Here is a 142,500-nt window from a genome sequence, read left to right on the forward strand (position 1 = left end):
GTGTGTGTGTGTGTGTGTGTGTGTGTGTGAATCACACCCTCACACCCTATTTATAGACTATTAGCAGCTCATGGTATTTTAGTGCAGCGCTTTCTTCTTCCACCCACTCTCTCTTTCTGTGTCTTTCGCTCTGTCGATCATTCTCTCTTCAGTCTATTTTGCTCTCTGCAGTCTAACCGGCAGTTTTTTATGGTTTTTATACAGATATTTCCAACATTTCTACTTTTAGATTGTTACATGTGGGGAATTGTGCGCAAGGGACAAGAGAGAGTACGCAAGTGTGTGTGTGCGCGCGCTGTTCTGGTCAGGTGGTGAGTCACAGAGATCCTGATGAGAGGTGTCACTCTCTCACTAACACACACACCTCCGGCACATGTCTCTCTGTATCTACATCTGAACCAGATGCTCTCCCTCCCTCTCTCTTTCTCCCTCCCTCCCTCTCTCTCCCTCTTTCCCTTCCTCCCTCTCTCTTTCTCCTTTCCTCCCTCCCTCCCCCTCCCCTATCTCTCTCTCGTACATCTCCCGCTCGCTCTCTCTCACTCCTCCCTCTCTCCCGCCCTCTCCCTCTCTCCAACATCCCTCTCACACCTGACTCTCTCTCCTTCTCTCCCTTCCCCTCTCTCTCCCTCTCTTCATCCCTCCCTCCTTCTCCCTCCCTCTCGCTCTCTCTCTCTCTCTCTCTCTTTCTCCCTCTCGTACATCTCTCCCGTCCTCTCTCTCTCGCTCGCTCTCTCTCTCCCTCTTTCCCTCCCTCCCTCTCTCCCTCCCCCTCCCCTATCTCTCTCTCTCGTACATCTCCCGCTTGCTCTCTCTCTCTCTCTCTCCTCCCTCTCTCCCTCCCTCTCCCACCCCTCCCTCTCTCCCTCCCTCTCCCTCTCTCCAACATCCCTCTCACACCTGACTCTCTCCTTCTCTCCCTCTCGTACATCTCTCTCTCTCTCTCTCTCCCTCTCGTACATCTCTCTCCCACCCTCTCTCTCTCCCTCCCTCCCTCTCCCTCTTTCTCGTACATCTCTCTCCCACCCTCTCACTCTCTCCCTCCCTCCCTCACCCTCTCTTGTACATCTCCTTCTCTCGCTCTCTCTCCCTGCTCTTCCTCTCTTTACGTTCTCCTTCTACCTTTCTCTCTCTCTCTCTTTCAATTCCTCTTTCTCTACCTCTACTCTCGCTCTCTTTCTTTCCCTACCTCTACTCTCTTTTCCTCTCTCTCTCTCCCTCCTTTCTCTCTATCTCTCTTTAGATGGGATGGGCCGAGTCCTTGCTCAGGAGGTTTATGCCAAAGACAACCTGCCCCCATTCCCTGCCTCTGTAAAGGATGGTTATGCTGTAAGAGGTCTGTACTGTGATGCAATGTACACACACTGTACACACACACACAATGTACTGCACTGAAACACAATCTCAGGTCATAGTGTACTGCTGATATGTCCTTTCTACATTAGGAGTCAGGAGGCACTGAAACACAGTATAACACACACATCGATATGCACACACAGCAGCATATACACACAGCAGCATATACACACAATCAGCATATACACACAGCAGCATATACACACAATCAGCATATACACACAGCAGCATATACACACAGCATCATATACACACAATCAGCATATACACACAGCAGCAAATACACACAGCAGCATATACACACAATCAGCATATACACACAATCAGCATATACACACAATCAGCATATACACACAATCAGCATATACACACATCAATACACACACACACACAATCAGCATATACACACAATCAGCATATACACATATCGATACACACACAGCAGCATATACACACAGCAACATATACACACAGCAACATATACACACAATCAGCATATACACATATCGATACACACACAATCAGTATATACACACAGCAGCATATACACACAGCAGCATATACACACAGCAACATATACACACAGCAACATATACACACAATCAGCATATACACACAGCAGCATATACACACAGAAGTATATACACACAATCAGCATATACACATATCGATACACACACAGCAGCATATACACACATCGATACACACACAGCAGCATATACACACAGCAGCATATACACACAATCAGCATATACACACAGCAACATATACACACAGCAACATGTACACACAGCAACATATACACACAGCAACATGTACACACAGCAGTATATTCACACAGCAGCATATACACACAGCAGCATATACACACAGCAGTATATTCACACAGCAGCATATATACACAGCAGTATATTCACACAGCAGTATATTCACACAGCAGTATATACACACAGCAGCATATACACACAGCAGCATATACACACAGCAGTATATTCACACAGCAGCATATACACAGCAGTATATTCACACAGCAGCATATACACAGCAGCATATACACACAGCAGTATATACACACAGCAGCATATACACAGCAGTATATACACAGTAGCATATACACACAGCAGTATATTCACACAGCAGCATATACACACAGCAGTATATACACACAGCAGCATATACACAGCAGTATATACACAGTAGCATATACACACAGCAGTATATTCACACAGCAGCATATACACACAGCAGTATATTCACACAGCAGCATATACACACAGCAGCATATACACACAGCAACATATACACACAGCAGTATATACACACAGCAGCATATACACACAGCAGTATATACACACAGCAGTATATACACAGTAGCATATACACACAGCAGCATATACACAGCAGTATATACACAGTAGCATATACACACAGCAGCATATACACACAGCAGTATATACACACAGCAGCATATACACACAGCAGCATATACACACAGCAGCATATACACAGCAGCATATACACAGCAGCATATACACACAGCAGTATATACACACAGCAGCATATACACACAGCAGCATATACACACAGCAGCATATACACACAGCAGTATATTCACACAGCAGTATATACACACAGCAGTATATACACACAGCAGTATATTCACACAGCAGCATATACACAGCAGTATATTCACACAGCAGCATATACACAGCAGCATATACACACAGCAGCATATACACAGCAGCATATACACACAGCAGCATATACACACAGCAGCATATACACACAGCAGTATATACACACAGCAGCATATACACACAGCAGCATATACACAGCAGCATATACACACAGCAGCATATATACACAGCAGCATATACACACAGCAGTATATACACACAGCAGCATATACACCGCAGCATATACACAGCAGTATATACACACAGCAGCATATACACAGCAGCATATACACACAGCAGCATATACACACAGCAGTATATACACACAGCAGCATATACACAGCAGCATATACACACAGCAGCATATACACACAGCAGCATATACACACAGCAGTATATTCACACAGCAGCATATACACAGCAGTATATACACAGCAGTATATACACACAGCAGCATATACACAGCAGTATATACACACAATCAGCATATACACACAGCAGCATATACATACACACATCGATACACACACACAGCAGCATATACACACAGCAGTATATACACACAATCAGCATATACACACAGCAGCATATACATACACACATCGATACACACACACAGCAGCATATACACACAGCAGCAAATACACACATCAATACACACAATCAGCAAATACACACATCGATACACACATTCAGCATATACACACAGCAGCATATACACACAGCAGCATATACACACAGCAGCATATACACACAGCAACATATACACACAGCAGCATATACACACAGCAGCATATACACACAGCAACATGTACACACAGCAACATGTACACACAGCAACATATATACACAGCAGCATATACACACAGCAACATATACACACAGCAACATATACACACAGCAACATATACACACAGCAACATATACACACAGCAACATATACACACAGCAGCATATACACACAGCAACATATACACACAGCAACATATACACACAGCAGCATATACACACAGCAGCATATACACACAGCAGCATATATACACACAATCAGCATATACACACAATCAGCATATACACACAGCAACATATACACACAATCAGCAAATACACACATCGATACACACAATCAGCATATACACACAGCAGCATATACACACAATCAGCATATACACACAGCAGCATATATACACACAATCAGCATATACACACAGCAGCATATACACACAGCAGCATATATACACACAATCAGCATATACACACAGCAGCATATACACACAATCAGCAAATACACACATCGATACACACAATCAGCATATACACACAGCAGCATATATACACACAATCAGCATATACACACATTGATACACACACACAGCAGCATATACACACAATCATACAAACACCAACTTATGTCATTACATTAAAACATGTATTTTCTTTTTAGCGGCTGATGGTCCAGGCGACCGCTTCATCATCGGAGAGTCCCAGGCTGGAGAACAGGTCCACACACACACACACACACACACACACACACACACACACATACACACACACACACACACAAACACACACTTCACCCTGTCTATACTCAGGGTGAAGCACTTGGCTGGTACCCTCCTTCATGAAGAGCGATATATCAAAACACACACTCAACGTTTATTCCCCTTGGACCGACATTGTGTATTGAAGTGTGTGTGTGTGTGTGTGTGTGTGTGTGTGTGTGTGTGTGTGTGTGTGTGTGTGTGTGTGCGTGTGTGTGTGTGAGTTAGTGTAGCGCTCCCATACTGACTCAGCTTACTCCACCACAGGTGGCCCGCCGGCCCAAGCTTACACACTGACACATGATCACACACTGACACATGACACAGTATCACACTGACACACTGACACATTATCACACACTGACACATGACACAGTATCACACTGACACACAGACACATTATCACACACTGACACATTATCACACTGACACACAGACACATTATCACACACTGACACATGACACAGTATCACACTGACACACAGACACATTATCACACACTGACACATTATCACACTGACACACTGACACATTATCACACACTGACACATGACACAGTATCACACTGACACATTATCACACACTGACACATGACACAGTATCACACTGACACACAGACATATTATCACACACTGACACATGACACATTATCACACTGACACACAGACACATTATCACACACTGACACATTATCACACAGAACCACTGACACATGACACATTATCACACACTGACACATGACACATTATCACACTGACACACAGACACATTATCACACACTGACACATTATCACACAGAACCACTGACACATGACACATTATCACACACAGACACATGACACATTATCACACTGACACACAGACACATTATCACACACTGACACATTATCACACAGAACCACTGACACATTATCACACACTGACACATGACACAGTATCACACTGACACATTATCACACACTGACACATGACACAGTATCACACTGACACACAGACATATTATCACACACTGACACATGACACATTATCACACTGACACACAGACACATTATCACACACTGACACATTATCACACAGAACCACTGACACATGACACATTATCACACACTGACACATGACACATTATCACACTGACACACAGACACATTATCACACACTGACACATTATCACACAGAACCACTGACACATGACACATTATCACACACTGACACATGACACATTATCACACTGACACACAGACACATTATCACACACTGACACATTATCACACAGAACCACTGACACATGACACATTATCACACACAGACACATGACACATTATCACACTGACACACAGACACATTATCACACACTGACACATTATCACACAGAACCACTGACACATGACACATTATCACACACTGACACATGACACATAGTCACACACTTACACATTATCACACACTGACACAAGACACGTGTTTGCCTTGCTGTGGTTGTTTGGTTGGGATGACCAGGAATGTTCTCTTGATAAGTGCATGAATTGGACCATTTTCCTGTCTTGCAGAGCATTGCAAATGTAATGAGGACTTTTGGGTGTCAGGGAAAATGTATGGAGTAAAAGTACATCATTTTCTTTAAGAATGTAGTGAAGTAACAAAATGATGATCTTCTGAACTTCCCAATACATTTCTGATGCATTTCAGTCACTTCAAACCAGACTTCCTTCAGACTGAAGGTTTTTGATATTAAATCGGTTTGGGATATGATTTGCAGTGTGTATGTGGGTTTGTGTCTGTAAATTTGCATGTGTGTATATTTGACACCAGTCTCTCTCTCTCTCTGTGTCCCTGCAGCCCACCCACACAGTGATGCCGGGCCAGGTGATGAGGGTGACGACGGGGGCTCCTATCCCCTGTGGGGCAGACGCTGTGGTACAGGTGGAGGATACAGAGCTGCTCCGCGAGTCTGAGGATGTAAGTCTCCCCTTTGACCCCTGACCCGTAGCCCTGTGGAGAGGGACTGAAGAGGGTCTATAGAGGGATGGTGTAATAATAAAGGGTATATTCAGGAGGGATATAATAGTAAGGAAGCAAGCTTTGTCTGAGCCAGAATGGCCCACAGGACCTTAGACAGTAGTGAATGGCCCACAGGACCTTAGACAGTAGTGAATGGCCCACAGGACCTTAGACAGTAGTGAATGGCCCACAGGACCTTAGACAGTAGTGAATGGCCCACAGGACCTTAGACAGTAGTGAAGGCGACGACAGTAGGGTAGGTGACGACAGTAGGCAAGGTGACGACAGTAGGCAAGGTGACGACAGTGGGGAAGGTGACGACAGTGGGGATGGTGACGACAGTGGGGAAGGTGACGACAGTGGGGAAGGTGACGACAGTGGGGAAGGTGACGACAGTGGGGAAGGTGACGACAGTAGGCAAGGTGACGACAGTAGGCAAGGTGACGACAGTAGGCAAGGTGACGACAGTAGGCAAGGTGACGACAGTAGGCAAGGTGACGACAGTAGGCAAGGTGACGACAGTGGGGAAGGTGACGACAGTAGGCAAGGTGACGACAGTAGGGAAGGTGACGACAGTAGGCAAGGTGACGACAGTGGGGAAGGTGACGACAGTAGGGAAGGTGACGACAGTAGGCAAGGTGACGACAGTAGGCAAGGTGACGACAGTGGGGAAGGTGACGACAGTGGGGAAGGTGACGACAGTAAGGAAGGTGACGACAGTAGGCAAGGTGACGACAGTGGGGAAGGTGACGACAGTAGGGAAGGTGACGACAGTAGGCAAGGTGACGACAGTAGGCAAGGTGACGACAGTGGGGAAGGTGACGACAGTGGGGAAGGTGACGACAGTGGGGAATGTGACGACAGTAAGGAAGGTGACGACAGTAGGCAAGGTGACGACAGTAGGCAAGGTGACGACAGTAGGCAAGGTGACGACAGTGGGGAAGGTGACGACAGTGGGGAAGGTGACGACAGTAGGCAAGGTGACGACAGTGGGGAAGGTGACGACAGTAGGGAAGGTGACGACAGTGGGGAAGGTGACGACAGTAGGCAAGGTGACGACAGTAGGGAAGGTGACGACAGTAGGGAAGGTGACGACAGTGGGGAAGGTGACGACAGTAGGGAAGGTGACGGCAGTAGGCAAGGTGACGACAGTGGGGAAGGTGACGACAGTGGGGAAGGTGACGACAGTGGGGAAGGTGACGACAGTAGGGAAGGTGACGACAGTGGGGAAGGTGACGACAGTAGGGAAGGTGACGACAGTGGGGATGGTGACGACAGTGGGGAAGGTGACGACAGTAGGCAAGGTGACGACAGTAGGGTAGGTGACGACAGTAGGGAAGGTGACGACAGTGGGGATGGTGACGACAGTAGGCAAGGTGACGACAGTGGGGATGGTGACGACAGTGGGGAAGGTGACGACAGTAGGGAAGGTGACGACAGTGGGGAAGGTGGCGACAGTAGGGAAGGTGACGACAGTGGGGATGGTGACGACAGTAGGGAAGGTAACGACAGTGGGGAAGGTGACGACAGTAGGCAAGGTGACGACAGTAGGCAAGGTGACGACAGTAGGGTAGGTGACGACAGTAGGGAAGGTGACGACAGTAGGGTAGGTGACGACAGTAGGGAAGGTGACGACAGTGGGGAAGGTGACGACAGTGGGGATGGTGACGACAGTGGGGAAGGTGACGACAGTGGGGAAGGTGACGACAGTAGGCAAGGTGACGACAGTAGGCAAGGTGACGACAGTAGGGTAGGTGACGACAGTAGGGAAGGTGACGACAGTAGGGAAGGTGACGACAGTAGGGAAGGTGACGACAGTAGGCAAGATGACGACAGTGGGCAAGGTGACGACAGTGGGCAAGGTGACGACAGTGGGGAAGGTGACGACAGTAGGGTAGGCGACGACAGTAGGGAAGGTAACGACAGTAGGGTAGGTGTTTTGTGTAATAGCTCCTTACAGGTGTGTTGGTTTCTCCTTCTCAGGGCACAGAGGAGCTGGAGGTGCGGATCCTCGTACAGGCCCGTCCCGGACAAGACATCCGGTGTGTGTGTGTGTGTGTGTGCTTGCGTGCATGCAAGCCTGCTTCCATGTGTTTGTGTGTGTGTGTGTGTGTAAAAGTGTGTTTTGATGTTCCTCTGTATACATACCCCCTCTTTAACCTTCCTATTAAACATCCTTGTCTCCACTCCCTCCAGGCCCATAGGTCATGACATCAAGCGTGGGGAATGTGTCCTGTCTAAGGGAACCCACATGGGCCCCTCTGAGATTGGCCTGCTGGCCACCGTAGGAGTCACCGAGGTGGAGGTGCAGAAGTTCCCCGTGGTGGCTGTCATGTCCACAGGCAACGAAGTGAGACAGAGAGTTCCAAACATCTCAGCTAATAACAACTAGTTTTGAAGTTTCATATCCCATTATTAAGCCCCACGACTCTGGTGGATTGATTCTGGCGCCACAACCTTAACCGTGGATAATCCACCACTCTGGTCTACTTCCCTGCTCCACTCAGGCCAGTCCCAGATAGAACTATCTAAATTCTTGCTTGATGAAAGTTTTCTGTAAAAACTTCTAGCAAACTATTACAGTAAATGACTTCATTGTTATCCAGATATTAAATTTAAAAAACACTGGGCCTTTAAAACATTAAGCAACAGAAAACGAAAATGAGCTTTTCTTATTGGACAAATCCTGGTAGTCTCTCCCTGTTTTCAGGCTGTTTTCTTCCGTTTAATACCTAATGAACACTTCCCCTGCTGTCTCTAGCTGTTAAACCCTGAGGACGACCTCCACCCAGGAAAGATCAGAGACAGTAACCGTTCCACGCTGCTCGCCACCATCCAGGAGCACGGATACCCCACCATCAACCTGGGCATCGTGGGGGACAAGTAGGACTTCACACTCTTCTTCCTGCTCCTCTTTCTGTTTGTCTTCCTCTTCCTCCTCCCTTTATCTCTTCATCCTCTCATTATCTTTCTCCTTGTCTCTACCATCTTCCTCTTCCTATTCCTGATACTCCTTCTATTCCTCTCTTTCTACTCTCCTTTTGTTTTATATTCCTCTTCCTGCACCTACTTTGCCTCCTCCTCTCTCCTCTTCCTCTCGCCTCCTCTATGCTGTGTGATGGTAACTACTAACTGTTCACTGTCTATTGGCCCCACAGCTCAGACGACCTCCTCCTGATCTTCCTCACCCTCCTCTTCTTCCTCCTCCTCCTCCTCCTCCTTTCATCCATCCCTCTGTAAGCCTATATGTGGTGTGTGATGGTAACTGTTCTCTGTCTATCGGCCCCACAGCCCAGATGACCTGCTGAATGCCCTAAACGAGGGCATCAGCCGCGCGGACGTCATCATCACCTCTGGAGGGGTGTCTATGGGAGAGAAGGTATGTGAGCAAATAGTGAGTATGAATGGTCATTGGTTATGACATTGCACTATTCTGACACCTTGTGGTCGGGGTGGGGAATTGTGGTGTTAATACTATGTGGTGGAAATGTGGGATTAATTACAATCACACAAAGAACAGGATCATTTATTTATTTGGATTGGGAATTGTGGTGTTTGATATTTTGTTACATATACAGTACATTTAACATTTTTACATACAGTACCAGTCCAAAGTTTGGACACACCTACTCATTCAAGGGTTTTTCTTTATTTTGACTATTTTCTACATTGTAGAATAATAGTGAAGACATCAAAACTATGAAGTAACACATATGGAATCATGTACTTAGAAGAATCCTATTTGCAATTCTTCTAAGTAGCCACCCTTTGCACACAGCTTTGCACACTCTTGGCATTCTCTCAACCAGCTACATGAGGTAGTCACCTGGAATGCATTTCAATTAACATGTGTGCCTTGGTAAAAGTTCATTTGTGGAATTTATTTCCTTCTTAATGCGTTTGAGCCAATCAGTTTGAATGGTGGAAATCTGTCCTTTGGTCTGATGAGTCCAAATTTACGATTTTTGGTTCCAACAGCCGTGTCCTTGTGAGACGCAGAGTAGGTGAACGGATTATCTCCTCATGTGGGGTTCCCTCCGTGAAGCATGGAGGAGGAGGTGTGATGGTGAAGGTGTGCTTCGCTGGTGACACTGTCTGTGATTTATTTAGAATTCAAGGAACACTTAACCAGCATGGCTACCACAGCATTCTGCAGCAATACACTATCCTATCTGGTTTGCGCTTAGTGGGATTATCATTTGTTTTTCAACAGGACAAAGACCCAAAACACACCTCTAGGCTGTGTAAGGGCTATTTGATCAAGAAGGAGAGAGGAGAGTGATGGAATGCTGCATCAGATGACCTGACCTCCACAATCACCCGACCTCAACCCAATTGAGATGTTTTGGGATGAGTTGGACCGCAGAGTGCAGAAAAGCAGCCAACAAGTGCTCAGCATATGTGGGGAACTCCTTCAAGACTGTTGGAAAAGCATTCCTCATGAAGCTGGTTGAGAGAATGCCAAGAGTGTGCAAAGCTGTCATCAAGGCAAAGAGTGGATAATTTCAAGAATCTAAAATACACTGCTCAAAAAAATAAAGGGAACACTTAAACAACACAATGTAACTCCAAGTCAATCACACTTCTATGAAATCAAACTGTCCACTTAGGAAGCAACACTGATTGACAATACATTTCACATGCTGTTGTGCAAATGGAATAGACAACAGGTGGAAATTATAGGCAATTAGCAAGACACCCCCATTAAAGGAGTGGTTCTGCAGGTGGTGACCACAGACCACTTCTCAGTTCCTATGCTTCCTGGCTGATGTTTTGGCCACTTTTGAATGCTGGCGGTGCTTTCACTCTAGTGGTAGCATGAGACGGAGTCTACAACCCACACAAGTGGCTCAGGTAGTGCAGCTCATCCAGGATGGCACATCAATGCGAGCTGTGGCAAGAAGGTTTGCTGTGTCTGTCAGCGTAGTGTCCAGAGCATGGAGGCGCTACCAGGAGACAGGCCAGTACATCAGGAGACGTGGAGGAGGCCGTAGGAGGGCAACAACCCAGCAGCAGGACCGCTACCTCCGCCTTTGTGCAAGGAGGAGCAGGAGGAGCACTGCCAGAGCCCTGCAAAATGACCTCCAGCAGGCCACAAATGTGCATGTGTCTGCTCAAACGGTCAGAAACAGACTCCACGAGGGTGGTATGAGGGCCCGACGTCCACAGGTGGGGGTTGTGGTTACAGCCCAACACCGTGCAGGACGTTTGGCATTTGCCAGAGAACACCAAGATTGGCAAATTCGCCACTGGCGCCCTGTGCTCTTCACAGATGAAAGCAGGTTCACACTGAGCACATGTGACAGATGTGACTGAGTCTGGAGACGCCGTGGAGAACGTTCTGCTGCCTGCAACATCCTCCAGCATGACCGGTTTGGCGGTGGGTCAGTCATGGTGTGGGGTAGCATTTCTTTGGGGGGCCACACAGCCCTCCATGTGCTCGCCAGAGGTAGCCTGACTGCCATTAGGTACCGAGATGAGATCCTCAGACCCCGTGTGAGACCATATGCTGGTGCGGTTGGCCCTGGGTTCCTACTAATGCAAAACAATGCTAGACCTCATGTTCCTGGAGTGTGTCAGCAGTTCCTGCAAGAGGAAGGCATTGATGCTATGAACTGGCCCGCCCGTTCCCCAGACCTGTATCCAATTGAGCACATCTGGGACATCATGTCTCGCTCCATCCACCAACGCCACGTTGCACCACAGACTGTCCAGGAGTTGGCGGATGCTTTAGTCCAGGTCTGGGAGGAGATCCCTCAGGAGACCGCCACCTCATCGGGAGCATGCCCAGGCGTTGTAGGGAGGTGATACAGGCACGTGGAGGCCACACACACTACTGAGCCTCATTTTGACTTGTTTTAAGGACATTACATCAAAGTTGTATCAGCCTGTAGTGTGGTTTTCCACTTTAATTTTGAGTGTGACTCCAAATCCAGACCCCCATGGGTTGATAAATTTGATTTCCATTGATCATTTTTGTGTGATTTTGTTGTCAGCACATTCAACTATGTAAAGGAAAAAGTATTTAATAAGAATATTTCATTCATTTAGATCTAGGATGTGTTATTTTAGTGTTCCCTTTATTTTTTTTGAGCAGGGTATTTATTTGGATTTATTTAACACTTTTTTGTTACTACGTTTCCATATGTGTTATTTCACAGTTTCGATGTCTTCATTATTCTACAATGTAGAAAATAGTAAAAAATAAAAACCCTTGAATGAGTAGGTGTTTCCAAACTTTTGACTGGTACTGTAGATACATGACATTGTGGAGTTCATACTATGAGCACAGCACAGGGTTGTATTTATAAGGGCCCAAAACTGAAAACATTTTGCTGCAAAAAAAAAATGTAAATGCGATATAAATGTCTTACTATTTCAGTCAGTTTTTGTTGTTTCCTTGGTGCCTGATGAATGCACCCCAGTGGTGCACACGTCTTATGTGGGTTTTAGGTACACTTACACTAGGACTGTTTTGGTCTAATGTTTATATGTACCTTAGAAGACTCCAAACGGTGTGATCCTCTTTTTCAGGACTATCTGAAACAGGTGCTGGATATTGATCTGCATGCCCAGATCCACTTCGGACGAGTCTTCATGAAACCAGGGTGAGATGGAGGAAGGAAGGGAGGGATGGCTTGACAGGTGGACCGGTGGATGGATTGTTCATTGATGACCATGTTGTTCTTCTCTTCTCCCATCATATCAGTCTCCCGACAACGTTCGCCACGTTGGACATGGACGGTGTTCGTAAACTCATCTTTGCCCTCCCAGGTAGTGTGTAAAGTAAAGAGAAAGAGGAAATCAGACAATCGTTTCCAGACTGGTTTCTAACACACTCATGTTTTCTTTCTCTCTCTCCCCCCCCCCCCCCCCGGCCCAGGTAACCCCGTGTCTGCTGTGGTGACATGTAACCTCTTCGTCATTCCTGCCTTGAGGAAGATGCAGGGGATCCTGGACCCACGGCCCACCATCATCAAAGCCAGGGTAAGATAGAAGTCACAGGACTCCAGGAATTTTTCTTAATTTGTCTTTCCTCGATTGCTTGCTTTCTCTATCCTCGCTTTCCTCTCAAAATTAATTGGAAGAGGTGTTTTGTCTGACCACATGACTTGACCATGTGGCCCATAGACTAGTGACTGTATATCCTTTCAGAATTTTTACTGTCCAGACCAGATGGTCATTTAGGGTGGCAGGTAGTCTAGCAGTTAGAGCGTTGGGACAGTTCTCTAGTTCCAATCCCTGAGCTGACGAGGTGAAAAATCTGTCGATGTCCTCTTATGCAAGGTACTTTACCCTAATTGCTCTAGGGTCACCGTTGATAATGGCTGACCCTGGCCGTGACCCCACTCTCCGAGGGTGGCTCAGGGGAGTTGGGATATGTAAAAAAATATATATATATGCATGCATATGAATTGTAGTGAACGCGTGCACACTTCAGGAGGGAGGAGATATAATTGGGACACACCCTCATGATGTCATGATGAGGTCATCATGTCATGATGAGCCCTGTTGATTGTGTGGCTGTCTCCTGTAGTTGTCATGTGACGTGAAGCTGGACCCTCGCCCTGAGTACCACCGCTGCATTCTGACATGGCACCACCAGGAGCCTCTGCCATGGGCCCAGAGCACAGGTACTGATGGAACCATACCATTCTATTGTATTGTATTCTTTTCTATTCTATTCTGTTGTGCATTGCTATAAGGAGCGAAACACTTCTATACTAAACGACTACACTAAATGTGTAGTCACAGTCTCAATGGACTGGTCACTGGCTTTGTTCATGGGCAATTGTAGAGGGGTAAGCTATAGTCCTCTCATCTAACAAACCCTCTGGCTGTGACTATTTTCACTGTTTTCTATTACGTGTAGTATTGTATTGCTTAAAGAACTACAATTAGACAGTGGAGTATTAGAAGGCTCTCACTCCCTTGCATGCTGTTGTAGTGAGATCATCCTGACTGTCATGGGTGTAATCCTCCTGGACATGTGTGGTACTGGGCACTGACAGAGGGCCTAGAGTGCATTTATTCTCTCTCTTGCTCTCTCTCCCTCTCTCTCTCTTTCTCTCTCCCTTTCTCTCTTTCTCTTTCGCTCTCGCTCTCTCTCTCCTCCTCTCTCCATCACGTAGGAAACCAGGTGAGCAGCAGGCTGATGAGCATGCGCAGCGCCAACGGTCTCCTGATGCTACCTCCAAAAACAGAGCAATACGTGGAGCTGCACAAGGGAGAGGTGGTCGACGTCATGGTTATCGGCCGGCTATGATGTCATCAAAGGGGGACGTTGAGATGGCTTCATAGAGAGAGGGGGTTCGAATGGGTGGTTCACGGTGCATGTCCACATATCATTGACTATTCTGTAATATGCAACGGCACAGCTAGTTTTTCTTGATTTGGATAACGTTGAGGTATAGTCAACATCTCCATCACAAACCTAGGTACATATGATACAAAAAAAATATGATTAATTTAAAAGATTATAATAGTATTTCAAACAAAGAAAATATAACTTTCAAAGAAAAAAATCTAATTATAAAAAGAGATTTATTCTGTAATATATTCTTATGATTATTCTTATGATTATTCTTCTTACTGTCATTGTTAGATTGTAAGGCAACTTTGTTCCTTTCATTGCAATTGCTTTGTGTGTTCAATGCTAGACCTTATCAATAGCAGTAGCATTTTAATAGATCTGTAGGTGCCTGCCAGGACAAAAAAATAAGAAATATTATTTTCTCATTTTAGTGGAAAAAAAAAATCATTTTTTTTTAAATATATATATATATATATCAAGAAAAACCCTGAGGAAGACTCCAGATTTCCCACGGTGCTTGTGTAAGAGGAAGGAGGGGAGGGTATAATCTAGGTCTATTTCCTCTGTGGTGTGTCGCTTTAACGGTGACACCACACACTTCTATTTTTCTCTCATTAGTATGCATCACAATGGCTTGACAAAAAGCTTTGCTTGTTGTTTATCTTGTGAGTCTTGTTTATGTGCGCAGTGCCAAATGCCTGGGCAGGGATGAGGGTGGTGCTGGAAAGGGGTGGGGGGTGTGGGGGGGGGGGGGGGGGCAGTCATCCACCAACCTGCCCAGACCCTGAAGCTTCCTTATTTATCACCTGACCAGGTGCAGCTCTGCCCCCAGGGAGCAGGGTTAACTGGGGAAAACAAAAACAGTATTTTATTTGATCGACTAAAGAGAAAGAGGGAAAACACACAGAATAAAAGAAGCAGCTTCTTTAAGTGCTGACAGCCTTTTTAACTGACTTCACAAAAAATGTACAGAAAAAAATCATACGAAGATGAACCATATTGTACAGATATGTGACCAGCACTCTGAAGGAAATTACCAATATTGAAGCAATGAGGAGACATTGAACAATGCTGTACTATAGTACATTTTCTGTAATGATATGAAACTGATGAAAGAGACTACGATAATAAAAATCCTTGATCATTATGTATAAAAAAAAGTTATTGTTGGGTTTCCTTTTTTTAATAAAATCTATTTGAAGAAAAAAAAGTGATTTGTGTTCTTTGATGCACCTTGTTTGAGGGTGATCTAATAACATGATCAAGTCTGTGACCAGTTCCTGAGCCTGTTTTCATAATGTGGCTCAGCGTAGGAGTGCTGCCGTCATTGTAAATAAGAATGTGTTCTTAACTGACTCGCCTAGTTAAATGGAGGTTAAATAAAATAAGAAATGAAATCCTAGATCAGCACTGCTATGCTGAGACACGTTATGAACATGGGCCTTTAACCCTTAACTTCCTGCATCTTGACATAGCCTACGTGAAGAAGCCATTGAAAGATCAAACCCTGAAGAGAGAAAGAGGTTATTTTACCTTTAACTAGGCGAGTCAGTTAAGAACAAATTATTATTTTCAATGACGGCCTAGGAACAGTGGGTTAACTGCCTGTTCAGGGGCAGAACGACAGATTTGTACCTTGTCAGCTCTGGGATTTGAACTTGCAACCTTCCGGTTACTAGTCCAACTCTCTAACCACTAAGCTACCCTGCCGCCACATAAAGAGGTTATGTATACACAAAGAGGTTATGTATACACAAAGAGGTTATGTATACACAAAGAGGTTATGTATACACAAAGAGGTTATGTATACACAAAGAGGTTATGTATACATAAAGAGGTTATGTACACACAAAGAGGTTATGTATACACAAAGCAAAAACAGGTTTTCAGAAATGTTTGCTAATTTATAAAAAATAGAAACATATAACATTTACATAAGTATTCAGACCCTTTACACAGTACTTTGTTGAAGCACCTTTGGTAGCGATTACAGTATCAAGTGTTCTTGGGTATGATGCTACAAGCTTGGCACACCTCTATTTGGGGAGTTTCTCCCATTCTTCTCTGCAGATCCTCTCAAGCTCTGTCAGGTTGGATGGGGAGTGTTGCTGCTGCACAGCTATTTTCAGGTCTCTCCAGAGATGATCGATCGGGTTCAAGTCCATGTTCTGACTGGGCCACTTAAGGACATTCAGAGACTTGTCCCAAAAGAGACTCCGGCGTTGTCTTGGCTGTGTGCTTAGTGTCGTTGTCCTGTTGGAAGGTGAACCTTCTCCCCAGTCTGAGGTCCTGAGCGCTCTGGAGCAGGCTTTCATCAAGGATCTCTCTGTACTTTGCTCCGTTCATCTTTGCCTCGATTCTGACTAGTCTCCCAGTCCCTGCCTCTGAAAGACATCCCCACAGCATGATGCTGCCACCACCATGCTTCACAGTAGGGATGGTGCCAGGTATCCTCCAGATGTGACGCTTGGCATTCAGACCAAAGAGTTCAATCTTGGTTTCATCGGACCAGAGAATCTTGTTTCTCATGGTCTGAGTCTTTAGAATCCTTTTGGCGAACTCCAAGCGGGCTGTCATATGCCTTTTACCGAGGAGTGGCATCTGTCTGGCCACTCTACCATAAAGGCCTGATTGGTGGAGTGCTGCAGAGATGGTTGTCCTTCTGGAAGGTTCTCCCATCTCCACAGAGGACCTCTGGAGCTCTGACAGAGTGACCATCAGGTTCTTGGTCACCTCCCTGACCAAGGCCCTTTTCCCCTCATTTTTTGCAGTTTGGCCGGGCAGCCAGCTCTAGGAAGAGCCTTGGTGGTTCCAAATCTCTTCCATTTAAGAATGATGGAGGCCACTGTGTTCTTCTGGACCTTCAATGCTGCAGAATTTTTTTGTACCCTTCCCCAGATCTGTGCCTCGACACAATCCTGTCTAGGAACTCTAAGGACAATTTCTTGGGCCTCATGGCTTTGTTTTTGCTCTGACGTACACTGTCAGCTGACCTTATACAGACAGGTGTGTGCTTTTCCAAATCATGTCCAATCAATTGAATTTACTCCAATCCAATCAAATTGTAGAAACCTCTCAAGGATGATCAATGGAAACAGGATGCACTTGAGCTCAATTTCGAGTTTCTTAGTAAATGGTCTAAATACTTATAGTAATAAGGTGTGTTTTTTTAGGTTTTATTAATTTGCAAACATTTCTAATAACCTATTTTCACTTTGTCATTATGGGGTATTGTGTGTAGATTGCTGAAACATAAAATATATTTAATCCATTTTGGAACAAGGCTGTAACGTAACACAATGTGGAACAAGCCAAGGGGTCTGAATACTTTCCGAAGGCACTGTATATGCTGACTGTTCCAACTGGGAAGGAGAGTTTAATCCAAATAGCAAAACCTTTCCTCCCACTTTGGCGGATACTACCTTGCATTCTGCCAAACAGTCTTGCGATCACCACAACCTGGACTGGGGCAGGGGATAAGGCCTGTTTCAGGGACTTGTTTCTGAAGACCATTCTTCACAGTAAGTTTTGATATTATGAAATGTGTTACACATGTTTTCTCTACTTTTTAAGTTAAATCTTAAACTCATATGTAAGACCATGTGCAATTCAAATGTAACTCAATGTTCTTTCTTTGTGCATAGGAGCCATTCTGAAGATCTCCGCAACCCGGGATGCCATGGTTCAGGGGTCCAGATTCAGGTCACCCGTTACCTGAAAGGCGCCTCGGGTTGAGGCAAGAGGCTGAGGCGCACAGAGGAAAGGGATCTGCTGCATTGAGGGTCAACGTCAAGTCTCAGACCACCTGTCTCAAAACCAGCCACAGAACTGTAACAAACAGCTGAACCCTGGGCTGACTCCTGCATCCTACCACACACTTACCATTTATTCATATTCTGTACACACTGAAATCAGTTTTGTCTTCCGGACCAATGCAATAGTTATGTCACCATACTTCACTTCTCATGTATATACTCTCACATGTTTCTATGCTGTTATCATACTCACTATGCGCATGGGAAAACGATGTCCTACTATATCCCTATAGGCCATTTTTTATATTATTTTTATTTGTGTCTTGTTTTCTTTTATCTGCATGCCTCTTGTACTTATGTCAGCATGTTATACACTGAGTCCACATGGGACTGCTGAGGGGAGGACGGCTCATAATAATGGCCGGAACAGAGCAAATGGAATGGAAACATGGAAACCATGTGTTTTGTGCATTTGATGCCATTCCATTAATTCCGCTCCAGTTGTTACCACGAGCCCGTCCTCCCCAAATAAGGTGCCACCAACCTCATGTGACTGAGGATACAAAACATTAAGGACACCTACTATTTCCATGACATAGACTGACCAGGTGAATCCAGGTGAAAGCTATGATCCCTTATAAATGTCCCTTATAAATCCACTTCAATCAGTGTAGATGAAGGGGAGGAGGCAGGTTAAAGAAGGATTTCTAAGTCTTGAGACAATTGAGACATGGATTGTGTATGTGTGCCTTTCAGAGGGTGAACGGGAAGACAAAATATTTAAGTGCCTTTGAACGGGGTATTGTAGTAGGTGCCAGGTGCACTGATTTGTGTCAAGCACTGCAGTACTGCTGGGTTTTTCACCCTCAACAGTTTCCTGTGTGTATCAAGAATGGTCCACCACCCAAAGGACATCCAGAAAACTTGACACAACTGTGGGAAGCATTGGCCAGCATCACTATGGAACGCTTTCAATACCTTGTAGAGTATTAGGAAGGTGTCCTTAATGTTTTGTACACTCAGTGGATATGTGTTACTGATTTGATTATGGCGTTTGTCGCCATTGAACTGTGTGAGAAGCCTGCAAGTAGGGCAATAACATTGAATGAGTACCTGCGTAACTGCACACCCAACTCACTCATGTGCTTCGCTTTATCATATTTGACATTGTCCGTAATCTTGAGTTCATTTGCTCACAAAAAATCCTACAATGATAGAAAGACCTGTGTGTTATCCTTGTTAATGCAGACAGAGAAGAGCTCCAACTTCTTAATTATAGCCTAAATGTTGTCCCGCACATTGAATATAGTTGCGGAGAGTCCCTGTAATCCTAGATTCAGATCATTCAGGCGAGGATAAAACATCACCCAGATAGGCCAGTCGTGTGAGAAACTTGTCATCATGCAACCAGTCAGACAAGTGAAAATGATGGTCAGTGAAAACTTTACGCTCGTCTCTCAATTGAAAAAAAAATGTGTCAATACTTTGCCCTTGATAACCATCGCACTTCTGTATGTTGTAAAGCGTTACATGGTCGCTGCCCATATCATTGCATAGTGCAGAAAAAACACGAGAGTTCAGGTGCCTTGCTTTAACAAAGTTAACCATTTTCACTGTAGTGTCCAAAACGTCTTTCAAGCTGTCAGGCATTCCTTTGGCAGCAAGAGCCTCTCTGTGAATGCTGCTGTTTACACAAGTGGCGTCGGAAGCAACTGCTTGCACGCACGTTACCACTCCACTATGTCTCCCTGTCATGGCTTTTGCACCATTAGAACAGATACCAACATGAGCAGCAGCTACGTTTGGCTACATACAGACCGTTAGTGGAATTCCCACGAGAGAGTAACGGTTAATGAGATTGGATGTTCATTATTTGACTAGGATACCTGTATTTGACATTGTGTTGTTATTTCGCTGAACACTAGATGATTTAATTGTATTTTTGGCAGTGAAATGAGGTTACTCAGGCTATTTTTGAAAACTCACCCAAATGTATAGCCCCGTTGGAAAAATATAAATGTACTGTTTGAAAATGTGAAGAAGAAAAAAATATAATCTATATTTTTATTTGGCGTACCCCTGACAGCACTGCCCCAGTTTGGAAATACCTGGTCTAGGTTATATCAGCTGTGTCGGTGAACCACTTCTGAACTGCCTGACACAGAGGGCACAGCATGATCAGAGGTGAGAGGTCACTTGGTCGGGGTCAACAGGAAGTATTATTAAAAAGATGCTTTACATTGAACTACAGATAGATATGTAGCAGTCCCAGAGTGCATTTCACCTCCTGATGATTATGATGACTGGCAGTGTTAGCATGATTAATCCTTGTTTTTTTTTATTCTCTCCATCTGTCTGTCATCCGTGTTTTTTTTTTAAGTGAGAGACAATGCCAACCACCCCCCCCCCCCCCCCAGTCCCGTCATCACCACTTCCCCCAACTAGGGGCCCGAGACTGGTTAGGAGACACCGTTAGAGACACACTTATGCAACTTTGATGACCTGAGAATATGAAGTTTTGTATTACTGTAAGGTCATGAATCCTATGCTGTCACGCCTAGTAACACTGTAAAGTCATGAATCATATGCGTTATTCCCTAGTAGCACTGTAAAGTCATGAATCATATGCTGTCATCCCTAGTAACACTGTAATTCATGAATCATATGATGTCATCCCTAGTAACGCTGTAATTCATTAATCATATGCTGTCATCCCTAGTAACACTGTAATATATGAATCATATGCTGTCATCCCTAGTAACACTGTAATTCATTAATCATACGCTGTCATCCCTAGTAACACTGTAAAGTCATGAATCATATGCTGTCATCCCTAGTAACACTGTAATTCATTAATCATACGCTGTCATCCCTAGTAACACTAATTCATTAATCATACGCTGTCATCCCTAGTAACACTGTAATTCTTGAATCATATGCTGTCATCCCTAGTAACACTGTAATTCATTAATCATACGCTGTCATCCCTAGTAACACTGTAATTCATTAATCATACGCTGTCATCCCTAGTAACACTGTAATTCATTAATCATACGCTGTCATCCCTAGTAACACTAATTCATTAATCATACGCTGTCATCCCTAGTAACACTGTAATTCATTAATCATACGCTGTCATCCCTAGTAACACTGTAATTCATTAATCATACGCTGTCATCCCTAGTAACACTGTAATTCATTAATCATACGCTGTCATCCCTAGTAACACTGTAATTCATTAATCATACGCTGTCATCCCTAGTAACACTAATTCATTAATCATACGCTGTCATCCCTAGTAACACTGTAATTCATTAATCATACGCTGTCATCCCTAGTAACACTAATTCATTAATCATACGCTGTCATCCCTAGTAACGCTGTAATTCATGAATCATACGCTGTCATCCCTAGTAACACTGTACTTCTTGAATCATATGCTGTCATCCCTAGTAACACTGTAATTCATTAATCATACGCTGTCATCCCTAGTAACACTGTAATTCTTGAATCATATGCTGTCATCCCTAGTAACACTGTAATTCATTAATCATACGCTGTCATCCCTAGTAACACTGTAATTCATGAATCATACGCTGTCATCCCTAGTAACACTGTAATTCATTAATCATACGCTGTCATCCCTAGTAACACTGTAATTCTTGAATCATATGCTGTCATCCCTAGTAACACTGTACTTCTTGAATCATATGCTGTCATCCCTAGTAACACTGTAATTCATGAATCATATGCTGTCATCCCTGCTCCTCTGTTCTGACCTCTTTCTCTTTCTGTCTTTGACACTTTCTCACACCCCTCTCCCCACCTCATCTTTCTTCCTCTGTTGTTATAGTGCACACCAGATGTGCATTGAAGTACAGATTGAACTTGTATTGATAATATAATATTATAATATTTATAATGCATGTATTGTGTATTTATAACACTTGGATAATGAACTTCTTTTAGTAAAGAATTCTCTAGTGGAATTTGTTCTCATTCTCTGCTGGTTGAAATGAAGTCTCTCATTTGATGAAATACTACACCTATCCTGTGTCCTCAGATCAATGGAGATTGAGGAAATGAGATATTGAGATGCCACCTGTTTAAGAGTATTAATAAGAAGTGCAGTGTACTGTTTTTTTATATTCTGGTTCTGTATATATGAATTGCAAATCAGCCTTAAATCATGTGTTCCAGTCTATTGCAGAGTTCAATGTGTACCCATTGATGTCCCAGGACCAGGATCGGTAAACCCTGTTGAAGTGTATAATTGTAAGACATACATGCAGACACAGCATCATTCAAATACTGGAGTTTGATATTCCTGGTATTGGATATGACTGAAAAATAATGTCTCACAGACATTCAAACCTGAACCGCACCTTCATTTGCCATCGTAGAGTACATGATCAGCGATTATATTCAATGTACAGGCTACAATGTGGGGGAACTCATGCTTGGAAATAACTACATGTATATACGACTTGCATCCTTGGCACAATAAAGTTAAATTATATTCTCCTCAATCGATAGGCTTCATTGATGCCATTTAAAGTCCATACAACCGGCCATGATGGCTGAGGTTCATAGCTAGCTAGTTAATGTTGACTTTATACGATTAACATGTAACAGTCATTTTCTGCCATTTTTGGGGGATTAATTGATTAACTGGTGGAAGCAATTAAAACCATTGTTCTGAACTCATATTTATACCAAATGTTTTAGGGTCCATATACAGATCGGATAAATAGCTAGCGACATCCATAAGTATACAGGTATTTTTATACTCCACTACACAATAAGCAAGAAAACAGTTAGCTAGCTACATTACTTCAACTGCATTGCATGGCAAATATCAGCAAGGCAAGTTTACAAAATGGTCCATTTAATTTGCAGTAAATGCTTTCCTTACGAAAAAACATAGCAGTCAGAGTCCAAAATAACACCCTTATTTTGAAGTGCATTTAGAGTGCAGTATAACAGCAGTTCAACAGCAGTTTTGATTTATTTCACCTTTATTTAACCAGGTAGGCTAGTTGAGAACAAGTACACTGCAGTTATTCTGAAATGCTTGTGTCCAAAATACAACCATCAACTGTAGTTACTGCACTTTTTGCTGCAGTTTAAAAACGGCAATTTTTTTTGTAAGGTTTTAGCTAGCTAGACTCTTTACATCCACTGTTTCACAAGACCACAGCCTGGTTTTCTGGCTTTGTCTGGAGTGCCGCCCCCTAGTGTACGTGAGCGGTGAGGTGATGGGCAAAAAAGCCGTCGCTGGCGGGATGCCGGTCTCTAGAGTGCTCTTTGCTAACAGGGTTGTAGGCCTATGCAAGATGTATTGTTTTTCATTTCTCCGTATTAACACATAAATCATGGTAAATAGTTTTGTGTCTGTAACTAGACAAAGTCCTTACATTTCAGAAGGATAGAAAAATGTTTTCGAAATTATGACATTTTTGATCCCTTGTTTAATTTTAGGGTTAATTGCGTCCTTTCTTTATGGACTTTTAATGCGCACGGCAGGTGAAGTAACTATCATTCTACTAGTCACATATGATAATGAGGTGCACACTGTACTGTCTATTCTCCATAACTCCACTAATTCTGACCAAAGTCGTGTTTTTTTTATATTTATCCTATATATTGGCTTTGTATATCCAGCTAAAAGTAGTTCACTGTTTGTGGAATAGGAATTGTTTTTTCTACTGTGTTACTGACTTGTTAATTGTTTACTCCATGTGTGTTGTCTGTTCACACTGCTATGCTTTATCTTGGCCAGGTCGCACTTGCAAATGAGAACTTGTTCTCAACTAGCCTACCTGGTTAAATAAAGGTGAAAAAAAAAAAAAAAGTGAAGTTATCACATGCTATTGAAAGACAAACACTGTCGCTCATGACCATTGATATGGTAAAGTCATTGGCGCCGTGGAGTTGTCTGGGAGACGCTCAAACATCATGCGCAGTTACTCTGCAGTGATGCAAGCTTTCCCAACTCACCACACACCCGCTAAGTGCGATCAACCAGCGAGAAGAATAAAGACGATACGGATACGCTCATCTTGAACATGTTATGTGGGCTAAATAACAGGTATTTTAGAACCATTGCGCATTACCGGATTCATTAATTTTTTTAAGACATGGAAGCGGTGAGTAGACTTCTTAGATTTAAAACGGTTGAGTCCGATCGGATTGTCTAGAAACATTTATTGAAAACTAAGTTCGCCAACAGTATCGGTGCACTTTGTGTGTGTGTGTGTGTGTGTAATGACCATTTCGCGGTTGGTATTCGAACGTTTCTATTAAAGCAATCACAAACACCAAAATCACAAGCCTACAACTGCATCAATTTAACGTATGTCAAATGTTGCTGTATTTCACACGTTAAAGTTGATGTTTATCACAATTGAAACAGTACAAGACAGATCTGCACTCCAATGAGGCTATATTTGTTGTAGTGCTGCTATCCATGTTATGAGAACATGTTGCTTCCAGTAGTAGCCCCGCTATTTGAACGTGTTGAAAAGACATTTAATAATAGCTTTAGCCAGCAGTGAAAGCTCTGTTATCGAAGTAACTCTAAGAATGACTTATTTTAACTATGAAAACATGGCTGTTCTTCTGTAGCCTAAATTAATTATATAGATACATTTCTATGTATCTACATTTCAGAGGCCAAAGTTGAAAACCTTTCTTTTTTCGTCACCCTTTTGACTCATGAGTCCACCTGACATTTAAAGCCATTTAAAACAGACTTAAACAATTGACTCCGGGGCATGAGTGATTAGTCACTCTGACAAGTAGCCTAGCCACCAGCTGTAAGGAACAGTATTTAATTAGCCACCAATTTGAACCTGTTTTCCCAAAGGGGCCCCTCTTATCAACTTCCTCCTCAATTAATCAGTAAGCTAGGAGCTAGTGTAATTACAGCCACAGATGAGCCCAGAGCCATACGGTCTAGTCTAGGACCTACTGTTGGTGAACTCATTTTCTACACTTATAAATTATATGAGTGAAGATAATCAAATTTATGCCTACATTTAGGATAAAGTTACCCCCACAAAGGGTGTGTATGCGCGCGTGCTTGTGTGCTTGCCTGCATATGCGTATGCGTATGCGTGTGCGTGTGTGTGTGTACGTTCAAAGCTTAATAAACACAAAGTAATCTCATCAGAACCTATGCCAGCTCCCATGGTCTCTCCTCAGTGTCATGCTGCTGACAGAGCTGAAGCCTGCAGAACTACATTAGACCATGAGATGCTTCCTCCCCAGGCTTAACCAAACCCACAGGAGAGGAACAGATGGTGCTGGTGGCTCACTGTGACCGTCTGTATTGTTTGTCAGCCTCGCTGTGCTCTAAACAGTGCTAAATACCTACGGGAGGGGGAGAAGAGAGCTAGGGTATTAGGGGGGAGGAGGGGGAGAGAGTAGACCTGCCAGACATGATTAGCTGGTACCGGGGGTGAAGGGGTTAGTGTTGCCATGTGTGTTTGTCGTGGCTGGCTGCCTCTCTCTGACAGAAGGAACTTTTTTATTTATTTATTTTACCTTTATTTAACTAGGCAAGTCAGTTAAGAACAAATTCTTATTTTCAATGACGGCCTAGGAACAGTGGGTTAACTGCCTGTTCAGATGTCAGCTAGGGGGTTTAAACTTGCAACCTTCCGGTTACTAGTCCAACGTTCTAACCACTAGGCTACCCTGCCGTCCCAACTTCAGAGGTGTCTGTCCAAGAAAAGCTGAGAACTGCCCCAAAAAATCTTGAATTAGTACATTGATGACATGTTATTTCCTGTTCAAGCCATTTTACTTTCCTTTGTCATTCATGTTAGTTCTAGGCAATTCTGTTTGCTTACTTATTTATGTAGTTCCATTGCAGCATCAGGTCTGACTGGGTCTTGATTGGGTTGGGTGGACATTTTGAGAGCCAGCTGATGTTTGTGTATTGAAACGCCCCATACACTCCCTGAGTAACATTCATAGCTTTTTGCTTCTCCATTCTACTGTCCCTAACCAGACAAAACTTCAGCTTTGTGAGAACGTTTTCCTTGCATCTTGAAATGCATATAATCCTCACACAAAAAAAGCACTTTTGTCTCTTTCTGAAGAAAAATAATTATACAATTTGGCCTTTAAAAAAACACTTGCAAGTTCAGTTGCCCTTGAGTATGGTATACACACCAGCTCACTTTATTTCCCTAGTGAACATCTCATAGTCATACAATCATATAGTTGGTTAATCCAGATTAATACTGGGTAACATCCTTAAAATAGATTGTAATCCACAGCAGCAATGGCAGATCAGGTTGGTTGTATACTCGTAATATACAGGTTCTGGTTGAATGCATTATGATGCACTTCCTGTATATCCCTGTAATGACTGTAGATTAATAAAATCAGCCTGAAGGACCCAGGGAGCAAAGATGTAAGTGGTGAGGGGGTATTAGATGACAGAGAGATATTCAGGCAAGGACAGGTGGGGACAGAGTGACAGACATAGGGATGGGGACTCAAGGGATTGGGACAGGAAAGTGAGTGCAGGCCAGGGAGGTTGCCATGTGTGGAGTTAGATTAGCTCTTCTGTTGATTGTAAACTAGGAGGAGGGAGGATAAAATGGTGGTTAGGTATATAGTAGGTGGTTCTGGTAGTAATGCATGTAGTAGGTGGTTCTGGTAGTAATGTATATACTAGGTGGTTCTACTAGTAAGGTATATACTAGATGCGATAGGTAATCAAAGATCAGGGTGAGGTAACCAGGTTGGTTATTACTGTCTGGACCTTTAGGCGTAAATATACTGGTCTAATGTACCATGTGCAAAATTGAACATCAGAACATGAATAGTGTATCATCAGAACATGAATAGTGTATATCTGGTGTCTCAAACTTATTTTGCCCAGGGGCCAAATTATGTGTTCACCGAGGTCCAGAGGGCTGTAGTGTGTTGCTGTGCCTTGGTTCTGGTAGTAAGGTTTGGAGGGCTGTGGTGTATTTCTTTGCCTTGGTTCTGGTAGTAAGGTCCGGAGGGCTGTGGTGTATTTCTTTGCCTTGGTTCTGGTAGTAAGGTCCGGAGGGCTGTGGTGTAATTCTTTGCCTTGGTTCTGGTAGTAAGGTCCGGAGGGTTGTGGTGTATTTCTTTGCCTTGGTTCTGGTAGTAAGGTCCGGAGGGCTGTGGTGTATTTCTTTGCCTTGGTTCTGGTAGTAAGATCCGGAGGGTTGTGGTGTATTTCTTTGCCTTGGTTCTGGTAGTAAGGTCCAGAGGGCTGTGGTGTATTTCTTTGCCTTGGTTCTGGTAGTAAGGTCCGGAGGGCTGTGGTGTAATTCTTTGCCTTGGTTCTGGTAGTAAGGTCCGGAGGGTTGTGGTGTATTTCTTTGCCTTGGTTCTGGTAGTAAGGTCCGGAGGGCTGTGGTGTATTTCTTTGCCTTGGTTCTGGTAGTAAGGTCCGGAGGGCTGTGTTGTAATTCTTTGCCTTGGTTCTGGTAGTAAGGTCCGGAGTGCTATGGTGTAATTCTTTGCCTTGGTTCTGGTAGTAAGGTCCGGAGGGCTGTGGTGTATTTCTTTGCCTTGGTTCTGGTAGTAAGGTCCGGAGGGCTGTGGTGTATTTCTTTGCCTTGGTTCTGGTAGTAAGGTCCGGAGGGCTGTGGTGTAATTCTTTGCCTTGGTTCTGGTAGTAAGGTCCGGAGGGTTGTGGTGTATTTCTTTGCCTTGGTTCTGGTAGTAAGGTCCGGAGGGCTGTGGTGTATTTCTTTGCCTTGGTTCTGGTAGTAAGGTCCGGAGGGTTGTGGTGTATTTCTTTGCCTTGGTTCTGGTAGTAAGGTCCGGAGGGCTGTGGTGTATTTCTTTGCCTTGGTTCTGGTAGTAAGGTCCGGAGGGCTGTGGTGTAATTCTTTGCCTTGGTTCTGGTAGTAAGGTCCGGAGGGTTGTGGTGTATTTATTTGCCTTGGTTCTGGTAGTAAGGTCCGGAGGGCTGTGGTGTATTTCTTTGCCTTGGTTCTGGTAGTAAGGTTCGGAGGGCTGTGGTGTAATTCTTTGCCTTGGTTCTGGTAGTAAGGTCCGGAGTGCTATGGTGTAATTCTTTGCCTTGGTTCTGGTAGTAAGGTCCGGAGGGCTGTGGTGTATTTCTTTGCCTTGGTTCTGGTAGTAAGGTCCGGAGGGCTGTGGTGTATTTCTTTGCCTTGGTTCTGGTAGTAAGGTCCGGAGGGCTGTGGTGTAATTCTTTGCCTTGGTTCTGGTAGTAAGGTCCGGAGGGCTGTGGTGTAATTCTTTGCCGTCAAAATCGGCAGAAACAGTAGACGATTCAGGACACAGCATTTACTATGACGGCTGCGGCCCGCGACCACAGCTGTCATAGTAAATGCTGTGTACTGTATGCCACCAGTTTGAGACCCCTGGAGTACATAACAAATATATTGTGGCTGTAATAATGAATAGTGTAAATTTGATAAGAAGGAGGTAAATGTTGGTAGCCTCTCATCAAATTTCATAGGCCTAGCTAGCTAGCTATCACAAGATTTCACATTATGGCTCACAAGACGAGAGCAGTGGTAATGCTGCTGCTCCATCCTAACCCTGCTTATGCATTTCAGAACCTGCTCACCACCTGAAGACAACTGTCCCAGTTGAAGTGCTATGGCCCCTGCTGCAGTGAAGAGTCCTAGCCTCAGGCCTTCATAGTGGACATTGCCCTATCAACACACACAGGTGTAGGCCAGGATCAGACTCCCGGAGCAGGGATGATCACTTCTCACCAGAACGGAGGACCCGGATATGTAACAGAGGACCCAATGGGGCCTGTAAATGGCACGGAGGGTCCTGGGAGTGGAGCCAAGCTGCAGCAGAGAGAGAGGGCTGTGGATGTCCCCCCTGGGGACCGGGTGGTGGGAACTGTTAGCAGCATGGTGCAGGGTTCCCGCAGCAGCGCCCAGATGGAGAGGATGCAGCAGTACCAGGAAGAGCTGAGGAGGAAGCGGGAGGAGGACGCCAACAAAGGGAAGCATGAAATCGATCTCAATGCCTCGCTCAGGCTCAAGAAGCTGGCCCAGAACCCAGCCAAGACGGGTATCGACAACCCCACGTTCGAAGCGCCTGAGGCAGGCAAGGAGACCAAGGATGGGAGCCCCCTGCCTGGTGGGGACACGGCTGCGGGTGAGTAGAATCATGAGTTAATGAAGGGAGGGGGAGGCAAAGGGGTAGGTGGAGGCGAGGGTGAGAGGGGATGGGGTAAAGAGGGGGAGGGGTACCTCTGTGAGAAGAACAATAGAGGTGTTGGGAACTATCATAATGATTCTGTGAAACAAAGGAGTCAGAACAGTGTGCAAGGAAAGGGCTGAGCCAGGGTCATTGATAGAGTGAGGATGGGGGTTTAAAAGTGAATGTCAATGGAAAAGCTCCCTCCATTTAGTCACATGGAAGTCACTCACTCCTCTCAACTCTGGAGTAAAGAACTCTCCGGGAAGAAGAAAGGTGGGGGTGTATGTTTCATGATTAACTACTCATGGTGTAATTGTGTTAACATACAGAAACTCAAGTCCTATTGTTCACCCGATCTAGAATACCTCACAATCAAATGCCGACTGCATTACCTCCCAAGAGAATTCTCTTCAGTTATAGTCACAGCCGTGTATATTCCCCCTCAAGCTAATAACATGACGGCCCTCAAATAACTACACTGGACTTTATGCAAACTGGAAACCACATATCCTGAGACGCATTTATTGTAGCTGGGGATTTTAACAAAGCAAACATGAGGAAAATGCTACCGAAGTTCTACCAACACATTGACTGTAGTACTCGCGCTGATAAAACATTGGACCACTGCTACTCAACTTTTCAAAATACCTACTAGGCCCTCCCACGCCCTCCCTTTGGAAAATCTGATCACAACTTAATTTTGCTCCTGCTTTCCTATAAGCAGAAACTCAAACAGGAAGTACCCGTGCTAAGGTTGACTAATCGGAATCCATGCTTCAAGATTGTTTTGATCACGCGGACTGGGACGCCTCTGAGAATAACATTGACGAATACACGGATAGGGTGACTGAGTTCATCCGGAAGTGTATAGGAGATGTTGTACCCAATGTGACTATTAGAACCTACCCTAACCAGAAACTGTGGATTGATGGCAGCATTCGTGCTAAACTGAAAACGCAAACCACTGCATTTAAGAATGGCAAGGTGACTGGGAATATGACAGAATACAAACAGTGTAGTTATTCCCCTTTGTAAGGTAATCAAACAGGCCAAACGTCAGTATAGAGACAAAGTGGAGTCGCAATTCAACGGCTCAGACACTAGACGTATGTGGCAGGGTCTACAGACAATCACAGACTACAAAGGGGAAACCAGCCACGTCACAGACACCGACATCTTACTTCCGGACAAGCTAAACACCTTCTTCACCCTCTTTGAGAATAACACAATGCCACCGATGCGGCCCGCTACCAAGTATTGTGGGCTCTCATTCTCCGTGGCTGACATGAGTAAGACATTTAAGCATGTTAACCCTCGCAAGGCAGCATCCCTAGCCGCGTCCTCAGAGCATGCGCAGACCAGCTGGCTGAAGTGTTTACGAACATATTCAATCTCTCCCTGTCTGCTGTCCTCACTTGCTTGAAGATGTCCACCATTGTTCCTGTACCCAAGAAAGCAAAGGTACAGTGGTTCCTCCTTTAAAAATGGTGAGTTTATGCCACGGGACTGAGAGGTAATTTGTGGGTTAGGACGGTACCCTGTGTCAGTACTTCATTGCTCAAGACCAGCACAAGGGGGAGTTAGATAACAAACTAGCTTTATTTACAAATTAGTAACAATGTCTTACCCCATGTTCAAGAATGGCCTTTTTCCTCGCTTACAAAATCATCTCCAAAATATTATTTTTTTGTACAAAGCGATTCTTCTTCATTATTATTCATTCAGAATTATATGATAGCCTGATGGATATTCTCACAGCTGTATGAACAACCCTGTTATTAGCAGATATTGGTCTTATTGTTCATGGCTCCTAAGTGGCGCACAATGGGATTGCCTTGCAGTTCTCCAGCTGTATCCACTGAAAGCGCGTGAGGTTCAAGCCACGAGGGCAGGGGGCACGGGATGGGCTGCAAAGCCGCGCACAGAAGACCGACCTAGCCCATGGGGAAGGCGTGTAATGATGGTGACCAGTGTGTGCCATAACTGGCAGCCTGGTGACCTAGAGGCCAGAGAGGGAGCACACATGACACTACCCCCTCCCCGCAGGATGCCAACCAATATGACAAGCGGACCGGTCACCCCTGCTGAGTCTGGCTGAGACGCAGGAGCATGGCGACCTAGAGCGCTGGAGAGAGAGCATACATGACGGTACCTCCTCCCCGGTGTGTTTGGCTACAGCCGCAGGACGCCAACCAAAGGGACGATCCCGGGGATCAGGAGCGGACCAGTCACCCCTGCTGATGAGCAGGAACCTGTCGCCGGCTGGAGCGTGGGAACCTGACAGACCGGCGGAGGCGGGGGAGCCTGTAGCGACTCCCAGTCCCAACATCATTCCCACCGAGAATAAAGAGAAGAAGAAAAAGCACTCCCTGATGCTTCCCTTCGGTGAGGCATTATTCTGTAACGACTGAGAGTCGGGAAGCAAGTTCAGGGAGTGAGTGTTTTAATAAATAAACGTAACATAATACAAAACAAGAAAACATGAACAAGACACGACACAGAAACAGAAACAATAACGCCTGGGGAAGGAACCAACAAGAGTGACATATATATAGGGAAGGAACCAAAGGGAGTGACATATATAGGGAAGGAACCAACGGGAGTGTCATATATAGGGAAGGAACCAATGGGAGTGACATATATAGGGAAGGAACCAACGGGAGTGTCATATATAGGGAAGGAACCAACGGGAGTGACATATATAGGGAAGGAACCAACGGGAGTGACATATATAGGGAAGGAACCAACGGGAGTGACATATATAGGGAAGGAACCAACGGGAGTGACATATATAGGGAAGGAACCAACGGGAGTGACATATATAGGGAAGGAACCAACGGGAGTGACATATATAGGGAAGGAACCAAAGGGAGTGACATATATAGGGAAGGAACCAAATGGAGAGACATATATAGGGAAGGAACCAAAGGGAGGGACATATATAGGGAAGGAACCAAAGAGAGGGACATATATAGGGAAGGAACCAAAGGAACCATAGGGAGTGACATATATAGGGAAGGAACCAAAGGGAGAGACATATATAGGGAAGGAACCAAAGGGAGTGACATATATAGGGAAGGAACCAAAGGGAGTGACATATATAGGGAAGGAACCAAAGGGAGTGACATATATAGGGAAGGAACCAACGGGAGTGACATATATAGGGAAGGAACCAAAGGGAGAGACGTATATCGGGAAGGAACCAACGGGAGTGACATGTATAGGGAAGGAACCAAAGGGAGTGACATATATAGGGAAGGAACCGAAGGGAGTGACATATATAGGGAAGGAACCAACGGGAGGGACATATATAGGGAAGGAACCAAAGGGAGGGACATATATAGGGAAGGAACCAAAGGGAGTGACATATATAGGGAAGGTAATCAGGGAAGTGATGGAGTCCAGGTGAGTCTGATGACGCGCAGGTGCGATGGTGACAGGTGTGCGCCATAACGACCAGCCTGGTGACCTAGAGCCCGGAGAGGGAGCACACGTGACAATATGTAATTATTGCCGCAGTCACGTCATATTTTTCAATATAGTGTAGGCCTTCCGTAGGCGACATGAGTCTCACTAGTGCTGAGTAATATGGTGTAGGTCTTATTTATTTAAACAGCTTATGTATTTATAGCTCAGCATTCAACACCACAGTACCCTCCAAGCTCATCATTACGCTCGGGGCCCTGGGTCTGAACCCCACCCTGTGCAACTGGGTAGGAAACAACACCTCCAATTCGCTGAACCTCAACACAGGGGCCCCACAAGGGTGCGTGCTCAGTCCCCTCCTGTACTCACTGTTCACCCATTACTGCATGGCCACGCACGCACGCACGCCTCCAACTCAATCAAGTTTGCAGACGACACAACAGTTGTCACGCCCTGACCATAGTAAGTTGTTTATTCTCTGTTGGTTGGGGCGTGATAGTGACTAGGGTGGGTCATCTAGGTTTTTTGTATGTCTATGTTGGCCTGATATGGTTCCCAGTCAGAGACAGCTGTTTATCGTTGTCTCTGATTGGGGATCATATTTAGGTAGCCCTTTCCTCATTTGTGTTTGTGGGATCTTGTCTACATTGAGTTGCCTGAGTGCACACCAGTAGCTTCACGTTTTGTTTATGCTTCATTGTTTTGTTTTGGTGAGTTTCATTTTATAAAAAATATGTAGACCTCTATTCATGCTGTGCCTTGGTCTACTCATTACGACGAACGTGACAACAGTAGTAGGCCAGATTACCAACAATGACGAGACAGCCTGCAGGGAGGAGGTGAGGGCCCTGGGATAATGGTGCCAGGAAAGTACCCTCTCACTCAACATGAACAAAACAAAGGAGCTGATCGTGGACTTCAGGAAACAGTGGATGGATCTCGCCCCTGTCCACATCAATGTGACCGTAGTGGAGAAGGTGGAAAGTTTCAAGTTTCTTGGCGTACACATCACTGACGATCTGAAATGGTCCACCCACACAGACAGTGTAGTGAAGGCACAACAGCGCCTCTTCAACCTCAGGAGGCTGAAGAAATTTGGCTTCACCCCTAAAACCCTCACAAACTCTTACAGATACACAATTGAGAGCATTCTGTCGGGCTGTATTAACGCCTGGTATGGCAAATGCACCGCCCGCAACCGCAGGGCCCTCCAGAGGGTGGTGCAGTCAGCCCAATGCATCACCGGGGGCAAATTACCTGCCCTCCTGGACAACTACCCCCCCGATGTCACAGGAAGGCCTAAATCATCAAGACACAAATCCGATCATCAAGGACATCAACCACCCGAGCCACGGCCTGTTCAGCCTGCTATCATCCAGAAGGCGAGGTCAGTACAGGTGCATCAAAGCTGGGACAGAGAGACTGAAAAACAGCTTCTATCTCAAGGCCTTCAGACTGTTAAATAGCAATCACTAGCTGGCTTCCACCCTGTCATGTAACCCTGCACCTTATATACATACTGGCCACTTTAATAATGGAACCCTAGTCACTTTAATAATGTTTACATACTGCTTTACTCATTTCATATGTAAATACTGTATTCTATTCTGATGTATTTTAGTCAATGCCACTCTGACATTGCTCAATCTAATATCTATATATTTTTTAATTCCATTATTTTATATTTGTGTGTATCGTTGTGAATCGTTTCGTGTGAATCATTACACCCGCAATAACATTTGCTAAATATGTGTATGTGACCAATAACATTTCATTTGATTGGATTTATGATTTGAAGTGAATTTAATATATTTTGTGAGGTGAAACAAAATTGTTCCTCAGAGAATTTGTTTTCATGTCAGTTGGTTAGCCTTAGAGGAGACAGTAGGTTGTGGTTGTTGCTGCCGACCGGTTTTAGTGGGTGGGACATGCACATGCGCACACACACACACACCCTCCCTGCTTCTTCTTATCTCAGGTAAACGCCCCTTTATGAGATCACTGTCTAGATAACATTAATCAAGTAAGCTGCTGTAATCGGTGGTTTATATGAAATCCATGTGTTAATCCATGTACCTGGTCAGTTAAACAGAACACCTGCTGGTTTAGAACAGTAGAGGGCCGTGTAAGCAATGCTTTAGCCTCCCTTTTCCATGGTGTCACTGTGCTCCTCAGAGTTGCTATATGTAGGTGGTACCTTCAGGCCAAACTTGATGCAGATGTCAAATCCTGTCTGGGGTGCAGAATCCCACTGGTGCGCAACCCCAAACAGGTTTTGGCACCAGAATTGACTTTGGCATGACAATATCCCATTAGTAACGTGGCTTTAAAATTCCCACGCTGTCTCTGTGTGAGCAAGCGCTTGCTAGCGCCAGAGAGGTTTGAAACCGAGAGACATGTGATTTTACTTTCTGAAAATTCCTTGTGGACAAATGTACCACTTTGGTCTGAATGTTAAAGGTCACAGGCATTACAGGAGGTAACAGCATGTTGAACCTCTCTCTCTCTCTGGCCCTAGTAAACAACTCCTCACACAGAGATGAATGATACTGGAAATTAGGCAGTTGAGCCTAATCAACCTCTTTATCTAATTGTTTTATATTGTTTATTGCCTTCTTTGTATTGCACCTTTACCACGTATTGCATTATGGTGTTATTGTTGAGATTTAAATTTGGACTTCTTTTGATATTTTACTGCACTGTTGAGATGTAGTTCGCAAGTAAGCATTTCATTGCACCGTTTACACCCCGCTGTATCCTGGGAATATGACGAATACATTTTGATTTGGGCTCTCCCTACTTTTCACTACCCAGAGCTGGAAGATCTGCTGGAGGCCCTACGACGGGTGCAGAGCTGCCTAGTGGACACCCAATCGCAGGCCGACGTGGCTCTGGTGCTGGGCATGCTGCACAAGGAGGACTTCCAGAGCGCCTTCACCATCCACAGTGCCGTGACCCAGCAGATGCAGCCGCGTGGCAGCCCGCCCTTGCCCCTCACCTCCCAGGCCCAGGGCCTCTGCCTGGAGGTAGAGTGAAATGCTCCAGCACTCTAGTGATCTAGAAATTAAATGAATCTTCTATCACCGATGTATTGGTCAGAAGGTTGGGGGAGAAAAAAGGAGGTTAGGTATTAGGAGGGAGGTGGAGGAGGGTTTGGAGAAGAGGATTTGGGGGAGGAGAGAAGGATATGTGGGTTAAGGAGATATGTTGGGGAATGAAGAACAGCTGGGCAGGGAAGTTGAGAGAGATGGGAAGAAGGAGAATGAGGATGAGAGAAGGATATGTGCGTTAAGGATATATGTTGGGGAATGAAGAACAGCTGGGCAGGGAAGTTGAGAGAGATGGGAAGAAGGAGAATGAGGATGAGAGAAGGATATGTGCGTTAAGGAGATATGTTGGGGAATGAAGAACAGCTGGGCAGGGAAGTTGAGAGAGATGGGAAGAAGGAGAATGAGGATGAGAGAAGGATATGTGCGTTAAGGAGATATGTTGGGGAATGAAGAACAGCTGGGCAGGGAAGTTGAGAGAGATGGGAAGAAGGAGAATGAGAATGAGAGGATGGTGACAGAGAAACTACAAAGAAATAAGGGCAAAGGAAGCCAGGCACATAACTGTTGATTAGAGATGCAGTCTCATATTGACTTGGAAATGATCCTTGGTGTGTTGGAACTAGATTCCCCCTCTCACGTGTTGTTTCCTGCATCCATGGCATCACCATTAAAGGGATAGTACACGCAAGCTGTCCCTGTAGACTTCCCGTCATTGTGTTAATGCTAGCAGTTGCTCTAGAAACTACCTTAAACTTCCTTTATTAAACTGCACACAGGGACATAACAATGGTCTCTGAGAAGGGCTTGACTTGGGCAGAAGCTCGCCAGAGCTGAGTTCCGGCACGTCAAGTGTTCTACTGCTTGAGCTCCTGTTCCTCTTGGATAATATTAGCTCAGAAGTATTGTGACGCTCATGCACCTAAATGTACACAGAATGAGTACCGGGACCTATTTCAGTCCAAGTCGAGCACTTTCTCCGAGTAAGTAGAAAAAATGACTTCATCGCCAAAATGTTGCACTACCCGGTTAAACATCTCACAGCGTATCACAGCTGGGGGTAATGTTACCCTCTGTACCAGGAGTGACAGAGTAACACAAACTCATCACTGTGTCCACATCTGTCTGACCACTCTCTACCTGATTCCTTCAGTGACAAAATACAAAAATTACCATAGGTCTCTGCCACAGCACAAGCAGCTGTGATTGACCTGTGGGTCTATACATTGTCTGTTGCATACATATCCATCATTCATTGATCTGTACAGCCACAGTCCGATAGCCTGTTATGCTGCAGTCCTGTAGATCTAGCTAACCTCTCACCACGTACAGGTCATCAAGTCCTTAGGATTCCATATGACCTGATGGAATGTATTACGTGCTGGTCCAGGTAGAGCAAACAGTGTGACTTCTATCAGACCACGGTTCAAATAGTATTAGCTTTTCTTCCAAATGATTTAGCTGCACTTGACTGAGCTTGCCTGGCGCGTTGGAACCAAAGTGTAAACCTCGTCCATTTGGCACTCTGCAGCAGGCTCAATAAAATACTCAGGCATTTTAATAAAAATTAATAGTACTTGGACCCAGGTCTGATTTCTATAGGAAATCTGTCTGTAAACCAGTCAACATATGATAACTGACAAAGAGGCTGCTTTTAAGGGTTCATTTGGACTGAAAATAGCACATCAGGACCATTGCTCTTGTGATGTGAAGATGACATTAAGGACACGCGTGTAGGCTTCGGAGGAGGACCTCTGTCAGTGAGATACTGATCTTTCTCACACACCATCTCTGTTCATACAGTAAATACATGCAGACACTCACACAGAGCAGCTGGCACAGCGCCAGGCGATACTTAGCAAGGTGGTAATAGTTTGAGCCAGTGGACGGTGTGTCTAAACTAAGTGGCTGGTGGCGTGGGCCTTCCTGATTGGCCCTCGGGGCCAGGTAATCTCCCAGCAGCCCCGGGGCCTGGAAGGAAGTGGCCGAGGATCTGCCACAGCCAGAAAAAGAAACTCCAGCAGCTTACAGGGTAGAGGGGCATGGGCTGGAGGGAGGTGGAGAGGAGGCGGGGGAAGGGGGGGAAAGGAGGAGGGGGAAAGTGTGTCACCTCATTACAGAGAGCTTTGATTAGTGTAAAGGATGACCTAAGATAGAGCCAGGGAGTGGGAGGGAGGAGGGCTAGAGAGAGGGATAGAGGGGGAGGAGGGGTGGGATATAGGGAGGGAGGATAGAGGTATAGAGGGAGTGAGACGGATGGATGAGGGAGGAGAATGTAGGGGTGGTGGGAAAGAGGATTGGGGATTCTCTTCTTGAAATGGGCTGTTTTTTAAATATTTTTCTATGATGATGATGACGAAGGAATGGTGGATCTGTCTGGATTGTGATCATTCTGAGGACCATGAAGCTGTTAAAAGACAGACTGTAGAAACACCAACGTCATGACAGTAGAACCAACTCCTCATGCTTCTATTTGACCTCATATGTTGGGAGATTAATTCAGGGTCTCTAATTTCCAAGGCAACAGCCAGAGAGAAGAAGTAGTTCCAAATGGCAGTCTATTCCCTACATGCACTTCTTTTGACCAGAGGGTGCCATTTGGGCGGAGACTAAGTCCCGTTACAGTAGAGTGTCTGGAATGGGAAACCCCACTGCGACTTATTAGAGAGCAGCCAACCTGTCTGTGTGAAGGAATCCAGTTGGTCATCTTAACAGCAGAATGGTCTTTGACATGACCTTCACGTAAGAACCAAATATTTACTGTTATGGCGTTCGTATTTGGATAAAATACCTCTGATAGCACATGAGCTCTCAGTCATAAAGCTGACACTGTCTACACATGGTATACATCGTCCAATGAAATGCTTTGTTGTAGGTTCCTTCTCGACAATGCAACAACAATAAGAAATTATAAAAGATAAGAATATGAACATAAAGTCAATGGCTCAGTAGAATAGAATAAACACTTTAGCATCAGTATAATACAGGAAGGGGCCATATAAAGTCCAATATTTACACGTGTACTGGGGAAGACGATGACAAGCAGAGTAGATGTACCATCGGTGGTTTTAACAATGATCTACTGCGAAGTTGCTTCTGAGGAATGACTAAAGCCTTGGCTAGCTTGTTGACAACATGTGTCGACTCATGACTGGTGGTCAGGAAGTTGAATAATTGAACTGTCATGTTGAATCACGCATAGAGCCTCAAGGAGGAGTTTTCAACTGATGTTATTGAACACTTTGAACTGCATCACTCTTCCAGATGACCAATGATGCTGACTTAGTGCTACTTATACAGTTGACCTTAATCTGACCCCTTTCTCTTGCTCGCTGTCTCTCGCTCTCTCTTTCTTACAATCTCTTCACCTCCTCTCTTGAACTCTCCCTCTCTTCCTCTCATTCCCTCCCCTCTCTCTCTTTCCATCTCCTTTCCCCTCTCTTTCCATCTCTCTGTCCAGGTGCAATACATCCTCCAGTCCACTCAACATAAAGAGGGTGTAGAGCTCAGTAACCTACTCACCACTCCCCACCTCCAGGTAAGAGACCTGGGACACACCAGAACTCAACCCTTAACCGTGTCAGTGTTCCTGAGCTGGCCACCTAAGAGGTACTATGGACCAAATCCCGATTTGGAATTTGTCAGTGTTACTGAGATATGTGAATATGCTCCATATACCATAGGCTGTACCATAGGCTCCATATACTGTACCATAGGCTCCATATACTGTGCCATTGGCTCCATATACCATAGGATCCATATACTGTATCATAGGCTCCATATACCATTTGCTCCATATACCATAGGCTCCATATACTGTACCATAGGCTTAGAGATAAGACATGTCGTAGGCGGTGAGGAGGGATGGGGAGATGGATGTGTGAAGACGAGGAAAGAAAAAACAAGCTACAACTGGGCAACTGAGAGGCTCAACACCTACTGTGTACCACTGGTGGCTGGTGGCACCTTCATTGGGAGGAAGGGCTCATAGTAATGGCTGGAACGAAATTAAGTAAGCCATCCTCCCCTCACCAGCCTCCTGTGCTGTATACCCTAGAAGGTGCAATCAGTAGAATATAGAGAGGATCCGGGCCCTGGTCTTGCATGCTAGTCTCCCTAGACAGACGCCTTTCCTCCCACAATGTACCAATACCCTAGGTCTGGGAATTCCGAGACTAGTTGTGTGCCGACACGTGACTGTGACCATGTGACTGTGTGACCTGCCAAACCCCACTGTTGCTCCATTGACTCCACTGGGCATCATGTCCAATTAAACACAGGCATTTGCCGCAACGGCAACCAACAGGCAGTGGATTATCCCTCCCTCCGGTTATGCTGCGGAACGTGACCCTTCCCACTATCTGACCCCGGTTAACGACCCTCACCCTAGCTACACACACACAGGCACATACACACACAGGTAAACAGATCAACAACCCCCCATGTAAAATGGTAGTGAATAGGTAACCTGCTAGGAACACACTGCCTCCCTCACTCTCCCTCTTCTCCTCATTTCCCTTCCTCCTCATCCTTCTCGAGATCGAGGTGTTTTTATGATTGATGGAGGCGAATCCTGCCTCGTAAATGCAGGGCAGATTAAGAGGGCTTGTGTGTACGCTGGAAGCTTAGCCAGCCCTCAGTCAGCCCTTCTTTCTGCCTCCCCAGGTCTCTCTTCTGCGGGATAAAGACACTCATTTGGTTTAACGGTTATTAATTGCGGCATACGGAGAGCCCGTCACCTTAAATGAAGTGAGGGGGAAATCTTGGCTTAGAGGTGGAGTCTGCTGTCGGCTGGTGTTGAGGGAGGGAGGAAGAGAGAGACAGGGTGGGCTTTGGGTAATCTTGGCTTAGAGGTGGAGTCTGCTGGGGGCTGGTGTTGAGGGAGGGAGGAAGAGAGAGACAGGGTGGGCTTTGGGTAAATCTTGGCTTAGAGGTGGAGTCTGCTGTCGGCTGGTGTTGAGGGAGGGAGGAAGAGAGAGACGGGGTGGGCTTTGGGTAAATCTTGGCTTAGAGGTGGAGTCTGCTGGGGGCTGGTGTTGAGGGAGGGAGGAAGAGAGAGACGGGGTGGGCTTTGGGTAAATCTTGGCTTAGAGGTGGAGTCTGCTGTCGGCTGGTGTTGAGGGAGGGAGGAAGAGAGAGACGGGGTGGGCTTTGGGTAAATCTTGGCTTAGAGGTGGAGTCTGCTGGGGGCTGGTGTTGAGGGAGGGAGGAAGAGAGAGACAGGGTGGGCTTTGGGTAAATCTTTGCTTAGAGGTGGAGTCTGCTGGGGGCTGGTGTTGAGGGAGGGAGGAAGAGAGAGACAGGGTGGGCTTTGGGTAAATCTTGGCTTAGAGGTGGAGTCTGCTGTCGGCTGGTGTTGAGGGAGGGAGGAAGAGAGAGACAGGGTGGGCTTTGGGTAAATCTTGGCTTAGAGGTGGAGTCTGCTGGGGGCTGGTGTTGAGGGAGGGAGGAAGAGAGAGACGGGGTGGGCTTTGGGTAAATCTTGGCTTAGAGGTGGAGTCTGCTGTCGGCTGGTGTTGAGGGAGGGAGGAAGAGAGAGACAGGGTGGGCTTTGGGTAAATCTTGGCTTAGAGGTGGAGTCTGCTGGGGGCTGGTGTTGAGGGAGGGAGGAAGAGAGAGACAGGGTGGGCTTTGGGTAAATCTTGGCTTAGAGGTGGAGTCTGCTGTCGGCTGGTGTTGAGGGAGGGAGGAAGAGAGAGTTGTGTTGTGTTGTGGGCTTTGGGTAAAACGTGCATGTTTAATCATAAGGGATGGAAGCCGAGTTTCAATTTCCCCCCAGTTATTTACAATAACTGGTGAATATGAAAGTGTGTTGTGTTGTGTTGTGTGTTGTGAGTTGTGTTGTGTGAGTTGTGTTGTGAGTTGTGTTGTGTTGTGTGTTGTGAGTTGTGTTGTGAGTTGTGTTGTGAGTTGTGTGTTGTGAGTTGTGTGTTGTGAGTTGTGTTGAGTTGTGTTGTTTTGTGTTGTGTTGTGAGTTGTGTTGTGAGTTGTGTTGTGAGTTGTGTTGTGTTGTGAGTTGTGTTGTGTTGTGTGTTGTGTTGTGAGTTGTGTTGTGAGTTGTGTTGTGAGTTGTGTTGTGTGTTGTGTTGTGAGTTGTGAGTTGTGTTGTGTTGTGTTGTGTTGTGAGTTGTGTTGTGAGTTGTGTTGTGAGTTGTGTTGTGTTGTGAGTTGTGTGTTGTGTTGTGAGTTGTGTTGTGTTGTGAGTTGTGTTGTGAGTTGTGTTGTGTGTTGTGAGTTGTGAGTTGTGTTGTGTTGTGTGTTGTGTTGTGAGTTGTGTTGTGAGTTGTGAGTTGTGTTGTGTTGTGTGTTGTGTTGTGAGTTGTGTTGTGAGTTGTGTTGTGTTGTGTTGTGTTGTGTGTTGTGAGTTGCGTTGTGTGTTGTGTTGTGAGTTGTGTTGTGTTGTGTGTTGTGTTGTGAGTTGTGTTGTGTTGTGAGTTGTGTTGTGTTGTGAGTTGTGTTGTGAGTTGAGTTGTGTTGTGTTGTGTTGCGTTGTGTTGTGAGTTGTGTTGTGTTGTGTTGCGTTGTGTTGTGAGTTGTGTTGTGTTGTGTTGCGTTGTGTTGCGTTGTGTTGTGAGTTGTGTTGTGAGTTGTGTTGCGTTGTGTTGTGAGTTGTGTTGTGTTGTGTTGCGTTGTGTTGTGAGTTGTGTTGTGTTGCATTGTGTTGTGTGTTGTGTTGCGTTGTGTTGTGAGTTGTGTTGTGTGTTGTGTTGTGTTGTGTTGTGTTGTGAGTTGTGTTGTGAGTTGTGTTGTGTTGTGTTGCGTTGTGTTGTGTTGTGTTGCGTTGTGTTGTGAGTTGTGTGTGCTCCAATTCATCCAAGTCAAGTACTACAACAATCAAATGGAATAAACACCCAGTTTCCACGGCACACACTCCTTGTCTCCCATGTACCTGTGTGTCTCTCCCAGGCTCTGATACAGGCCCATGACAGGGTGGCAGAGCAGGAGTTGGAGCCGGACCCAGAAGAGAGTGTGATTCAGTACATGGGAGAGACCGTCAAACTGGTGCGGCTGGAGAAGGCCGGTGACATGCCTCTGGTAAGACACACACACACACACACACACACACACACTCATCTGATTAAAACAATCAAGAATATCGGTGCAAATGGACCAATAAAGCAAATATTGCACTGTATGTACTGTATATTACTGTATTGTATTGTAGTGTTGGGGCGGCAGGGTAGCCTAGTGGTCAGAGCGTTGGGCCAGTAACCGGAAGGTTGCTGGATCGAATCCCTGAGCTGACAAGGTAAAAATATGTCGTTCTGCCCCTGAACAAGGCAGTAGGTCATTAGTGTAAATAAGAATTTGTTCTTAACTGACTTGCCTAGTTAAATAAAAAATATAATAATAATAATGTACTGTATTTGTATAGCAATGTACTGTATTATAAATTCCCTGATGTAGTTGGTGTGTGTTTATGTCAGGTACAGGTGGTTTGTACTGATAAGTCTATCTGAATTTGCCTAGTGTATTTGCCTGTGTGTCTTGTCCCCAGGGAGCCACAGTTCGTAACGAGATGGACAGCGTGGTGGTGAGTCGCGTGGTGAAGGGCGGGACAGCCGAGCGGAGCGGACTACTGGCCGAGGGAGATGAGATCCTGCAGATCAACGGCGTGCCTGTCCGTGGGAAAAACGTCAATGAGGTCCATGACCTTCTGGTGAGGAATTGGTTCATTGAGAATCGCTCACACTGGATATCATACACACACACTCCTGGGTCGCTCTGGAACAAGCTGCAACAAACACTATCTCAATCTCTTCATTCAAACACTCAATCATTCAAACACTCTTACTGACAGTTGTGGCTGCTTCACGTAATGTATTGTTGTCTCTACCTTCTTGCCCTTTGTGCTGTTGTCTGGGCCCAATAATGTTTGTACCATGTGTTGTGCTGCTACCATGTTGTGCTGCTACCATGTTGTGTTGCTGCCATGTTGTGTTGTTGTCTTAGTGTAACTAGGTAACTCAGTTAAGAACAAATTCTTATTTGCAATGACGGCCTACCAAACAGCAAACAGCCTCCTGCGGGGACGGAGGATTAAAAAAAATATATATATGACAAAACACGCATCTCGACAAGAGGGCCACTTGTCCAGATGCGTGTTTTGTCATATATATATATATTTTTTTTAATCCTCCGTCCCCGCAGGAGGCTGTTTGCTGTTTGGTAGGCCGTCATTGCAAATAAGAATTTGTTCTTAACTGAGTTACCTAGTTAAATAAGTCAAATAAAGAACATGCACAGACACACACATAATGTGCCCATTGACTGGTGTCAGTATGTCGATTTGATGACATCAGATCTAATTCATATAACATTTTATGTAGCCTCCGTTCGACCCCATCTTTCCTCATTCTTGAAACCACAAAACATTACAGTACATGACACTACATTGTGTAATACTTAGTTAATTTGAATGAAGCTGATTCCATGTACTGTAGATTGGTCTCTCTCCTCAGACGGAGATGCTTAGTTAATTTGAATTAAGCTGATTCCATGTACTGTGGATCGTACTCAGTGTCATTGGTCTCTCTCCAGAGACGGAGATGCTTAGTTAATTTGAATTAAGCTGATTCCATGTACTGTGGATCGTACTCAGTGTCATTGGTCTCTCTCCTCAGACGGAGATGCTTAGTTAATTTGAATTAAGCTGATTCCATGTACTGTGGATTGTACTCAGTGTCATTGGTCTCTCTCCTCAGACGGAGATGCATGGCACTTTGACCTTCCTTCTCATCCCCAGCTCTCAGAAGAAAACTCCCCCACATAGAGAGACGGTGGTAAGGCTCCTTCAGGGTGTGTGTGTGTGTGTGTGTGCGCGTGCCTGTCTGCGTGCATGCACAACATGTGTGTTCAATTATTACATCATAATCAGTTACTAAACTCTTCTGAGCGATGATGATGATGATTATGTCACCCATGTGTTCAGATGCACGTGAGGGCGTATTTTAACTACGACCCATCTGATGACCCGTACGTGCCATGCAGGGAGCTGGGCCTGTCCTTCCGGAAGGGAGACATCCTCCACATTATCAGCCAGGACGACCCCAACTGGTGGCAGGCCTACCGGGAGGGAGATGAGGACAACCAGCCCCTAGCCGGGCTAGTACCAGGTACCCAACCCTAACCCCAACCCTAACAACCCCTACCCCATAATTTCCCCCCCCCCAAGTAAATGTCTCCCTTCCCCCTCTCCCAGGGAAGAGCTTCCAGCAGCAGAGAGAAGCTATGAAGAAAACCATTGTGGACAGGAATCCTGACAGCCCAGGTAAGGGGATTACTATATATACTGCTCAGTTACACACTCCAGGCACTATCACAGGTGTCTAAACACAAGCACACACACACACACACACACACACACACACACACACACACACACACACACACACACACACACACACACACACACACACACACACACACACACACACACACACACACACACACACACACACACACACACACACACACACACACACACACAATCACTATGATCTGATATGCTCTAAATCATCTGTTGATCATTTTCCACTTCTCATTTTCTCCAGGGAAGCTTTGGTGTTCAAAGAAGAACAAAAAGCTGAGGAAGAAAACCATGTACAACCCCAGCAGCAACGTTGGTAAGGCTAGTTCTTTCTCCTACATCTTTTTGGTCCAATCCCAAATTGACTGCTAGACCCCTATGCACTTGTGGATATTTGATTGGTGTGAGGAATATGGTGAAAATTCCACTTAGCCTATCAGAGGTGGAGCTACTATCATATTGCTCACACCTATCCACCACATAGGAGGGCATAGGTCATAGACACCCCATAGGTATAGGGTTCGATTTGGGACTTGGCCTCTCTCTCAATGCCCCTATTTACATTATAATAGATTTTCAGACGATTGTAAAGTGCCTTTGGAAAGTATTCAGACCCATTGACTTTGTACACATTTAGTTACGTTACAGCCTTATTCTAAAATGGATTAAATAAATAAAAAAATCCTCAGCAATCTACACATAATGACAAAGCGAAAATAGGTTTTTAAAACTGAAATATCTTATTTACATAAGTATTCAGACCTTTTGCGACTCAGTTGCATCTAGTTTAAATGTATCATCCTTGATCTTTCTACCACCTGTGGTAAATTCAATTGATTGGAACTGATTTGGAAAGGCACACACCTGTCTATATAAGGTCAGCTGACAGTGCATGTCAGAGCAAAAACCAAGCCATGAGGTCGAAGGAATTGTCTGTAGAGCTCCGAGACAGGATTGTGTCGAGGCACAGATCTGAGGAAGGAACCAAAACATTTCTGCAGCATTGAAGGTCCCCAAGAACACAGTGGCTTCCATCATTCTTAAATGGAAGAAGTTTGGAACCACCAAGACTCTTCCTAGAGCTGGCCGCCCGGCCAAACTGAGCAATCAGGGGAGAAGGGCCTTGGTCAGGGAGGTGACCAAGAACACGATGGTCACTGTCAGAGCTCCAGAGTTTCTCTGTGGAGATGGGAGAACCTTCCAGAAGGACAACCATCTCTGCAGCACTCCAGCAATCAGGCCTTTATGGTATGGTAGAGTGGCCAGACGGAAGCCACTCCTCAGTAAAAGGCACATGACAACCCACTTGGAGTTTGCCAAAAGGCACCTAAAGACTCTCAGACCATGAGAAACAAGATTCTCTGGTCTGATGAAACCAAGATTGAACTCTTTGGCCGGAATGCCAACGTCTGGAGAAAACCTGGCACCCTCTCTATGGTGAAGCATGTTGGTGGCGGTGTCATGCTGTGGGGATGTTTTTCAGAGGCAGGGACTGGGAGACTAGTCAGAATCAAGGCAAAGATTAATGGAGCAAGGTACAGAGAGATCCTTGATGAAAACCTGCTCCAGTGCGCTCAGGACCTCAGACTGGAGAGAAGGTTCACCTTCCAACAGCAAAAGAGTCCTAAGCACACAGCCAAGACAATGCAGGAGTGGCTTCGGGACAAGTCTCTGAATGTCCTTGAGTGGACTTGAACCTGATTGAACATCTCTGGAGAGACCTGACAATAGCTGTGCAGCAACGCTCCCCATCCAATCTGACAGAGGATCTGCAGAAGAGAATGGGAGAAACTCTGTAAATATAGATGTACCAAGCTTGTAGCGTTGTACCCAATAAGACTCGAGGCTGTAATTGATGCCAAAGGTGCTTCAACATATAATTAGCAACAATTTAAAAAAAAGTTTTACTCTTTGTTATTGTGTGTAGATTGATAAGATTTAAAAATATATACAGTGCCTTGCGAAAGTATTCGGCCCCCTTGAACTTTGCGAACTTTTGCCACATTTCAGGCTTCAAACATAAAGATATAAAACTGTATTTTTTTGTGAAGAATCAACAACAAGTGGGACACAATCATGAAGTGGAACGACATTTATTGGATATTTCAAACTTTTTTAACAAATCAAAAACTGAAAAATTGGGCGTGCAAAATTATTCAGCCCCCTTAAGTTAATACTTTGTAGCGCCACCTTTTGCTGCGATTACAGCTGTAAGTCGCTTGGGGTATGTCTCTATCAGTTTTGCACATCGAGAGACTGAAATTTTTTCCCATTCCTCCTTGCAAAATAGCTCGAGCTCAGTGAGGTTGGATGGAGAGCATTTGTGAACAGCAGTTTTCAGTTCTTTCCACAGATTCTCGATTGGATTCAGGTCTGGACTTTGACTTGGCCATTCTAACACCTGGATATGTTTATTTTTGAACCATTCCATTGTAGATTTTGCTTTGTGTTTTGGATCATTGTCTTGTTGGAAGACAAATCTCCGTCCCAGTCTCAGGTCTTTTGCAGACTCCATCAGGTTTTCTTCCAGAATGGTCCTGTATTTGGCTCCATCCATCTTCCCATCAATTTTAACCATCTTCCCTGTCCCTGCTGAAGAAAAGCAGGCCCAAACCATGATGCTGCCACCACCATGTTTGACAGTGGGGATGGTGTGTTCAGCTGTGTTGCTTTTACGCCAAACATAACGTTTTGCATTGTTGCCAAAAAGTTCAATTTTGGTTTCATCTGACCAGAGCACCTTCTTCCACATGTTTGGTGTGTCTCCCAGGTGGCTTGTGGCAAACTTTAAACAACACTTTTTATGGATATCTTTAAGAAATGGCTTTCTTCTTGCCACTCTTCCATAAAGGCCAGATTTGTGCAATATACGACTGATTGTTGTCCTATGGACAGAGTCTCCCACCTCAGCTGTAGATCTCTGCAGTTCATCCAGAGTGATCATGGGCCTCTTGGCTGCATCTCTGATCAGTCTTCTCCTTGTATGAGCTGAAAGTTTAGAGGGACGGCCAGGTCTTGGTAGATTTGCAGTGGTCTGATACTCCTTCCATTTCAATATTATCGCTTGCACAGTGCTCCTTGGGATGTTTAAAGCTTGGGAAATCTTTTTGTATCCAAATCCGGCTTTAAACTTCTTCACAACAGTATCTCGGACCTGCCTGGTGTGTTCCTTGTTCTTCATGATGCTCTCTGCGCTTTTAACAGACCTCTGAGACTATCACAGGTGCATTTATACGGAGACTTGATTACACACAGGTGGATTGTATTTATCATCATTAGTCATTTAGGTCAACATTGGATCATTCAGAGATCCTCACTGAACTTCTGGAGAGAGTTTGCTGCACTGAATAATTGCTGAATAATTTTGCACGCCCAATTTTTCAGTTTTTTGATTTGTTAAAAAAGTTTGAAATATCCAATAAATGTCGTTCCACATCATAATTGTGTCCCACTTGTTGTTGATTCTTCACAAAAAAATACAGTTTTATATCTTTATGTTTGAAGCCTGAAATGTGGCAAAAGGTCACAAAGTTCAAGGGGGCCGAATACTTTCGCAAGGCACTGTATGTTTATCCATTTTAGAATAAGGCTGTAACCTGAACAAATGTGGTCTGAATACTTTCCGAAGGCACTGTAAAATCAGTGCGAACTCGGTTCGGACATTATTTTCAGAGGTGCTAAGTACTCTCGGCCAGCCTATGTTACTGGTGTGTCTTAGAGTTAAAGTATGAGAGTGGAAAGTCCTCTCCTAGCAGGAAGTCTTATTACCTCAGTCTTGTTGGCACACAGGAGGCTGGACGATATGCCTCTGACATGTACCCAGTATTCATGCCTGCTCTATTCATGGAATTTCTATCTGCCATGTTCCCCCTCAGCTGAATGTTGTGGAATATTCTGATAGGTATATATATGTTCTACATAACATATTTCTATCTGATATGTATATAGAGTAACATTTCTGTAACATTTCAATTTGCAACACCTTCAGTAAACCCCAACCTCTCTACTTACCTCTGTCGCGCCCAGACTACTCCGCCGATGACATCCTGACCTATGATGAGATGGCGCTCTACCACCAGCCGGCCAGTCGCAAGCGACCCATCGCCCTGATTGGTCCGCCCAACAGCGGGCAGGACGAGCTGCGGCGGAGGCTGCTGTCAATCCAGCCGGACAGATTCGCCAGCGCCGTGCCACGTAAGTAGACCAATCAGAGCAGGGGATTGGGGGGCGGGGCAAGACTTGTGATGGGAACAATATCCACTTGTTCTTGTGGGAGGTTCAGTTCGTGGCCTGTTAGGTTTTTACATATTATTTAAGTGTTGTGATTATTAAACAGACTTTAAATAAAGTTTGATGGGGTTTGATAGCTTGAAGCATTGACAAATTACTGCAGCAATTCAATCAGGTAGGGTCGACGTTACCAATACATACAGATTAGCTTCTAACAAATTCTCATTTCTTTTTTTATTTTAACTGTTTATTACAATAGACCAGACAAAAACTTAATTATACATTTATTATACATTTAATACTACATTTAACATACATTTAATGTACCAAATTCTCATTTCAACAATCGTTATCACTCAGATACAACGAGAGGCCCACGGATACATGAGAAGAATGGGAGGGAGTACCACTTTGTGAACAGGCTGGCGTTTGAGACGGACGACGCAGCAGGGAAGTTCATCGAGTCTGGGGAGTACGACAGGAACTTGTACGGCACCAGCAGTGACTCGGTTCGACAGGTCATCAACTCAGGCAGGATCTGTCTGCTGTGCCTGCACACTAAGGTAGGAAACTACATTTTCATAAGCCCTACGTAGCACTTCATAAGCACTACATAGTTGCTTCATAAATCATGTGTAAGTAAGTCATTCTACATGAAGGGTGATATGTCCTTACACCTGGTGCTTAGCCCTTGTGTCACACTTTATGTAGCATGTCATTTTAAGCATCTTTACAGGCCTTATGAATGGTTCATAAAGGCTTTTTAAGCCTTAAAAGTTATGTTTAGTTTAAAGTGGGACTGTTAGCCGCTAGTTGAGAATATGTTGTGGAGGAAATTTCATATCATGTTTTGAAAGCATTACTATCCACGCTGCTATTCCTCTATTCTCTATCTCCCTTTTTTTTATCATTGTCTCCCCTCCTGCTGCTGTTTCCTTTCGGTTTCTCCATCAGTCACTGCGGGTGCTCCGGTCCTCCAACCTCAAGCCCTATGTGATCTTCATCGCTCCTCCCTCTCAGGAGCGATGGCGCACCCTGCTGGCCAAGGATGGAAAAAACCCAAAGGTACTTATCTCACAAAAAGCCCTTTATCAGCAAGTACCATAGATACATTAATATTACATTAATATCCACAGTGAATGTATAACATGAATCACACTTATCATGTTGATCATTATACCTGTGAGAAGCTATAATGAACTATTTATCCTCTGCTGGTACAGTAATAGTTCTGCCTTGAGCTTACATCTAGCCAGGATATCTCTAAACCCCTCCTTCCCTCCTGTTACCTTACATCTAGCCAGGATATCTCTAAACCCCTCCTTCCCTCCTGTTACCTTACATCTAGCCAGGATATCTCTAAACCCCTCCTTCCCTCCTGTTTCCCTACATCTAGCCAGGATATCTCTAAACCCCGTCCTTCCTTCCTGTTTCCCTACATCTAGCCAGGATATCTCTAAACCCCTCCTTCCCTCCTGTTTCCTTGCATCTTGCCAGGATTTCTCTAAACCCCTCCTTCCCTCCTGTTTCCTTGTATCTTACCAGGATATCTCTAAACCCCTCCTTCCCTCCTGTTTCCCTACATCTAGCCAGGATATCTCTAAACCCCTCCTTCCCTCCTGTTTCCCTACATCTAGCCAGGATATCTCTAAACCCCTCCTTCCCTCCTGTTTCCCCACATCTAGCCAGGATATCTCTAAACCCCGTCCTTCCTTCCTGTTTCCCTACATCTAGACAGGATATCTCTAAACCCCTCCTTCCCTCCTGTTTCCCTACATCTAGCCAGGATATCTCTAAACCCCTCCTTCCCTCCTGTTTCCCTACATCTAGCCAGGATATCTCTAAACCCCTCCTTCCCTCCCTACATCTAGCCAGGATATCTCTAAACCCTTCCTTCCCTCCTGTTTCCCTACATCTAGCCAGGATATCTCTAAACCCCTCCTTCCCTCCATCTTGCCAGGATATCTCTAAACCCCTCCTTCCCTCCTGTTTCCTTGCATCTTGCCAGGATATCTCTAAACCCCTCCTTCCCTCCTGTTTCCCTACATCTTGCCAGGATATCTCTAAACCCCTCCTTCCCTCCTGTTTCCCTACATCTTGCCAGGATATCTCTAAACCCCTCCTTCCCTCCTGTTTCCCTACATCTTGCCAGGATATCTCTAAACCCCTCCTTCCCTCCTGTTTCCTTGCATCTTGCCAGGATATCTCTAAACCCCTCCTTCCCTCCTGTTTTCCTACATCTAGCCAGGATATCTCTAAACCCCTCCTTCCCTACATCTTGCCAGGATATCTCTAAACCCCTCCTTCCCTCCTGTTTCCTTGCATCTTGCCAGGATATGTCTAACCCACCGTTTCCCTGACTCTGTCCTGGGGGCCCCAAATGGGTGCACTTTTTGTTTTTGTCTCTAACACTATACAGCTGATTCAAATAATCAAGCTAATCAAGCTGTATAGCTGTATAGCTGTATAGCTGTATGGTGCTAGGGAAAAAAACAAAACATGCACCCCTTAGAGTCCCCAGGACTGAGTTTGGGAAACCCTGCTCTAACCCCTATTTTTCCCTCCTGTTTCCCAACATCTAGCCAGGATATCTCTATCCCCTGTCCTTCCTTCCTGTTTCCCTACATCTAGCCAGGATCTATACCCCCTTTCCTTCACTCCTGTTTCCCTACATCTAGCCAGGATATCTTTAACCTCTGTTCTTCCCTGCATCTAGCCAGAGGAACTGAAGGAGCTGATGGAGAAGGCCTGGGAGATGGAGCAGGCCTACGGCCACCTGTTTGACACCGCCATCGTTAACAGCGAGCCAGAAACAGCCTTCCACGAGCTGCTACGGCTCATTGACAAGTTGGACACAGAGCCCCAGTGGGTACCCTCCTCCTGGTTGTGCTAGGGGTCAGGGGTGAGGGTTCACCCTAGAGGTCAACCCCAGGGAGCCTCATGAATGAGTGTGGCCTGGGTCGTGTTCATTAGGCACCAAACGGAACAAAACAGATTGAAACTGGAAGGGACTACATGGACTCGTCCAATAAGAACCCCCTGTTTTCATTTTCAGGAAAAAAAAGTAAATGTTTCACTACAGTGTACCCTAATGAACATGACCCACAGCTCTGACCCTAAAAGGAAGAACGGACAATGATCGTTGAGGCCACCGTTAGACCCTCGTTGACACAAAATAGAGGGCCTATGCCTTCTCTGACCAAAAGGGTGACTTGTCCTTTAACTAGCCTTCTTATGGTAGGTGGACTTTACATTTGCAGAGATGGATACGGTCTGATATATGTGTGTTTTGTCTGTGTGAATGTTCTTTTGTGTCAATGTTGTCAACATTCCAGTAGCCTATGCAGACATTTATCCGAAACTGTAGAAAACATATTTCAACCTCAATAGTTATTTCTGATTGTAAAATGTGTATTTTTTAGAAGAGATGGTAAACAAATGTGGTTTACAACGCACAGGAACAACATCTCTCAATGGAGGACCAATTTGCTATGTAACTTTCTCCTAGACGTGAGAACCAAAGAGAAGCCGTTTGTATTCTAAATATGGTAAGGTGTGTGTATAAACGATAGTACTGTGTTGTGTTGCTGCGCTTGTACCTCGATCACCTTAGTAGCTATTGTCTAGTTAGTGTATCGAGGGGCTCGATTCAATAATTATCGCCGGAGATAATATAGCGTGCTTGAAGTTACGGTCATTCCCCGACACATGCAGCGTTTATTAGGAGTCCAGTCTCCGCAAACGTGGGAATGTTGCCTTTCAACTTCAATCGCACTGAACTTTAAATCGCGCTCCTCATTAAGGTGAATAATTAGGAGCTGTAGCCTACTTCAACAATTAATCTGACAAACATTTTTCATTGGTACTTTATAAGCAGAACTCAAGAAGCCATCTTCAATAAAATTAACATTTCTCTTGAGCACAATTTCATAATGTTGGACATTAGATACAGGAATGCACTTCATAAATATCAATTGTGTTACCTAAACATGTAAGATCAGAATTGGGCTGCATGTGGAAATGCAGCCTGATACACAAATATCAAACTCATTTGAGAAAGTGACACTTGAGGAATATACAGAATCTTTATTTGGATGAAGTGCTCTGACACAGGTGGGGTTGTCCTCAGGGTGCAACAGCAGATGGTTACAGGGGGATCAAGTACCTACTTGTTAGCCATCCTCCTGTAAAGGGTCAATGCCATAGAATGTAAGTCTGTTTAGTATAACCCCACATGGACGGGACTAGCCTCCACAAAGCAGACACTTCGGGGGAAAAGGAACGACGGCATGCATTGACTTGAGTGTTCTGGTGAAACCGTAAACTATCTATGTCCTCACCCAATCAGATGGAATGTGGAATACAGGTCACATATGTAAACCATGTTACTTTACTTAATCTATATATTATTTGCTGCTTTAAGTATCCAAAAGATAACGAATGTCAGATTTAACAACGTCAATGCACTAGTGAACTGATGTGAGCAAAGTTCTGACTTTAAAGTTTAAACCTCATAGTTTAAAACAGGGATACATCTGGGACATCTCCAATACTGAAAACGTCAACATCACCGGTGTACACAAAGACAACATGAATAAATAGGATGACTAATGGGGTTGACGGCATGTCACTCAAACAGCAGGTCCTCGTCGGTTTCCTCCGTCAGCATGTTGGACGGCTCGGCGATGGGGCCCAGCTTGGCCAGACGGATGGCGATCTCCTTCTCAGTCCTCTCCCTCATCTGCTTCTTCTTCTCCTGGATCTTCTTCAGCCTGAGGAGGTGGACACACCATAGAGATAGTTTGAAGATATAACCTGTTTTAGCATGGACATTGGGGGCTTCCACCATTTAAAGTAGTCAACTAGGTGGGGATCCTATTGTTTGGGAGAAATCAGCCAATGATCAGAGCGTCGTCTTCTTTAATGGCTTTAAGCTACTGCCTGTCACCTCCATCTAGCGGCCACAATAAATTACAACATTTGGTTCAGGACTCCAGTACTGCAGGTGGCAGTAAATCACCAATATAGCTTGACAATGCCATAAGGGCACAGATTAAAAGATGAGACCTCTTTCCATAGAAACGGAATTAGAACCCTTTATACAGACGATGATACTTCGGTAAGATGGGGGTAAAGACAAGGATATGAGTTGAGGGACACTTTATTTTATTTTAAAGGGAGATGGTCTGGAAATATAACTTACCTGTAGAACTCTTCTCGTTCCCTCTCATCCAGCTCTGTGATGATATAGCTGAGGGTACGCTCAATGCGGGGGATGATTACTGCAGACAGTTGAAATCACATTTTAATAATTTTGCTCTCTTCCTACTGCCATTATTGATATTTTTTTTTTACCTTTATTTAACTAGGCAAGTCAGTTAAGAACAAATTCTTATTTTCAATGACGGCCTGTTCAGGGGCAGAACGACAACCGTACCTTGTCAGCTCGGTGATTTGAACTTGCAACCTTCCGGTTACTAGTCCAACGCTCTAACCACATATGTGGCACATGTTTTCATTGAGTGAAATCCAGGGCAGACTCACCATGCTCGATGGCATTCACACGGCGGTTGGTGATCTTGATGGCTTGATCCAGTGTGACGAAGGAAGTCTGTCGATCAAACAGTGAGACCATGAGACTGTTGTTGTTTAGTGAGACATTGCATGTTTTACCACAGACCTACTCCATGCGATCATGGTCTTTAGGGCACGCACCAGAAAACGTTAACTTTTTGCAATGGGAAAACAAGCTGTTCCTACTGTCCAAGGCCTGGAACGTCCCTTCCTATTTTATTCCATCTGGCACCTAATGAACATTGACAGAGAGTGCCCCCTACCTGTAAGGAGGCCAACTCCACGAGCAGCTCCACTGCTTTAGCATAGTTCCTCTTCAGCCTGGAGAGCTGCTCTCCTCCCCTGGCCAGACCGGTCAGCTCATAACCTAACAAGTAGAGGATGGAAGGAATACCGTGAGTAGTGACACAAACACCACCACAAGTTCAACACCACGGCATAGACAACACTTCCTTTAAATCTGTAAAAAACACTTTGTTAAACATTTGGCCATAAATGCAGACATATACAATGATAACAAAACTTCCATTTATAAGGTTTATTAAATAAAAATACTTAGTCACACATTCATACTCTACCAACTGAGCAACACAGGACACAATAAAACGACTTACTGTCCCCTCCTTCTTGGTAGAGCTCAAACACAGGTAGAGTGACACCTGTGAGGGAGAGGAGAATCACACAGGTCAGACATGTTCTAAAAAAGGTACAGAGAAGATCAGAGGACATAACCTTTAAACAAAATGTGGATCCTTAACATTAGGAAAAATGTATATATTTTTTTAGTTGACAAAATGAAAATCAGATATCACAAAACATTATCTTCTGTGTTATAGCCTAACTAGACAATAGGCTATAAAAAGGCCTGAGGAAAGTTTGACGAGAAACATATACTGCCCTCCCGGGAACAGGCCCAAATCCCCGTCATTTGCAGGAAGAAAAGACAGAGGAAAAGAGGACGCAGATCAGGCTGCCTTTTGAGAACCTGTAGGCGAGAGAGTAAACTCCCACTGCCTTCCATTCTACTTGCTTACATGCAATCATTGGAAAATAAACTGATGACCTACGATTATCCTAACAGGACATTAAGAACTGTAATATGTTATGTTTCACCGAGTCGTGGCTGAACAACGACACAGATAACACAGAGCTAGAGGGATTTACAATGCACCGGCAGAACAGAGAAGCTAAGACGAGGGCTGGGGGTGTGTGTCTTTTTGTCAATAACAGCTGGTGCGCAATGTCTAATATTGAAGAAGTTTCGAGGTATTGATCGCCTGAGGTAGAGTACCTTATGATAAGCTGTAGACCACACTACCTACAAAGAGAGTTCTCATATTATTCGTAGCCGCTCTCGCTGCTGATGATTCTCTGATCCACCTCTACACAGACAACACCATTCTGTATACTTCTGGCCCTTCTTTGGACACTGTTAACTAACCTCCAGGTGAGCTTCAATGCCGTACAACTCTCCTTCTGTGGCCTCCAACTGCTCTTAAATGCAAGTAAAACTAAATGCATGCTCTTCAACCGCACCTGCCCGCCCGTCCAGCATCACTTCTCTGGACGGTTCTGACTTAGAATATGTGGACAACTACAAATACCTAGGTGTCTGGTTAGACTGTAAACGCTCCTTCCAGACTCACATTAAACATCTCCAATCCAAAATTAAATCTAGAATCGGCTTCCTATTTCGCAACAAAAGCATCCTTCACTCATGCTGCCAAACATACCCTCGTAAAACTGACTTTCCTACCGATCCGCGACTTTGACAATGTAATTTACAAAATAACCTCCAACACTATACTCAACAAATTGGATGCAGTCTATCAGTGCCATCTGTTTTGTCACCAAAGCCCCATATACTACCCACCACTGCGACCTGTATGCTCTTGTTGGCTGGCCCTCGCTTCATACTCATACCCCTCAGGAGACTGAAATGATTTGGCACGGGTCCCCAGATCCTCAAAAAGTTCTACAGCTGCACCATCAAGAGCATCCTGACCGGTTGCATCACGGCCTGGTATGGCGGTAGAGAGGGTAGTGCATACGGCCCAGTACATCACTAGAGCCAACCTTCCTGCAACCCAGGTGTCAGAGGAAAACCCATACAATTGTCAGAGTCCAGTCACCCAAGTCATAGACTTTGCTCTGCTACTGCACGGCAAGCGGCTCTGACTACCCCCAAGCCATAAGACTGCTGAACAATTAATCAAATGGCCACCGGACTATTACATTCACCCCCCATTTGTTTTGTACACTGCTGCTACTCGCTGTTTATTATCTATGCATAGTCACATACCCCTACCTACATGTACAAATTACCTCTAACCTGTACCCCCTCACACTGACTCAGTACCGGTACCCCCCTGTATATAGCCTCGGGCTTGTAAGTAAGCATTTCACAGTAAGGTCTACTACACCTGTTGGTTAAGGGCTTGTAAGTAAGCATTTCACAGTAAGGTCTACTACACCTGTTGGTTAAGGGCTTGTAAGTAAGCATTTCACAGTAAGGTCTACTACACCTGTTGGTTAAGGGCTTGTAAGTAAGCATTTCACAGTAAGGTCTACTACACCTGTTGGTTAAGGGCTTGTAAGTAAGCATTTCACAGTAAGGTCTACTACACACGTTGGTTAAGGGCTTGTAAGTAAGCATTTCACAGTAAGGTCTACTACACACTGTTGGTTAAGGGCTTGTAAGTAAGCATTTCACAGTAAGGTCTACTACACCTGTTGGTTAAGGGCTTGTAAGTAAGCATTTCACAGTAAGGTCTACTACACACTGTTGGTTAAGGGCTTGTAAGTAAGCATTTCACAGTAAGGTCTACTACACACTGTTGGTTAAGGGCTTGTAAGTAAGCATTTCACAGTAAGGTCTACTACACACTGTTGGTTAAGGGCTTGTAAGTAAGCATTTCACAGTAAGGTCTACTACACCTGTTGGTTAAGGGCTTGTAAGTAAGCATTTCACAGTAAGGTCTACTACACACTGTTGGTTAAGGGCTTGTAAGTAAGCATTTCACAGTAAGGTCTACTACACCTGTTGGTTAAGGGCTTGTAAGTAAGCATTTCACAGTAAGGTCTACTACACCTGTTGGTTAAGGGCTTGTAAGTAAGCATTTCACAGTAAGGTCTACTACACACGTTGGTTAAGGGCTTGTAAGTAAGCATTTCACAGTAAGGTCTACTACACACGTTGGTTAAGGGCTTGTAAGTAAGCATTTCACAGTAAGGTCTACTACACCTGTTGGTTAAGGGCTTGTAAGTAAGCATTTCACAGTAAGGTCTACTACACCTGTTGGTTAAGGGCTTGTAAGTAAGCATTTCACAGTAAGGTCTACTACACCTGTTGGTTAAGGGCTTGTAAGTAAGCATTTCACAGTAAGGTCTACTACACACTGTTGGTTAAGGGCTTGTAAGTAAGCATTTCACAGTAAGGTCTACTACACCTGTTGGTTAAGGGCTTGTAAGTAAGCATTTCACAGTAAGGTCTACTACACCTGTTGGTTAAGGGCTTGTAAGTAAGCATTTCACAGTAAGGTCTACTACACCTGTTGGTTAAGGGCTTGTAAGTAAGCATTTCACAGTAAGGTCTACTACACACTGTTGGTTAAGGGCTTGTAAGTAAGCATTTCACAGTAAGGTCTACTACACCTGTTGGTTAAGGGCTTGTAAGTAAGCATTTCACAGTAAGGTCTACTACACCTGTTGGTTAAGGGCTTGTAAGTAAGCATTTCACAGTAAGGTCTACTACACACGTTGGTTAAGGGCTTGTAAGTAAGCATTTCACAGTAAGGTCTACTACACCTGTTGGTTAAGGGCTTGTAAGTAAGCATTTCACAGTAAGGTCTACTACACCTGTTGGTTAAGGGCTTGTAAGTAAGCATTTCACAGTAAGGTCTACTACACACTGTTGGTTAAGGGCTTGTAAGTAAGCATTTCACAGTAAGGTCTACTACACCTGTTGGTTAAGGGCTTGTAAGTAAGCATTTCACAGTAAGGTCTACACTTGTTATATTCGTCGGAAGTGACAAAAAGTTTGATTTGACTGTGTAAGTAGGAAGTGTTGCGTTGGACTCATCTCAATATCCTAGCCTCTTCACTGATGATAGGCTCTGCCTTACTGAAGTTGTGAGATACAACTTTTGATTGCCGATAGAGATGCCTAGTGTACGGTTCCGACTGTCTGCCTGGTGGCTGTCCTGCCTATAATATGCCCCTCCCCTCTCTCTGTCCGTCCCTCGCTAGATCGCTATGAAAGATGTGAATGTTCTCGGAAGTACGGCAACCAATCAGTCTCCTCCGTTCCAAAAATACTGAATCATAGAAGTCGATTTCTAGTGGTAGTTGACGTGCAAGGAGTCGAGGAATCAATTATTTTGGAGCCGACTCTCCACTACGTCGCTGTCTTCAGCAGAGAAAGGCAAGCGACAGCAGCAAAGTCCTGTATGACAATACTTTGAGAAGTTAAATGAGAAAGAAATGCAGACTGTGATGTGAAACTGAGATACAGTAATGGGTAGTACAGGTGCAACGCTGAACTGTCAGACTTTGAAAGGGGAAGCTCTGTGAGACCCAAACTGTTGCTGGCAGCTGCGCTGAATTCACATGGAATTTTATGAAAGAAAAATTTATTTAAAAAAAATAGCTGTTTATTATTATTTTTTGCCCATTTATAACATCCCTAGTGAGTCCAGAGCCGCTAACCTGCCACGTTGTCCTTCTTTGCCCGAACCTTCACCTTGGCCTTGTTAACATTCTGGATGACAGTAGTGCTGTGGGAACATTAGGAGAATGTTAGGAGAGAACATTGACTAAACATTAGACAAACGCCTAAATAAAAGGCATCAAATGCACATCCTCTCACCTGAAGTCCCCAGCAGCGAATTTCGCCTCAGCTAAAGAGAAGGCCGCCTCCCTCATCACTTCGCCCATCAAGGTCTTTGTCTAGAGATAGCAAGAGGAAACGAGAAGGACGGAAGTCAATGTGTCAGGCACTGATGACATTAGGATCTGTTATACAAAACAAACTTACAGTATATTACTAAGAAACAGGGAATTAGACAATGTTTTAAACATAGAAATAGAACTACAAGAACAGATATTCCCATTGAAATCAATGGTCGGTGATGGGTAGGCTGGCAGCCATATTGAGTTTACCCTAGCCCTTGATCATGACTCAGTTCCATTGGACGAACGCATCTTCTGGGAGTTTTGTTAAGAGCTTTGTTCTGAACATGCATCGATTTGCGGTTAAATTGATACACACCTTTTATAGGGTTAGGGTTCCACATTGCCATATCTCTGTTACAGCACGTGTTAACAGAAGACAGAGGGACAACCTGTGCTAATTAGCTATATAGCATGCGCCGAACACCTGCGTGTAATGGAAGAAGCTCACAGAACGGGACCACAGACTGAGAACTGATTCACGTTTAGATGGAGTATTGGGCTGTTTTGGCTGCCAGAGCCAGCGTACCTCTGAAAATAACTTTGGACCTTAAGGAGTACCGGCAGGCTCCTTAAGAGTACATCTTGGGTTAATGTCCATGGCTTTTCCCAGTCTAATATTTTCTTGCTTCTAATGGTTTTAACCCCAGTTGAATTACCTCAATGATCTTGCGGAGGATCTGACGGAAGCGCATGGAGAGAGCATCAGCCTTCTTCTTCAGTAGGTTCCTGCCGGTCTGGGCCCCCTTCAGACGGGCCTTCATGATGGTCTGAGCCCTTCACAGACAAGTCATCAGATGTCAGACAGAGGACTTCCATAATAAATATGAACATTCAGATTTGAATCATAGTAAGTAGGCCTAAGTAGTTTGACATGGTATAATCTGTGGAGAATAGTTTTGGGGAAAGTACAGTAGCCCCATAGACTATATGTAAAGCACATTTAAAAAAAACTGTGGTTTGGAAATGATGGCCAGTCACCATATGACAGGGGGACATGTCCTATTTTAGATGTTCATCATGAAATGGCAAAGGATTAAAATGATTGACAATACAAAACTCCCCAAAATAACCAATACCCTTACAAATTGATGCAAAAAATAAATAAATGCAACGGTTTAGTTTATCATCATTAATTAAAGGCCTCACAATTGGCTGCACTCAACTAGCTAACAACCGAGGACAGGCTTCACGGCTGAGCCGCTGTTGCTTCTATTAGTTTCCACTTCACAATAACAGCATTTACAATTGACCAGGGCAGAAATTTGACTTGTTGGAAAGGTGGCATCGTATGACAGTGCCACGTTATGAGTGTGAGCTCTTCAGTAAGGCCAATTTCTACTGTCAACGTTTGTCTATGGAGATTGCATGGCTGTGTGCTCGATTGTATACACCTGTCAGCAACGGGTGTGGCTGAAATACCCGAATCCACTCATTTGAAGGGGTGTCCATATGTGTGTGTGTATATATATATATATATATATATATATATGTTTTATTTTTTATTATTGATCTGAGAGTCTTCAAAAGGGAGGCGACCCGTGGGCCGCCAGTTGCTAATCTCTGAGCTAGAAGGCGTTGAAGATTCATATAAAATTGGGGAGCATAAAATCGCAAACCTAGCTAGATTGCAAGGATTACTTAGAAATGTCAAACATGCTACCTAGCTAGCTAACGTTACTTACATTCTAGAGGGGAATACGTCGATCCTCTCTTTTCCTGACATCTTGTTTTTTGGCTCGAAACCGTCTTCTGTACTTCAATTCCGTCTGGATGACGTGACGGCAAACAGATATCTCTAATAATCAAGAAAAGATATTGCACTATTTTTATTATACCTTGAGGATGACAGATGTGTTACCGATGTCGTGATCTTCATGATATTCTAGTGCGAAAAGACATCAGCTGATTAGTAGTCATGTGACTGTGTTGTTAACAGCTATTGCGCTTGCGCTTGTCAACCCAGGCGCTTTTTCTTCCGGGTCGGAAAATGAGCGCACAGATGCATTTGAAGTTGTAGCAATTGGGACCAATTCGCAAGCTTTTTTTTGAAGAAAAATATCAAATAAATACAGGACATTACACCATTTTTGTTCCGTAACTTTACGATACAGGTGAGACGTCTACTACAGTCACCGCGAACAAAACAGCTGTAAAATGGAAAGAGTGAAGAGTTAATTGGTGTAACAGCATACTTTTAGTCCGTCCCCTCGCCCCTACCCGGCCTCGAACCAGAGACCCTCTGCACACATCAATAACAGTCACCCACGAAGCATCGTTACCCATAGCTCCACAAAAGCTGCGGCCCTTGCAGAGCAAAGGGAACCACTACTTCAAGGTCTTAGAGCAAATGACACCGATTGAAACGCTATTAGCGCGCACCACCGCTAACTTGCTCGCCAGTTCACATCGGTTACATTGGCTAGGTGCATGTGCCAAATGTTATCACGTTAAACTGGTTTACTTTATGGAAATATAGTAAGAGGATATCTATCTTTCAACTCATTATTTTCGGTCTAAAAATATGTGCCAAAGCAATTGAGTGCAGTTAGAGATATCTGCTGTGAGAACATACTGTTGTGATTAATGTGGATGCGTTGAGGTCTAGAGATTTGAAGGGGAGGAGTTTTTTGGACATGGAGGTAACGCTAGATTTAAATATCAGAACAACATGTAATCTCTGTCATGGAACTATCCTTGTTGCGTACTAAACCACACGGTGAAGGAAGTTTATTGTGAACTTCACCAGAGTGGAGCATAGACCCGGTTTTGTGGAATCTAGCTCTGACTACATTGATTCGCCCAAAGTAAATTTTATTTAACCTTTATTTTATCAGTGAGGCATGTTGAGACCAAGGTCTATTTTACAGATGCCAAATGTTTTGCTTGGCAAGGAGCAGAATGTTAACCAAAAAGACTGGTACCCAGACTAATGAATTGCAGCTGTGGTCAGATTGTGTAGAATAGGGAATCACATTCACATCAAAATTGAACAAGCCCCTTAGTTTACTTTGATGTTGATCTTAAAGTGCTTGTACCATGTCTCACAGTGGTTCTTTATACTACACTGTCAAAGCTGGTCAAATAAATTGAGCCTTCCTTACTGTTAGGTTCTAATTCTGAGTAAAAACTAGACACTATGAAAGTTTATCCTTCCCAGACGATAAATACAGCTGCATTAGACACAACGTGTTTCCACCACAAGTATGCATGTGTGTATATATATATATATATATGTGTGTATATATATATATATATATATATGTGTGTGTGTGTATATATATGCGTGTGTATATATATATATATATATATATATATATATGTGTGTGTGTATATATATGCGTGTGTATATATACATATGTGTGTGTGTGTGTGTGTGTGTGTGTATATATATATACACACATATATATACACACGCATATATACACACACATATATATATATATATTATATACACACATATATATAAAATATACACACATATATATATATAATATACACACATATATATATATAATATACACACACTACAATCCTTACATATTTTATGGTTTGACTGGAAGATGAAGTAATAAACCATTCCTTCTCCTTTAAGTTGATCTGACCTCGAGCTCCTTGATGTCTAATTCAAAGCTGTCCACCCATATCACCTATAGCAATCCTGTCACTGCCTCATGTCCACCCAGCACATTCCAAAGCCATCTGTCTCCTACAGATAACCATTACCTTCTGATGTAACAACCATTCTCTATCAATCCTCAGATACTATAGTATCACTGATGTAACAACCATTCTCTATCACTCAGATACTATAGTATTACTGATGTACCAACCATTCTGTATCACTACTGATGTAACAACCATTCTCTATCACCCCCCAGATACTATAGTATTACTGATGTACCAACCATTCTCTATCACTCAGATACTATAGTATTACTGATGTAACAACCATTCTCTAGCACTCAGATACTATAGTATTACTGACCTAACAACCATTCACTATCACCCCTCAGATACTATAGTATTACTGATCTAACAACCATTCTCTATCACTCAGTCTTACTTCTGATATATCTAGGATAGCAATGTTCCAAGAATCCAACATTAACAATTACTTTCTATTCTATTGGTTTATGCACTGAGCCAGATCAAGACCTTTCTCTATTTACAAAACCAAGTACACAGAACTATAGAAAATCCTCTTTATTCAAAACAAATTTCCACTGGTACAAAAAAAAAAAAAAATGGAGACAATGTTTTCACAAATCACAATCATTTCAGCTGGTCTTCCAAATGAACCTTTCCTATACAGTGTTCTGTCAGGTGTTACAGTATGAGACCAACCAATCACAAGTCAGGAAGTAAGACCTAACATTCAGTATCTGGCCCATCATCCTCAAATAGCATTTTTAGAAAGTATCGTTGGTAATACAAAAACAAACCTACTCCACTTAAACAGAAGTTTCAGCAGATGCCAATGACTAAGCATTTGAGATGTTATAGAAGTCGTGGATGTTTCTAAGTACTAATATCACAAAACTATAGAAAAACTGAGACCAGTGAGATACCTTTCAGTGAACCTCCTTCCCACGGCTTGGTAGCCATGTTGTCTTCTTCAAACGTCAAGCTGCTTATCTGCCAGCTCCATCCCAACCCTCGGGACAGGCAACTCAAGCCAAGAGACTGTCGTCAGGCCATTGTCCAAGTGGTTGCTTGCATGCATCTTCAATAAGCACTTAGTCAAAGTCACTCAAGCACATACACATGTAGGCTGTACAGTCAGCAGCTGTAGTAGAGATACATGTACCAGAGTCTATTGGAATAATGAGAAAACGGGAGCTCAATATTGTCCATAGGAGAAAGCCATTGTTGGGGTATTAGGATGAGCCCATTCTTTGATTTTAGGCTGCTCGAATGGAGAAGCAGTCTTTTTTGGTGACTAACAACACTAAAGTTGGATTACTCTATTAGAAAAAGTTGGATGTTCGTTCTGTGCTTTCTTGGGTTTCTTATTTCACCAGCCCAATCTTCTTGGCCTCTGTTTCATAGATCAATAACCTCCACATCTTGACTATGAAGACTTCTGCTTCTTCATCCAGAACCTTGGTGTAAAGAAACAGCATTTCAGTTGGATCAATAAATGTGTACTTTTTAAAGACTCCGTTTTAGGGCATCAATCTAAACTTGATGATCAGAGTATCAAAAATTATCAAATGTAGTTTTAACAATAAGCTTAAGCTGAACTGAGACCATTTTGAGAATCTTTGTTTGGGATACTCACCATGGCAACATCATCCAAGATACCCTGTGGTGTACCATGAGCCATCACCTGGGGATAAGAGGTCAAAATGAACAAATCAGAATTAACTCCTATACCAAGAACACCCACTTCCCCCAGTAGATTGCATCACAATCAAGCTTACACACCTTTGAGCAGACAAAATCCACTAGCGTAGCCTCCTCTTCTCCAATGTACTCAATTATCTTTTTATTGATCCAGGGACGTATGCGTCGATCCATCAGAGTCTGGGAAGAATAGACAGTCAGACATACAGTTCTTTAGTCACTGCACCAGAGATGTCTATCAGTATTGTAAAGAAACATATTATCAAAATGTTTGTCAAAGTAGAAAAAAATGGCTATATCACCAATTCCCCTGGACTTATCAAACCAACAAGTGTCATTTTTTCTCTCTGGTCTCTCCACCACTGCCATATCTCCTCTGGTCGCCCCACCACTCTAGCCTGGTCGCCCCACCACTCTAGCCTGGTCGCCCCACCACTCTAGCCTGGTTTCCTGTCTATTTCGGCCCTCTTGCCAACACGTTATGGTATCAGATGGCAAGAGAGCAGCAAGCCTGGAAACCAGGGTATCGCTACATCCTATCCCTCATCCCAATCTCTTTGATCTTTACCGAGTCCACGGCGGACCAGTCCAGCGGGTAAGAGAACAACTCCGTCTTGCCCGTGGGGATCTTCTCGATCAGGCTCTTGATGTGCTTGCGCTTCTCCTCGGTGTTGGCGCCCTTGATGGCCGCCAGTCCCGAGGCGCCGTCCACCACGCTCTGGAGGTTTTTGTCATCGTCGCCATAGTCCAGCGGCACCAGCTTGCGCTTGCGGGGAGCCTCGTCCGCCTCCTCGTCGTCGAATTTGTTGAAGACACTGTCCACAGTGAGCTTCTTGCGTTTGATGGCCACATTGGGCTGGCTGGGGCTGGTAACATTAGGGGCTCCTGTAGAGAGAAATATATTTTACTCCATGAAGAAAGGCTTAAAAAGGTCAAATGCAGCCGTGTTTATCTCAATATAATTTCTGGGTAACAATTAAGTACCTTACTGCGATTTAATTCAAATGGGTATTTTTTTTAAGAAAAAAAAAAGAAGCAATTTCTCAAGCAAGAATTTAGCTAAGACTGTCTGGGTGGGGAGGGGGAAAAGTAAAACTAGCCATTATTGGCAGAGGTTTGGAACTCTTTCCTATTGGTTTACTAACTCATTTACCACCTGGTGATGTTACCAGGCCGGACAAAACTCCATCTCACCAAAACAGGCTGAAATTTCAGGTGGTCTTTTCTCACAGCTCTTACACTAAAATGGCACTTTCATTTTCACAATATCACTGTATTATTCTAATCTCAGTGTGGAACTGTAAAACACAGGAAAAACACATTTTTGACTGCAATGGACCTTTAAAGTTTGACTGAAATAGGACGGTTACATTTAGTTGATATAGACAGCAACAGGGCCTTTAAAGTTTGACTGAAATAGGACGGTTACATTTAGTTGATATAGACAGCAACAGGACCTTTAAAGTTCGACTGAAATAGGACGGTTACATTTAGTTGATATAGACAGCAACAGGGCCTTTTTGTCAGCACTAAACTCTGCCATGGTTCATTGGGGGAAATGTTTTTGTAGTTTTTGTTGTTGATAAAAGCCCAAAATAAGGTCAGAGGTTAACACAGGCCGAGGAGATCTGATACGTTTTGTTCTATGACATTAGCTAACGTCACTTTCTGTACATTTTGAAGCATTTATGTAATAATAATAAAAAGCACAAGGTTCATAATTCATGTTAGCGGAATGATATTATCTCATAGAACAAAACGTATCAGATATCCTAAGCCTGTGTTAACCTCAGACCTTATTTTCAGCATTTATCCTAAAATCCTAGTCTCTCCCCATTGGAATGGCTGAACAAACCGGAAGTAACACATTTCCACACAAGCTCACAGAGCAGGTCCGCTGAACCGCATGGCGCGTAAAAATCATCTGTCCTCGGTTTCAACACTCACTACCGAGTTCCAAACTGCCTCTGGAAGCAACGTCAGCACAAGAACTGTGCATCAGGAGCTTCATGAAATGGGTTTCCATGGCCGAGCAGCCACACACAAGCCTAAAATCATTGTATTCAATGCCAAGTGTCGGCTGGAGTGGCGTAAAGCTCGCCGCCATTGGACTCTGGAGCAGTGGAAACGCATTCTCTGGAGTGATGAATCAAGTTTCACCATCTGGCAGTCCGATGGATGAATCTGGGTTTGGTGGATGCCAGGAGAACACTACCTGCCTGAATGCATAGTGCCAACTGTAAAGTTTAGTGGAGGAGGAATAATGGTCGGGGGCTGTTTTACATGGTCCGGGACCCTTAGTTCAAAGGAAGGTAAATCTTAACACTACAGCATACAACGACATTCTACACCAGGGGAACTCAACTCTTACCCTACGAGGTCCAGAGCCTGCTGCTTTTCTGTTCTACCTGATAATTGTGTCCCTGATTAGATGGGAACAATGAAAAAACATGCAGTGGAACTGACTTCAAGGTCCAGAGTTAAGATTGAGGGTTCTAGACAATTCTGTGCTTCAAACTTAGTGGTAACAGTTTACGGACGGCCCTTCCCTGTTTCAGCATGCCGACGCCCCCGTTTCACAAAGTGAAATGGTTTGTGGAGATGATTGTTGTGGGTGAACTTGACTGGCCTGCACAGAGCCCTGACCTCAACCCCATCAAACACCTTTGGGATGAATTGGAACTCTTGACTGCGAGCCAGGCCTAATCACCCAACATCAGTTCCCAACCTCACTAATGCCTTCGTGGCTGACTGGAACAAGTCCCTGCAGCAATGTTCCAACATCTAGGGGAAAGCCTTCCCAGAAGAGTGGAGGCTGTTATAGCAACAATGTTCCAACATCTAGTGGAAAGCCTTCCCAGAAGAGTGGAGGCTGTTATAGCAGCAATGTTCCAACATCTAGTGGAAAGCCTTCCCAGAAGAGTGGAGGCTGTTATAGCAGCAATGTTCCAACATCTAGTGGAAAGCCTTCCCAGAAGAGTGGAGGCTGTTATAGCAGCAATGTTCCAACATCTAGTGGAAAGCCTTCCCAGAAGAGTGGAGGCTGTTATAGCAGCAATGTTCCAACATCTAGGGGAAAGCCTTCCCAGAAGAGTGGAGGCTGTTATAGCAGTAATGTTCCAACATCTAGTGGAAAGCCTTCCCAGAAGAGTGGAGGCTGTTATAGCAGTAATGTTCCAACATCTAGTGGAAAGCCTTCCCAGAAGAGAAGAGGCTGTTATAGCAGTAATGTTCCTACATCTAGTGGAAAGCCTTCCCAGAAGAGTGGAGGCTGTTATAGCAGCAATGTTCCAACATCTAGTGGAAAGCCTTCCCAGAAGATAAGAGGCTGTTATAGCAGTAATGTACCAACATCTAGTGGAAAGCCTTCCCAGAAGAGAAGAGGCTGTTATAGCAGTAATGTTCCAACATCTAGTGGAAAGCCATCCCAGAAGAGTGGAGGCTGTAACAGGTGCAACAGGGGGACCAACTCCATATTAATGCACATGATTTTGGAATGAGATGTTCAAGGAGCAGATGCCCACGTACGTTTGGCCATGTCGTGTATCTGTCATCATTTAACGACAACGAGGCGTGGTCTGTGCTTGTGACGTGCTAGCATTCGAGGGAGGGTTAGGGAGAAGGTGTTGTGGGAGATGATTGGTTGGTAGATTAGTTAAATTAAGCTAATGCATCGGGAGATTCTCTGAATGAGAAAAGTTTGTCAGGCAAACTAGCTATATGGCTCAATCTAAAATGAATGGTATAGAGTCTTATTCTTGATTTGTTCCCATCTTTCCTATTCACTAGGGATTGAGACACTTCACTGGATCTACACAACAGATATCATACATATCCTGGTAGTTAGTCAGCAATATAGTAGGTGTATAGTTAGGTCCAGAATCATCTGAAGATATATCTTCTACCGCCAGTCTCACAGACAAAACTCACCCAGTTTGAGACTGAGGCCAATCTTGGGGCGGAATTCGTCCTGGGGCAGGGCCTCGTGGGGGAGCGGGGCCTCGTGAGGGGGAGAGTTCTCGTGAGGGATGATGATACCGCATGGTGACTCGTCCCCGGGCGTGTTGGGAGTGGCACCCCCGCTGGCCGACGACACAGAGGGGGCCGCCGTGATTGGCCGCAGTGTGGGCTTCAGGCAGGGCTTGAACCCCGATTGGTCATCGTCGTCAAACTCCTCCCCCTCTTCCACGTCATCATCTGAGTGGCGGTGGGGATGGTGGTCCCCTCGGTCTCTCTCCCCTCGCTCTCTCTCCCTTTCTCTGTCCCGGTCTCCTCGCTCTCTCTCCCTTTCTCTGTCCCGGTCTCCTCGCTCTCTCTCCCTTTCTCTGTCCCGGTCTCCTCGCTCTCTCTCCCTTTCTCTGTCCCGGTCTCCTCGCTCTCTCTCCCGGTCTCCTCGGCGGTCACGGTCCTCCCGTGGCGCCTTGTGTACCCGCTCCTCCTCGGGATCTGGCTCCAGCTTCACCGGGGGCTGGCGCAGACGCTCTGCCTCCTCCTCCATCTGGACCAATCCGAGAAGAGAAGCAGTGAGACAAGGGGAAAACACAGTCAGGAATGTGGATACACACAGACACACACATAATGTTTATGACCGCCAGATGAATAGAGACCTGTTTACAATACAGACAATATAGACAATGAGGAGTAAATGACCTTGAGGCATACACACAGTCACACACACTCTCTCTCTCTCTCTCCCTCACCCTGCGTATCTCGGCCTCGGGGTCGGGGTGTCCCTCGGCCAAAAGCCTCTGTCTGATCTCCTCCAGCTCCTCCTTCTCTCTCTTCCTGTCGCGCTCGTCCATCTCAGTCTCCTTCTCCCTGTCTCGCAGACGCTTCTGCAGCGCGCTGCCCCTAAGGGCGGCACAAGGAACAACACCTTATATAACAGTGGCCATGGCACGCATGTCTTCAAAATGTTGGAAGTAGAGCTGTTACTTTCTCTTCCTAAATGTCCTATAGAAAAAAAGTGTAATAATGTCAACATTTCAGACCTTTATCCACTTTCAACTCCATTATATCTCCTTTTCAGATTTGTTTTCTATAGTATGTAAACCTAGACGACTGTGTCGCGTTCAACTTCATTATGGTCACCTGTAGAACTTAGGGTCATCCCTGTCATCATCATAGTCCTCCAGGAACTCCTTCAGACGTTTGCCTTCTTTAGCCTGTAGAAGAAGACAAGACACCCGATTAGCCGATACACTTTGGTCTATTTGATTAACGTCTCACACATTAAAGGCTTCAATTTTCAAACTCACACATGCATATGAATATGTCAATGGTAGGACCCATCAGGTCAGGCTCAGTGGTAAACCTGGGTCCTATTCAGTAGGGCGCAGCGTAACAAAACGTTTTGCTACGGACAATGAACACTGGCGTTCCTATTAGACAAGTTCAGGTTGTACCCTCCCCCCGTTTCAAAAACGTTTTCTCCCAACAGAACACGACCCAGGCGAGCTGTGTGAGAACAGGGTTCCTACCATCTCTCTCCTACGCTCCTCCTCCCGTTCAGACTCCTTGGAGTAGTCTCGAGCCTTCTTCCTCTCGCGGATCTCCCAGTTCTTCAAGCGCTTCAAGACAGACACGAGACATTTAGCAACATTTCACAGCCAACACACACACACACACACACACACACACTATCATGATCACACTCAACTGTAAGCACCATGGATGCAAACTACTGAGGGCCCAAACAGGTATCCTTTTTTTTTAGTTGCACTGAAACATGCAATAAATCTCTGCTGGGTGGAAATGCAGGTTTTATCTAATTAAACAACATAATCTTAATCTTAATGATCAGTCTTGGTGTGTAAAATAAAAAGTGGTTAAGGTAAACCTAACTCACAGCTAAAAAAAATGTAAAGAAAGCAATCTAATGTTATTTGTTGCCTAGACTTTACTGCAAATGATACTCAAGTCTTGTGAAAAAAACATTACACGAATATTGCAGTTACCATGACAGCCTTTATAACAGAACGCCTGTGACCACACACACAAATATTGCACTTTGGGGGGAAAAAAAAAACTCTATTATAGTGGCAACTATAGTAGACATCGATCAAGTGCACAAGGCTACATTGGAGCAAAAATAACGTTGACCGAGTAAAAAATGAAATAACTCCCACGTGTCACTCTCAAATTCAACACAACTAAAGCAATATCTTTGGGCTACACATTATTACATTGTACACTTTCTGCCTGTGGACATCTGTTCTACAATGTGCCAGCAGAGTATGAAACCCTTTGTTGGCATAATGGATCTCTTTCAGGCAGAGTACACCCGGCATACCCCTTTTATCCACTGTATTGAAGACGTGAGAAAAAGGGAAAGTGTGTGGTTTTCCTTTCACCTCTATAGTGGCATCCAGCTTAAGCCAGGCCCAGCTACACTTCATCCCTGAATCCACTTGTTTAACAAGCAACGCTTCATTTTCACCTAATTCTCTCATTCTGAAAATGAACCACATACTGTAGAGGGAAAACATTTGTTCCCAGATAGCAGTTAGATCGTTAGCAGTTTGATCGTTAGCAGTTTGATCGTTAGCTAGTTAGATCGTTAGCTAGTTAGATCGTTAGCTAGTTAACACCCAGACTGCCAGGATCCAGTAAGCAACTAACATGTTATAACGGCAATGAGTTGTATACCAGTCTATACAATAGCAAATTGGTTCGGTTACTAATGTTCTCATCTCATGTTGTAACGTTAGCTGTCTAACTTTATTAGCAAGCTACTGTAATTTTCACACCATAAACTCAATTATTTGATCAGTTAAGTTGGCTAATGTTGCTCAACATTTACCTGGCTAGCTAACGGAGAATTCGATCCATGTAGCAAGATACTTCCTCCCTCACCTCTTAACTTTCCAAATGCCAGTTGTTTTTCGGTTACAGCTCATCATCACCTTCTCACCCCTGTCTCCGTGGTCAGGCCTCTCACCTACCTCTTCGTTATCGTTCAGGGGACGTTCAAACTGCCTTTCCACTCTCCCGTTGTCCAAAGCCCCCCCCCCCCCCCCCCAACTTCTCATCGGATCTAGCCAAATCACGTAGGTCATTACTTTACATCCCTGAAGCACTACTAGGTATGTGAGTACCTACTTCTTGGTAGGCTGCCTCCTTGTCTCTGAGCTTCCTCTCCAGCCTTCTCCTCTCGTAGACCTCCTCCTCATCCTCCTGGTCACGCTTCTTGTCCTTGTCGCGACTCACCTCTCTGTCTCTGCAACATCACCAACCTAGTTAAATACCAATCATTCCTTTACAAAGTGATTTCCGACTTTATTAAAACACACACCTTGAGTGGCTGCGGTCTTTGCTCCTGTCGCGGCTCCTCTCCCTCTCCCGTTCTCGCTCTTTCGTCCGGTTGCGGTCACGATCTCGGTCTCTGTCACTTCTTTCCCGTTCTCTCTCGCGCTCTCTCTCGCGCTCCCTCTCCCTCTCCTTCTCCCTCTCCTTCTCCCGCTCGCGGTCCCGTCGCTCCCTCTCACGCTCCCTCTCCTTGTCCCTCTCCCTTCGCTCGCGCTCAAACTCTGCACGCTCCTTCTCCTTCTTGTCCTTCTCCTCCTCCAGTTTCTGCAAAAAGAACAGAGGAGGTTGATAAGTTGGAGGCTCCGGGAGTACAGCCATGCCAACAGAACAGGAGCACAGTGAGGCTGGCTCACACGTATCTATAAATGCACATAAGTGGATCTAGAAGTGGTTTCCAGGCTCTGGGGGCAGAGGGGACTACTGTAACAATGTGGATTCCTATTATCTAAGGATGAAGTAGTTGATAGTGTGACGTTTTGGCACAACAGGCGCTGTATGGCAGGGCTAAGAGTTTATGGGAAAACAGGTGCTGAATGGCAGGGCTAAGAGTTTATAGGAAAACAGGTGCTGAATGGCAGGGCTAAGAGTTTATGGGAAAACAGGTGCTGAATGGCAGGGCTTAGAGTTTATAGGAAAACAGGTGCTGAATGGCAGGGCTAAGAGTTCATAGGAAAACAGGTGCTGAATGGCAGGGCTAAGAGTTTATAGGAAAACAGGTGCTGAATGGCAGGGCTAAGAGTTTATAGGAAAACAGGTGCTGAATGGCAGGGCTAAGAGTTTATAGGAAAACAGGTGCTGAATGGCAGGGCTTAGAGTTTATAGGAAAACAGGTGCTGAATGGCAGGGCTTAGAGTTTATGGGAAAACAGGTGCTGAATGGCAGGGCTTAGAGTTTATAGGAAAACAGGTGCTGAATGGCAGGGCTTAGAGTTTATAGGAAAACAGGTGCTGAATGGCAGGGCTAAGAGTTTATAGGAAAACAGGTGCTGAATGGCAGGGCTAAGAGTTTATAGGAAAACAGGTGCTGAATGGCAGGGCTAAGAGTTTATGGGAAAACAGGTGCTGAATGGCAGGGCTTAGAGTTTATAGGAAAACAGGTGCTGAATGGCAGGGCTAAGAGTTTATAGGAAAACAGATGCTGAATGGCAGGGCTAAGAGTTTATAGGAAAACAGGTGCTGAATGGCAGGGCTAAGAGTTTATGGGAAAACAGGTGCTGAATGGCAGGGCTTAGAGTTTATGGGAAAACAGGTGCTGAATGGCAGGGCTAAGAGTTTATGGGGAAACAGGTGCTGAATGGCAGGGCTTAGAGTTTATAGGAAAACAGGTGCTGAATGGCAGGGCTTAGAGTTTATAGGAAAACAGGTGCTGAATGGCAGGGCTTAGAGTTTATGGTGAAACAGGTGCTGAATGGCAGGGCTAAGAGTTTATAGGAAAACAGGTGCTGAATGGCAGGGCTAAGAGTTTATAGGAAAACAGGTGCTGAATGGCAGGGCTTAGAGTTTATAGGAAAACAGGTGCTGAATGGCAGGGCTAAGAGTTTATGGGAAAACAGGTGCTGAATGGCAGGGCTAAGAGTTTATGGGGAAACAGCAAGCTGTCCCTTGTCACAAGACCCAGTACTTATGTGTCCTTGTCTAATTATTGTATTTCTTTCCCCAGACTACCTTGTGGGACAAATCAAAAATCTGTCTTGGGGCCAGATGCAGACCTCTGATTGTACTATGATTGTTAAGCAGGGTGTCTTACGAGCTAACTAGAGACACTGGAAACCACTGAGGTCAAAGAAGACATCTTGTTGGCCATGTCAAACATCACAGGCATTCACAACTAGAAAAAGCCCCTGCTTGAGAGACGATGCTTTTTCTCCGCAAAGTCAAGTGTCCTTATTACAGGAGAAACAGAAAGAAAAAGCGTCAATCCTTTTGTTAAACTAGTTGTTGGTGACTTACAGGTGTGGAACTACGGAGTTCAGCTCTTCGCTGCCCCTACAAGCCTATACCAGTTAGGCCTGGGAGGAAACGCAGGTCAAACGGTCCACAAACGAAACATCATGAGATTCTCTCACGTCTTTCTCAAGCAAATCATCAAAAAACAACCATTAAACTTCAGATGGGGTCACATTGCTGAAAACAAAGCTGTGAAAAATCCTGGTACATCTTTTTACATACTGTAGTTATATCACATTTTTTGTACAGGTAAATTAAGTTGTAGAGACTCTTACCCCTGCTTCAGTCTTCGGTAGTCCTCCCATGACTCACTTTCCCAGACACACTGACATTCTTCCCTCCTAGTAGCTACACCCATGGCTCCCCATGAACTCTGAACTGATCTACAGCTACAATTATAAGCCACACATTCTGAATGCATTGTGTTTCTCATGTATATGTCAGGTTGAGACCACAGGATTCCGATAGCTATCTGCTCTTGTTGGAAAGACATAAAAGCAATCCATTGGTCCATAATGAACAACAGAAGGTTGTCCTGATCAGAACTGCAGAGCCATGGATCTAGCGCAGCTTAAGACCAAAACAATAGGAAGAAGGAGAGAGAGGTGTGGGGGGGAAGATGGAGAAGAGAGAGAGGTGTGGGGGGGAAGATGGAGAAGAGAGAGAGGTGTGGGGGGGAAGATGGAGAAGAGAGAGAGGTGTGGGGGGGAAGATGGAGAAGAGAGAGAGGTGTGGGGGGGAAGATGGAGAAGAGAGAGGTGTGGGGGGGGAAGATGGAGAAGAGAGAGAGGTGTGGGGGGGGAAGATGGAGAAGAGAGAGAGGTGTGGGGGGGAAGATGGAGAAGAGAGAGAGGTGTGGGGGGAAGATGGAGAAGAGAGAGAGGTGTGGGGGGGAAGATGGAGAAGAGAGAGAGGTGTGGGGGGGAAGATGGAGAAGAGAGAGAGGTGTGGGGGGGAAGATGGAGAAGAGAGAGAGGTGTGGGGGGGAAGATGGAGAAGAGAGAGAGGTGTGGGGGGGAAGATGGAGAAGAGAGAGAGGTGTGGGGGGGAAGATGGAGAAGAGAGAGAGGTGTGGGGGGGAAGATGGAGAAGAGAGAGAGGTGTGGGGGGGAAGATGGAGAAGAGAGAGAGGTGTGGGGGGGAAGATGGAGAAGAGAGAGAGGTGTGGGGGGGAAGATGGAGAAGAGAGAGAGGTGTGGGGGGGAAGATGGAGAAGAGAGAGAGGTGTGGGGGGGAAGATGGAGAAGAGAGAGAGGTGTGGGGGGGAAGATGGAGAAGAGAGAGAGGTGTGGGGGGGAAGATGGAGAAGAGAGAGAGGTGTGGGGGGGAAGATGGAGAAGAGAGAGAGGTGTGGGGGGGAAGATGGAGAAGAGAGAGAGGTGTGGGGGGGAAGATGGAGAAGAGAGAGAGGTGTGGGGGGGAAGATGGAGAAGAGAGAGAGGTGTGGGGGGAAGATGGAGAAGAGAGAGAGGTGTGGGGGGGAAGATGGAGAAGAGAGAGAGGTGTGGGGGGGAAGATGGAGAAGAGAGAGAGGTGTGGGGGGGAAGATGGAGAAGAGAGAGAGGTGTGGGGGGGAAGATGGAGAAGAGAGAGAGGTGTGGGGGGGAAGATGGAGAAGAGAGAGAGGTGTGGGGGGAAGATGGAGAAGAGAGAGAGGTGTGGGGGGGAAGATGGAGAAGAGAGAGAGGTGTGGGGGGGAAGATGGAGAAGAGAGAGGTGTGGGGGGAAGATGGAGAAGAGAGAGAGGTGTGGGGGGGAAGATGGAGAAGAGAGAGAGGTGTGGGGGGGAAGATGGAGAAGAGAGAGAGGTGTGGGGGGGAAGATGGAGAAGAGAGAGAGGTGTGGGGGGGAAGATGGAGAAGAGAGAGAGGTGTGGGGGGGAAGATGGAGAAGAGAGAGAGGTGTGGGGGGGAAGATGGAGAAGAGAGAGAGGTGTGGGGGGGAAGATGGAGAAGAGAGAGAGGTGTGGGGGGGAAGATGGAGAAGAGAGAGAGGTGTGGGGGGGAGATGGAGAAGAGAGAGGCGTGGGGGGAGATGGAGAGAGAGGTGTGGGGGGGAGATGGAGAAGAGAGAGAGGTGTGGGGGGAGATGGAGAAGAGAGAGAGGTGTGGGGGGGAGATGGAGAAGAGAGAGAGGTGTGGGGGGGAGATGGAGAAGAGAGGTGGAGGGAAGATGGAGTAGAGAGAGAGGTGTGGAGGGAAGATGGAGAAGAGAGAGAGGTGTGGGGGGGAGATGGAGAAGAGAGAGAGGTGTGGGGGGGAGATGGAGAAGAGAGAGAGGTGTGGGGGGGAGATGGAGAAGAGAGGTGGGGGGAGAAGAGAGAGCAAAGGTACTATGGGCATGGCTGGAAGGAAATGAGTCGTAATCAATCTTGTTCCTGGATCTAATTGGTTAGTCTGTCTTCCTACTTCAACTTACCTTGCTCTGTGTTCTACTGGTGGTAGCTTGGGCATAGAGTCACTAATTAACTGCATGTAGGCCATAGGTACATTACTCTCCCCTCGTATATTAACCATAGGCCTTACCATTCACACTTCAGACAACATCTCATTGTGTAGTAGGAGCACCTTTATTGCTAGTCTACTGTTGTATATAATGAACTTTGAAGACAACTCAAATAATGGGCACATGAAAATGAAGAGGGTGAATGGCAATTGGAATCAGGTGGAAAAGGAGACAGACAAGTTAAACAAGGGAGAAAGAAAGAGCTAAAATAACAGAGAGAAAAAAACAACGAGAGAGAGAGAAGCCCTAACACACACACACACACTCATCGACAGGGTGGGTTGGGACTTACCCGACTAGTCTTCAGAACACAGGGTGCTGTGGAGGGGCGCCCCCCCTCCCTGCTATAACAGTGGTTATTGAGTCTCAGTGACTTTCACACACATTATTTAGAATACACCATTTACAGAGGACTCACACAGGTTCACTGGCCTCTACGGCTTGGGGATAACGTGATAAAATGTTGGAAATCGAATCAGCATGGTTCTCTGTCCCCATGTGGTAAATAGGAGCAAGACCAATGTCATGTTGACATGCATCTAATGGAAATGGTTGGCTGTGTATTGTTTAGAAGTTCTCCTAAGGTTCTCCTAAGGTTCCAGTCACCAACGTATGCCAGAGTGCCTGTGCAGTTGCCCCTATGCGAGTCTTCGAGGGGGGGGCGTCCAGTATATGTACAAAATAAAGGAAAGCTCATACTTACATCCTATCCTCGACAACTTTTTCCAAAGCTCTGAGATTCATCTTGCTTTAGTCACCATATGATGTCTATCATAATGGTTGGGTTTAATGAATAGATTAGCTTTACGGTAACTTTACATTGTCGCCATGCATTTTGTTTGTGTGTGATGAATGACTTATGGATCTAACCATCTATACTGTCACACCTAAATACCCTAATATACACAAATAAGTGTCCCGCCATCACACGAGTCAAATTAGGTTTGAAAACGGTGACAATGCTAGAAATCGGACAACTATTCGTGTTGGAACAGACTGTAGATAACATTGAAATGACATGGTAAAAATCCAGATATTTCTACATTTCTGACATTGCCAATTAAATCAGATTTTAGAGCAATGTATGCAATATTTTGGTAGAAAATGTTTACTAATTCTCCCATCCTATATTTAGAGTACAATCATGAAAAGGTCTTTGTGCAAGTGTCCACTAGCGGTAAGTGTGGAAACTAAAAAGGAGTGTACTACTAGCATGTGCAGCTTCTTTTCCCAAACCTGCAATGTGAGTGAGAGAGATGAATACGGTACTGTACCTTGTGGGTGTCACGGAATTTACTGATCTCTCTGGAAATCAGGTCTCTCTTGTCATCCTCCAACCCGTCAATTGCGTTGATATCCTCCTAAGGGACAATGGGATGCAGGCAGATGGGACATTGTTCAGGGTCATGCTGTCAACTGGGGACCATTTCTTACACAGAACCCAAACCGGCTGCATGCATGCGCCATCGTGCATACATGTATTTTGTCACCCCTACACCAAACGCGACACGCAGGTTCAAATATCACAACAAACTGAACCAATTACATTCAATTGGAGACGGGTCGAAAAGCATTAAACATTTATGGCAATTTAGTTAGCTTAATTAGCTTGCTAGCTAATTTTTCCTATTTAGCTAGCTTGCTTTGCTGTTGCTAGCTAATTTTTCCTGGGATATAAACATTGAGTTGACTTCTATTTTAGCGCCTGGCAACGCAGACGCTTGTTGGCGAGTGCGAGCAGTGTGGGTGCAATAATTTAATAATGTACATTTCTAAATGTATTTTGCACATGCGACGCGAGCGGTGTAGTCAGCCTGTTAGCGTAGTGTAGCCAGCCTGTTAGCGTAGTGTAGCCAGCCTGTTAGAGTAGTGTAGTCAGCCTGTTAGCGTAGTGTAGCCAGCCTGTTAGCGTAGTGTAGCCAGCCTGTTAGCGTAGTGTAGTTAGCCTGTTAGCGTAGTGTAGTCAGCCTGTTAGCGTAGTGTAGTCAGCCTGTTAGCGTAGTGTAGTCAGCCTGTTAGCGTAGTGTAGCCATTTACACAGATCACACAACCTGAAGAAACACCTAGAGCCGTGGGCCAGTTTCCCAGACACAGATTAAGCTTATTCTTGGTCTAAAAAGCATGCTCCAGGGAGAATCTACATTGAAATAGCTTTTAAATCCAGGACTAGACTTAAACCCCATCCAGAGCTTTGTGTATCAGTAAATGTATAATGTGTCCAAATACAATATCACAACCTCAACCAATGCCTATCAGGTTACAGAGAACGGACCCCCCCCCCCCCCCCCCAGAGTGATAACAGAGAAAGGATTCCCCCCCAGAGTGATAACAGAGAAAGGATCCCCCCAGAGTGATAACAGAGAAAGGATTCCCTCCCAGAGTGATAACAGAGAAAGGATTCCCCCCCAGAGTGATAACAGAGAAAGGATCCCCCCCAGAGTGATAACAGAGAAAGGATTCCCTCCCAGAGTGATAACAGAGAAAGGATTCCCCCCCAGAGTGATAACAGAGAAAAGATCCCCCCCAGAGTGATAACAGAGAAAAGATCCCCCCCAGAGTGATAACAGAGAAAGGATCCCCCCCCCCCAGAGTGATAACAGAGAAAGGATCCCCCCCCCCCAGAGTGATAACAGAGAAAGGATCCCCCCCAGAGTGATAACAGAGAAAAGATCCCCCCCAGAGTGATAACAGAGAAAGGATTCCCCCCCAGAGTGATAACAGAGAAAGGATCCCCCCCCCCCCCCCCCAGAGTGATAACAGAGAAAAGATCCCCCCCAGAGTGATAACAGAGAAAAGATCCCCCCCAGAGTGATAACAGAGAAAGGATCCCCCCCCCCCAGAGTGATAACAGAGAAAAGATCCCCCCCCCCCAGAGTGATAACAGAGAAAAGATCCCCCCCAGAGTGATAACAGAGAAAAGATCCCCCCCAGAGTGATAACAGAGAAAGGATCCCCCCCAGAGTGATAACAGAGAAAGGATCCCCCCCAGAGTGATAACAGAGAAAGGATCCCCCCCAGAGTGATAACAGAGAAAGGATTCCCCCCAGAGTGATAACAGAGAAAGGATTCCCCCCAGAGTGATAACAGAGAAAGGATTCCCCCCAGAGTGATAACAGAGAAAGGATTCCCCCCAGAGTGATAACAGAGAAAGGATTCCCCCCAGAGTGATAACAGAGAAAGGATCCCCCCCAGAGTGATAACAGAGAAAGGATCCCCCCCAGAGTGATAACAGAGAAAGGATCCCCCCAGAGTGATAACAGAGAAAGGATCCCCCCAGAGTGATAACAGAGAAAGGATCCCCCCAGAGTGATAACAGAAAGGATCCCCCCCCCCCCAGAGTGATAACAGAGAAAGGATCCCCCCCAGAGTGATAACAGAGAAAGGATCCCCCCAGAGTGATAACAGAGAAAGGATCCCCCCAGAGTGATAACAGAGAAAGGATCCCCCCAGAGTGATAACAGAGAAAGGATCCCCCCCCAGAGTGATAACAGAGAAAGGATCCCCCCCAGAGTGATAACAGAGAAAGGATCCCCCCAGAGTGATAACAGAGAAAGGATCCCCCCAGAGTGATAACAGAAAGGATCCCCCCCAGAGTGATAACAGAAAGGATCCCCCCCAGAGTGATAACAGAAAGGATCCCCCCAGAGTGATAACAGAGAAAGGATCCCCCCAGAGTGATAACAGAGAAAGGATCCCCCCAGAGTGATAACAGAAAGGATCCCCCCCAGAGTGATAACAGAAAGGATCCCCCCAGAGTGATAACAGAGAAAGGATCCCCCCCAGAGTGATAACAGAAAGGATCCCCCCCAGAGTGATAACAGAAAGGATCCCCCCAGAGTGATAACAGAAAGGATCCCCCCAGAGTGATAACAGAAAGGATCCCCCCAGAGTGATAACAGAAAGGATCCCCCCCAGAGTGATAACAGAAAGGATCCCCCCCAGAGTGATAACAGAGAAAGGATCCCCCCAGAGTGATAACAGAAAGGATCCCCCCAGAGTGATAACAGAAAGGATCCCCCCCAGAGTGATAACAGAAAGGATCCCCCCCAGAGTGATAACAGAAAGGATCCCCCCCAGAGTGATAACAGAGAAAGGATCCCCCCCAGAGTGATAACAGAAAGGATATCCACATACCTCCTCTTTTTTCTCTTTCCTTTTCCTGCGTTGCTGAGATTCATCATCATTCAAGGGAGCTTTGAGATCGCTGGCGTACTCTCGGATCAGACCATCGATGGTGCCCTTAACGATCTGGTCCCTCATCTGGGTGTCCTTGTCGATCACCTCCTCCTCTTCCTCCTCTTTTCCATCCTCTGCTTCCGCCTTCTATCATAAACACAGGGAGAGCGAGAGAAGGGAGAAAGAAAGAGAAGGCAAAGAGGGAGAGAGAGGTGGGAGGCAGCTTAGTAAGCAATAAGCGATAAGTCAACTCAGCCTAACTAGTTGAAATTGAATTACAAGGGGCTGTTGTGTTCCAGGCCTTTCGGCACAGAGTTGCCCATTCATTTAGGCAGCCCTGCTTCCTAGTGCGTGGTCCATCTTAGCCTCCACTAGATTACACTGTCATTCAGATTGCAAGCGTTCCCCTCTCCCCTCTCTATGTGTTAATTTGTTGTTGATAACATAGAAATAGAATGAATGGGGAAGCCCGTTCTATCCATTCTATTTTGATGGTCGATATATTTGATCTGTCGATTCTGTTTACTGCGGCAGCACCATTCTACTGAATCTACTTCCAGGTGCAGCGAGTTTCTGGTGGAGAACAGAGCCAGTTACTGCGATTTGCATATAGCAAGCATGAGAAATCTACGTCTCACATCCAAAGCCAGATAGCTCTTAAGACATTAGGCAGCTCACGGATAGATCTGACTTACAGAAAACGTTTGACCTCTGTCATTGCCAACAAAGGGTATATAACAAAGTATTGAGATAAACTTTTGTTATTGACCAAATACTTATTTTCCACCAAAATCTGCAAATAAATTCATTAAAAATCCTACAATGTGATTTTCTGTATTTTTTTTCTTCTCATTTTGTCTGTCATAGTTGAAGTGTACCTATGATGAAAATTACAGGCCTCTCTCATCTTTTTAAGTGGGAGAACTTGCACAATTGGTGGCTGACTAAATACTTTTTTGCCCTAGTGTATATGTAAATGTACTGGTGTATAAAGGTGATTCTGATTCCAGCGTGTCCCACTCCCCACCCCGTTGCCGTTGGTGCTACTCTTCTTCTTGGCCTTCCACTCGTCCAGCTGGGCCTTGGTCTTGGCATCCACCTTCACCAGCAGCTTCTTCTCCCCGATCTGCAGCTCGTGGAGCAGTCGCAGGGCCCGCAGCGTCGACTCTGGTTCCTTGTACTCACAGAATCCAAAAGCTGGAGAGAATAGAGGAGACAGGAGGGGTGGCACAGTGTTTATCACACAACAGCGTGGATTCACCACCAGGGATCAGTGACGGCAGTGTAGTTGGCAGGGCCTACCCTGTATAAATTAAAAAATAACAAATGAAAAACAAAAATAAATTGTCAATCGTTTGGTCATCTTTTCTGCAAGATAAAATTGATTTCTGAACTAGTACTTACTTCCCAAATTGGCAGCCTTGCTGTGTACATTTCCCCCGCCCTTCAAACTCAATGCAAGGCATTGACAGGACTCGTGCATGCATGTTTCTACCATACATACTGAAAGGCAGGCCGAGAGCTTTGCTGCTTTTCATGTGTCAGTATGTCCCATTCATTTTCATTGCAAAAAAAAAAAGGTAATGGGATAGTCGGGGCTCGCTCCTGCCTGCGGACGTCACATGACAACTGCCAAAGGCAGTGACATTCAATTTACTGTCAGCTATAATAATCTGATCAGGACAGCTAACGTATTGCATCTGAAACAGTGTTCAACGTTGGATTTTCTAGTGAAATGGGGTGATAAGGGATGGAAGACTAACACCTGAGCTGAGGGAACTGCATCAAAAGGGACAGAAAATAACATGAGTGGAATCAACAGAAAGACTGGCTCTGTGGCTGTGGCTGCAGACGACTCTACTGCTTCCAAATGCCTGCTGTTCTCCACCAGCGACAGCCTGTTTCTGGTGGAGAACAGAGCCACTTACTGCGATTTGCATATAGCACTCAACAAGCATGGGAAATCTACGTCTCACATCCAAAGCCAGATAGCTCTTAAGACATTAGGCAGCTCACGGATAGATCTGACATTGATTGAACATGAATATGCACAATGCAAAGTTAAAGAGAACCAGGTTTTGAAAGACCTAGCTAATTAATGCTACATCATGCTACCTAGGTAAACAGGAGTTGGCATTTCGTGGCAACGACAAGTGTGCCAGCTCATCAAACAGGCCCAGGGACAACTATGTGGAACTATTACAGGCCTTTGCTGAAAAACATTTAACAGGTAGCAACCCATTTAAAGACTGCCATCATGTTTGCTTTTTGCTCATGACCCATGATGGTATTTTCAGTAAAACTGACGCGCTGTTCCGGGTTCTGCACAACAAAGTGATGGATGTGTGTGTGTCTGCCATACCCATATAAAAAACACAAAGAAAGAACGAACAGCAGTGGCAAGACGTTGATAGTTTCTATGAGCGATTTGACCATAAATGCAATGAACTGGGCCTGGCAGAAACTCGTAGTAAGCACCCGATCAGAGTAGAGGGCGAATCTACTTCATCATACTGGACAATATCAATGATCAGATGAGAGCCAGGTTTGACCACTTTGGTGAACTTCATTTCCTTGGCTTAGTGGACTACACTAAATAAAATGCTCATCAAAATACCGAAAGTACTTTGACTTCGTTAGACTTGCGGCTGATCATGTCAGAGTGTACAGTTCACAAATGATAGGAGACAAATCAACTGGACAGCTCCTTTTTGTTCCAGCATGACCTGACACAGAAGGTCCCCGAGGCGACAAAGTTACTGCAGCTGGTCCTCACTATATCAGCCACAATAGCAGAGGTCATTTTCTGCACTGAAACGTGTAAAGACATAGTCGAACCCGGACCGATCAAGGATGACTCTCATCCCTTGCCATCATCTCCTGTTAAAACTGACGGGCAACAGCGAGGAGATGGACGGACGGGCTGTTTACAAGTGTTTATTTAAGTAGCACCATCTACTATGATTACATGTCTGTTGTGTTAGTACACATCTCAGATCAGTAGTGCTGACTACTGGGCATGCTGGGTCGCTCTCTGCGGTTCTGAAAGTTGCCTGTTCGTGCAGGGCAGCCAGTTGCGTGGGGCACAAGCTATTAGGGCCTGTGAATGTTTCTAATGGTTGGCCACCTACCTGCTGCTGTTGGGTGGTTATCTTTGTACCGATAAACACCGTAGCAAAAATACGCTTGATGAGTGTGTGTGTGTGTGTGTGTGTGAGAGATGAGGACCGGGGTAATTAAAGAATAGCTTTGTCAGAGTCGTGTTCATTAAAATTCAAAAGAGTCTTTATCGGGCAAGTCCACTGTCACACCCTGTTTCAGTCGGTTTCCTTATAATTAGTAGTGCCTAATGAACAGGACCATGCTAAATAGTTGTTGCTTCAGATTGAGAAAGCATGCCGAGGAGGGGGGGGGGGGGTGACATTGGACTTACATGGTGGTAGAATATTTCACAAATGTTGTACCTGTTCTGTTTTTACCTTGAAGTTTTCCAGAGGCTCCTTGGACTCTCTTCCAGCTTAGGACCAGGCCACATTTCTGAAAAGGGAAACATTTCTTCATGACATGGACCCACTAAAGAAGATGGTTTACATTTATAATCATAGAGTATCAGGTGCAGTGGTGTAAAGTACTTAAGTAGTACTTTAAAGTATTTTTACTTAAGTAGTTTTTGGGGGTATCTGTACTTTACTATGAATATTTTCCCCAACTTTTGTTTTCTTTAGGAATGTAGTAAAATAATTTACTTTTTACTTCATATATTTTCCATGACACCCGAAAGTACTCGTTACATTTTGACAGGAAAATGGTCCAATTCACACACTTATCAGGAGAACATCCCTGGTCATCCCTACTGCCTCTGATCTGGCTGACTCATTAAAACACAAATGCTTGGTTTTGTAAATTATGTCTGAGTGTTGGAGTGTACCCCTGGCTATCTGTCAACAAAAAATACAAGACAATTGTGCCATCTGGTTTGCTTAAAATAAGAAATTAGAAACTGATTAATACTTTTGATACTTAAGTATATTTGAGAAATTCCATTTACTTTCAATACTTAAGTATATCTAAATACTTAAGACTTTTACACAAGTAGGATTTTACTGGGTGACTTTTACTTGAGTCATTTTCTATTAAAGAGATCTTTACTTTTACTCAAGTTTGACAATTTAGTACTTTTTCCACCACTGATCAGGTGAAAACCAGAAAAAAAATTGAAATAAAATATTTGGCCAAAAGATAAACATCTTTTACAAATCAGTTGAACCCCAAAGGCTAACTGAACCTTCATACACATACCGAAAACAGAAGAAACCCTCTCAAAACAACTGTCCTGATTTGAGAGCTGTATTGTACTAATATGATGTGTGACTAAAGACATTACCCGGATCCGGATACCCATAACAGCGTCCTAAATAATAGGCTGTCGAGTATAACTGTATTTTTTAAATAACGTTTTATAGTATGTGACATTTTGAAAATTTAGTATTCTTTAAATGCACAGGTGTCATACTAATTTCAGGCTTTTCATATAGTATGAATGAACTAAACTTTTGGGGAATTTCTCACTCACAGTGCATTCAAACTGAATAAAAGGACAGCTGAGATTTGATATTTATTTGAAAGTAAATATCTACATATATATAATATTTAAAAAATAAACTAATTGAAGATACAGAAAGAGTTTCCTGCAGTTCTGTCCTTAATCTTTGAAAACAGATTTTTATTTACAGCCTGCAGTGCCTTTACTTTAGCTAACATTAGCTATGCGCTTTAGCAGGACTTGAAGTTAGCTGGATACCTGAAAATCTTGCTGTTGTTGAATGACAACTTCATATTTAACCTAGCTAGACAGTTAGACTATCCTTTCCGGGTTAAAAAAAACTGAGTGTGCAAAACATTATTAAGGACCCCTGTTCGTTCCATGAGAGGCTAACCGTCCATGCCCTGACAATTTGAGGCTTCTAAACGCACTTTAAAAAAAAAAAACTTGTTATAGATTCTATTTTTGGACACAGAAAACTTTATGGAAATCAAATGTTTCTTCGATGAGAAAATGTGCAGAAAGGTGAACAAAATCCATCTGGGTCCATCTTTTCCCACTGGGCTTTCACATCTCCATATTTGGTAGTGAGTGGAAACGCCAACCGGATGCTTCACATTTACACATCTGGTGAAATATCTGGCTCATTGTTCTATCTGTGGTAGTATGCCAAGGCCGTGGCATACTGAATATTTCTTACTAAACATTGTCATAAATAGTATGCGACGATGAGTACATAGTATAACGTATGTTTTATTTTACCTTTATTTAACCAGGCAAGTCAGTTAAGAACAAATTCTTATTTTCAATGACGGCCTAGTGGGTTAACTGCCTGTTCAGGGGCAGAACGACAGATTTGTACCTTGTCAGCTCGGGGGTTTGAACTTGCAACCTTCCGGTTACTAGCCCAACGCTCTAACCACTAGGCTACCCTGCCGCCCCGTAGTGCGCTAGTTTGGTTATTGGGACATGATCACCGTCCATAGCCTAAATAAAAGGTTGCTGTCTCTTTCCAATATGACTACATGCAAGTTCCTCACCGCCAGCAACTTTCGAATCAGCATGTCCGAGGCCTTCTCCGAGATGTTTCCTACAAACACTGTGGTGGTGGGGCCGTTGTTCTCGTCCAGGGGAGCTTCCTTCCTGGGGGCCGCGGGCTTACTGACAACGGGCATGGAGGTGGGTACCAGGACTGTGGGGTTCTGGGTCATGATGCCCATGTGGACTGGTATCATTGGGGTACCTAGAAAAGTGATAAACCAGATTAATGTATACAAAATATATTTGGATTAAAGGAAAATTCAAATCAAAAAGTGATCTGTAGGTATTAGTCCGCTGTTGATACACTCCTGAAATGTTTTGCATGTCAGCAATCAAGTTATATAACCAAGATATATAACTTTCAAAATACAGGAAGTGTCACAGTATTGCTGCATTTGTAACCAAGTGGGAAGTGGGAATTTACCACCACAGAGTTAGATAGAGAACTATAGATGGATAAAACCTGTTTTGGCATGGGCATGGTCAAAGGGCTTCATCATTTTAAGGTAGTCAACTGGGTGGGACTTCCTATGGGTGAAGGAAGGATCACATGATTCTATCCGGGTCATCAAGCCAATGAATTACAGTGCCTTCAGAAAGTATTCACACCACTTCACCTTTTACACATTTTGTTGTGTTACAAAGTTGAATTGAAATGGATTTTACATGTTTTTTTTTGTCCATGATATACACACAAAACGGTAATGTCAAAGTGGAAGAAAAATTCTAACATTTGTAAACAACTCGTGAAAAATGCAATGCTAAAATACAATCCCCTGAGTCAATACATGTTACAATCACCCTTGGCTGTGATTACAGTTGTGAGTCTTTCTGGGTAAGCCTCTAAGAGCTTTCCACACCTGGATTGTGCAACATTTGCCCATCATTCTTTTCAAAATTCTTCAAGCTCTGTCAAATTGGTTGTTGATCATTGCTAGACAACCATTTTCAGGTCTTGCCACATATTTTCAAGCAGATTTAGGTCAAAACTAAGATTTAGGTCAACTCGGGAACATTCACTGTTTTTGTGGTAAGCAACTCCAGTGTAGATTTAGCCTTTAGGTTTTTGTCCTGCTGAAAGGTGAATTCATCTCCCAGTGTCTGGTGGAAATCAGACTGAATCAGGTTTCCTCTAAGATTTTTCCTATACTTAACTACATTCTGTTTTTATCCTGAAAAACTCCCCATTCCGTAACAATTACAAGCACACCCATAACTTGATGCAACCACCACTATGCTTGAAAATATGGAAAGTGGTACTCAGTAATGTGTTGTATTGGATTTGCCCCAAACACAATACTTTGTATTCTGGACAAAAAGTGAACTGCTTTGCAGTATTACTTTAGTGCCTTGTGGCAAACGGGATGCATGTTTTAGAATATGTTTTACTCTGTACAGGCTTCCTTCTTTTCACTGTCAATTAGGTTAGTATTGTGGAGTAACTACAATGTTGTTGATCCATCCTCAGTTTTCTCCTATCACAGCCATTAACCTCCGTTTAAAGTCACCATTGGCCTCATGGTGAAATCCTTGAGCGGTTTCCTTCCGCTACGGCAACTGAGTTAGGAAGGACACCTGTATCTTTTGTAGTGACTCGGTGTATTGATACACCATCTAAAAGTGTAATTAATAACTTCACCATGCTCAAAAGGATATTCAATATCTGTTTTCTTTAGGTGCCCTTCTTTGCGAGGCATTGGAAAACCTCCCTGGTGTTTGTGGTTGAATCTGTGTTTGAAATTCACGGCTCAACTGAGGGACCTTAGACAATTGTATGTGTGGGGTACAGAGATGAGGTATCATTCAAAAATCATGTTAAACACACTTATTGCACACAGAGTGAGTCCATGCAACTTATTATGTGACTTGTTAAGCACACTCTCACTCCTGAACTTGTTAAGGCTTGTCACAACAAAGGGGTTGAATACTTATTGCCTTAAGACATTTCAGCTTTTCATTGAAATAATTAGTACACATTTTTCAAAACATAATTCCACTTTGACATTATGACCATTGTGTGCAGGCCAGCGACAAAATCTCAACTTAATCAATTTTAAATTCAGGCTGTAACACAACAAAATGTGGAGAAAGACAAGGGGTGTGAAAACTTTCTGAAGGCACTGAAAACCCCTGAGCAAACATTCCATAACTGTAGGTGGCAGTAAATCGCCATAAAAGGCTTGATACCCGTTCAAAACAACACACTCTATAGATGGCAGTAGGCAACCTTTCAGTTTGTTTGCCAACTCAGAAGTGGTAGAAGCAGAAAATGTACTACTTCAAAATGGAGATGGCTTCGATGGCGCTGGCCGTGCACTCAGACACCATACTGGGACATAGAGAACGATAGAGATATCATCGGTATATATGTTTACAACATACGACTGGGGAAAATCCATTTGAACGGCCCACCAACTGGTAATCACTAGTGGGAAACTCATCCATTATATTAATGCAGAGTATTATATATCCTTTACAAATCAGAGGCATGTTCACAATGTACTAACTAGCTGTATAATTTACATAGACAGGCCCATAGGTTAGGACCTCCGTCTGTGATGACTCACCTGAAGGAAAACCAGAGAACTGTGGAGGCGGGATTCCCGGTGGCAACAGGGGTCGGTTGAGATGAGGGAACGACATCTTGTGGAAATCACCCACATAAAACATTGGACCAAAGTATACAGTCAGAACGGTCATAAGAGAGCAGTGGACACAACAGTAAACAACTCTCCAGTCCAAACAGGATGACTGGAATAGCGAGTGATTTCAGGCCTAAATAAAAGCCTAATGAAGTTACTGATACCTAGTCTTCCTAGCACCATAAGATACCGTCATGAATTAACATGGATTGTCAACGGAGACACGTTTTTTCCCCCTACGGCATTGAACTGTCAACGCATTCACGTCACGCAGACAGTGTTTATGTATACATCACACGTCAGTTTATTATGAAATATCTCACCAACATGTATTCGAAGCTTTTTAAATATTTTTTTTAAATTCGAAGAGTAATCTAATCAATTGAATTTGTCAATTTAGCTAAAATAGGCCTATCACCCCTTTAAAAATATAGATTAGGCTGGACGGTTTGCAGCCTGCAACCATTACTGTGTAGATACTGTATAGGACTCTTTCTGAAATCAACATGGACACGAGGTGTATTGGAGCTCTATTCAGGTTCACAGATGTAATCACTGTCACCATGCTCCTTTGGCTAAATGCTATCAATTTCTGTGGGGGGTTTGATGTGTTACGGTTAAAACCATGGCTTGAATTGGGGGGGGTATGTGAGAATGTAACAATTGTTATAGAGAAGGGCAAAAAAAACACATAGGCTACCCCTTGCTCACTTATACACCGAGTATACAAAACATTAAGGTCCTCTGCCCATGACAGACTGACCAGGTGAATCCAGGTGAAAGTTATGATCCCTTATTGATGTCACTTGTTAGATCAGTGAAGATGAAGGGGAGGCGATGGCTTAAAAATCTCTCTTTCATCTTTGAGACATGGATTGTGTATGCGTGCCATTCAGAGGGTGAACGGGCAAGACAAAATATTGAAGTGCCTTTGAACGGGGTATTGTAGTAGGTACACCGCTTTGTGTCAAGAACTGCAACGCTGCTGGGTTTTTCACGCTCAACAGTTTCCCGTGTGTATCAAGAATGGTTCACCACCGAAAGGACATCCAGCCAACTTGACACAACTGTGGGAAGCATTGGAGTCAACGTGGGCCAGCATCCCTGTGGAACACTTGACACCTCATGGAGTCCATGCCCTGACAATTTGAGGCTGTTCTGAGGACAAAAAGGGGAGGGTGCAACTCAATATTAGGAAGGTGTATATAAAGCCATCTAGGCTATAACAATGATTAACTTTGCAATGCTTTCTGCAGTCACTAACCAATTGACTGTCTTGCTCAACATGAGTTCACGCCACGATAGACCTATAAAGCAAGTGTCATTATTCCACGGAAAATATGGTTGTTTTAAATGCCCCGGAATTGAGAAGATTAGTGGTCGCCTATGCCTATAACAAAATACCAAAAAGATAGAAGCAGTATGGGTCTATCCATAGACAAAACATCTTAACAGATGAACATTCTTTTTACTTTCAGGATGGGGGAAATGCAATCTATCTGGCTATTAATTTCAGTGCAGTTGCTTTCTTACGCATAACCTATAGGCTAAACGGAACCGAAAATATCCCCGCCTATTGTGATCACGTAATGACAAATCCTGAACATTTTGGCTTTATTGATCCTTGATTAAGCCTACAGAGTTGATACACAATGAAGGCCTAGATTGATCCTTGATTAAGCCTACAGATTTGATACACACGAAGGCCTAGATTTATCCTTGATTAAGCCTACAGATTTGATACACAATATCTTGAGATAAACTACAACTCCCTACTACTGATTTAACAGGCCAATACTCAGTTATTGCAGAAAACGTGGTAATCAACTACAATGACCATAATCCATTGCGTGCCTACTTGTCCAGTCTGTTTCTTTTACGCCTGTTATGCTAGGTTAGTGTGGGGCAGACACAGAGGAGAGAGATAGAAGTTGCTTGTCAAGGCATCACTACCTGAAAATACATAATCTAAGTGACTGATAGTTTTGACTGCTGAATGCCAACTATGCCTTATTGACTTATAACTACTAATGATTGTCAGACAGCAGCTCTATAGAGATGAGATGGCTTGGAATTAAATAATAAAGTCATCAAATAAAACTAATGTAATATGCACAACTGAAATATTTTATTAAAGTAACGTTAATGTTAATAAATTGTAGTTAAGTGAACCAGTAAGGGACAGTCATTGAACTTTAATTGTTTTATTATGTGTTGCTACAGCATTCAACCCACGTAATGTAGTGCATTTAATGTTTAATGATTTTTTTTAAACCAGTGAATATTGTTTTATAATCGAACCGAACTCAAAAAGCACTACTCGCTAAGCACTATTGGCTGTATAATGTCAGCTGACAACTATTCATATCTAAAATTCCAACCGTGTCGTGTGTGTGTGTGGTTGAAAAGCCAGGCCTGGTACTAGCCATCTGGCTAACTACATATGAAAGACAAAACACCTTCACGTTGGCATTGGTTATATTGTCGTTAGGGTCAGCTATAGCCAACCTACCCTAATTATTCTCGCTAGCTAGGCAAGTAATATTAGAGGGTTTTGCCCTCCACAACAGAACAAGTCTGACAAGGTTAGCTGCGGCTGTTGTAGTTAGCGGATACGCTGGCTAACTACCGGGAAACCATTCGCAATGTTTGAGTTAGGTAGCTAGCTAGCTACCTACCGTTGATAAAACTCAGACAATATGGTGAAAAAGTAACTACTGAATCAGATTTTACGTACCCCAACACGTCGGTTTATCGATTATTGAGGGCGACTCTTCACTTCTGTGTAGCTACCTCCGGTCAGATGCATCGAGGTATGGCTAGCTAACTGCGATACAGAAAAATCCGCAAAAAGGCAGCTCACGCAGCAGTCACTAGTTACCACAGCCACAAAGTATTAAACCCCGCCCATTTTTACAATGCATCTTCTTGTTCGGTGGAGTTTTTCGGAGATTGTTGTTCAACGTTATGGAGTTTTTATTTTATTTTTATTTTTACAATGTATCTTCTTAAAATGTGATTTTAGACCTAACCTTAACCACATTGTTAACCTTAAATTAAGACCAAAAAAGCAAATGTTTGTTTCCAACTTTGTGGCTGTGCTATCTAGTGGAAACAACAACAGAGATGTACATTTTTAGCAAAGGAATATTAGATTTGTCGATTCGGAAGCCATGTTTTCAACGTCCTGTTCACAGATATTTCACCGGATGAATACATTTGAAGCACCCTCTTGGCGTTTCCACTCACAAGCAAATGTGGTAGCGAGAGGAAGCCCAGTGGCCGGCATTGGGATAAAATTGAGCGAGATTAATTTTGGCCGACATTCGGACAATTTTCTCATCGATGAGAAACCATTTGATCTCAAAACATTTGATCTCAATACAGTTTTCTGTTCTCAAAACTATAATGTGTTATGAACAGAGTGAACTAGGTTTTGTAGACTTTGCCCTTTGCTCAACGTTTTTTTTTTTTTTTATCGCGTTGTTTAGGAGTGCAAAGGCGAATTTAGTTATTGCACGTCATGCTTAATTTGTTTACGGACAAGTGTTGGAGTAACTACTGGATGAGAAATGGTTTATGAGTCTTAATGACGGCTGGGGAACCAGGATTGACCCAGTAACTGGAAATGAATCTGCTCTGGATTTGACTTTGATCTCAAATTCAATGGCAGGTAGATGTAGTTGGGAGGTTTTGGAAGAATCTACAGTGGGTAGTGATCACGATCCTATCATGGGGGAGGAATAATCAGTAGGAGTTGAGTGAACAGGAGCTGTCTCAGGTAGATCTTAATTTAGATATAGAAACAGTAGCAATAGTAGGGACCTCAAGGCAGGTGATTCCTATGGGTACATGGGGGAGAAAGAGTAACGCAGTCCCCTGGTGGAGTGAAGGGTGTAGAGAAGCAGTGAAGACTAGAAACAGCGCTTTCAGAATGTTGATAAGGTCCCATAATTACCAGCACCTGATTCAGTATAAACAAGCACAAGCAGTAGTAAGGAGGATCATTAGGACAGCTAGGAGGAGTATTGGCACTGGTTCTGTGGAAACATAGGCAGGACCACTCCTGTGGGAGAGGTATGGGGGATGATTAAAAGGATGAGTGGGGTAAGAAGAGATTGGGATCTCCCTGTGCTGAAAAGTGGGGGGATTGTTGCAGTGAGAGATGTGGAGAAGGCAGAGATGTCAGCCCAGGTATTTGTGAAGGTGCACAGCTCTAATAATCTGACAGAAGAGGGGCAGCTTGGGGAAGAGAGAGGGTCAGAGGAGAACATCTGGGGTTCCTGGATCAGAAAGAGATGGTGGGGGAGAGAGAGGGTCAGAGGAGAACATCCGGCCATGACATATTGGGTAAATCTTAAAAGACATAAGGTCACACATCTGAAAAAAAGGTGCTCCTAGAGTGTTGGGAACATGGACAAAATCTGAATACAAGCTTTGGGTGGATAGGCAATTGCATGGCGAGAGAGATGGGGTTGTTTGGGAGGGAGTTTAGTCCCTCTGTGCTTCTTCCTGCTGTCCCACCTTGGGTTTTACCTCAACCACTGATAGATCTATGGTTGCTTGAGAGGGTAAGGGATGTTGAGGAAGGAGTAGATTAAGTTGTAAGTGAACATTTAATAACACAATACTATGCTCTCTTTAATAAATTCACAGATGGATCTAAGGACCCCAAAACAGGGAGGGCAGGAGCAGATTTTAGTGTTCCTGAGTTTAAGGTGGCATCTGTTTACCCAATGGAGTTGTTGCCCATACTATTGGCTGCAGTGTGTGTGGAGGAGGTGAGGCCAGACAGGGTAGTCATCTGCTCTGACTCCTGTGCAGCACTGATGAACTTAAATTCATTTCTGTCTCAGAGCAGACAGGATCTATTGTATGAGGTTTTGCAGTGCTTGTATAGGGTGAAACAGATGGGGATATTTGTGATGTTCCTCTGGGTACCAGCTCATGTGGGAGTAGAGGGGAATGAGGAAGTGGATATTATTGCCAAGCAGGCTCTTAAACATCCTAATGTTGAGACGGAATTGTCCATCAGTAAAACAGAAGCCAAGGAATTAATAAGAACAGTGGTTAAAAATAAGTGGCAAGAGTTGTGGAACAGGGAGAGTAAAGGAACACTATCGCCCCATAGCACTCACCTCTGTCATCACAAAGTGCTTTGAGAGACCAGCCAAGGATCATATTATCTGTTACCTGCCACCTTAGACACACTTCAATTTGCTTAACGCCCCAATAGATCCACAGACGATGCAAACGCCATCGCTCTGCACACTGCTCTATCCCATCTGGACAAGAGGATGCTATGTAAAAATGCTGTTTATTGACTATAGCTCAGCATTCAACACCATAGTACCCTCCAAGCTCATCATTAAGCTTGAGGCCCTGGGTCTGAACCCCGCCCGGTGCAACTGGGTCCTGGACTTCCTGACAGGAATCCCCCAGGTGGTGAAGGTCGGAAACATCATCTTCACTCCGCTGATCCTCAACACTGGGGCCCCACAAGGGTGCGTGCTTAGCCCCCTCCTATACTCCCTGTTCACCCATGACTGAGTGGCCAAGCATGCCTCCAACTCAATCATCAAGTTTGCAGACGACACAACAATGTGGTGAAGAAGGAGCAACAGAGCCTCTTCAACTTCAAGAGGCTGAAGAAATGTGGCTTGTCACCTAAAACCCTCACAATCTTATGCACAATTGAAAGCATCCTGTCGGGTGTATCACCGCCTGGTACGGCAACTGCACCGAAAGGGTCTCCAGAGGGTGGTGCGGTCTGCCCAACGCATTACCGGGGGCAAACTACCTGCCCTCCAGGACACCTAGAGCACCCGATGTCACAGGAAGGCCAAAAAGATCATCAAGGACATCAACCACCAGAGTCACTGCCTGTTTACCCCACTATAATCCAGAAAGCTTTGGTCACTACAGGTGCATCAAAGCTGGGACAGAGAGACTGAAAAACAGCTTCTATCTCAAGGCCATCAGACTGTTAAACAGCCATCACTAGCACATTAGAGGCTGCTGCCTGTAGGCATAGACTAGAAATCGCTTGCCACTTTAAGGAATGGAACATTAGTCACTTTAGTAATGTTTACATATCTGGCATTACTCATCTCATATGTATATACGGTATTCTGTACTATTCTACAGTATCTTAGTCACTTAATAATGTTTACGTATCTTGCATTTCTCATCTCATATGTATATACTGTATTCTATACTATTCTATGGTATCTCATTCACTTAATAATGTTTACATATCTTGCATCACACATATATACTGTATTCTACACTATTCTACTGTATCTTAGTCCGTTCCGCTCTGACACCGCTCATCCCTATGTATATAGTCTTAATTAATTCCTACTAAGATTTATGTGTATTGGGTATATGCTGTGTAATTTCTTTCAGATATGACTTGTTAGATATTACTGCACTGTCGGAACTAGAAGCACAAGCATTTCGCTACACCCGCAATAACATCTGCTAATCATGTGTATGTGACCAATTAAAATTTGATTTGATTTATTTTGACACCTGTATAAGATCAAGGAAAAGGTGGGGGCAGGTTGGTCCTCAGGCCGCTAGAGAAGGGAGGTAAAGTGTAGTCACAAGGCTGAGACTGTTACACACAAGTACATTGAACGTGGCGGGGAAACATCCGGCTGGGAGGTGTGATCATTGTCAGGAGGTGATGGAGACAGTGGATGTTCTATTTCAGTGCCAGAAATATGTGAGAGAAAGGGAGCGATTGTTATTAGATTTGGGACTGAAGAGCCAGGATTAAGTGAACTGCTGGGACATCTTCAGGGGATGTCGTTTTTAATTATGTATTTCGTTTAGTTTGGGAGACGAGATTATTGGGTAGAATAAAACCTTCACTGTCTCTGGTCCACAATCCAGACCGGTTGGTGGCGGTAATGCACCTTAAAGTTGGTTGCCAACCGCCATATAAAATCCACAGAAGAAGACCAATTTCTTCCCATTAGAAACGACAGGCTGTGGTCTATTTTGGGTTAGTTATTTAAAAAATCGTTGTCCAGTTTCCGCTCTGTTTTAGCTATTTAGCTAACTAACGATCTAGTTAGTTGTTTAGCCGTCTTTGTTTATATTGATAAAACACTCTTATTTTGACACAATTTAGGTCGCCAACCTATCGTCAGTAATTTAATAAGTGCAAGCTCGCGAAAAGAAAGAAAGCAACCACGAAGAATATGGAGGTTGATTTCCCAGAGCAAGACGCTAGTAGCACGGACGAAGAAGACATCGTCAGCTCTTCTGTATCTGAAGATGGAGACAGCTCGGGTAAGGAATACAGTAAATGTAGCTAACTAGATTTAACTAGGCCAAATGCAGCTTGCTGTTATGCAGTTTCAAAATGTTTCACGTGTGTGTTAGTACAGTATGCATGGCGAGTTTGGTTATGGTCTCCTATATGACTAAAGTGATGCTGCGTGGCCATGTTGCTATAGTTGCTAGCTAGCTACTTCTACTTTGTTTACTGTGTTGGAGTTGTCTGACAGTTGACATGTTTATTTTGCCAACAGAGATGAACGACGAGGACTGCGAGAGGAGACGAGTGGAATGCATGGACGAGATGACTACCCTGGAGAAGCAATTCGGCGACTTGAAAGAACAGTAAATAAAATTGGCTACTTCGCAAATTGATTGTCTTACCAGATTGATTGATTTCTGATCCATGTTTACGTGCATGTTTAAGCCAAGTCAACTAGCTACTGATGATGCTGCTATATTGACTCACCCCTGTCTATCCCGTTATGACTAGGCTGTACAAGGAGAGGCTCTGTCAGGTGGATATAAAGCTACAGGAGGTCATAGCAGCCTGTGCCCAAGAGTATCTGGAACCACTGGCCAACCTACAGGAGAATATGCAGATCAGAACTAAAGTGGGCGGTGAGTTTCCATGTCACTTTGCCTACACTAGATTGGATACTAACGTCCCACATTGCATTTTAACTTTAGTTGTGACAGGCGGCTGATGTCAACGTCAGAAAGATCAGTGGTTTTCAAACATTTTAGTTGTGTGTTCCTTAGATGACCTACCTACTGGGTTCCTGGGTAGGCTACCTCCAAATATAACTAACAGACATTTGTTTATATACGTTGTCTATAGTCTCAGAAGGCTGGATCTATCATCGGCACCCACCAGGACAATCTAGAGCCCATCCTGGATAAGCGGATCCTTAGAAAAATGAGGTGCATAGAAGCCAGCACCAGTCACCCCCTCCACAGTACCTGGAGCATTACAGTGCTATGGCCAAGACTAGACACCCCCTCCACAGTACCTGGAGCATCACAGTGACATGGCCAACACTAGCCACCCCCTCCACAGTACCTGGAGCATCACGGTGCTATGGCCAACACTAGACACCCCCTTCACAGTACCTGCCTGGAGCATCATAGTGCTATGGCCAAGACTAGCCACCCCCTCCACAGTACCTGGAGCATCACAGTGCTATGGCCAACACTAGATACCCCCTTCACAGTACCTGCCTGGAGCATCATAGTGCTATGGCCAAGACTAGACACCCCATCCACAGTACCTGGAGCATCACAGTGCTATGGCCAACACTAGACACCCCCTCCACAGTACCTGGAGCATCACAGCGCTATGGCCAACACTAGCCACCCCTCCACAGTACCTGGAGCATCACAGTGCTATGGCCAACTCTAGCCACCACCTCCACAGTACCTGGAGCATCACAGTGTTATGGCCAACACTAGCCACCCCCTCCACAGTACCTGGAGCATCACAGTGCTATGGCCAACACTAGACACCCCCTTCACAGTACCTGGAGCATCACAGTGCTATGGCCAACACTAGCCACCCCCTCCACAGTACCTGGAGCATCACAGTGCTATGGCCAACACTAGCCACCCCCTCCACAGTACCTGGAGCATCACAGTGCTATGGCCAACACTAGCCACTCCCTTCACAGTACCTGGAGCATCACAGTGCTATGGCCAACACTAGCCACCCCCTCCACAGTACCTGCCTGGAGCATCCCAGTGCTATGGCCAACACTAGCCACCCCCTCCACAGTACCTGGAGCATCACAGTGCTATGGCCAACACTAGCCACCCCCTCCACAGTACCTGCCTGGAGCATCCCAGTGCTATGGCCAACACTAGCCACCCCCTCCACAGTACCTGGAGCATCACAGTGCTATGGCCAACACTAGCCACCCCCTCCACAGTACCTGGAGCATCACAGTGCTATGGCCAACACTAGCCACCCCTCCACAGTACCTGGAGCATCACAGTGCTATGGCCAACACTAGCCACCCCCTCCACAGTACCTGGAGCATCACAGTGCTATGGCCAACACTAGCCACTCCCTTCACAGTACCTGGAGCATCACAGTGCTATGGCCAACACTAGCCACCCCCTCCACAGTACCTGCCTGGAGCATCCCAGTGCTATGGCCAACACTAGCCACCCCCTCCACAGTACCTGGAGCATCACAGTGCTATGGCCAACACTAGCCACCCCCTCCACAGTACCTGCCTGGAGCATCCCAGTGCTATGGCCAACACTAGACACCCCCTCCACAGTACCTGGAGCATCACAGCGCTATGGCCAACACTAGCCACCCCTCCACAGTACCTGGAGCATCACAGTGCTATGGCCAACTCTAGCCACCACCTCCACAGTACCTGGAGCATCACAGTGTTATGGCCAACACTAGCCACCCCCTCCACAGTACCTGGAGCATCACAGTGCTATGGCCAACACTAGACACCCCCTTCACAGTACCTGGAGCATCACAGTGCTATGGCCAACACTAGCCACCCCCTCCACAGTACCTGGAGCATCACAGTGCTATGGCCAACACTAGCCACCCCCTCCACAGTACCTGGAGCATCACAGTGCTATGGCCAACACTAGCCACTCCCTTCACAGTACCTGGAGCATCACAGTGCTATGGCCAACACTAGCCACCCCCTCCACAGTACCTGCCTGGAGCATCCCAGTGCTATGGCCAACACTAGCCACCCCCTCCACAGTACCTGGAGCATCACAGTGCTATGGCCAACACTAGCCACCCCCTCCACAGTACCTGCCTGGAGCATCCCAGTGCTATGGCCAACACTAGCCACCCCCTCCACAGTACCTGGAGCATCACAGTGCTATGGCCAACACTAGCCACCCCCTCCACAGTACCTGGAGCATCACAGTGCTATGGCCAACACTAGCCACCCCTCCACAGTACCTGGAGCATCACAGTGCTATGGCCAACACTAGCCACCCCCTCCACAGTACCTGGAGCATCACAGTGCTATGGCCAACACTAGCCACTCCCTTCACAGTACCTGGAGCATCACAGTGCTATGGCCAACACTAGCCACCCCCTCCACAGTACCTGCCTGGAGCATCCCAGTGCTATGGCCAACACTAGCCACCCCCTCCACAGTACCTGGAGCATCACAGTGCTATGGCCAACACTAGCCACCCCCTCCACAGTACCTGCCTGGAGCATCCCAGTGCTATGGCCAACACTAGCCACCCCCTCCACAGTACCTGGAGCATCACAGTGCTATGGCCAACACTAGCCACCCCCTCCACAGTACCTGGAGCATCACAGTGCTATGGCAGACATATTTATTTTAGCCAGGTCTAAAGCATAATGTTTCCGCTGATCCTTTTTAACACAAACACTTTTTATATTCATTGATGTGATGCTTGGAATGCCTGTGTGTCCTTGTTGTGTTTTAATGGTGTATTTATTGGTAATGTCTGTGTTGGCTGGTGCAATAATATGTCCCCCCTGTGAAATTAATAAAGTACTATAGTATCTTATATCCAATGTACTGTTACACTGTAGATATATGGCTCTGTTCTCAGTGACGTCCAACCTTTCGAAGGGTGCCACGACTAAAGAGATGTTTTCCTTGTCCTGTATCTTCTCTAGGGATCTACCAAGAGCTGTGTCTGGAGTCTGTGAAGAACAAGTACGACTGTGAGATCCAGGCTGCCTGCCAACACTGGGAGGTCGGGTCAATTCAATACGATACAACTTTATTGATCCCCAAGGGCCAATTGTTGGGCCAGTGAATAATGTGACAGTGATCAAACATGGAATTGAAATCATTGTCTCTGGCCCTGTCTGAGGTTTCGGGTTGTGGAAAGCAGTTGGTTTGAATCCTTGCTTTCCCTTGTCTAGTCACATACAGGTCACCAATATGGCTACCTCAAGGAATGAAGGTTGCATGGCAAACTACTGGACAATAACGTAGAATGCTTTGCAGTAATGTAATCAGCAAAGGTGCATTTTTGTATGTATTGGACCAGGGTCTCTCGCCATTGTTTTGGTAGTACTACAGTACTCATCCATGTTCTGTGTTTCCTCCCAGAGCGAGAAGCTGTTGCTGTTTGACACAGTGCACAGTGACTTAGAGGAGAAGATCAGACGCCTGGAGGAGGACCGACACAGTATCGACATCACCTCAGGTACAGGAGGCTATAGCCCCGGGCTATATGCAATACTCTGATCCTGTTAACTACATATAGAGGACGATGAGGAAGGGCTATTACTGTACAGTCGATATTAGTTGGAAATTACTTTAAAGCCTGTTAATCTAAGTAAATGCTATTACTGACACACCTGATTGAACTAAATTAAGGGCATTGAGGGTAGGTGATGTGTTGAATTAGGTGTTTAAATGCAGGGCTGGAGAGAGAGAGATCCTGCATACCCTACAATCTCAGGTATACCAGCTCGGATTGAAAGTGCCTTCACAAAGTATTCATACCCCTTGACTTATTCCACGTTTTGATGTGAATACTTATGAAATGCACATTGTTATATTTGGTAACACTTGCTTATTTTCCCTCGACTCCAACCACATTTGATTATCATTGAACTGATGAGGGTGGAGCTATGTCTACATAAGGGTGCAAATTCGAGACACACACACAAGCTCTGACGAAGGCCTTGTGGTCGATACGTAAAGCTCTGACGAAGGCCTTGTGGTCGATACGTAAAGCTCTGACGAAGGCCTTGTGGTCGATACGTAAAGCTCTGACGAAGGCCTTGTGGTCGATACGTAAAGCTCTGACGAAGGCCTTGTGGTCGATACGTAAAGCTCTGACGAAGGCCTTGTGGTCGATACGTAAAGCTCTGACGAAGGCCTTGTGGTCGATACGTAAAGCTCTGACGAAGGCCTTGTGGTCGATACGTAAAGCTCTGACGAAGGCCTTGTGGTCGATACGTAAAGCTCTGACGAAGGCCTTGTGGTCGATACGTAAAGCTCTGACGAAGGCCTTGAGGTCGATACGTAAAGCTCTGACGAAGGCCTTGAGGTCGATACGTAAAGCTCTGACGAAGGCCTTGTGGTCGATACGTAAAGCTCTGACGAAGGCCTTGAGGTCGATACGTAAAGCTCTGACGAAGGCCTTGTGGTCGATACGTAAAGCTCTGACGAAGGCCTTGAGGTCGATACGTAAAGCTCTGACGAAGGCCTTGTGGTCGATACGTAAAGCTCTGACGAAGGCCTTGTGGTCGATACGTAAAGCTCTGACGAAGGCCTTGTGGTCGATACGTAAAGCTCTGACGAAGGCCTTGTGGTCGATATGTAAAGCTTATTAAAGAGCAGTGATGCTATCAAGAGCACTGGGTTTCTTTTCTCATCTTGTTTGACTGGATTCAAAATGTATTCAATTGATATATTTTTTCTCTCACCCATCTACAAATGGTATCCCATAATGACAAAGTGAATTATGGGATACCATTTTTTTTTTTTTTTTTGCAAATTACTTAAATTAAGTACAGAAATATCTAATTTACAATAGTATTCACACCCCTTTTTCAGTACTTTGTAGAAGCACCTTTGGCAGTGATTACAGCTGTGAGTCTTTCTGGGTAAGTCACTCAGAGCTTTTCTCTCTTGGATTGTGCAACATTTGCCCAATTATTATTTTCGAAATTCTTCAACCTCTGTTAAATTGGTTGTTGATCATTGTCAGACAACCATTTTCAGATCTTGCCATAGATTTTCAAGCAGATTTAAGTCAAAACTAACGTGGCAACTCAGGAACATTCACGGTCTTCTTGGTAAGCAACTCCAGTGTAGATTTGGCCTTGTGTTTTAGGTTATTGTCCTGCTGAAAGGTGAATTCATCTCCCAGTGTCTGGTGGACAGCAGACTGAACCAGGTTTTCCTCTAGGATTTTGTCTGTGCTTAGCTCCATTCAATTTCTTTGTTTTATCCTGATAAAGACCCTGTCATTAGTGATTAATAGCATACCCATAATATGATGCAGCCACCAGTATGCTTGAAAACATAGAGAGACTCAGTAATGTGTTGTGTTGGATTTGCCCCAAACATAACACTATGTATTCAGGACAAAAAGTTATTTGCTTTGCCACATTTTTTGCAGTTTTACTTTAGTGCCTTGTTGCAAACAGCATGCATGTTTTAGAATATTTGTATTGTGTACAGGCGTCCTTTTCACTCTGTCAAGTAGGTTAGTATTGTAGCGTGACTAGAGGTGTCACTGCAGACCTGGGTTCGATTTCGGGCTGTATCACAACTGGCTGTGATCACGAGTCCCATAGGGCGGTGCACAGTTGGCCGGGGTAGCCTGTCATTCATTGGAAATAAGAATTTGCTCTTGACTGACTTGCCTAGTTAAATAAAATAAAAATCTGTTTTAAAGTCACCATTGGGCTCATGGTGAAATCCCTGAGCATTTTCCTTCCTCTCCAGTAATTGAGTTAGGAAGGACGCCTGTGTCTTTGTAGATACTGGGTTTATCAATACAGCTACAGTGTAATTAATAACTTCACCATGCTCAAAAGGAAATTCAATGTCTACTTTTTATTTTTACCCATCTACCAATAGGGGCCATTCTTTGAAAGTCATTGGAAAACCTCCCTGATATTTGTGGTTGAATCAGGGCTTGAAATTCACTGCTCAACTGAGGGACCTTACAATTATCTGTGTGTGGGGTACAGAGATGAGGTAGTCATTAAAAAATAATGTTAAATATTATTATTGTACACAGAGTGAGTCCATGCAACTTATTATGTGACTTGTTAGGCAGATTTGTACTCCTGAACTACACCTGTCTTGCTAATAACAAAGGGGTTGAATACTTATTGCCTTAAGACATTTCAGCTTTTCATTTTTAACTGATTTGTAAAAATGTCTAAACATAATTTCACTTTGACATTATGGGGTAGTGTGTGTGTGTGTGTGTGTGGGCAAAATTCTCAATGTTTTTTTTTTCTTCCTGTTGTAACATAATGTAGAAAAAGTCAAGGGGAGGGAACACTTTCTGAAGGCACTAACTGTCTTGAGTGGCTTTGCGCTCTTCTTGCTCTGTCTCTGCGCTCTTCCTGCTCTGTCTCTGCGCTCTTCCTGCTCTGTCTTTGCGCTCTTCCTGCTCTGTCTCTGCGCTCTTCCTGCTCTGTCTCTGCGCTCTTCCTGCTCTGTCTCTGCGCTCTTCTTGCTCTGTCTCTGCGCTCTTCTTGCTCTGTCTCTGCGCTCTTCTTGCTCTGTCTCTGCGCTCTTCTTGCTCTCTCTGCGCTCTTCTTGCTCTGTCTCTGCGCTCTTCTTGCTCTGTCTCTGCGCTCTTCTTGCTCTGTCTCTGCATTCCAGAACTGTGGAACGATGGTTTATGTTCACGGAAGAACAAGACGAAGGATCCCTTCTGCCCTGTCAAGAAAAAGAAGCCTGTTGTTGTCTCAGATATCCTTTCTGTCTACCCGTCTTACTCTATCGAGGCTGTATTAGATACAGATAGTCTTACTCTATCGATGCTGTATTAGATACAGATACGGTCAGTCTTACTCTATCGATGCTGTATTAGATACAGATACGGTCAGTCTTACTCTATCGAGGCTGTATTAGATACAGATAGTCTTACTCTATCGATGCTGTATTAGATACAGATACGGTCAGTCTTACTCTATCGATGCTGTATTAGATACAGATACGGTCAGTCTTACTCTATCGAGGCTGTATTAGATACAGATACGGTCAGTCTTACTCTATCGATGCTGTATTAGATACAGATACGGCCAGTCTTACTCTATCGAGGCTGTATTAGATACAGATACGGCCAGTCTTACTCTATCGAGGCTGTATGAGATACAGATACGGTCAGTCTTACTCTATCGAGGCTGTATTAGATACAGATAGTCTTACTCTATCGATGCTGTATTAGATACAGATACGGTCAGTCTTACTCTATCGATGATGTATTAGATACAGAAACGGCCAGTGCTAATATCAATAAAGAACTTGAGCTTTTTGCTTGACCCTTTCCCACGTCCATATATTGTTTACATGTTGCAAGACCTCGATGTACTTGAAGACTGGACAGCAATACGAAAGGTATTTGAGAACCAAATTTACGTCTTTGTTGTAATTTTGTTATGGTTGAAATTTAACTTTTCAATCTTGTTCTGTATGCACCACAGGCGGAGGTGACATTGGGGTCGCACAGGGTCAAGGTTGATGGTAAGAATCTCAGATTTATGTCTTTCATTTGTTACAGTATCTGGTCCCACATTATATTAAGAGCAGGGATGAAAGTAGATAAATGTACCTGTACATTACCTTCTATGTTTACATTTATGATTTTTTTTTTTGGGGGGTGGGGGCGATAGACATAGAATGACAGAATCCCCATTCAGTTAATAGGATGACAGAATCCCCATTCAGTTAATAGAATGACAGAATCCCCGTTCAGTTAATAGAATGACAGAATCCACGTTCAGTTAATAGAATGACAGAATCCCCATTCAGTTAATAGAATGACAGAATCCCCGTTCAGTTAATAGAACGACAGAATCCCCGTTCAGTTAATAGAACGACAGAATCCCCGTTCAGTTAGTAGAACGACAGAATCCACGTTCAGTTAGTAGAACGACAGAATCCCCGTTCAGTTAGTAGAACGACAGAATCCCCGTTCAGTTAGTAGAACGACAGAATCCACGTTCAGTTAGTAGAACGACAGAATCCACGTTCAGTTAGTAGAACGACAGAATCCCCGTTCAGTTAATAGAATGACAGAATCCCCATTCAGTTAATAGAATGACAGAATCCCCATTCAGTTAATAGAATGACAGAATCCCCGTTCAGTTAATAGAATGACAGAATCCACGTTCAGTTAATAGAATGACAGAATCCACGTTCAGTTAATAGAATGACAGAATCCCCATTCAGTTAATAGAATGACAGAATCCCCGTTCAGTTAATAGAACGACAGAATCCCCGTTCAGTTAATAGAACGACAGAATCCCCGTTCAGTTAGTAGAACGACAGAATCCCCGTTCAGTTAGTAGAACGACAGAATCCCCGTTCAGTTAGTAGAACGACAGAATCCCCGTTCAGTTAGTAGAACGACAGAATCCCCGTTCAGTTAGTAGAACGACAGAATCCACGTTCAGTTAGTAGAACGACAGAATCCACGTTCAGTTAGTAGAACGACAGAATCCACGTTCAGTTAGTAGAACGACAGAATCCACGTTCAGTTAGTAGAACGACAGAATCCACGTTCAGTTAGTAGAACGACAGAATCCACGTTCAGTTAGTAGAACGACAGAATCCACGTTCAGTTAGTAGAACGACAGAATCCACGTTCAGTTAGTAGAACGACAGAATCCACGTTCAGTTAGTAGAACGACAGAATCCACGTTCAGTTAGTAGAACGACAGAATCCACGTTCAGTTAGTAGAACGACAGAATCCACGTTCAGTTAGTAGAACGACAGAATCCACGTTCAGTTAGTAGAACGACAGAATCCACGTTCAGTTAATAGAACGACAGAATCCACGTTCAGTTAATAGAATGACAGAATCCACGTTCAGTTAATAGAATGACAGAATCCACGTTCAGTTAATAGAATGACAGAATCCACGTTCAGTTAATAGAATGACAGAATCCACGTTCAGTTAATAGAATGACAGAATCCACGTTCAGTTAGTAGAATGACAGAATCCACGTTCAGTTAGTAGAATGACAGAATCCACGTTCAGTTAGTAGAATGACAGAATCCACGTTCAGTTAATAGAATGACAGAATCCACGTTCAGTTAATAGAATGACAGAATCCACGTTCAGTTAATAGAATGACAGAATCCACGTTCAGTTAATAGAATGACAGAATCCACGTTCAGTTAATAGAATGACAGAATCCACGTTCAGTTAATAGAATGACAGAATCCACGTTCAGTTAATAGAATGACAGAATCCACGTTCAGTTAATAGAATGACAGAATCCACGTTCAGTTAATAGAATGACAGAATCCACGTTCAGTTAATAGAATGACGTGTAGCGTCCCCGTTCAGTTAATAGAATGACGTGTAGCGTCCCCGTTCAGTTAATAGAATGACTTGTAGCGTCCCCGTTCAGTTAATAGAATGACGTGTAACGTCCCCGTTCAGTTAATAGAATGGCGTGTAGAGTCCCCGTTCAGTTAATAGAATGGCGTGTAGAATCCCCGTTCAGTTAATAGAATGGCGTGTAGAATCCCCGTTCAGTTAATAGAATGGCGTGTAGAATCCCCGTTCAGTTAATAGAATGACGTGTAGAATCCCCGTTCAGTTAATAGAATGACGTGTAGCGTCCCCGTTCAGTTAATAGAATGGCGTGTAGAATCCCCGTTCAGTTAATAGAATGGCGTGTAGAATCCCCGTTCAGTTAATAGAATGGCGTGTAGAATCCCCGTTCAGTTAATAGAATGGCGTGTAGAATCCCCGTTCAGTTAATAGAATGGCGTGTAGAATCCCCGTTCAGTTAATAGAATGGCGTGTAGAATCCCCATTCAGTTAATAGAATGGCGTGTAGAATCCCCATTCAGAAGTAAGCCTGGCTACCTGCATATATTCGTCCACTCTAAAATAATTCCCGCTTCCATATTGTGCACCCGCCATTTGATGAATGGAAAAAGTAATCTGTTAAAATATATATATGTATGTATGTATGTATGTATGTATGTATATATGTATATATATGTATATATGTGTATATATATATATATATAAAAAAAAAATAAAGTCGGAAGTTTACAAACACTTTAGCCAAATATATTTAAACTCTGTTTTCCACAATTCCTGACATTTAAGCCTATCAAAAATCCCCTGTCTTAGGTCAGTTAGGATCACCACTTTTTTTTAAGAATGTGAAATGTCAGAATAATAGTAGAGTGATTTATTTTATTTTTTTTAGCTTTTATTCCTTTCATCACATTTCCAGTGGGTCAGAAGTTTACAAACACTCAATTAGTATTTGGTAGCATTGCCTTTAAATTGTTTTGGGTAGCCTTCCACAAGCTTCCCACAACAAGTTGGGTGAATCTTGTCCCATTCCTCCTGACAGAGCTGGTGTAACTGAGTCAGGTTTGTAGGCCTCCTTGCTCGCACATGCTTTTTCAGTTCTGCCCATTTCTTTAGGATTGAGGTCAGGCCACTCAATACCTTGACTTTGTTGTCCTTAAGCCATTTTGCCACAACTTTGGAGGTATGCTTGGGGTCATTGTCCATTTGCGACCAAGCTTTAACTTCCTGACTGATGTCTTGATGTGGCTTCAATATATCCACACATTTTTCCTACCTCATGATGCCATCTATTTTATGAAGTGCACCAGTCCTTCCTGCAGCAAAGCACCCCCACAACATGATGCTGCCACCCCCGTGCTTCACAGTTGGGATCGTGTTCTTCGGCATCTCTAGGAGACAGAACGCGTCTCCTTCCTGAGCGGTATGATGGTTGCGTGGTCCCATGGTGTTTATACTTGCGTACTGTTTGTACAGATGAACGTGGTACCTTCAAGCATTTGGAAATTGCTCCCAAGGATGAACCAGACTTGTGGAGGTCTACAATTATTTTTCTGAGGTTGGCTGATTTATTTAATTTTTCCCATGATGTCAAGCAAAGAGGCACTGAGTTTGAAACTAGGCCTTGAAATACATCCACAGGTACACCTCCAGTGACTCAAATGATGTCAATTAGCCCATCAGAAGCTTCTAAAGCAATGACATAATTTTCTGGGATTTTCCAAGCTGTTTAAAGGCACAGTCAACTTAGTGTATGTAAACTTCTGACCCACTGGAATTGTGACACAGTGAATTATAAGTGAAATAATTTGTCAATTGTTGGAAAAATGACTTGTGTCATGCACAAAGTAGATGTCCTAACCGACTTGCCAAAACTTATAGTTTGTTAATTAACAAGAAATTTGTGGATGGGGTTAAAACATTTTAATGACTCCATCCTAAGTGTATGTAAACTTCTGACTTCAACTATGTGTGTACATATATCACGTCCTGACCATAAAAAGCCTTTATTTTCTATGGTGAAGTAGGTCAGGGTGTGACTGATGGGGGTGTTCTAGTTTATTATTTCTATGTGTATTCTATGTTTTCTATTTCTTTGTTGGCCGGGTATGGTTCCCAATCAGAGGCAGCTGTCTATCGTTGTCTCTGATTGGGGATTCTACTTAGGCAGCCTTTTCCCACCTGTTGTTTGTGGGATCTTGTTCTTGTGTTGTTGTTGTTTTTGAGCCCTACAAGGCTGTACGTTCGTTTGTTTGTTACTCTTTATTGCTTTGTTGCTGGTTCACATTTAAAATAAATGATGATGAACCCAAACCACGCTGCGCTTTGGTCCACTCCTTATAACGATCGTTTTATTTATATATAGATATATAATATGAATGGTAACCTGAATTGATGGATCTACTGTCAGCGCACGTCTTGGCCACTCATGTCTGCCTTCGCAAAAATTAACTTATCATCAAAATCATTTTGGAGAGTCTTCTCCAGGTTTTAAGTCCATTTGCCAGTGTTTCGTGTAGGTGACATGCTGTAATGCTATATAATAGTGTAGCAGCCTACAGTTTCCTTGGCGTCTTTGTGTATTATTGTTCAACCGGTATGGCGTAGCCCCACTATTTATTTTGCCGGTACTCCGTCCCGGATCGTACCAGCTTAGTTTCACCCCTTATTTAAGACTTTCTGAATGTATGTATTTAGATAGTGTGGGTATATGTTAATACATAGTGTTAACAACTGTTGTACCTTCGTTATGACGTGTTTGTGCTGTGTGTGTGTGTAGTCCCTACCAAGGCGGACAGACACGATCATGTGGCGAGGTCAGAGGAGGGCAGACTGTTCTATGACAGCCAGTGGTAGTGCAGAGGACAGGCCTTGTGTATCAACAAGAAGGACCAACACACTACCAGGTGTGTGTCTTGGTGTCTGTGTAGGAAATGTATGTTTTCAAATGGTGTGTGTGTGTTTCTGTATGTATATTTGCATGTGGCGCATTTGAGCGTGGGAGCATGATCTTGTGTGGATACACTGTTGTCGTTCATACACTAGATTCAGGTGTTGTAAGTGAATTGGTGTAAAGAGGCATATAGGTGTATGTATTGTAAATTCATATATTTTATTATCCAATCCTCTTCCGTCTCTCCGCACAGCGCCATAATAACCGCCATAAACCATGACGAGGTGTGGTTCAAACAGCCTGACTGTCCAAACTCTACGTCTCTCAGCTGCAGGAAGGCAAATACACCATCAAACACTCCTAAAGTCCCTCACAGCCTGCCGTACTCTTTCACCCTGGATAACAGATGAACTCCACTGCCATAATGTCCTCTCCTTTATGTCAGTGGACTTAAGCAAGCCTGGTCCTGGAGAGCTACAGGTCAGGATGTGTAGGGTCAGTGACTGACTAATGCTCTTTGTATGTTAATATGATCTGCGAGGCCAACAAGTGTCATTCCTTCTCTAAACTGGAAACGAGAAGTGAAATTCTGGTTGTAAGGAGGAGTGGTGTTGTAGTGGGTCTTTAGTGTATTTTACCCCCCTTCTCCCTAATTACTATCTTGTTTCATCGCTGCAACTCCCTAACTGGCTCGGGAGAGGCGAAGGTGAATTCCGAAACATGACTCGCCAAGCCGCACTCCTTAACACCCGCCAGCTTAACCCGGAAGCCCGCCGCACCAATGTGTCGGAGGAAACACTGTTCAACTGGCGACCGTGGTCAGCCTGCAGTCACCTGGCCAGCCACAAGGAGTCGCTAGAGCGCGATGGGCCAAGTAAAGCAACCCCCTCCCCGCGATGCAGTGCCTTAGACCGCTGCGCCACTCGGGAGGCCCCATAGTGTGCCTTTTTTTGCCTACAGTCTTGAACTAACTCTGCTCTTCTGGCCGGTGAGAACAGGACGAGGATCAAGTCAAGGACAATTGGTTGTGACTGGATGGCTGGCTAAACCCTGGCCCTAGTGATGTTTCCTTCACTGTGAGACCCCCACCTCTTGTAGTATTCCATGTCTAGTCATCTTTCATGTCTCTGTTACTATTCTGATAAGGATACACCGCTCTCGCTTTTTCTGTCTTCCTGCCCTCCTCAAGGGGACATGATACCATTTTCACCTAACCAATGCTGTCAGATGTGTTATCAATTGACGGAAGGATGGATGTTAACTGTATTTTAGCATGGCCAAGGTCAGTAGAGATGTGTCAAAATGTCTGGTTGTTGTACAATCACGTCCATGCCATCCTAGTCTTTTGCACATTATTGGATATTGTGGGAAAGCATTTGTTTGTCTGTGTATAAAGTACCACCTGCCAACAGTTTTTTTTATTTTTTTATATCTTAAGGATTCTCAACATATTATGAATTGTGTAGATGTTACATGCTGTATATAATGGGAGCATATGCTGGGTTTTTTTCGCAGCCTATGAAGAATTCTACTTATGTCCGTCTGAGTACGACCAGACCGAATGTTTCACTGCCATCAGTTGAACAGTAGTCCTGCTGCCTTGAGGTTTTATTTGTAAAGTTGTTTTATTTACGCTCCGTCTACACTTCATTGTCATGTTATGCGGGAGGAAAATCGAAATAAAATGTCAGTCACAATTCATGTACAGCAAATAAAATATTTAATTTTGTAGTAAACATGTAATTTGCCTTAGTTTGTAAAGATTGTAGAACCTTGACGCAATCCTATAGGGGAAAAAAATGGATTTACAGCCATTGATTAAAGCGAAATAGTCTGGGTGGAATAGAAGGCCATATCATAATTCCTTTTTACGTTGTACGTCGTCAGTAAAGCTGACAGCATGTCTAGTGATAGCCAAATCAACTTGCTCAGCACAAGCCATTCCTTCCTGCTCTCTGAGTCCTAGAACAAATTATGTGAAATGATACAGCGTATTACCTCTCATTGCTTAGCAGGTTCCATAGTGGATTTAACCTGTATACACAACCCAACCCCAAATCACTAGATATAATCTATATACCTCCTTTATAGAGGCAAAACTGCCTGGCAATGCTGAACCCAAAGTCAATCACAAGGTTTAGTCCAATGCAACCCCCCCCCCCCCCCCCCCCCACCACTTCATATGCTCAGCGTGGCTTTATAATGGCCAAAGTCTGCTCTGCTGTTCAACTGTTTAGCCAGGGTTTTCTGCCAGAGGGGAACTCAATAGATTAACACACTGTATTGGGATCGATGCAGGATCCACTCATATCTCAGTTATCCCCCTCTGTCCATTCTCTACCATTCCATTCTCTGTCCATTCTCTACCATTCCATTCTCTGTCCATTCCATTCTCTGTCCATTCCATTCTCTGTCCATTCTCTACCATTCTCTTCCATTCTCTACCATTCCATTCTCTACCATTCCATTCTCTGTCCATTCCATTCTCTGTCCATTCTCTACCATTCCATTCTCTGTCCATTCCATTCTCTGTCCATTCTCTACCATTCCATTCTCTACCATTCCATTCTCTACCATTCCATTCTCTGTCCATTCCACTCTGTCCATTCTCTACCATTCCATTCTCTACCATTCCATTCTCTACCATTCCATTCTCTACCATTCCATTCTCTACCATTCCATTCTCTGTCCATTCCATTCTCTGTCCATTCCATTCTCTGTCCATTCCATTCTCTGTCCATTCTCTACCATTCCCTGTCCATTCTCTACCATTCCATTCTCTAAGTCCTATACTGAGCAAAAACTAACTCCTTCATTAAGTAGCCTTCTAGGTAGAAGTTTACCTTCAGCACAGATCTAGGATCCGTTTATCCTAGCCCCAATTCTAACCTCAACCATTGAAAGGTATCCATCCCTGTATCAGTGGGTAGGGGCAACTTAAATCAAAGCACTCAAAAGGCATGTGCTGTATATAAATCCCCATATAGTCTATTGACGCACCAGTGCGTCGATATAAGTAACATAATAAAAAACCTCACCATCAGTCTGTTGGTTTAAGCGATAACTATCTGTCTGTCTACCGCATCCACCTGTGACGTTCTGCCGCATCTGCGGTGGAAGGTGGCCGAGCTACAGCGGTGTTTGTCAGACTGAGACATCCCATCTGCTGTGGAAGGTGGCCGAGCTACAGAGGTGTTTGTCAGACTGAGACATCCCATCTGCGGTGGAAGGTGGCCGAGCTACAGAGGTGTTTGTCAGACTGAGACATCCCATCTGCTGTGGAAGGTGGCCGAGCTACAGAGGTGTTTGTCAGACTGAGACATCCCATCTGCGGTGGAAGGTGGCCGAGCTACAGCGGTGTTTGTCAGACTGAGACATCCCATCTGCTGTGGAAGGTGGCCGAGCTACAGAGGTGTTTGTCAGACTGAGACATCCCATCTGCGGTGGAAGGTGGCCGAGCTACAGAGGTGTTTGTCAGACTGAGACATCCCATCTGCGGTGGAAGGTGGCCGAGCTACAGCGGTGTTTGTCAGACTGAGACATCCCATCTGCGGTGGAAGGTGGCCGAGCTACAGAGGTGTTTGTCAGACTGAGACATCCCATCTGCTGTGGAAGGTGGCCGAGCTACAGAGGTGTTTGTCAGACTGAGACATCCCATCTGCTGTGGAAGGTGGCCGAGCTACAGAGGTGTTTGTCAGACTGAGACATCCCATCTGCGGTGGAAGGTGGCCGAGCTACAGAGGTGTTTGTCAGACTGAGACATCCCATCTGCTGTGGAAGGTGGCCGAGCTACAGAGGTGTTTGTCAGACTGAGACATCCCATCTGCTGTGGAAGGTGGCCGAGCTACAGAGGTGTTTGTCAGACTGAGACATCCCATCTGCTGTGGAAGGTGGCCGAGCTACAGCGGTGTTTGTCAGACTGAGACATCCCATCTGCTGTGGAAGGTGGCCGAGCTACAGCGGTGTTTGTCAGACTGAGACATCCCATCTGCGGTGGAAGGTAGCCGAGCTACAGAGGTGTTTGTCAGACTGAGACATCCCATCTGCTGTGGAAGGTGGCCGAGCTACAGAGGTGTTTGTCAGACTGAGACATCCCATCTGCTGTGGAAGGTGGCCGAGCTACAGCGGTGTTTGTCAGACTGAGACAACCCATCTGCTGTGGAAGGTGGCCGAGCTACAGAGGTGTTTGTCAGACTGAGACAACCCATCTGCTGTGGAAGGTGGCCGAGCTACAGAGGTGTTTGTCAGACTGAGACATCCCATCTGCGGTGGAAGGTGGCCGAGCTACAGCGGTGTTTGTCAGACTGAGACAACCCATCTGCTGTGGAAGGTGGCCGAGCTACAGAGGTGTTTGTCAGACTGAGACATCCCATCTGCTGTGGAAGGTGGCCGAGCTACAGAGGTGTTTGTCAGACTGAGACATCCCATCTGCTGTGGAAGGTGGCCGAGCTACAGAGGTGTTTGTCAGACTGAGACATCCCATCTGCTGTGGAAGGTGGCTGAGCTACAGCGGTGTTTGTCAGACTGAGACATCCCATCTGCTGTGGAAGGTGGCTGAGCTACAGCGGTGTTTGTCAGACTGAGACATCCCATCTGCTGTGGAAGGTGGCCGAGCTACAGAGGTGTTTGTCAGACTGAGACATCCCATCTGCTGTGGAAGGTGGCTGAGCTACAGCGGTGTTTGTCAGACTGAGACATCCCATCTGCTGTGGAAGGTGGCCGAGCTACAGAGGTGTTTGTCAGACTGAGACATCCCATCTGCTGTGGAAGGTGGCTGAGCTACAGCGGTGTTTGTCAGACTGAGACATCCCATCTGCTGTGGAAGGTGGCCGAGCTACAGAGGTGTTTGTCAGACTGAGACATCCCATCTGCTGTGGAAGGTGGCTGAGCTACAGCGGTGTTTGTCAGACTGAGACATCCCGGAAATCGGTCTATTCACGAAAATGTCTGTAGCTTCCGAAGAATTTGGCTTCCCATTTTGCTCTACGTACCTTTTGGGCTACGAACTAACGCCACTGTGGAAAGGGGTGATTCTCACAAACACGATGACATCCTCTGTTCTGCTGTATGACCGGTTGAATTTGTTTTCTGGGTGAATGGAGGTAAGTTTACCCAAGAAAAGGGGTTAAATAGAGTGTGTTCAGAAAGTATTGAGACCTTTTTGAGTTTTCTGTATTTTGTTACGTCTTATATTAAAATGGATCAAATTATTTGAGGAAAAAACACAATACCCCATAATGACAAAGCATAAACATGTTTTCAGAAAACTAAAATATCACTTTTGTATTCAGACCCTTTACACAGTACTTTGTTGAAGCACCTTTGGTAGCGATTACAGTATCAAGTGTTCTTGGGTATGATGCTACAAGCTTGGCACACCTCTATTTGGGGAGTTTCTCCCATTCTTCTCTGCAGATCCTCTCAAGCTCCTTCAGGTTGGATGGGGAATGTTGCTGCACAGCTATTTCCAGGTCTCTCCAGAGATGTTTGATCAGGTTCAAGTCTGAACTCTGGCTGGGCCACTACAGGACATTGAGCCGTGTCCCAAAGCCACTCCTGCATTGTCTTGGCCGTATGCTTAGGGTCATTGTCCTGTTGGAAGGTGAACCTTTGCTCTGGAGCAGATTTTCATCAAGGATCGCTCTCTACTTTGCTCTGTTCATCTTTCCCTCGATCCCGACAAGTCTCACAGTCCCTGCCTCTGAAAAACATCCCCACAGTATCGTCCATACATGGCATTAGGTTCAAAAAGTTCAACTTTGTTTCATCAGACCAGAGAATCTTGTTTCTCATGATCTGAGAGTCCTTTAGGTGCCTTTTGGCAAACTCCAAGTGGGTTGTCATGAGCCTTTTACTGGGGAGTGGCTTCCGTCTGGCCACTCTACCATAAAGGCCTGATTGGTGGAGTACTGCAGAGATGGTTGTCCTTCTGGAAGGTTCTCCCATCTCCACAGAGGAACTCTGGAGCTCTGTCAGAGTGACCATTGGGTTCTTGGTCACCTCCCTGACCAAGGCCCTTCTCTCCCGTTTGGCTGATGGGGCCAGCTTTAGGAAGAGTTGATGGTTTATACTTCTTCCATTTAAGAATGATTGACGCCACTGTGTTCTTGGGGACCTCCAATGCTGCAGACATTTTTTAGTACCCTTCTCCAGATTTGTGCCTCGACACAATCCTGTCTCGGAGATCTACGGACAATTCCTTCAACCTCAGCTTGGTTTTTGCTCAGACGTTCACTATCAACAGTGGGACCTTTTCAAATAATGTCCACTCAATCGAATTCACCCCGATGGTCTCCAATCGAGTAATAGAGCAACCTCAGATGATCAATGGAAACAGGATGCACTTGAGCTCAATTTCGAGTCTCATAGCAAAGGGGCTGAATACTTATGTAAATAAGGTATTTCTGTTTTTAATACATTTGTGAAAATGGCTAAACCTGTTTTCACTTTGTCATTATGGGGTATTGTGAGGATTGTTGAGAAAAAATAAATAATTGTATCCATTTTAGAATATGGCTGTAACAAAATATGGAGAAAGTTGAAAAATGTTCAAATGCTATAGATAGATAGATATATATATATATAGAGATAGATATATAGAGATAGATATATATAGATATATCTATATATATCTATCTATCGCCGTCTTATATATCCTAGATATAAGACGGACACTTCAAAACATTTTTTTGTTTTTTTGTGCCATTTATCAATGTTATTCAATGTGATTTGGTACTTAAGGCCAAAGTCAAAAAGCTAACTGATCCATGGTATGACAGTCTCAAAACAATTCCATATCTCAGCTTATAACAGGTGGTTAGTGTGTTGGGCCAGTAACCCAAAGGTTGCTGGATCGAATCCCTGAGTTGATGAGGTAAAAATCTGTTGTTCTGTCCCTGAACAAAGCAGTTAACCCACTGTTCCCTGGTAAGCAGTCATTGTAAATAAGAATCTGTTCTTAACTGACATGCCTAGTTGAGTAAACATATTTTTGAAATTAACCCCAAATATCTTAGACTAGAGAGATAATATTGCAGTAATACAAAAATCCCATTTCTCAGTGCAGTACTCAATTCTGACCAGTTGGTGTCAGCAAAGCTCTATTGTGGTCGTGTTGCGGTGCTGCACTAGATCAAATCTAATATTGTTTGCCTTTGGCTGACTCTATAAAACAACACATTTCACTGCCCCTATCTGGTATATGTGACCAAAAAAAACATTTCAACAATGCAGAGAGAACTATTTGAAATAATTAATGCACAATGAGTAACGAACGATAACTTGGCTGTATACGCAGGGTACCGGTACAGAGTCCATGTGCAGGGGTATGAGGTAATTGAGGTAGATATGTATACTGAACAAAAATATAACTGCAACAATCTAATCTATGGATTTCACATGACTGGGCAGGGGCGCAGCCATGGTTGTGCATAGGCCCAGCCAATCAGAATGAGTTTTTCCCCACAAAAGGGCTTTATTACAGACAGAAATGCTCCTCAGCTTCACCAGCTGTCTGGGTGGCTGGTCTCAGATGATCCTGTAGGTGAAGAAGCCGGATGTGCAGGTCCTGGGCTGGCGAGGTTACATGTGGTCTGCGGTTGAAAGGCCCGTTGGACGTACTGACAAATTCGCTAAAGTAACAGGGATGTAAACAAATTTGTGAATAACATTTGAGAGAAAGAAGCTTTTTGTGAATATGGAACATTTCTAGGATCTTTCGGCTCATGAAACATGGGACCAAAACTTGTGATTTATATTTTTGTTCAGTATACATATAGCACTGGAGGCTGCTGAGGGGAGGACAGCTCATGGTAATAGATCGGAATCATGGAATGGTTTCAGACATGTAGTTTGATAACATTCCATGCACTCCATTCCAGACATTATTATGAGCCGTCCTCCCCTCAGCAGCCTCCACTGACATGTACTCTAAGTGGGGTAACGTGACAGGCTAGATAAACACCGTATGTAATGAGTAACCAATCTGGACTAACTATTTAGCAAGCTTGGGGGTAGAAGCTGTTCAGTTTCCTGTTGGTTCCAGAATTGGTGCATCGCTACCACTTGCCATGCAGTAGCAGAGAGAACAGTCTGACTTGGGTTGCTGGAGTCTTTGACAATTTTTGTTGTTGTTGTATTTTTCACCCCTTTTTTCTCCCCAATTGGTAGTTACAGTCTTGTCTCATCGCTGAAACTCCCATATGGGCTCGGGAGAGGCAAAGGTCGAGAGCCATGCGTCCTCCGAAACACAACCCAACTGCTTCTTGATGCACATCCAAGCCGGAAGCTAGCCGCACCAATGTGTCAGAGGAAACACTGTGCACCTGGCGACCTGGTCAGCACGCACTGCGCCCGGCCCGCCACAGGAGGCGCTAGTGCGCGATGAGACAAGGACATCCCTGCCGGCCAAACCCTCCCTAACGACACTGGGCCAATTGTGCGCTGCCCCCATGGGCCTCCCGGTCGTGGCCGGCTGTGACAGAGCCTGGACTCGAACCCAGAATCTCTAGTGGCACAGCTAGCACTGCGATGCAGTGCCTTAGACCACTGCGCCACTCGGGACCGCCCTTCTCTTTGACAATTTTTTAGGCCTTACTCTGACACGGCCTGGTTTAAGGGTCCTGGATGGCAGGGAGCTCTTTTGAGGATCTGAGGACCCATGCCAAATTGTTTCAGTCTCCTGAGGGGGAATAGGTTTTGTCGTGCCCTCTTCACGACTGTCTTGGTGTGCTTAGTTTGTTGCTGATGTGGATGCCAAGGAACTTGACGCTCTCAATCTTCTCCACTGCAGTGTGTGCGTTTGTACGTGTGTGCGCGAGTGTGCTTCCGTTTGTGTGTGTGTATTTGAATGCGGATGTGATTGTATAAGTTAACATGTACAGCATGCTGGGCTTCATCAACAGGGGAAGGATTCACCACAATGACTGCACCCTCAAGGGTGATTTATCTTCAGCATGGTAGACCACAGACTGCACCCTACCAACCAAATGAGTCACCTGTATCTGTGTCAATGTCACTGGCACTGCCCCAGAGTCCCCTCACCCACTGCACTGGCACTCACACCTTTCTGTCTTTCTCATCCAGGATTACCTTTCACCTTGGTGCTACTTTGGAACAAAGGCACTCTCTCAGGTGTCTGCCTCACAGTCGTTGTAAAACAGAAACCAGGTGTTCCTTGCCCTGCCCAGTGCAGCCAAGAGTCACCATCACCCTGTCACATTCGCTAGGCTAGGGTACACAACAGAAAACGGTTTAAAATATTTAGAAATGGAAAACTAAAATGACAGAGTTTCTTATTGGAGAAGTCTGGTAGTCCCTCCCTGTTTCAGTCTTTTTTTCTTACGTTTGGTGCCTAACGAATACAACCTTGGCTTGGTTAAAGATGAATTGTCACGGCATCTGTGTCAATAAGCTCCGTCGTTCCTGTCTCTCTTAAGCGAGGTGAAGAGAAGCTTCTCTCTATACTCTAAGTTGTATGTTTACACTAAACTGTAAGTTGTATGTTTATACTATACTGTAAGTTGTATGTTTATACTATACTGTAAGTCATGTGTTTATACTGTAAACTGTATGTGTATGCTGTAAGCCGTATGCTGTAAATCATATGTGTATGCTGTAAACCGTATGTGTATGCTGTAAGCAGTATGTGCATGCTGTAAACCGTATGTGCATGCTGTAAACCGTATGTGCATGCTGTAAACCGCATGTGCATGCTGTAAACCGTATGTGCATGCTGTAAACCGTATGTGCATGCTGTAAACCGTATGTGCATGCTGTAAACCGTATGTGCATGCTGTAAACCGTATGTGCATGCTGTAAACCGTATGTGCATGCTGTAAACCGTATGTGCATGCTGTAAAGCGTATGCTGTAAACCGTATGTGCATGCTGTAAACCGTATGTGTATGCTGTAAACCGTATGCTGTAAACCGTATGTGCATGCTGTAAACCGTATGTGTATGCTGTAAACCGTATGTGTATGCTGTAAACCGTATGCTGTAAACCGTATGTGTGTGCTGTAAACCGTATGTGTATGCTGTAAACCGTATGTGTATGCTGTAAACCGTATGTGCATGCTGTAAACCGTATGTGTATGCTGTAAACCGTATGCTGTAAACCGTATGTGTGTGCTGTAAACCGTATGTGTATGCTGTAAACCGTATGTGTATGCTGTAAACCGTATGTGCATGCTGTAAACCGTATGTGTATGCTGTAAACCGTATGCTGTAAACCGTATGTGCATGCTGTAAACCGTATGTGTATGCTGTAAACCGTATGTGCATGCTGTAAACCGTATGTGCATGCTGTAAACCGTATGTGCATGCTGTAAAGCGTATGCTGTAAAGCGTATGTGTATGCTGTAAAGCGTATGTGTATGCTGTAAATCGTATTTGTATGCTGTAAGCCGTATGCTGTAAACCGTATGCTGTAAGTCGTATGTGTATGCTGTAAGCCGTATGCTGTAAGCCGTATGTGTATGCTGTAAGCCGTATGCTGTAAGCCATATGTGAATGCTGTAAATCGAATGTGTATGCTGTAAACCGTATGCTGTAAATCGTATGTGAATGCTGTAAATCGTATGTGAATGCTGTAAGCCGTATGTGAATGCTGTAAGCCGTATGTGAATGCTGTAAGCCGTATGTGAATGCTGTAAGCCGTATGTGAATGCTGTAAGCCGTATGTGTGTGCTGTAAATCGTATGTGTGTGCTGTAAACCGTATGTGTATGCTGTAAACCGTATGTGTATGCTGTAAACCGTATGTGTATGCTGTAAACCGTATGTGTATGCTGTAAACCGTATGTGTATGCTGTAAGCCAAATGTGAATGCTGTAAATCGTATGTGCATGCTGTAAACCGTATGTGTATGCTGTAAATCGTATGTGCATGCTGTAAACCGTATGTGTATGCTGTAAATCGTATGTGTATGCTGTAAACCGTATACTTTTAAGTGCGAAGTGGCATATAATAATAGAATGTAAAAAGTGTGATAGGGAAAGCAGCACCTATAACCACCCTATGAAGACAGACAGGGCTGTAGGGTGGCAGTAGTATGGCTACCGTAGACAGGGTTTACATAGCAAAGGTTTCAAGTTGAACATCGTCCCCACAGCACAGTGGTACAGAAGCACAGAAATATGGAAAAGTAGTCAAATGTTCTACTGGCTTTGGTCGGCCATTGAGAGACTGCAGAGGCAGTCAGGCAGTACTGAGTTAGAATTTTTTTGTTTTTGTTTTTGTTTTTTTAGAGGTGTGAGTGTATTGTGTACTGTTGGTGTGTTTGCGTGCATGCGTACTGGACAGTGCAACACAGACTCTAGTCCTAGTTGGTTGAGTTGGCATCATGCTGATAGTGCACCTCAGACAGGTAGATACATGTACACACACACACACGTACACAAACTCAGCTAAAAAAAGAAACATCCTCTCACTGTCAACTGCGTTTATTTTCAGCAAACAAATATGTATAAATATTTGTATGAACATAAGACTCAACAACTGAGGCATAAACTGAACATGTTCCACATACATGTGACTAACAGAAATTGAATAATGTGTCCCTGAACAAAGGGGGGGGGGGGGGGGTCAAAAAAAGTAACAGTCTACTACGTGTCTGAAACCATTCCATTTATTCCGTTCCATCCATTACCACGAGCTGTCCTCCCCTCAGCAGCCTCCAGTGCCTCCAGTGCTATATGTATACTGAACAAAAATATAATCACAAGTTTTGGTCCCATGTTCCGTGAGCTGAAAGATCCTAGAAATGTTCCGTGGCCACCAGCTGCATTAAGTACTGCAGTGCATCTCCTCCTCATGGACTGCACCAGATTTGCCAGGTCTTGCTGTGAGATGTTACCTTTCTTCCACCAAGGCCATCAAGTTCCTGCTCTGATCCCGCCCCAGAGTACAGGCCTCGGTGTAAAGCTCGTTCCTTCGGCGATAAACGCGAATCCGACCATCACCCCTGGTGAGACAAAACTGCGACTCGTCAGTGGAGAGCACTTTTTGCCAGTCCTGTCTGGTCCAGCGACGGTGGGTTTGTGCCGATAAGCGACGTTGTTGCCGGTGATGTCTGGTGAGGACCTGCCTTACAACAGGCCTACAAGCCCTCAGTCCAGCCTCTCTCAGCCTATTGCAGACAGTCTGAGCACTGATGGAGGGATTGTGCTTTCCTCCTGTAACTCGGGCAGTTGTTGTTGCCATCCTGTACCTGTCCAGCAGGTGTGATGTTTGGATGTACAGATCCTGTGCAGGTGTTGTTACACGTGGTCTTCCACTGCGAGGACAATCCGCTGTCCGTCCTGTCTCCCTGTAGCGCTGTCTTAGGCGTCTCACAGTACAGACATTGCAATTTATTGCCATGGCCACATCGGCAGTCCTCATGCCTCCTTGCAGCATGCCTAAGGCACATTCACACAGATGAGCAGGGACCCTGGGCATCTTTCTTTCTGTGTTTTTCCAGAGTCAGTAGAAAGGCCTCTTTAGTGTCCTAAGTATTCATTACTGTGGCCTTAATTGCCTACCGTCTGTAAGCAGTTAGTGTCTTAACGGCCGTTCCACAGGTGCATGTTCATTAATTGTTTATGGTTCATTGAACAAGCATGGGAAACCGTGTTTAAACCCTTTACAATAAAGATCTGTGGAGTTATTTTGATTTTTATGAATTATAATTGAATGACAGGGTCCTGAAAAAGGGATGTTTCTTTTTTTTGCTGAGTTTACATGTACACACACACAAACACAAACAAACGCATACACACACATACATACACACACATACATGTACACACACACACACACATGTACACATACATACATACACATATATGTACACACAAGCACATACATGTACATACACACATACATGTACACACACACACACACATACATGTAAACACACACATACATGTACAGACATACACATACATGTACACACAAACACATTCATGTTCACACACATACATGTACACACACACATTCACATACATGTACACACACATGTACACACATACAGACACACACATGTACACACAAATACACATACGTGTACACACATACAGTGGCTTGTGAAAGTATTCATCCCCTTTAAAGATTTTGGGGGGTTTGTATCATTTGATTTACTCAACATGCCTACCACTTTGAAGCAAAAATATTTTTTATTATGGAACAAACAAGAAATTCGACAAAAAAAAACAGACAACTTTAGCATGCATAACTATTCACCCCATTCTTCAAGGCAAAACTGCTCCTGCTCCTTTAAGTTGGATGGGTTCCACTGATGTACAGCAATCTTTAAGTCAAACCACAGATTCTCAATTGGATTGATGTCTAGACTTTGACTAGGCCATTCCAAGACATTTAAATGTTTCCCCTTAAAGCACTCAAGTGTTGCTTTTGCAGTATGCTTAGGGTCATTGTTCTGCTGGAAGGTGAACCTCCGTCCCATTTTCAAATCTCTGTTAAGACTGAAACGGGTTTCCCTCAAGAATTTCCCTGTATTTAGCGCCATCCATCATTACTTCAATTCTGACCAGTTTCCCAGTCCCTGACGATGAAAAACATCCCCACAGCATGATGCTGCCACCACCATGCCTCACTGTGGGGATGGTGTTCTCGGGGTGATGAGAGGTGTTGAGTTTGCACCAGACATAGCGTTTTCCTTGATGGCCAAAAAGCTCAGTTTTAGTCTCTTCTGACCAGAGTTCTTTCTTCCATATGTTTGGGGACTCTCCCACATGCCTTTTGGCAAACACCAAACATGTTTGCTTATTTTCTTCTGGCCACTCTTCCGTAAAGCCCAGCTCTGTGGAGTGTATGATTTAAAGTGGTCCTATGGACAGATACTCCATTCTCCGCTGTGGGGCAGCTCCTTCAGAGTGATCTTTGGTCTCTTTGTTTCCTCTCTTATTAATGCCCTCCTTGCCTGGTCCGTGAGTTTTGGTGGGCGGCTCTCTCTTGGCAGGTTTGTTGTGGTGTAATATTCTTTAAAAAAATGTATAATGGATTTAATGGTGCTCTGTGGGATGATAAAAGTTTCAGATTTTTTTTCATAACCCAACCCTGATCTGTTCTTCTCCACAACTTTGTCCCTGACCTGTTTGGAGAGCTCCATGGTCTTCATGGTGTCGCTTACTTGGTGGTGCCCCTTGCTTAGAGGTGTTGCAGACTCTGGGGCCTTTCAGAACACATACACACACATACACAGACACACACATGTACACACACACACATACATGTACACACACACACACACACAGAGTTAGCCTAGTACTTAATACAAATTGAGCCAGACATCCTGGGCATGTATAACCCGACTCCCACACACAGTTGGGTTATATCCAGACATGGCTGCTTCCCACTGTTTTTATCCAACATTATGTAAATGATCAGATGACACCCATACATACAGACTAGTTCCCTTTCTGTCTGTTCACCTGATTAAACACACTGTAGTTATGGGAATACACTGCATCATGGATTTAATGTGTCTATTTTGTGGCAATTTTTGGAGGAAACAGAAATCTGTCTGTTTTTTTGGGGGGTGGGGGGGTCGTCATTTGAGTCAGTTTGCTAAACCATGAAAAATAATCTTGCAGCAATAGGATTGTGAATTATTATGTGGATTATAATTAATGGCCATTTTTGTAAGGGTTGATACATTTTTAATTTGGGCAAATCAAGTCTGAAAATGTTAAGTGGAAATTATAAACTTTAGAAGCCTCTAAACCTAAAATACACGACAAGGTTACATTTCCTGCTGTGCAGGAAAATTCTCAGCAACAAAAAAGAGTGATCAAAATAAGATCTAACATGTGGAGCGCCAGCCCCAGAGCTCTTTTTGAGTACACAAAATAGCTCGCCAACCAACCAGCCCCCATTTAATGTATCTCTTCTCTGGTTCTGTTCATTCATTCACATGGCTGTATCTCACCACTGCATTGTAAAACAATACAGCTCTAACACCCCTTCAGTTTAACATCCCTGTTTTCACCCCCAGGCTCCACCAGCACCGCCTGGGCTCCCTGCATCCACCTCTTATGTAAGCAAGATGGAGAGAGAGAATACATATATAAACATGTTTAAAGACCCATATATAAACATGTTTAAAGACCCATATATAAACATGTTTAAAGACCCATATATAAACATGTTTAAAGACCCATATATAAAGACATGTTTAAAGACTCATATACAGTGCCTTGCGAAAGTATTCGGCCCCCTTGAACTTTGCGACCTTTTGCCACATTTCAGGCTTCAAACATAAAGATATAAAACTGTATTTTTTTGTGAAGAATCAACAACAAGTGGGACACAATCATGAAGTGGAACGACATTTATTGGATATTTCAAACTTTTTTAACAAATCAAAAACTGAAAAATTGGGCGTGCAAAATTATTCAGCCCCTTTACTTTCAGTGCAGCAAACTCTCTCCAGAAGTTCAGTGAGGATCTCTGAATGATCCAATGTTGACCTAAATGACTAATGATGATAAATACAATCCACCTGTGTGTAATCAAGTCTCTGTATAAATGCACCTGCCCTGTGATAGTCTCAGAGGTCCGTTCAAAGCGCAGAGAGCATCATGAAGGACAAGGAACACACCAGGCAGATCCGAGATACTTTTGTGAAGAAGTTTAAAGCCGGATTTGGATACAAAAAGATTTCCCAAGCTTTAAACATCTCAAGGAGCACTGTGCAAGCGATAATATTGAAATGGAAGGAGTATCAGACCACTGCAAATCTACCAAGACCTGGCCGTCCCTCTAAACTTTCAGCTCATACAAGGAGAAGACTGATCAGAGATGCAGCCAAGAGGCCCATGATCACTCTGGATGAACTGCAGAGATCTACAGCTGAGGTGGGAGACTCTGTCCATAGGACAACAATCAGTCATATATTGCACAAATCTGGCCTTCATGGAAGAGTGGCAAGAAGAAAGCCATTTCTTAAAGATATCCATAAAAAGTGTAGTTTAAAGTTTGCCACAAGCCATCTGGGAGACACACCAAACATGTGGAAGAAGGTGCTCTGGTCAGATGAAACCAAAATTGAACTTTTTGGCAACAATGCAAAATGTCATGTTTGGCGTAAAAGCAACACAGCTGAACACACCATCCCCACTGTCAAACATGGTGGTGGCAGCATCATGGTTTGGGCCTGCTTTTCTTCAGCAGGGACAGGGAAGATGGTTAAAATTGATGGGAAGATGGATGGAGCCAAATACAGGACCATTCTGGAAGAAAACCTGATGGAGTCTGCAAAAGACCTGAGACTGGGACGGAGATTTGTCTTCCAACAAGACAATGATCCAAAACATAAAGCAAAATCTACAATGGAATGGTTCAAAAATAAACATATCCAGGTGTTAGAATGGCCAAGTCAAAGTCCAGACCTGAATCCAATCGAGAATCTGTGGAAAGAACTGAAAACTGCTGTTCACAAATGCTCTCCATCCAACCTCACTGAGCTCGAGCTGTTTTGCAAGGAGGAATGGGAAAACATTTCAGTCTCTCGATGTGCAAAACTGATAGAGACATACCCCAAGCGACTTACAGCTGTAATCGCAGCAAAAGGTGGCGCTACAAAGTATTAACTTAAGGGGGCTGAATAATTTTGCACAGCCAATTTTTCAGTTTTTGATTTGTTAAAAAAGTTTGAAATATCCAATAAATGTCGTTCCACTTCATGATTGTGTCCCACTTGTTGTTGATTCTTCACAAAAAAATACAGTTTTATATCTTTATGTTTGAAGCCTGAAATGTGGCAAAAGGTCGCAAAGTTCAAGGGGGCCGAATACTTTCGCAAGGCACTGTATAAAGACATGTTTAAAGACTCATATATAAAGACATGTTTAAAGACTCATATATAAAGACATGTTTAAAGACTCATATACAGTGCCTTGCGAAAGTATTCGGCCCCCTTGAACTTTGCGACCTTTTGCCACATTTCAGGCTTCAAACATAAAAATATAAAACTGTATTTTTTTGTGAAGAATCAACAACAACAAATCAACAACAAGTCATTTAGGTCAAAATTTGATCATTCAGAGATCCTCACTGAACTTCTGGAGAGAGTTTGCTGCACTGAAAGTAAAGGGGCTGAATAATTTTGCACGCCCAATTTTTCAGTTTTTGATTTGTTAAAAAAGTTTGAAATATCCAATAAATGTCGTTCACTTCATGATTGTGTCCCACTTGTTGTTGATTCTTCACAAAAAAATACAGTTTTATATCTTTATGTTTGAAGCCTGAAATGTGGCAAAAGGTCGCAAAGTTCAAGGGGGCCGAATACTTTCGCAAGGCACTGTATAAAGACATGTTTAAAGACCCATATATAAAGACATGTTTAAAGACCCATATATGAACATGTTTGAAGACCCATATATAAACATGTTTGAAGCGAAACATTGGAAGGGGAGGGACGGAGGGATGTGGTCCACGTGGCTTTAAAGGGAGACGTTGTGTTCCCTTTATCTGTCAGGGACCAAATGCAGAGGGCTGGGGTGTTATGTGTGGTGAAAAGCCTTTAGTGTGAAATGGACAATGATGTAATTGGTTTGGGTACAGACAGAGACTGACTGACCACAGCGATCAGACTGACTGACCACAGCGAGCAGACTGACTGACCATAGCGAGCAGACTGACTGACCACAGCGAGCAGACTGACTGACCACAGCGAGCAGACTGACTGACCACAGCGAGCAGACTGACTGACCACAGCGTAGTATGTAGGATACTGGGAATTTGCTCTGTAGACTTTGGGACCTTGATCTTTATTACTGAGCTCAGCTCTAGCTAGTTCCACTCACAATACTAGTCATGATGTCCAATGGCCTTTCAATGCTCCCTCCATGGTCCTAACACACTCTTACCCCTCTGTGGTCCAACTCTCCATGGTCCTAACACTCTCCTAACCTTCCATTGTCATAACCCTCTCCTAACTCTCCATGGTCCTAACTCTCTCCTAACTCTCCATGGTCCTAACCCTCTCCTAACTCTCCATGGTCCTAACCCTCTCCTAACTCTCCATGGTCCTAACCCTCTCCCAACTCTCCATGGTCCTAACCCTCTCCTAACTCTCCATGGTCCTAACTCTCCATGATCCTAACACACTCTTACCCCTCTGTGGTCCTAACACTCTCCTAACTCTCCATGGTCTGAACCATCCGTGGTCCAACTCTCCATGGTCCTAACACTCTCCTAACCTTCCATTGTCATAACCCTCTCCTAACTCTCCATGGTCCTAACTCTCTCCTAACTCTCCATGGTCCTAACCCTCTCCTAACTCTCCATGGTCCTAACCCTCTCCTAACTCTCCATTGTCTTAACCCTCTCCTAACCTTCCATTGTCTTAACCCTCTCCTAACCCTCCATGGTCCTAACCCTCTCCTAACTCTCCATGGTCCTAACCCTCTCCTAACTCTCCATGGTCCTAACCCTCTCCTAACTCTCCATGGTCCTAACCCTCTCCTAACTCTCCATGGTCCTAACCCTCTCCTAACTCTCCATGTTCCTAACTCTCTCCTAACTCTCCATGGTCCTAACCCTTCTCCTAACTCTCCATGGTCCTAACCCTTCTCCTAACTCTCCATGGTCCTAACCCTTATCCTAACTCTCCATGGTCCTAACTCTCTCCTAACTCTCCATGGTCCTAACCCTTCTCCTAACTCTCCATGGTCCTAACCCTTCTCCTAACTCTCCATGATCCTAACCATCCGTGGTCCAACTCTCCATGGTCCTAACCCTCTCCTAACTCTCCATGGTCCTAACCATCTGTGGTCCAAATCTCCATGGTCCTAACCCTCTCCTAACTCTCCATGGTTCTAACCCTCTCCTAACCCTCCATGGTCCTAACCCTCTCCTCTCTCCATGGTCCTAACCATCCGTGGTCCAACTCTCCATGGTCCTAACCCTCTCCTAACCCTCCATGGTCATAACCCTCTCCTAACCCTCCATGGTCATAACCCTCTCCTAACTCTCCATGGTCCTAACCCTCTCCTAACCCTCCATGGTCCTAACCCTCTCCTAACCCTCCATGGTCATAACCCTCTCCTAACCCTCCATGGTCATAACCCTCTCCTAACTCTCCATGGTCCTAACCCTCTCCTAACTCTCCATGGTCCTAACTCTCCATGGTCCTAACTCTCCATGGTCCTAACCCTCTCCCAACTCTCCATGATCCTAACCCTCTCCCAACTCTCCATGGTCCTAACCCTCTCCCAACTCTCCATGGTCCTAACCCTCTCCCAACTCTCCATGGTCCTAACCCTCTCCCAACTCTCCATGATCCTAACCCTCTCCCAACTCTCCATGATCCTAACCCTCTCCCAACTCTCCATGATCCTAACCCTCTCCCAACTCTCCATGATCCTAACCCTCTCCCAACTCTCCATGATCCTAACCCTCTCCCAACTCTCCATGATCCTAACCCTCTCCCAACTCTCCATGATCCTAACCCTCTCCCAACTCTCCATGATCCTAACCCTCTCCCAACTCTCCATGATCCTAACTCTCTCCCAACTCTCCATGATCCTAACCCTCTCCCAACTCTCCATGATCCTAACTCTCCATGATCCTAACCCTCTAACAACTCTCCATGATCCTAACCCTCTCCCAACTCTCCATGATCCTAACCCTCTCCCAACTCTCCATGATCCTAACCCTCTCCCAACTCTCCATGGTCCTAACTCTCCATGATCCTAACCCTCTCCTAACTCTCCATGATCCTAACTCTCCATGATCCTAACCCTCTAACAACTCTCCATGATCCTAACCCTCTCCCAACTCTCCATGATCCTAACCCTCTCCCAACTCTCCATGATCCTAACCCTCTCCCAACTCTCCATGATCCTAACCCTCTCCTAACTCTCCATGATCCTAACTCTCCATGATCCTAACCCTCTAACAACTCTCCATGATCCTAACCCTCTAACAACTCTCCATGATCCTAACCCTCTAACAACTCTCCATGATCCTAACCCTCTAACAACTCTCCATGATCCTAACCCTCTCCCAACTCTCCATGATCCTAACCCTCTCCCAACTCTCCATGATCCTAACCCTCTCCTAACTCTCCATGATCCTAACTCTCCATGATCCTAACCCTCTAACAACTCTCCATGATCCTAACCCTCTCCCAACTCTCCATGATCCTAACCCTCTCCCAACTCTCCATGATCCTAACCCTCTCCTAACTCTCCATGATCCTAACTCTCCATGATCCTAACCCTCTAACAACTCTCCATGATCCTAACCCTCTCCCAACTCTCCATGATCCTAACCCTCTCCCAACTCTCCATGATCCTAACCCTCTCCTAACTCTCCATGGTCCTAACTCTCCATGATCCTAACCCTCTCCTAACTCTCCATGATCCTAACTCTCCATGATCCTAACCCTCTCCTAACTCTCCATGGTCCTAACTCTCCATGATCCTAACCCTCTCCTAACTCTCCATGATCCTAACTCTCCATGATCCTAACCCTCTAACAACTCTCCATGATCCTAACCCTCTCCCAACTCTCCATGATCCTAACCCTCTCCCAACTCTCCATGATCCTAACCCTCTCCCAACTCTCCATGATCCTAACCCTCTCCCAACTCTCCATGATCCTAACCCTCTCCTAACTCTCCATGGTCCTAACTCTCCATGATCCTAACCCTCTCCTAACTCTCCATGATCCTAACTCTCCATGATCCTAACCCTCTCCTAACTCTCCATGGTCCTAACTCTCCATGATCCTAACCCTCTCCTAACTCTCCATGATCCTAACTCTCCATGATCCTAACCCTCTAACAACTCTCCATGATCCTAACCCTCTCCCAACTCTCCATGATCCTAACCCTCTCCCAACTCTCCATGATCCTAACCCTCTCCCAACTCTCCATGATCCTAACCCTCTCCCAACTCTCCATGATCCTAACCCTCTCCTAACTCTCCATGATCCTAACTCTCCATGATCCTAACCCTCTAACAACTCTCCATGATCCTAACCCTCTCCCAACTCTCCATGATCCTAACCCTCTCCCAACTCTCCATGATCCTAACCCTCTCCTAACTCTCCATGGTCCTAACTCTCCATGATCCTAACCCTCTCCTAACTCTCCATGATCCTAACTCTCCATGATCCTAACCCTCTAACAACTCTCCATGATCCTAACCCTCTCCCAACTCTCCATGATCCTAACCCTCTCCCAACTCTCCATGATCCTAACCCTCTCCCAACTCTCCATGATCCTAACCCTCTCCTAACTCTCCATGATCCTAACTCTCCATGATCCTAACCCTCTAACAACTCTCCATGATCCTAACCCTCTCCCAACTCTCCATGATCCTAACCCTCTCCCAACTCTCCATGATCCTAACCCTCTCCTAACTCTCCATGGTCCTAACTCTCCATGATCCTAACCCTCTCCTAACTCTCCATGATCCTAACTCTCCATGATCCTAACCCTCTAACAACTCTCCATGATCCTAACCCTCTCCCAACTCTCCATGATCCTAACCCTCTCCCAACTCTCCATGATCCTAACCCTCTCCCAACTCTCCATGATCCTAACCCTCTCCCAACTCTCCATGATCCTAACCCTCTCCCAACTCTCCATGATCCTAACTCTCCATGATCCTAACTCTCCATGATCCTAACTCTCCATGATCCTAACCCTCTAACAACTCTCCATGATCCTAACCCTCTCCCAACTCTCCATGATCCTAACCCTCTCCCAACTCTCCATGATCCTAACCCTCTCCTAACTCTCCATGGTCCTAACTCTCCATGATCTTAACCCTCTCCTAACTCTCCATGATCCTAACTCTCCATGATCCTAACCCTCTAACAACTCTCCATGATCCTAACCCTCTCCCAACTCTCCATGATCCTAACCCTCTCCCAACTCTCCATGATCCTAACCCTCTCCTAACTCTCCATGGTCCTAACACTTTCCATGGTCCTAACATGTTCCTGACTCTCCATGGTCCTAACCCTGTCCTAACCCTGTCCTAACACTTTCCTGACTCTCCATGGTCCTAACCCTGTCCTAACCCTCTCCTGGCCATGCCTTCCTGGTGCTCCAGCAGCACTGAGCTCTGACTCTGACCCCAGTCAACCGGCCATAGCCCTCCATTATTAAAGAGATGTCTGGTCTCACATGGCAGATGATAAACACTCTGTTATCATGTAGGATCCAGTGTCTCATTACCACACCAGGGTTAAGGAGTTATTACCTCCATAGCTCAGTCCTGCTTGTATCTGACCTGGGTTCAAATACTGTTTGAAATCATTCCAAATACTTTATCTGGATTTGATTGAGCTTGTCTGGAGTAATACAACAAATTGGTTGCTAATTGGGCAACCCCCATCCCTTTGGCACTCCAAGCAGGCTAAAGCAAACGCTCCAAGTATTTGAAAGATTTGAAATAGTATTTGAACCCCGGTCTGATAGCCTGCCCATTTGTCATCCAGGAAGTGGCAGGGAGCTGACTGATTGGGCCCGAGCAGGGAGAGAGATGTGACAAGCTCCAATCCAGGGGAAACTGAAGCCAGGTTGGTTAAGTGGTGGTGAGTTTCCATGCAGTGCTCTGCTCTGCGTCCCTGCGCATCTCAGGTTCTTTATCCATGTTGAGTCCCTGCTATGTCCCCGTGTCAACGCTGAAAAGGCCTTCTTTTATTTATCTGTCTGCTTTGGCGCTCACTCAACCACACAGAGAAAGAAAACAAAGCTGTCTGTCTGTCTGTCTGTCTGTCTGTCTGTCTGTCTGTGGGTGTTGAAGTGAAAGACAGAGGTGTGGTCACATGGACTAAGGAGCACTTCATAGCCGGAACATACACTGAGTGTACAAAACATTAAGAACACCTGTTCTGATTCAGAGGGGTTGGGTTAAATGCGGAAGACACATTTCAGTTGAATACATTCAGTTGGACAACTGACTTGGTATCCCCCTTTCTCTTTCCTTCCATGACATAGACGTACCAGGCAGAGAAAGGTTAAAGAAGGATTTTTAAGCCTTTAAACAATTGAGACATGGATTGTGTGTGCGAATGGGCAAGACAAAAGATTGAAGTGCCTTTGAAATAGGTATGGTAGTAGGTGCCAGGCGCACCAGTTTGTGTCAAGAACTGCAATGCTGCTGGGTTTTTCCACTCGCAACCGTTTCCCGTGTGTATCAAGAATGATCCACCCCCCAAAAGACATCCAGCCAATTTGACACAACTTTGGGAAGCAATCCTGCAGAACGCTTTTGACACCTTGTAGAGTCCTTACCCCGACGAATTGAGTCTGTTCTGAAGGCAAAAGCAGACGCTCTTATCCAGAGCAACTTACAGGAGCAATTAGAGATAAGGGCTCATTGACAGATTTTTCACCTAGTCGGCTCGGGGATTCGAACCAGCGGAATGACATGCTTTGAGCACTACTGTAAAGTGCTATTTACATGTGAAAAATGAATGTCGTATGCTGCATTTGCTATCGGCCTGTTGTTTACCTTTTTTGTTGGTGACACTTTGATATCTTGATAATATGCAGCTGTTTAAAGGGCAAATCCACAGATCAAACAATAACAAAATGGTTGCCCTGCCCCTGTTTTGGTAAAAAGCTGAGGGATGGGCCTGGAGAAATGTAACCACTCTCAGATTAATAGACAGAGCTATGATTGCAAGGACTGACCCTCCATTATATAAAACATATTGTTTTAACCATGTTATGAGGCTATACAGTGTTTGTTTACATTTACAATGTTTACAAACATTGTAATAAAAAAACGTATATTTTGGGTTCTCATGGAGTGTGACAGTTAAACTATGCTTATGAGACATTTATAAGTTATATTCTTCAAGAATCAATATATATATATATATATATATATATATATATATATATATATATATATATATATATATATATATATATATTGATTCTTGAATAATATAACTTAGAAATGTCTCATGAGCTTAGTTTAACTGTCACACTCCATGAGAACCAAAAATATATGTTTTTTATTACAATGTTTGTAAACATTGTAAATGTAAACAAATACTATATATTTATGTGTATATACATACATACATACATACATACATACATACATACATACATACATACATACATACATACATACATACAGTGGGGCAAAAAAGTATTTAGTCAGCCACCAATTGTGCAAGTTCTCCCACTTAAAAAGATGAGAGAGGCCTGTAATTTTCATCTCCCGTTGAAGTGTACCTATGATGAAAATTACAGGCCTCTCATCTTTTTAAGTGGGAGAACTTGCACAATTGGTGGCTGACTAAATACTTTTTTGCCCCAAAAATGGATGTAGCAACTACAGATTGCCCCTTTAAGTCTATGAAAAGTGTGCCAGTTTGAGCATGTGTCCATTAGGCCTATGGATAAGATTGAACAATAAAAGCCCCACTTTTAATCCATAGGCTTCGATCCGCACTATGCAGCTGTTGCAAGAGCGCATTTTTCACTGGCTGTCTACTGGTTTCAAAACCAATGATTGATAGGCAGCTTCAACTTCTTGTATTCAACCATTATTGGGTTCAAATACACATTTAGATTTGTGAACAGTCATCCACAACAACCACAATCCGTAAGGTGCAAATAGCTAAATGAGAGAGCAGCAGTGTGATTCACATCAATGCTCTATGTAGATATCAATAATAAGTGGTATCCGTATCACAGTAGGCTACATTACTGCTGTCATCATTACCTCCAAGGGTTTATTCAACTTGGATAATCTTTGGATTCCGACAGCAGTCACACCATTGGAAGACGTAGCTTGGACTGTAGCCTACAAAAGCCTATTCCTGCTTTTTTCCCGGGATCCATCAAACACATTTGGTGTGACATCATAGTGGTCTCTGACTTGTGGTCAGACTCACTCAGGTGGAACAAACTTAAACTAGCGCCTTTTTTCAATGATGAATTGAATGTCATTGAGAAAAGTTTTTTTTTTTTGTTGCAAACATCCTTTCTGAATTTAAAAGTAATCCTCCAAGTAATCATTTAGTTTTTCAAAAGTATCTGTAATCTGATTACAATATTTTTGATAACAGTTACCGTTTTTCGTAATCCCTTACATGTAACAGATTACATGCAATCCGTTACTCCCTAACCCTGATCTCTCACACTATAAGGTTAGATGTTGACCCCCACTTCCACTAAACTCTTAGCTCTGTATGTTCTTAAATCAGGCTCAGGCTTTACTTTTACTATAGAAGTTTACATTGGTCTGCATGATCCTTCCATTTTCCGCAAAGACTTGTTTTAAAAGTCTGAAGGTATAATTAAGCAATAAGACCCGAGGGAGGTGTGGTACAGTATATGGCCAATATACCAAGGCTAAGGGCTGTTCTTATGCCTGTTCTTATGCCTGCATACAGCCCTTAGCCGTGGTATATTGGCCATATATCACAAACCCCCGAGGTGCTTTATTGCTATTATAAACTGGTTACCAACGTAATTAGAACAGGAAAAATAAATGTTTTGTCATACCCATGGTATACAGTCTCATATACCATGGATTTCAGCCAATCAGCATTCAGGGCTCGGGCTACCCAGTTTATATAATGTCTGATATACCACGGCTTAAAGCCAATCAGCACCCAGGACCCAAACTACCTGGTTTATAATGCTTTATAACTTGTTTTAAGCATGTTTGAGCCTTTATAATGTCTTACAATATGGCTTTAAATGCTTGCTCTTTGCTCTGTGTTTTCAAAAACAAGTGAGCCTGTTAATTAAAGGCCAGGCTGGTGTTTGTTGTTAACGACTGATTCCTCCTCATTAGATAGAAGTCAGTAATTAGAGAGTAACAGCAATTATTCTAATCCTGACTCTTCACTCAGACGCCCGGCTGGCCCTATAATGATAGATGTCTGTTTCTCACTCAGGACTGATGATAATATGGTATTAATTAATAGATGCTGTAGCAGCTGCATTTATCCAAATTGAGTCAACTGTATTTCCTAAAATATATGTTGAGTATTGGTGGCCCACTCATACCCACAACATGTGGTTTTGTACACACCATGCTTCGTCATCGATATGAGTAATATCAAGTTATCTGTTGCTAATAATTGAATGATGGCGCCGGAGGAGATGGCTGCCGTTTTACTCGCTCCAAACCAGTTGTGCTATTGTGTGTGTTTTTTTTCGTGTTATTTGTAGCTTATTTTGTACATAATGTTTCTGCCACCTCTTATGACCGAAAAGTGCTTTAAGATATCAGGACAGCGATTACTCACCCCGTACTGGACAAAGATTTTTTTCTTCAACGAGTCTGAATCAAAGGATTTACTTCAGACACCCGACAAGGCCCAAATCCCCGTCATTCACATGAAGAAGAGACGGAGATATCAGGGACGTAGTTTGGGGTGCCTTGTAAGGATCTGACGGCGAGTGAGTAATCCCCCTCTATCGTCAGTCCTATTAGCCAACGTGCAATCATTGGATAACAAAATGGATGAGCTCCAATCAAGACTATCCTACCAACGGGACATTAAAACCTGTAATATCTTATGTTTCACTGAGTTGTGGCTGAACGACAACATGGATACCCCTCCTGTCTCAGCCTCCAGTATTTATGCTGCAGTAGTTTATGTGTCGGGGGGCTAGGGTCAGTTTGTTATATCTGGAGTACTTCTCCTGTCCTATCCGGTGTCCTGTGTCAATTTAAGTATGCTCTCTCTAATTCTCTCTTTCTTTCTCTCTCTCGGAGGACCTGAGCCCTAGGACCATGCCTCAGGACTACCTGACATGATGACTCCTTGCTGTCCCCAGTCCACCTGGCCTTGCCACTGTTCCAGTTTCAACTGTTCTGCCTGTGATTATTATTATTTGACCATGCTGGTCATTTATGAACATTTGAACATCTTGGCCATGTTCTGTTATAATCTCCACCCGGCACAGCCAGAAGAGGACTGGCCACCCCACATAGCCTGGTTCCTCTCTAGGTTACTTCCTAGGTTTTGGCCTTTCTAGGGAGATTTTCCTAGCCACCGTGCTTCTACACCTGCATTGCTTGCTGTTTGGGGTTTTAGGCTGGGTTGCTGTACAGCACTTTGAGATATCAGCTGTAGGGCTATATAAATAAATTGGATTTGAAATTTGATTTGGATAACATACAGTTGGCTAGCTTTACGCTGCATCGGCAAGATAGAACAGCTGCCTCCGATAAGACGGTCTGTGTCTATTTGTAAATAACAGCAGGTGCACGAAATATAATATTAAGGAAGTCTCAAGGTTTTTCTCGCCTGAGGTAATCTCATGATAAGCTGTAGACCACTCTATTTACAGAGAGAGTTTTTATCTATATTTTTCGTAGCTGTCTATTTACCACCCCAAACCGATGGTGGCACTAAGACCCCACTCAATGAGCTGTATTCCACCATAAGCAAACATGAAAATGCTCATCCAGAGGCGGTGCTCCTAGTGGCCGGGGACTTTAATGCAGGGAAACCTAAATCCGTTTTACCTCATTTCTACCAGCAGGTTAAATGTGCAACCAGAGGAAAAAGACTCTAGACCACACATAGAGACACATACAAAGCTCTCCCTCGCCCTCCATTTGGCAAATCTGACCATACTTATATTCTCCTGATTCCTGCTTACAAGCAAAAATGAATGAAGGAAGCAACAGTGACTCGGTCAAAGAAAAAGTGCTCAGATGAAGCAGATGCTAAACTACAGGACTGTTTTGACCATCAAGCACGACTCCAACACCATCATTAAGTTTGCCGACATCACAACAGTGGTAGGCCTGATCACTGACAACGATGAGACAGCCTTTAGGGAGGAGGTCAGAGACCTGGCAGTGTGGTGCCAGGACAACAACCTCCCTCAACGTGATCAAGACAAAGGAGATGATTGTGGACTACAGGAAAATGAGGGTCGAGCACGAAGGGGCTGTAGTGAGGAAGGTTGAGAGCTTCAAGTTCCTTGGTGTCCACATCACCAACAAACTTTCATGGTCCAAGCACACCAAGACAGTCGTGAAGATGGCACGACAACGCCTATTCCCCCTCAGGAGACTGGAAAGATTTGGCATGGGTCCTCAGATCTTCAAAATATTCTACAGCTGTACCATTAAGATGCATAGTCACTTTACCTCTACCTACATGTACATATTACCTCAATTACCCCGACTAACCTGTGCACATTGACTGTACCGGTACCCCCTGAAAATAGCCTCCCTACTGATATTTTATTGTTGCTCCTTAATTATTTGATATTTTTCAAAATGTTTATTTTATATATTTTTTTATTCAGTTAATTTTAGTAAATACTTTCTTAACACTTATTTTTCTTAACTGCATTGTTGGTTAAGGGCTGGTAAGTTAGCATTTCATTTTAAGGTCTACTACACCTGTTGTATTCGGTGCATTGTGACAAACACAATGTGATTTGATCATATTTTTGTTCATATTGTTAAGGTAGAATGGCTCAGCCTCAGTCCTTATGGCAAAGTGAGCGTACGTTAATGTTGCCTCTCACATCTTTCATTCTAAATCGGTCCTACTAATCTCTCCAGCGTGTGTGTGTGCACGGGTGTGTTAGTGTTCATCAGAGATGGAACCTGCTTTTCTTTGGATCAGAAAATGATCTTATCTGCTTTTCCCTTGCTGTGAGCCTAGCTCGATTAGCCAATCAGACTGAACTGTGAGCCACCCACCTGGTGACTGTGTGTGTGTGTGTGTGTGTGTGTGTGTGTGTGTGTGTGTGTGTGTGTGTGTGTGTGGACGTGGCCAGTGTACACCTGCTGCTCATCAACCTCTTTGATCACACAGGCAGCACTCTGATGACAGCACTAGCAGCACATCCATTCTCTATAGACGATCTTACCATGTGATTCCATGCGATGGATTGATTTGACATTGATTTCACACAGACAGTCTTTCAAATAAACAAATTGATGTTTTCTACCTATTGTCTTCTGTAGCTTGGTCCTTTGTTCTCCTTGACAACAGCCATAGGAATAGGCTATACTGCATAAACAGATCTGGGACCAGGCTAACTGTAGTGTCAACATTTCACAGGTTTCTGTTCTATTTGAACTGCTATGTCCCTGTGCCTTAAGACAGGGCTTCACCAATGCAGGCCCCTCTTCCAGCATCGGGGAACATCCGGGATGTTACATCCCTTCCAGCATCTATTTCTATAGGCACAAGTACTGTTCATGACACAAACTGTTCACACCCCTCTAGTTGGTGCAGAGAACATTTTGCAGTTATAAAGCTAATTTTCTTGAAATTCTATACATTTTGCCATGTCGAATATGTATTAATGTGATATTTGAGTGATTCAAACATTATTACAAAATCTATGGGCAAAATAACCTATCTAAAAAACGTTAGCTGACAGGGGCTAGTTGATCTGGCCATTTAAGTTATAAATAGCTCTCGAACAGTGGAGGCTGACGAGGGGAGGACGGCTCATAATAATGGCCGGAACGGAGCAAGTAGAATGGTATTATACACCTGGAAACTAGGTGTTTGATGTATTTGATACCATTCCACAGATTCCACTCCAGTCATTACCATGAGCCCGTCCTCCTCAAATAAGGTGCCACCAATTTCCTGTGCTCTCTAAGGTATGCAATGACTGATGAACTGCCCAATTTCAAAATGGGGGAGTTTGGGAACCGCTGTCTTAACAGAGAAAAGAGCACTAGCACACACAGACGGGTCTGTCTGTCTGGCTGTGCGTCTGTCTGTCTGTCTGTGCTGTCTGTCTGTCTGTGCGTCCGTCCTTCACAGAATACACCAGTCAGTCTGTCCACACCACTCTCCTCTGACCTCACCCTTCACATCCTTTCCCTCTCATCTCTGAGAGTGTGTGTGTGTGCGTCTCTTCTCTTGTTTTTCCACAGCAGAGATAAAATGTTTACTGGTCCTCAACATGTCCGTCACTGTAAAAGCCACTGTGTCGACTGGTTATTGTTGCCAGATTCGTCAATCCACAACTGTAAATGCAGAATAGAAGGGAAAAACACAACGTCAAGCACTAGAACAACACAAGCTTAAACAACCCTGTTAAAACACATTGTGTAACCATCTAAATCTCCTCTGAATGCCAGAGAGAACAGATCACTTTAAATGGAGTTTTATTCAATTATTTAGTTGGAAGAGAACATTAACATTTAACAAGAACATTATCTAGACTTGTTCATAAAGAAAGGAGAGTAGTGGTGCATCCTGCCAGACAAAGACATACAAGATCTGTTCTGAATTTTACAAGTTGCTTACCTTTTGTTTTGCGGTACTATGATGAGACGACTGAAATCTAGAAAATCTTAGTAAAAGACTGCTGTCTCTTCAGTAGAGTTGGTCTAGTTATTATTTTTGATGGTGAAAATGTTAGTGTTGATGAAGACATTCCAAAGGCTGGCATTGGTCGCTTCTTCTGTGTGTCAAGGCCCAGTGCTCCTACTGATAATTGACCTGTGGGGTTACTAGATGGGTGTAGTAGTGTTTTGGAGTCAGAAATGTAATAAAAATGTCCCCTCAAATTCACTCAACAAATCCCAAAAGGTCCATAGAGGTCTAATTGTCTTGAAGGACAGATATTCATGTTTGATTGTTTAATTATGTTATACAGCACTGCGTAGGCCCTTGACATAGCTTCATAACAGACACATTCTAATCATCATCACTGAGGTATTCAAATCAGATATTCAGATTCCCAGAATATCCTTGATTCTGTATCACGTCAGTCCATTCTCCTCTCCTCTCCTCTCCTCTCCTCTGTCCTCTCCTGCTCTCCTCTGCTCTGTCCTCTCCTGCTCTGTCCTCTCCTGCTCTGTCCTGTCCTCTGGTACTGTATTATAATTGTCTCTACAAGACTGGTCCATTACCTCCTTCCCTTCTTCCCTCCATACTCTGCCCCACTGCAAGGTCTTCTCCAGTCTGCAATGGGCAACAGCTGGTGTGTGTGTGTGTGTGTGTGTGTGTGTGTGTGTGTGTGTGTGTGTGTGTGTGTGTGAGTGAGAGAGAGAATCCCAGGATACTGTGCGGTAAAAAAGGGGGGAAATCCCTCTCTTACCGCATACTCACATAAACAGACAGACACACACACTGCCTCTATGCAATGCTGCCTGAGGTTCATCCCCAGGAAGAGCTGCTGATGCTGCTGCAATACTCTTCCCCCTCTCTCTCTCTGTGTGTGTGTGTGTGTGTGTGTGGTCGATGGTATTACATAAGGGAATAGGGAGTGTGTGATGGGGGGAGGGGGAACTAGAGAGTTTTAGGTGCACTTCAGACTGTTGATGTTAACATCTCCATAGCTCCATGATATACATAACCTATCAAAGTGATGGAAGGGCCCATGGTGGAGGTAGTCCCTATGGTGCAAACATGAACACAGTGGTGCTGGTAGGCCCCATGGTGTAGATGGGTCCCATGATGCAGTTAACCCATGTGTTGCAGATAAGCACTGTGGTGGTGGTGGGCCCCACGGTGCAGGTTCTCCCCATAGTGCAGACGTACTTAACAATGTATGAGCTCTACAGAACTGGTGATCTATACGCCACTAGCCATAGATGGTCGGATAACACTGCTGGTGCATGCACACACACACGTACGTGTACACACACGCGCACACACACACGGAGGGAGAAGATTGTTCCTGTTCTGACAGTCTGGCCATTATTAAAAGCTGTTTTGTATTGCCTCAGCCTGGCGTTTTGCTTTTTCATTAGAGGGAAAGTTATTTCATCGTCTGTGAATATTGCATGAGTTCAGAGGCGCTGTTGTCGTGACAGTGTAGCAATATCTCACAACGATCAAAGATGTGTAGTCTCATAGGTACATGGAAGGAGAGACAATAATGAAACAAGGAAAAGCCCCAAAGGCGACGTGTACCAGCAAGGAAAAATGAAGAAGACGAGTACCAGCAAGGAAAAATGAAGAAGACGAGTACCAGCAAGGAAAAATGAAGAAGACAAGTACCAGCAAGGAAAAATGAAGAAGACGAGTACCAGCAAGGAAAAATGAAGAAGACGAGTACCAGCAAGGAAAAATGAAGACGACGAGTACCAGCAGGGAAAAATTAAGAGAAATAAATGCACAATATGACAAACAGAACTTGTGGAGCGAGGGAGAGGGGGGAGAGCAATAGACAAATAGAACAGGCAGAAGAGGGGGAGAGCAATAGGGGGATTAAGATAGAGAGATGGAGATATATGGAGAAAGAGTGATATGGAGAGTGAGAGGGGTGCCCTAGTGATGAAGGGAGCTCTGCATGGTCATAAGTCACCCCAGAGAGAGAGAGAGAGACCTTTATGGTTGTGAGGTCTGGGGTCCTCTCACCAACCAAGAATTCACAAAATGGGACAGAATTCAGAAAAGAGCCATTAAATTCTACAACCACCTAAGAGGAAGCGATTACCAAACCTTCCATAACAAAGCCATCACCTACAGAGATATGAACCTA

General features: G+C 44.4%; 5 protein-coding genes across 29 annotated transcripts in view; 3 read left to right on the forward strand and 2 right to left on the reverse strand.

The window, feature by feature from the left end:
* Positions 1-16,093, forward strand: part of LOC110521090 (gephyrin) — a 161,606-nt gene extending 145,513 nt beyond the window's left edge. For 7 of the 13 annotated variants that reach the window (XM_036976166.1, XM_036976173.1, XM_036976172.1 and 4 more), the window contains 12 exons: positions 1,241-1,333; positions 4,474-4,529; positions 6,407-6,526; positions 8,552-8,610; positions 8,765-8,918; positions 9,330-9,451; positions 9,860-9,962; positions 13,103-13,176; positions 13,278-13,345; positions 13,452-13,555; positions 14,106-14,202; positions 14,701-16,093. In XM_036976166.1, coding sequence (XP_036832061.1) covers positions 1,241-1,333; positions 4,474-4,529; positions 6,407-6,526; positions 8,552-8,610; positions 8,765-8,918; positions 9,330-9,451; positions 9,860-9,962; positions 13,103-13,176; positions 13,278-13,345; positions 13,452-13,555; positions 14,106-14,202; positions 14,701-14,834 — 1,184 coding nt within the window. In that variant the 3' untranslated portion in view covers positions 14,835-16,093. The remainder of the gene's footprint in view (positions 1-1,240; positions 1,334-4,473; positions 4,530-6,406; positions 6,527-8,551; positions 8,611-8,764; positions 8,919-9,329; positions 9,452-9,859; positions 9,963-13,102; positions 13,177-13,277; positions 13,346-13,451; positions 13,556-14,105; positions 14,203-14,700) is intronic. The other 6 variants (XM_036976170.1, XM_036976177.1, XM_036976171.1 and 3 more) reach the window with 3 other exon arrangements.
* An 8,498-nt stretch (positions 16,094-24,591) lies between these two features.
* LOC110522555 (MAGUK p55 subfamily member 5-like) lies at positions 24,592-53,759 on the forward strand. Of its 2 annotated transcripts, none has more exons than XM_036976179.1 (14): positions 24,592-24,786; positions 29,224-29,782; positions 36,068-36,279; positions 39,761-39,838; positions 43,207-43,335; positions 43,799-43,960; positions 45,006-45,083; positions 45,233-45,416; positions 45,503-45,571; positions 45,855-45,926; positions 49,637-49,804; positions 50,201-50,403; positions 50,795-50,905; positions 52,557-53,759. In XM_036976179.1, the coding sequence occupies exons 2-14, from the start codon at positions 29,371-29,373 to the stop codon at positions 52,731-52,733; spliced, it is 2,055 nt and encodes a 684-aa protein (XP_036832074.1). In that variant the 5' UTR covers positions 24,592-24,786; positions 29,224-29,370; the 3' UTR covers positions 52,734-53,759. The 2 variants fall into 2 exon arrangements, with proteins under 2 accessions (XP_036832074.1, XP_036832076.1); XM_036976181.1 differs by having other exon boundaries at positions 24,592-24,728.
* Positions 53,760-53,911: 152 nt separating this feature from the next.
* Positions 53,912-62,311, reverse strand: LOC110522556 (V-type proton ATPase subunit D). The gene is made up of 9 exons (XM_021601010.2): positions 62,050-62,311; positions 61,024-61,141; positions 60,282-60,361; positions 60,122-60,189; positions 56,029-56,073; positions 55,678-55,781; positions 55,385-55,451; positions 55,044-55,122; positions 53,912-54,612 (listed from the first exon to the last, which is right to left on the reverse strand). The coding sequence occupies exons 1-9, from the start codon at positions 62,088-62,090 to the stop codon at positions 54,468-54,470; spliced, it is 747 nt and encodes a 248-aa protein (XP_021456685.1). The 5' UTR covers positions 62,091-62,311; the 3' UTR covers positions 53,912-54,467.
* Positions 62,312-64,555: 2,244 nt separating this feature from the next.
* LOC110522557 (RNA-binding protein 25) lies at positions 64,556-92,779 on the reverse strand. Of its 4 annotated transcripts, none has more exons than XM_036976183.1 (17): positions 92,612-92,779; positions 89,800-89,875; positions 87,232-87,434; positions 85,113-85,185; positions 82,676-82,845; positions 81,607-81,792; positions 78,747-78,833; positions 73,008-73,285; positions 72,815-72,932; positions 71,194-71,283; positions 70,805-70,878; positions 70,414-70,564; positions 69,644-70,211; positions 66,282-66,598; positions 65,795-65,893; positions 65,649-65,696; positions 64,556-65,469 (listed from the first exon to the last, which is right to left on the reverse strand). In XM_036976183.1, exons 2-17 carry the CDS (start codon positions 89,873-89,875, stop codon positions 65,377-65,379), a joined length of 2,631 nt encoding a protein of 876 aa, XP_036832078.1. In that variant the 5' UTR covers positions 92,612-92,779; the 3' UTR covers positions 64,556-65,376. The 4 variants fall into 4 exon arrangements, with proteins under 4 accessions (XP_036832078.1, XP_036832080.1, XP_036832079.1 ...); XM_036976185.1 differs by having other exon boundaries at positions 85,128-85,185; positions 92,612-92,778; XM_036976184.1 differs by having other exon boundaries at positions 81,607-81,795; positions 85,128-85,185; positions 92,612-92,778.
* A 3,668-nt stretch (positions 92,780-96,447) lies between these two features.
* On the forward strand, positions 96,448-111,808 carry LOC110522558 (breast cancer metastasis-suppressor 1-like protein-A). 9 transcript variants are annotated; one of them, XM_036976187.1, is made up of 11 exons: positions 96,448-97,176; positions 97,419-97,509; positions 97,658-97,785; positions 100,805-100,884; positions 101,247-101,343; positions 102,705-102,754; positions 104,496-104,585; positions 105,169-105,233; positions 105,311-105,359; positions 109,959-110,085; positions 110,326-111,808. In XM_036976187.1, exons 1-9 carry the CDS (start codon positions 97,086-97,088, stop codon positions 105,327-105,329), a joined length of 711 nt encoding a protein of 236 aa, XP_036832082.1. In that variant the 5' UTR covers positions 96,448-97,085; the 3' UTR covers positions 105,330-105,359; positions 109,959-110,085; positions 110,326-111,808. The 9 variants fall into 9 exon arrangements, with proteins under 9 accessions (XP_036832082.1, XP_036832083.1, XP_036832084.1 ...); XM_036976189.1 differs by having other exon boundaries at positions 96,450-97,176; positions 105,320-105,359; XM_036976188.1 differs by lacking the exon at positions 109,959-110,085.
* Positions 111,809-142,500: the final 30,692 nt, after the last annotated feature.

This window comes from Oncorhynchus mykiss, chromosome 4 (genome assembly GCF_013265735.2).
Source record: "Oncorhynchus mykiss isolate Arlee chromosome 4, USDA_OmykA_1.1, whole genome shotgun sequence".
In the NCBI taxonomy this organism is placed as follows: domain Eukaryota; kingdom Metazoa; phylum Chordata; class Actinopteri; order Salmoniformes; family Salmonidae; genus Oncorhynchus; species Oncorhynchus mykiss.

Bases quoted from the DNA above. Each gene is read 5' to 3' on its own strand.
- LOC110522555 (XM_036976179.1), top strand. From the start codon at position 29,371: ATGATCACTTCTCACCAGAACGGAGGACCCGGATATGTAACAGAGGAC. The intron at 43,961-45,005 runs GTGAGGAATTGG...CTCTCTCCTCAG, and splicing joins ATGAGGTCCATGACCTTCTG to ACGGAGATGCATGGCACTTT. The intron at 45,572-45,854 runs GTAAGGGGATTA...CATTTTCTCCAG, and splicing joins CAGGAATCCTGACAGCCCAG to GGAAGCTTTGGTGTTCAAAG.
- LOC110522556 (XM_021601010.2), bottom strand. From the start codon at position 62,090: ATGTCAGGAAAAGAGAGGATCGACGTATTCCCCTCTAGAAT. The intron at 55,782-56,028 runs GTAAGTCGTTTT...TCTACTTGTTAG, and splicing joins CTACCAAGAAGGAGGGGACA to GTTATGAGCTGACCGGTCTG. The intron at 54,613-55,043 runs GTAAGTTATATT...CCACCTCCTCAG, and splicing joins GAACGAGAAGAGTTCTACAG to GCTGAAGAAGATCCAGGAGA.
- LOC110522557 (XM_036976182.1), bottom strand. From the start codon at position 89,875: ATGTCGTTCCCTCATCTCAACCGACCCCTGTTGCCACCGGGAATCCCG. The intron at 78,834-81,606 runs GTATGTGGATAT...ATTGTCCCTTAG, and splicing joins GGAAAGAGAAAAAAGAGGAG to GAGGATATCAACGCAATTGA. The intron at 70,565-70,804 runs GTGACCATAATG...TGCCGCCCTTAG, and splicing joins GATGACCCTAAGTTCTACAG to GGGCAGCGCGCTGCAGAAGC.
- LOC110522558 (XM_021601012.2), top strand. From the start codon at position 97,086: ATGGAGGTTGATTTCCCAGAGCAAGACGCTAGTAGCACGGACGAAGAA. The intron at 104,586-105,168 runs ATATCCTTTCTG...ACCCTTTCCCAC, and splicing joins GAAGCCTGTTGTTGTCTCAG to GTCCATATATTGTTTACATG. The intron at 105,360-109,958 runs GTAAGAATCTCA...GTGTGTGTGTAG, and splicing joins GCACAGGGTCAAGGTTGATG to TCCCTACCAAGGCGGACAGA.